The sequence below is a fragment of the Pseudophryne corroboree genome, chromosome 3, assembly GCF_028390025.1.
Source record: "Pseudophryne corroboree isolate aPseCor3 chromosome 3, aPseCor3.hap2, whole genome shotgun sequence".
NCBI classification, from domain to species: Eukaryota; Metazoa; Chordata; class Amphibia; order Anura; family Myobatrachidae; genus Pseudophryne; species Pseudophryne corroboree.
The window spans coordinates 413,305,683-413,449,861 of record NC_086446.1 but is presented as its reverse complement, the minus strand read 5'-3'; positions in this window follow the sequence as shown (position 1 = coordinate 413,449,861).

Sequence of the window (144,179 nt, the reverse complement as noted above, 5' to 3'; positions counted from 1 at the left end):
GCATATACAAGACTGTCAGCCATGTACTTCCCCTATGTGCCCTGTCAGGCTGACTGAGAAAGGCGTAGACTGATGGAGTAATAGTTGTGAATTGCATACCTTAACTACATAGGGGTGTATTAAATAGTAGTCGGAAACTGCCATCTTGTCGAAAGATGGCAGTTTCCGACTTTTTTAGGTATTCAATGGGGCTGCTTTTTTTCCTGATAAGTTGTCAATTCCGACTTGTTAGAAAACACGTGGATCGGCAGATTAGTTGCGGATCCACATGTTTTGTCGGATTCTGTGGCCAAATCCGACAGGTTTTAACCACGGTTCCAACAATGTCAATCTGAATTAAAAAAAGGTCGGATTGGCATTGTCGGGAACGGCCAAATTCTGTTGGATTTGGCTGTTAATTGAATACTGCATTAAATACCCCCCATAGAGTAGTACCAGCTACACAACTTATTATACCAATGCAGTACTTCACTGTTATAATTGAACACAGCTGAAGGACAAGGGCGGGATGTACTAAAGGAAAAATGCGGTAAAACCTCCGAAAATGGGGGTTTTACCGCATTTTCAAATTTATTGAGACCCTACCGCCGTGTTTTCGCCATCCAGGGTATCGCCTATAGAAGCCTATGGGCTTCTTATCGTCGACCACCGCAGCCCGCCACCTCCGCCGCCCCCGCCGCAGACACCTCCCCCCCAGCATACCTTCCTCCAGGCTGTCCTGGACCCGGAAGATAATCTCCTCCTCCCCCTAGCAACGCAGCCGGAGGTCCTTCCGGCTGCAGAGGGGAGGAGGAGGCACCAGGGGCTGCCTGCTGCTGCTTCCCGGCGTCTAGGCAGTGTGGGGAGCCAAGGGAGATGACGGAGACCCCTCCGCAGGCCACCTCACAGGTATCGCGGGGGGGCCTCCGTCACCGCAATGCGATATTGATTGCATATGTTAGTACATATGCGATCAACATCGCTGCGGTATGCGGCAAGGGGCGGCGATGTATCTTAATACATCCCGCCCCAAGTGTCTTGAGTTTGGGAAGGCTTGCATTATTTACTGGAAGTGGGTGTTATTAAAAGCCATATTAGCCAACAGGTAGCTCCTCACTAAGGCCCTCATTCCGAGTTGTTCGTTCGGTAATTTTCTTCGCATTGCAGTGATTTTCCGCTAATTGCGCATGCGCAATGTTCGCACTGGACTGCGCCAAGTAAATTTGCTAAGAAGTTTGGTATTTTACTCACGGCATTACGAGGTTTTTTTCTTCGTTCTGGTGATCGCCGTGTGATTAACAGGAAGTGGGTGTTTCTGGGCGGAAACTGGCCGTTTTATGGGTGTGTGTGAAAAAACGCTACCGTTTCAGGGAAAAACGCGGGAGTGGCTGGAGAAACGGGGGAGTGTCTGGGCAAACGCTGGGTGTGTTTGTGACGTCAAACCAGGAACGACAAGCACTGAACTGATCGCACTGGAAGAGTAAGTCTCGAGCTACTCAGAAACTGCACAGAAAAATCTTTTCGCAATATTGCGAATACTTCGTTCGCAATTCTGCTAAGCTAAGATACACTCCCAGAGGGCGGCGGCTTAGCGTGTGTAATGCTGCGAAAAGCGGCTAGCGAGCGAACAACTCGGAATGAGGGCCTAAATGCTATATAAGGTGAGCGAAACTCTGCCTCTTTATTAGTATTTATGAACACAGCCTTTAAATATAAGTGGACAGCCTAGTTATTGTTATTCCGCTGCCATATTATTCAAAGGAGACAATATAACTGGATGTTGGTCTAGTTACAGATTGACTTTTATGGAATAACAGCTCACAGACTGATTACATTTATCCAAGCTATTAAATCCATCTTGAGCATCTGTTTAAACTCGCCAACTGAGGCCAGTCTGGAGTAAAGTGTAACTCTTACTGCTGATGTGACCAATTGGATCTTTCCCTATGGGGATAATGTCTATATATTTACACAAACCGCTTAAGCATCCCAGCTTCAAGATTGTAAAAGAAAGGGCCCCAAAGAGAGCACTTAGGTACAACAGTGACTAGTCATGTAGAGGCCAGCTACTGTATTATACCGCAGTTTAATTTAGAGTATGATTTAGATTATTCATAAGCTTTGTGACTATATGCAATTTTGTGGTTAACCCTATAGTATATAGATCTATATTCCAGCGGAAGTGTATGTAAGCCTTGCTAATATCTCTCACATAGCACCTCATTCAGGGTTTTATTTGGTAACAGGTCATTGTAGAGCAGGCCTGGCCAACCTGTGGCTCTCCAACTGTTGTAAAACTACAAATCCCACCATGCTTTGCTGCAGTTTTGCTATTAGGGCATGCTAAAACTGTGGAAGGGCATGCTGGTATGTGAAACACAGAAGGCGCAGATAGGACCCAGCGCCTTCTGTGTTTCAATTCTCCAAGTGTAGATGTACCGGAACCAACAGGATTTTCAGCTTGTAATACAGTACATATCTCTCTGTGTATCAATCATCCGGTTCTCTCGGTTTTCCGGTTCCCCAGTGTTCGAGTACATCAACCAAAAAACAAATACAGTCGCAGGGTCCTATCACTTTTTCTATTTGAATCTGGACTTTGAAATGGAGTCCATCTTTAGAGGACTTTTTTAGCAGCCGTCCTACTGGAGAAGTGTTATAAATTGTAATCACTTGATATTCACTGCATATTTTTGAGTGATCACACTACGATATCCATGGCCTTATAGACTGTGGGCCAAATTCCAAGCATCTGATTTTAAGTCAAATCGAGGGTTCATTACAGGTCTGATCCTGCTATTAAAGACCCCGGGATACAGTGCATTTGGATTGGCTTAATGGGACAAGTTTTGCTACAACTACATATTTTGAACTGTATTTACAGCATCATATATACTAGTGCACTTGGATATTGTTTTTGTTTTGTGTGAATTGTAAGGTTCCCACTAATAGGGGATCCATCTGTAGTACTGCTCCGATACAGCACAAAGTAAGGGTATTTTTGTGTTTTTGATTTTTATATATATGCTAGCTGGAGTACCCGGCGTTGCCATGGATTTTAAGAATGTCTGTTTAGAAAAAAAAAATTAAATATCAAACACAGAGTAGAAATAACATTGTAGATAGCTGAATACCTGTGCTTTGGTATGGGCTAAGGATGGTAAATTAGAATGATAGTTGTTTGTTAATTTACGTTGGTTGCAGATCTAGTACATAGGCATTTCTTGCTTCCCTGACGCACTTTGTGTAGTGGCCAGACCCCTTTTTGGTCCCCTAAGCGACCCTGCTCTTTCCACTATACAACTCTCAGTCTGTGGCTTCCTGCTGCCTCCATTCCCCTCCTCACATCTTGTCAGTGCCCCTGTGATATTATAGATTTATTTTACAGTTTCTTATATAGCGCAGCATACTATGTATCTCCTGATATACTCTGTGCTGCTGGGGGGGCCGTGCTACTTCCACTATATAACTCTCAGTGTGTGGGTTTGTGATAACTGCATTCCCCTCCTCACATCATGTCACTGGCCCTGTCACATGCAGCCCTGTCATCACTGACATATCATGCATGTCCTGATATAGTCTGTGCTGCTGGCCCACCCCTAGGGGTGCTAGTGGTGTGTTACCCCCGCAGTGTTTGTTCCCAGAGTGTAAGTTATATGTGTAGCAAGTTTGGTGTAAATTGCTTCAGGCATTCGTAAGTTATGCTGTCTCCTGAAATACTCTGTGCTGTTGTCCAGCCCCTAGGAGTGCTAGGGGTGTCTAACCCCCACAGAGTTTGTTCCCAGATTGTAAGTCAGATGTGTACCAAGTTTGGGGTAAATTGCTCCAGGCCTTCCAGTTTTGCTGTCTGCTGACATACTCTGTGCTGCTGTCCCACCCCTAGGGGTGTCTGACCCCCACAGTGTTTGTTTCCAGAATGTAAGTCATATGTGTACCAAGTTTGTCCCACCACACATGACCAGGCTTGCCGCACTCAAAGCACACCAAGGGAGGCGGAGCCTTTGGTTTATCTACAGGGACCTGAGTTCTTGGTTTAGGTGGTGGCCCGTATCCTGACCTGTATTTATTCAGCTATCCCAGCGCCACGTGCCACTCAATCACCACTGCCAATTCCTCAAATGTCTGGGGGTCAGCCTGAAGGGCCCACTGCTGCACAGAGCGGTCTAACACCCGCATAGCCTGGTCGCGACTACTTCCACAATCTGCACTGCAGAGTTTTTATCCGGCTGCAACCAGGCCCTTGCCAGTTGGGCTAGTTTGACCAGCTGAATCCTGGGAGGCTCAGAACCCTCCAGCCACAAGTCATGGAATTTTTGGGCTTTGCTGGGCCCCGTCACTCCAATCCTATCCAGTATAGCCTTTTTCAGGCCAGGATAGGAGCGTGCCTCAGCCACAGTCATGTCCACATATGCCCGCTGTGCCTCCCCTGTTAAACAGGGAGCCAGCCTATCAGACCATTCCTCCACAGGCCATCCCAACTGCGTGGCCGTGTGCTCAAACATGCAAAGGAATGCCTCTATATCATCCGCTGGGGTGAGGCTTAGTAGCCTTTCCCACTCTGGCTCAGATTTTTTAAGCGCTTTTAACTCATCGCACAACATTTGAATTTGAGTTTGCTGTCTTTCAGCCTGGGTTCATTGCCCCTCATGTAACATCTGAATCTGGGTTTGTTGCCCCTCATGTAACATCTGAATCTGGCTTTGTTGCCCCTCATGTAACATCTGAATCTGGCTTTGTTGCTCCTCATGTAACATTTGAATCTGGGTTTGTTGCCCAGCTGCAAGTTCAGCAAATTGTTTTAGTAACTCCTCCATATTGCCCTGTGTGGCCACTTTAAAGACAAATCTAGGAGGTTTAATATAATGTGCCAGGCTTACCAAAATAGTCCAAGCCGACACCCGCCTGTTTTGCTGGCTATTTAACACATAACAGCAAGCAGTCTGCCTATAATGCTATTTAAGGCTGCCACTTGCACTGCATAACCAGAAAGGAAGAAAAGAAAAGGGAAAACTGTCAGTTTAAACACCAGTATGTTTACCAACAGTTTATGCTGTACACTGTGTCCTTGCTCGCATTCTCCACCACTTGCAGAGGCGGATTGGCCATAGGTTTTACAGGGAAGATTCCCGGTGGGCCGACGCACCCATGGGGCCTGTTTTGTTTGAGGACATGTGGTCCTTTTTATAGCCATAATGAATAAGATGCAAAATAATTTGCATATATGAAAATTACTTTGCCACTTAGCCTGTGATTGCAGATGATCTAGTGTTTGCTCTGTCTGCCTGTTTGGCTGACATATAAGATTAAGTGAATAGTGATTGAGATACGGTTGGTGTAATAAGCAAGAAAATATATCTTTCTAAAGAATGATATAGTTTCATAAATTCTGAAGGTGTATCATATAATGTGCTCATAATATTTAATTTTATTTCTTTTTAACTTCCCCCCTGATGCTGGACATGCCCACAATCTGGAAAGTCTTGGGGGGGGTTTCTGCCATGGCCCATGGCTAGACCTTACACCTCTGGTGCTGCCCATGTGGGGCCACTAGTACAAATTTCTCTGACGTCCTAGTGGATGCTGGGGACTCCGTAAGGACCATGGGGGATAGCGGCTCCGCAGGAGACTGGGCACAGCTAAGACAGATTTAGGACTACCTGGTGTGCACTGGCTCCTCCCACTATGACCCTCCTCCAGGCCTCAGTTAGAATCCAGTGCCCGGCTGAGCTGGATGCACACTAGGGGCTCTCCTGAGCTCCTAGAGAGAAAGTATATTTTAGGTTTTTTATTTTACAGTGAGATCTGCTGGCAACAGACTCACTGCAGCGAGGGACTAAGGGGAGAAGAAGCGAACCTACCTAACTGGTGGTAGCTTGGGCTTCTTAGGCTACTGGACACCATTAGCTCCAGAGGGATCGACCGCATGGAACCGGCCATTGATGTTCGGTCCCAGAGCCGCGCCGCCGGCCCCCTTACAGAGCCAGAAGCAAGAAGAGTCCGGAAAATCGGCGGCAGAAGACATCAGTCTTCACCAAGGTAGCGCACAGCACTGCAGCTGTGCGCCATTGCTCCCCATACACACTTCACACTCCGGTCACTGAGGGTGCAGGGCGCTGGGGGGGGCGCCCTGAGCAGCAATAAAAACACCTTGGCTGGCAAATATATCACAATATATAGCCCCAGAGGCTATATATGTGATAAATACCCCTGCCAGAATCCATAAAAAAGCGGGAGAAAAGTCCGCGAAAAATGGGGCGGAGCTATCTCCCTCAGCACACTGGCGCCATTTTCTCTTCACAGTGCAGCTGGAAGACAGCTCCCCAGGCTCTCCCCTGTAGTTTTCAGGCTCAAAGGGTTAAAAAGAGAGGGGGGGGGCACTAAATTTAGGCGCAATATTGTTTATACAAGCAGCTATTGGGGGAAAAATCACTCAGTTATAGTGTTAATCCCTGCATTATATAGCGCTCTGGTGTGTGCTGGCATACTCTCTCTCTGTCTCCCCAAAGGACTTTGTGGGGTCCTGTCCTCAGTCAGAGCATTCCCTGTGTGTGTGCTGTGTGTCGGTACGGCTGTGTCGACATGTGGGATGAGGAAGGTTACGTGGAGGTGGAGCAGAGGCCGATAAATGGGATGTCGTCCGCTGTGGGGCCGACACCAGAGTGGATGGATAGGTGGAAGGTATTAAACGACAATGTCAACTCCTTACAAGGCTGGATGACGTAAAACAGCTGTGGGACAGCCGGCTTCTCAGCCCGCGCCTGCCCAGGCGTCTCAAAGGCCATCAGGGGCTCAAAAAAGCGCCCGTTACCTCAGATGGCAGACACAGATGTCGACACGGAGTCTGACTCCAGTGTCGACGAGGTTGAGACATATACACAATCCACTAGGAACATCCGTTACATGATCTCGGCAATGAAAAATGTGTTACGCATTTCTGACATGAACCCAAGTACCACATAAAAGGGGTTTTATTTTTGGGGAGAAAAAGCAGCCAGTGTTTTGTTCCCCCATCAGATGAATAAATGAAGTGTGTAAAGTAGCGTGGGTTCCCCCAATAAGAAACTGGTAATTTCTAAAAAGTTACTGATGGCGTACCCTTTCCCGCCAGAGGATAGGTCACGTTGGGAGATATCCCTTAGGGTGGATAAGGCGCTCACACGTTTGTCAAAAAAGGTGGCACTGCCGTCTTAGGATACGGCCACCTTGAAGGAGCCTGCTGATAAAAAACAGGAGGCTATCCTGAAGTCTGTATATACACACTCAGGTTATATACTGAGACCTGCAATTGCCTCAGCATAAATAGTGCTGCTGCAGTGTGGTCTGATACCCTGTCAGATAATATTAATACTCTAAGACAGGGATAATAGTTATGGAAAAGTCAGGAGACTTCCCTACACATAAATATTCTGGAACTAAGGGCCATTTACAATGCCCTAAGTCAGGCTAGGCCCCTGCTTCAACACCGGCCGGTGCTGATCCAGTCAGACAACATCACGGCGGTCGCTCATGTAAACGACAGGGCGGCACAAGAAGCAGGATGGCGATGGCAGAAGCCACAAGGATTCTCCGATGGGCGGAAAATCATGTGTTAGCACTGTCAGCAGTGTTCATTCCTGGAGTGGACAACTGAGAAGCAGACTTTCTCAGAAGACACGACCTCCACCCGGGAGAGTGGGGACTTCATCCAGAAGTCTTCCAAATGATTGTACACCGTTGGGAAAGGCCACAGGTGGACATGATGGCGTCCCGCCTCAACTAAAAGTTACAAAGATATTGCGCCAGGTCAAGGACCCTCAGGCGATAGCTGTGGACGCTCTGGTAACACCGTGGGTGTACCAGTCGGTGTATGTGTTTCCGTCTCTGCCTCTCTTACCCAGGGTAATGAGAATAATAAGAAGGAGAGGAGTAAGAACTATACTCATTGTTCCGGGTGGGCCAAGAAGAGCTTGGTAACCAGAACTCCAAGAAATGATCTCAGAGGACCCATGGCCTCTGCCGCTCAGACAGGACCTGCTGCAGCAGGGGGCCTGTCTGTTCCAAGACGTACCACGGCTGCGTTGGACGGCATGGCGGTTGAACGCCGGATCCTGAAGGAAAAGGGAATTCCGGAGGAAGTTATCCCTACGCTATTTAAAGCTAGGAAAGAAGTGAACGCTAACCATTATCACCGCATATGGCGGAAATATGTTGCGTACTGTGAGGCCAGGAAGGCCCCAAAGGAGAAATTTCAGCTAGGTCGATTTCTGCACTTCCTACAGTCAGAGGTGACTATGGGCCTACAATTGGGTTCCATTAAGGTCCAGATTTCGGCTCTATCGATTTTCTTCCAAAATGGAACTGGCTTCCCTACCTGAAGTTCAGACTTTTGTTAAGGGAGTGCTGCATAGTCAGCCCCCGTTTGTGCCTCCAGTGGCACCGTGGGATCTCAACGTGGTGTTGGATTTCCTGAAGTCGCATTGGGTTGAGCCACTTAAATCCGTGGAGCTATAATACCTCACGTGGAAAGTGGTCATTCTGTGGGCCTTGGCGTCGGCCAGGCATGTATCAAAATTGACAAAAGCCCTTATCTGTATTTTATATGGGAAAGGCGAAATTGAGGACTCGTTCCCAATTCCTTCCTAAGGTGGTATCAGTTTTTCATGTGAACTAACCTATTGTGGTGCCTGCGGCTACTTGGGACTTGGAGGATTCCAAGTTACTGGACGTAGTCAGGGCCCGGAAAAGTATATGTTTCCAGGACGGCTGGAGTCAGGAAGACTGACTCGCTATTTATCCTGTATGCACCCACAAGCTGGGTGCTCCTGCTTCTATTGCTCGCTGGATCTGTAGCACGATTCAACTTGCACATTCTGCGGCTGGACTGCCGCACCCTAAATCTGTAAAAGCCCATTCCACGAGGAAAGTGGGCTCATCTTGGGCGGCTGCCCGAGGGGTCTCGGCTTTACAACTTTGCCGAGCTGCTACTTGGTCAGGGGCAAACACGTTTGCAAAATTCTACAAATTTGATACCCTGGCTAAGGAGGACCTTGAGTTCTCTCATTCGGTGCTGCAAAGTCATCCGCACTCTCCCGCCCGTTTGGGAGCTTTGGTATAATCCCCATGGTCCTTACGGAGTCCCCAGCATCCACTAGGACGTCAGAGAAAATAAGATTTTACTCACCAGTAAATCTATTTCTCGTAGTCCGTAGTGGATGCTGGGCGCCCGTCCCAAGTGCGGACTGTCTGCAATACTTGTATATAGTTATCATTAACTAAAAGGGTTATTGTTGAGCCATCTGTTGAGAGGCTCTGTTATGTTCATACTGTTTGAAAACAATAGACGGTTACAAACTAGCGCTAGGTTTAAAATAATAAAATTTTAAAACAACTTGAGACTTTTTAATCTTCGTCCAAAGTTTCTTTCAGATTCTTTCCATTCATCAGAAAGACACTCACTTTATCGTTCTGTCACGTGTTCACGTAAAAGTATCTTTCTATTGGAGTAACACTTACATTAGTGTCCTGTCTCGCGTGCACATCAAGGTATCTTTCTCATCCCTCACAAACAAATTGTCAGGTATAGTGGTATAGTGGTTAGCAACAACTTCAACACGTTTCGGGGATTCCCTCCCCTTCCTCAAGAGGTCTTCTTGAGGAAGGGGAGGGAATCCCCGAAACGCGTTGAAGTTGTTGCTAACCACTATACCTGACAATTTGTTTGCTGTATTGGACGAATAAAAAGCTGTGTGTTTCTTAAAAAAACACTGGTCTGCTCCATTCCTGCCTTCCACACTGTGAGGGATGAGAAAGATACCTTGATGTGCACGCGAGACAGGACACTAATGTAAGTGTTACTCCAATAGCTAAAGCCTATTGCAAATGAAATATATCGTGGAGGTTTGGTGATAGAAAGATACTTTTACGTGAACACGTGACAGAACGATAAAGTTAGTGTCTTTCTGATGAATGGAAAGAATCTGAAAGAAACTTTGGACGAAGATTAAAAAGTCTCAAGTTGTTTTAAAATTTTATTATTTTAAACCTAGCGCTAGTTTGTAACCATCTATTGTTTTCATATTTCTTGTGTTATATAGGGATAATTAAGGGAATATCCCATGTGTTACAAACCAGCAGCTTTTATTTGGTAGCGCAGGGCTTCATACATATACGATTGTCAGAATGTTCATACTGTTAACTGGGTATCATATCACGAGTTATACGGTGTGATTGGTGTGGCTGGTATGAGTCTTACCCGGGATTCAAAATCCTTCCTTATTGTGTCAGCTCTACCGGGCACAGTATCCTAACTGAGGTCTGGAGGAGGGTCATAGTGGGAGGAGCCAGTGCACACCAGGTAGTCCTAAATCTTTCTTAGCTGTGCCCAGTCTCCTGCGGAGCCGCTATCCCCCATGGTCCTTACGGAGTCCCCAGCATCCACTACGGACTACGAGAAATAGATTTACCGGTGAGTAAAATCTTATTTTTTCCAGGGCCGCTTTTTGTTCCCAATCCGCCCCTGACCACTTGTAACAAGGATCACAAACACGGGGACTCAGATGAACACTTTCTGTGTTTATTTTGAACAGCAGGTCACCACATAGCAAGTTAAATCCATATGCAGTCAGTATTACAGGCAGTAGCATACAGGCACTCTCAGCATAGCAGACTCTTGATAGGCTCCATCGGACCCTAGTCTTACCCACACAACCCAGCCTATCACTTAGGTAGCTATTCCATCATCAAGAGCAAGGTGACTCTGCCCTGGAAACCTTTATATCAGGAAATCCCAGGTGCTAATGATCACACACCTGGGATTCTGCTATTGCTTCCAAAACCTGGTCCTTTTGCCAATAGAACTCAATGGGGGGAATTCAAATGTTTGAAAAGTCAGTTGGGTGTCTGTTTTTTCCTGTCTATCAGATAGGAAGAAACAGACACCCCAACTGACTTTTCAAACATTTGAATTCCCCCCCAATATATATAATATTGCTGTGTAAGGTGAGCTAGTCCTTTTTAGTTTTACAAAATGGGGTTAAAAGCTTTGTAAAAAAAATAATTGTTTTCCACTTCAAGTGACTCACAAACATTTTCAGCAGAAAACGTGTTTTTGTAAAGAAATCCTCATGTTTCCACAGAGAACCTGCAGATGAAACCGTGTCAAGCTTCTGAAATCTTGCACTGCAGCCAAAACCCTGCGAGTTTCAGTTTGATTCCTCCTTCCCAGACACAGACTCGGAATAATCAAGAAAAATGTAGTGTACAATAGAGGGGTAGAATTAGCATATATAATACATAATCTTCATTAGCAGAGGGAGTTCCGTATTCAGGTTTCCAGAGACACACACAGAATATATTTCTGGTAAAGGTGAATAGAGCCACAATGAATAATTATACTAAATAATTATACAACCCCTGCAGCACTGCTGTATTTCTTCAGTTTCCACATGCCTATCTCCTATGCATATCCTCTCCTACCCACTTTATATTTAACCCTTACAGCATTTTATGTGGTGAACAATTTCTACTTAAATAAAACAAGTGAAATGAGCAAACTTGTACCAGAGGAAGCTGATTTGATGTTCATGTGTTGTGAACTATAGTTTCTAACATGCTCTAACAGATGATGACTATGTGGTTCAATGAGTGCAGAAAAGTTACCGATCCCAGTTTTCACTGTCACAGTTTTTGCCATTAGCAATTTTATTTAGCAAATAAATGCCCTAGCCACACTGTAGAAATGTCCCTATCAGTAACCAATTTTAGCTATGCCCCCTCCACCCCAGCCCCTGCCTTACCCCAGAGGTATAATTTACCACGCAGCTCAGTGTCAGTGAAGCCAGATGTAGGGGTCCATTCAGCAAACTTTATTTGCAGCTATGTCCCCAAAAACACCAGTTTTCAGGGCTAGCTGCAAATATTACGCATCCCTGCAATGTAACAAGGAGGGATCACAGCAGGATCACTACATTGCTGCACGCTGTCACATCCCACATAGATTTCTATGGGGGATGCAATACTGCCAGATGTATCAATATCGGGAATACTGCAATCTTCAGCCTATGGGGTGTAGTTTCGGCAGGGTGGAACCTTCTGCCGAAAATGGCCCTTGTGCATGCGCAGAGGCCAAGACACCACACTTTGCACATCGAAGGGACATGCTCTGTTCGGAGCCCCTGTCCCTACCTGCGCCGAGTGATAAATGCACTTGATGTGATTGCCAGTAGAGTAGCAATAACCCCCACAACCCATGCGGTGGCTTGGGAGCACCAGTGCCTATGTTATGCAGATTCTATGCGGTCTGGCCATCCGCACTGAAATCTGCTGAAAATGTCCCTTCAAAAATGGCCACCAACTAGGAGGAGACAGATGCTAGAGGTCCTACTGGCAATGAGCATGAAACCCTTAGCAACGAGCATGAAACCCCTGGCAACAAGCATGAAACCCTAAGAATGAAACCCCTGACAACAAGCATGAAACTCCTAGCAACAAGTATGAAATCCCTGGCAACGATCATGTAGGTAAAAATGATAATTAATGTATAATGGGGGGGTGCAAAATGTATAGTTACACAACTGGTGATCACATTATGCAATGCGATCTGGGCGCGATTTTAGCCTGTAGTCTGTAACTGCACTGGCTTCACTGTGACTGGCACTGAATTTATTTTGAAAGTCCTACCTGTCAGTCACAGACACACAAGGCAGTCCCATTGGAAGGTGTTTCCTGCCAGACTGAGCTGTGATAAGCAGAGAGCTACTCCCTGCCATTTGCACGACCCAATCTGGCTTTGATGGGCTGCAGTAGGTGCAGTACATAGAAGGTACAGATTTGCACATGTGCAGGTGCTAGGACCTGGGGACTGGCTGTCTCCTCTCCAGGCACGGGGCTAGCAGCAGCCCACCTACCAATCGTAAGTAGGTGACGCCAATGTCCCTGATCAATTTGTCAGCAAGACCTCATCAGGTTTCGGAAGCAGAAAGGCCAACAGATGGATAACATCCCCCAAATGCTGTACTACTGAGGCCCTGGTAGGGTCTGAACTGAGCCTCCCAGTCAAACCTTGTTATTTTCTGCAATAAAGAAAAAGAAACCCGCGTAGGAGTAGAATAATTATTTATATATCCTGGTTACTGCATCAAAATCCATAATAAACTTTCAATTTGAAATGTACAGGTTCGGATTTACTTGGTTCTTAACGCCAGAATTAAAGTTCAAATTTATCCAGATTTTTCGTATTGGCTATCCAAAACATGTGACATCCGAGAGCAAATAAGATGTTGTTTTGAGATCCTGGTAAATCATAAATAACCCACACATCTCTACTTTCAAATTAAAAATATAACAAATGGGCAGTGCTCCCTAGAAAATAGTTACATATACAACAACAAAAAAACAAAATTTCTATGTTGGGGCACTCGTGAAGCAGTAACTCATTTAAATATAACTATTATTAATTATTTTAAAAGTGAATTGTAAAACCTAATTAGTGAAGTGATTATTATGAAAATTAAATTTAAAAGTATCTGTTAAAAAGCAGGAACTCTGCTCAAGATACCTTATATTCCTCAGGTAAGTAGGCAGGTTAACACAACTACGCAATAATTACCACTATTCAGTAGACTAAGGACCTAATTCAGAGATGGACACAGATCGCTGCATACTCAACAAGATCTGCATCCATCTCCTCACATGCTATGGGCCGCCCAGCACAGGGCAAGGCAGTCCACCTCCCGATGTGTCCGCAAGGTGTCTGCCACCTCCCAATGTGCATGTGCACTGCGGCCAGTGCATGTGAGCAGACCGTCCGAATGCAGCATATGGATGCGCGGCTGCGTTCAGGTCTGAATGATCCCCTAAGGGTGGTAACCTATTAGCTGCAGTAAATGACTGTGGCTAAAGGTCTCACTGGGGGCCATCCTAATAACCTTGATAAGGCATCGCAAGCCGCAGCTTATCTGGGATTTTGTTTCATCTGCCTCAGGCAGGCAAAACCAAATCCCCGGAAACAGCCCCATTGTCAAACAAAAATGGGGCTATTTCTACCGAAAACACACAGGTGTCACTGAATGGGATACATATGATATCCCAGCAGACGGGATGCAGGCTGTCACTATACCAACAGTGGCATCCCATCTGCAGCGAGTCCCCTTATGCAGGTTCTATTCCCACTCGGTTAGTGGGTCCACACCATCAACCGAGTCGGGATTCCGGCTGTTGGCATATCACAGAGTGTCGGACTTCTGTCGTCAGTCTCCTGAACACTGGGATCCCAACAGCCGGTAGACTGACTGCATCCCCACTGAACCTGTGTGTTTTGGGGGCAATAGCATTTTTATTACTGGGAATCTAATTGGATAGACTGTAAAAAAAAAAAAAAAAATTTGATGAAACTTCTGGAAAAACTGTGTAAAACTGTGGCTAATAGGATACTGCTAGTAGTGTGTCAGGCACAAAAGGAAACAATTACCACGTTCATGGAAAACAAATCATTTACCTTATGCCAAATAAATAGTGTCCAAAAAGTCCTAAATCCCAGCAGGGTCATACAGATCCAATACACTTCTTCAGCTGCTTGTTTAGAGGACTACAGACACAGTGTTACAAATATGTTATTTTCATAGTGTTGATTCTTTTCTTGATATAAAGAGTAGTTGTAGCAATCCTACTGTAACAATGTTTCCAACTCTCTTGGGGGGTGATTCAGATCTGATGGCTAGGCTGCTAATTTTGCTGTCCTGCGCTCAGATAGTCGCCGGGGGAGTGTATATTCGCCCTGCAAGTGTGCAATTCTATGTGTACGCTGAGCTCCTAAAATACAGTGTGTGCAGTCTCTCAGATACCCTCCCTGAAAACGCTTGGGCATGCCTGTGTTTTTACACTCCCAGTAAACCATCAGTTACCACCCACAAACAGCATCCTCCTATCAATCACCTTGCGAACGCCCATGCAATCGGAATTTTCACACCATCCCGTCGCTGATTAGCGATGCCCTTTGTTGATGGCTAATGTGCGTGCGCATTGCGGTGCATACATGCACATTAAGTTCCTGATCGCCCGCTGTGCGAAAACACACAGCAGCGATCAGATCTGAATGACCCCCTTAGTTTCTGCTCATCCATGACCTTACACACATTGTAAGGTTTATTTTATTTTCAGTATAATCAGAGCCGGCCCTAACCAATATGATGCCCTAGGCAAGATTTTGGCTGGTGCCCCCTAGCACCACCGCTGGTTCCGCCCAGGGCCGGATTAACAATGGGGCGGGTGGAGCTGCAGCTCCAGGCCCCCCATCAAAATAGGCCCACAGGATCTGCTTTGCTGCTGCTGCAGCCAGGGAATTTTATTCCCTGCTACAGCAAGAGCAGCCCCCTCCTGCCAGCAGCGTAGATGCCACTTCATGCCAGCCATACCCACGCTTCCAGGAGCCGTTCTAGCAGCCGCTGGCAGCGCAGAAGATACAGAAACAACCGTCAGGATGATGGAACAGTCACAGCCGGACACATGGCTCGGGGGCGGAGCTACACGGGACTCAGGGGCGGAGCTACACGGGACTCAGGGCAGGCTGCTGCTCACATGCTGTGAGAGGGGAGAGGAGAAGCTGCTGCACATCATAGAGGGACGGCCCAGCCTGTGAGACTGCACTCTGCTGTAGTGTGTAAGGTAAGAGTGAATGGAGGACACGTGCTTGTGCTTGTGCTTGTGCTTGTGTGTGTGTGTGTGTGTGTGTGTGTGTGTGTGTGTGTGTGTGTGTGTGTGTGTGTGTGTGTGTGTGTGTGTGTGTGTGTGTGTGTGTGTGTGTGTGTGTGTGTGTGTGTGTGTGTGTGTGTGTGTGTGTGTGTGTGTGTGTGTGTGTGTCCCCTGATTGTGAACTTCTGCAGGGAGTAGGGTAAAATATATGTAATACCCTGAAGCTATTGCACCATGGAGATCCCCTTGTGATTTTTTTTTTTTGTTTACATTGTGGAACTACAAGTCCCAGAGTAGATCGTGGGCTGAACTTTATGTGACCCTGTCAGATTGGGACAGGGATTTTGCCGCCAATTCTCTGGTCCTGTCACTTCTTACCCAGCAACATAAAAAGTCTGGGAAACATGTCCCCAGCTGATTGGGTCCCCTGGGTTGTAGGGCAGAGTGACCAGGGGGTGGTCTGTTGCTGGGGCCCCGGGAGCCAGTCATCATAGAGGAGAGGGGAGGTGGAGGAGCACCAGGACCCTTAAAAGAAGCCTCACAGCACAGGAGAGAGAGACCTGGAGGAATGGGAATATGTACCTGGGGAAGTGGAGCCATGTAGTGTCCAGAGCCTGAAGACTGGAGTATGCAGCGCTGGGAGGATCGCTGCCAGAGGAGACCTGGAGGAATGGGAATATGTACCTGGGGAAGTGGAGCCATGTAGTGTCCAGAGCCTGAAGACTGGAGTATGCAGCGCTGGGAGGATCGCTGCCAGAGGAGACCTGGAGGAATGGGAATATGTACCTGGGGAAGTGGAGCCATGTAGTGTCCAGAGCCTGAAGACTGGAGTATGCAGCGCTGGGAGGATCGCTGCCAGAGGAGACCTGGAGGAATGGGAATATGTACCTGGGGAAGTGGAGCCATGTAGTGTCCAGAGCCTGAAGACTGGAGTATGCAGCGCTGGGAGGATCGCTGCCAGAAGAGACCCTGGAGGATGGGAAAGTGTACCTGGGGAAGTGGAGCCATGTAGTATCCGGGAGCCTGAAGTGAGGAGCCTCTGCTCAAGTGAGTCTGTTGCCCAGCTCAGCCGCCACCGGGATCTGACGTGATGACCTGCCTGGGGAAGAAGAGGAGCCGCCTGCCACGCCATGGAGATCGTCGGCGCTGAAGACGACTGGAGACCCTGCTGCAGAGGGGAAAAGCTGTCCGCGTCAGGGCCAGCGGGGATGGAGTGCGGAGAAGAGCCGCCGCTGCTGAGAGACTGGAGCGCTGGGCCGGAGGAACCGCAGCCCGTCCAGCAGAGCAGTGATGACATCCGTCCCCTGGATTCCAAGGAGCGGCAGATGAGAAGCGCGCAGGCACCGCGAAGGACGACCCCGGGAAGAAGACCCCAGCGAGGACCCCTGGCGGCTGGAGTACGGCGAGGACCCGAGAAGACCCCAGCGTAGAGATGACGGCGCGGACCGGAGTCTGCTGCACAAGAGGAGTGAAGACCCGGAGACGGCGCGGCGGCAGCTGAAGAGGAGAAGACCGTACCGGAGACTGAGGAGGGAGACTCCAGATAGCCACGCTGAAGATGCGGAGGATCGGAGGTGGCAGAAGCGCCGCAGCGATGGGTGAGAACTTGCAAACAACCCTTCCGCTGCCAGAAACTCTGCCCCTGTTGAGCCCTTCCGCTGCTTGAACTCTGCAAAGAGGGGACATAGTATTAGTAAAGGGTGTAGACACCCCTAAGATCCCCTGTGTCCGGTATTTAACCCCTTCCGCTGCATGAACTCTGCATTTGGGGAACATATTTACTAAGTGGGTAGGTTGCCCTTCATGAGTGCCCCGGTGAGACAATTAATAATAAAAGGGGTGGGCTCCCCTCATCACAGTACCCCCGCAAGTTTAGATAATTAGGAGTTGCGCTCCCCTCATTTGTATGTGCCCGGCTTAACCCCTTCTGCTGCAAAGACTCTGTAATCTGGGGGCAATATATTGTATTCCAGGGGAAGAGGCTCCCCACTAGTGCTGTGCCCCGCATATTTGTTTTGGAGTGTTGTAAAAGGGGGTAGACTGCCCTTATATGTTTGTGAATGTATTTATATAACCAGCCTGCTCCGCCCAGCAGTGTGAAAGCTAATGTTAATGCATTTATCTGCTATTAAGGATTGCTGATACTGATAGTTCTTTTTATGCAAGCTCCGCCCAGCAGTGTAAAAGCTAATGTTAATGCATTTATCTGCTATTAAGGAATGCTGGTACTGATAGTTCTTTTTATGCAAGCTCCGCCCAGCAGTGTGAAAGCTAATGTTAATGCATTTATCTGCTATTAAGGAATGCTGGTACTGATAGTTCTTTTTTATGCAAGCTCCGCCCAGCAGTGTGAAAGCTAATGTTAATGCATTTATCTGCTATTAAGGAATGCTGGTACTGATAGTTCTTTTTATGCAAGCTCCGCCCAGCAGTGTGAAAGCTAATGTTAATGCATTTATCTGCTATTAAGGATTGCTGATACTGATAGTTCTTTTTTATGCAAGCTCCGCCCAGCAGTGTGAAAGCTAATGTTAATGCATTTATCTGCTATTAAGGAATGCTGGTACTGATAGTTCTTTTTATGCAAGCTCCGCCCAGCAGTGTGAAAGCTAATGTTAATGCATTTATCTGCTATTAAGGATTGCTGATACTGATAGTTTTTTTTATGCAAGCTCCGCCCAGCAGTGTAAAAGCTAATGTTAATGCATTTATCTGCTATTAAGGAATGCTGGTACTGATAGTTCTTTTTATGCAAGCTCCGTCCAGCCGTGTGAAAGCTAATGTTAATGCATTTATCTGCTATTAAGGAATGCTGGTACTGATAGTTCTTTTTATGCAAGCTCCGCCCAGCAGTGTGAAAGCTAATGTTAATGCATTTATCCGCTATTAAGGAATGCTGGTACTGATAGTTCTTTTTATGCAAGCTCCGCCCAGCCGTGTGAAAGTTAATGTTAATGCATTTATCTGCTATTAAGGAATGCTGGTACTGATAGTTCTTTTTATGCAAGCTCCGCCCAGCAGTGTGAAAGCTAATGTTAATGCATTTATCTGCTATTAAGGAATGCTGGTACTGATAGCTTTTTTTTATGCAAGCTCCGCCCAGCAGTGTGAAAGCTAATGTTAATGCATTTATCTGCTATTAAGGAATGCTGGTCCTGATAGTTCTTTTTTATGCAAGCTCCGCCCAGCAGTGTGAAAGCTAATGTTAATGCATTTGTCCGCTATTAAGGAATGCTGGTACTGATAGTTCTTTTTATGCAAGCTCCGCCCAGCAGTGTGAAAGCTAATGTTAATGAATTGCTAACGCTGGTTACCTGAGACTGTTATTTAGAAGCCATAACCAGCCTGCTTAATTGTGCACAAGTTACCTGCTTACCTGCTACTTGTATTGATAACGCTGGTTACCTGAGACTGTCGTTTAATAGCCATAACCAGCCTGCTTTAATTGTGCACAAGTTCCTGCTTACCTGCTACCTGTATTGCTAACGCTGGTTACCTGAGACTGTCGTTTAATAGCCATAACCAGCCTGCTTTAATCGTGCACAAGTTCCTGCTTACCTGCTACCTGTATTGCTGACGCTGGTTACCTGAGACTGTTGTTTAGTAGCCATAACCAGCCTGCTTTAATTGTGCACAAGTTACCTGCTTACCTGCTACTTGTATTGCTAACGCTGGTTACCTGAGACTGTCGTTTAATAGCCATAACCAGCCTGCTTTAATCGTGCACAAGTTCCTGCTTACCTGCTACCTGTATTGCTGACGCTGGTTACCTGAGACTGTCGTTTAATAGCCATAACCAGCCTGCTTTAATCGTGCACAAGTTCCTGCTTACCTGCTACCTGTATTGCTGACGCTGGTTACCTGAGACTGTCGTTTAATAGCCATAACCAGCCTGCTTTAATCGTGCACAAGTTCCTGCTTACCTGCTACATGTATTGCTGACGCTGGTTACCTGAGACTGTTGTTTAGTAGCCATAACCAGCCTGCTTTAATTGTGCACAAGTTACCTGCTTACCTGCTACTTGTATTGATAACGCTGGTTACCTGAGACTGTCGTTTAATAGCCATAACCAGCCTGCTTTAATCGTGCACAAGTTCCTGCTTACCTGCTACCTGTGTTGCTGACGCTGGTTACCTGAGACTGTTGTTTAGTAGCCATAACCAGCCTGCTTTAATTGTGCACAAGTTCCTGCTTACCTGTTACCTGTATTGCTAACGCTGGTTACCTGAGACTGTCGTTTAATAGCCATAACCAGCCTGCTTTAATCGTGCACAAGTTCCTGCTTACCTGCTACCTGTATTGCTGACGCTGGTTACCTGAGACTGTTGTTTAGTAGCCATAACCAGCCTGCTTTAATTGTGCACAAGTTACCTGCTTACCTGCTACTTGTATTGCTAACGCTGGTTACCTGAGACTGTCGTTTAATAGCCATAACCAGCCTGCTTTAATCGTGCACAAGTTCCTGCTTACCTGCTACCTGTATTGCTGACGCTGGTTACCTGAGACTATTATTTAGAAGCCATAACCAGCCTGCTTCAATTGTGCACCAGTTACTTGCTTACCTGCTACCTGTATTGCTAACGCTGGTTACTTGAGACTGTTATTTAGAAGCCATAACCAGCCTGCTTCAATTGTGCGCCAGTTTCCTGTTTACCTGCCACTTGTAAATTTTGTTAGGATGATAAAATGGAGTTGGATACTATATTATGTTTGTGTTGTCATTGTGTCTGAGAGGTAAAGCAGGTCTGCCGCTCTGATCACCCGAACCTGATTCACACTAGCACCCCACAATTTAGTTCAAGTTTTCGGCACCGTAAATGTCATGTGTTTGTTTGTGGGTGGACATTACATATAGCACAAGGGTGAGGAAGTGTGTCAGTGAGATAGAGTGCAGGGTGAGGGAGAGCGTCAGTGAGATAGAGCGCAGGCTGCAGGGTGAGGGAGAGCGTCAGTGTGATAGAGCGCAGGGTGAGCGTCAGTGAGATAGAGCGCAGGCTGCAGGGTGAGGGAGAGCGTCAGTGTGATAGAGCGCAGGGTGAGGGAGAGCGTCAGTGTGATAGAGCGCAGGCTGCAGGGTGAGCGAGAGCGTCAGTGTGATAGAGCGCAGGCTGCAGGGTGAGGGAGAGCGTCCATGTGATAGAGCGCAGGTTGCAGGGTGAGGGAGAGCGTCAGTGTGATAGAGCGCAGGTTGCAGGGGGAGGGAGAGCGTCAGTAAGATAGAGCACAGGCTGCGGAAGAGCGTCAGTAAGATAGAGCGCAGGGTGAGGAAGTGTGTCAGTAAGATAGAGCGCAGGCTGCAGGGGGAGGGAGAGCGTCAGTGTGATAGAGCGCAGGCTGCAGGGTGAGGAAGTGTGTCAGTGTGATAGAGCGCAGGCTGCAGGGTGAGGGAGAGCATCAGTGTGATAGAGTGCAGGCTGCAGGGGGAGGGAGAGCGTCAGTAAGATAGAGCGCAGGCTGCGGAAGAGCGTCAGTAAGATAGAGTGCAGGGTGAGGAAGTGTGTCAGTAAGATAGAGCGCAGGCTGCAGGGGGGAGGGAGAGAGTCAGTGTGATAGAGCGCAGGCTGCAGGGGGGAGGAAGAGCGTCAGTGTGATAGAGCGCAGGCTGCAGGGGGAGGGAGAGCATCAGTGAGGTAGAGCGCAGGCTGCGGAAGAGCGTCAGTAAGATAGAGCGCAGTGTGAGGAAGTGTGTCAGTAAGATAGAGCGCAGGCTGTAGGGGGGAGGGAGAGAGTCAGTGTGATAGAGCGCAGGCTGCAGGGGGGAGGGAGAGCGTCAGTGTGATAGAGCGCAGGCTGCAGGGTGAGGGAGAGTGTCAGTAAGATAGAGCGCAGGCTGCAGGGTGAGGGAGAGTGTCAGTAAGATAGAGCGCAGGCCGCGGGGGATGGAGTGCGTAAGTGTGACAGAGCGCAGGCCACAGGCGGAGGGAGTGCATCAGTGTGATAGAGTGCAGGACACAGGGGATGGGAGTGCGTCAGTGTGATAGAGTGCAGGCCGCGGGGGGAGGGAGAGTGTCAGTGTGATAGAGCGCAGGCTGCAGGGTGAGGGAGAGCGTCAGTGACGTAGAGCACAGGCTGCAGGGTGAGGGAGAGCGTCAGTGAGGTAGAGCACAGGCTGCAGGGTGAGGGAGAGTGTCAGTAAGATAGAGCGCAGGCTGCAGGGTGAGGAAGTGTGTCAGTGTGATAGAGCGCAGGCTGCAGGGTGAGGAAGTGCATCAGTGTGATAGAGCACAGGACACAGGGGATGGGAGTGCGTCAGTGTGATAGAGTGCAGGCCGCGGGGGGAGGGAGAGCGTCAGTTTGATAGAGCACAGGCCGCGGGGGAGGGAGTGCGTAGGTGTGATAGAGCGCAGGCCACAGGCGGAGGGAGTGCATCAGTGTGATAGCGTGCAGGCCGCATGTTGAGGGACTGTGTAAGTGTGATAGCGTGCAGGCCGCATGTTGGAGCGTCAGTTTGATAGAGCACAGGCTGCAGGGGGGAGGGAGTGCGTAGGTGTGATAGAGCGCAGGCCACAGGCAGAGGGAGTACATCAGTGTGATAGAGCGCAGGCCACGGAGGATGGGAGAGCGTCAGTGTGATAGAGCGCAGGCCGCGGGGGGGGAGTGCGTAGGTGTGATAGAGCGCAGGCCACAGGCGGAGGGAGTGCATAAGTGTGATAGCGAGCAGGCCGCATGTTGGAGGGACTGTGTAAGTGTGATAGAGCGCAGGCCGCAGGGGGAGGGAGTGTGTGAGTGTGATACAGCGCAAGCCGCAGGGGGAAGGAGTGTGTCAGTGTGATAGTAAGCAGACCGTGGGGGGAGGGAATGTGTGGGAGTGATAGGGTGCTGGGAATGTGTGAGTGTGATAGGGTGCAGGGGGAGGGAATGTGTGAGTGTGACAGGGTGCAGGGGGAGGGAATGTGTGAGTGTGATAGGGTGCAGGGGGAAGGAATGTGTGAGTGTGATAGGGTGCCGGGGGAGGGAATATGAGTGTGTGATAGGGTGCCGGGGAGGGAGTGTAGGGCCAATATTTTTTTCCTATTGCAGCTATTAAGTTTTGTTTCCTGTAGTGGGGACAGTGTTATTTCCTGTAAGTTTTTTGGGGGATTGGGTAAAAACCGTAATGGTCCGGACCCTAGAACGCCGGACAGGACCTGCTCTCTGCAGCAAACTGTCATTCTGGAGCTTGTAGTACTTGTCCTCATCTGGGTGGTGTTATGTTCAGGAGGGTACTTGTGACAGCTGTCACCAGGGAGGCAGTGAGGGAGAGATTACAGCCTCCCTGTATGATTCCAACCGTTACGGCTATTACCCCATCTCTGGATTATACAGGGAGGTTGTAATCTTTCCCTCCCCAACTCCCTGGTGACAGCTCCCCACAGGTAGGACACCCCCTGGACAGAGACGAGCACTACAACCTCCAGGAAGCTGGTCCGGTCCGGCTTTCCAGGGTCCGAACTGTTGCGGTTTCTATCTAATCCCGTTTCTTTTTTCATGTACAGTAGGTGCTGTTTTATTACATTCCAGTGGGGAGAGAGTGTGTGTGACAATAGGTGTCTCAATCCTCGCACATTCGGACGCATGCATGTACAGATGTAGCTGGTCAGTATTCCCCCTGTTTGGCCCTGTTCAGGCGACACCCTCTCTCCAACCCCACACCATCTATCCATCAGTCCTGATACGTATCTCTTCTTAGCATAGCTATTATTTTTTACATATAGAAAGATTTCACATTTACAGTATGACATCACTAAGCAACCCGTAGCCTCTTTTGTTGAGAGGTTTCATATTTACGTCATCACTATATTTTTCATATTACTGTCATGTTAACAAGATGTTTTTCTTTGTCCATTTGTAGATTGTCATATTACACTATTGATATAACAGAAGAAGGAAGGGAGATTGAAGTTTTTCAAGGTAGGCGCTAGTCACACCCTATGGCACAGGCCACATCCCCTGTGCAGACAGACCCTCATAACATCAACCACACACCCCCCATTACTAGTCATACCCCCACAGCGTATTTCACTTCCTCTGTGGTGGCATATAATAGGCCCTTCATAAATTTCAGCTCCAGGCCCATGTGGACCTTAATCTGGCACTGGTTCCGCCTCTGACCTTGAACCTCTTTCCCAGCACCATCACCCTTCATCCATAGCAGTCCTTATTTTGGTGTTTGTACCCCCTATATTTTAAATAGGAACAGTTCGCACATTTGGCGCACAGCCCAAAAAGGGGTGTGTTTTTGCTGGCAAGGGGCATGGCCACACAATAGTAACCCCAATTCCAATTACGCCACACAGTACTGCAACTTTATTCACATTTGATCATGTGATAGTGTCCATAATTCATATTACATCCCACAGTAGTATCACTTTACCTTATAAACGTTACTCCTCACAGTAGAGCCCCTTATTCACATTACATCACACTGAATTGCTCCTTATTCACATTACACCACACCCTATTGCTCTTTATGTATTCACATTAGACAACACAGTAGTGCCCTTTCTATACGCAACGCCACATAGTAGAGCACCTTATACACATAATGCCACACAGTAATGCCCCTTACACATATGAGACACATTATTAATGTCCTTATAAACATAATGCACCTTACACATTATGACAACCTTTATTAATGCCCTTTTACACATAATGTCCCTTACACATATGCTGCACATTATTGATGCCCTTATACACATAATGACACACATAGTGACCCCTACACATTTGTGCACATTATTAGTTCCCCTATACACATAATGACACACATACAGTAGTACCCTGTTACACATATGCCACACATTATTAATGCCCTTATACAGTACACATAATGACACACATAGTGCCCCTTACACATATTCCGAACACCACTGCACAACCAACCCACTCACATGCACACAGCACTCACACTGCCACTAACACTGACCTCTGCCTCTGCTTGGATACAGATGTGTCCTCATAAATCTTGCCTCAATGCTAACGTCGGCACTTTTTTTTAATGAAAATGCATCTTATTTGCATTGCTATGTGGCTAGGATGCACAAGCAGCTTCTGCTGATTAAAATGATATGCAGCCTGCCTATATACTGTGTGAGACTGCGGCTGTATCTGCATATGAAATGCTACACACAGAATATAGGCATGCCGCATATAATTTTAATCAGTAGAAGCTGCTGATGCCCCTAGACATATCAAATGCCCTAGGCAATTGCCTAGTTTGCCTATGCCTATGCCTATGGCCGGCTCTGAGTATAATCACTCAGTGCACATTATGACCCGGGATGGCACTGTGTATATCAGATCACTGTAATGGAAGGGGTATTATTACTATTAATATTACCAGGCAGGTAATATTAATAGTAATACCAGGCAGGTTGCTGTGTGGCTTGTGGTGCTGCTACATGTGGGTATAACTTGGAGCATAGTGTGCACCAAGTTATACCCACATATACAGTGGCTGCACCAAAAGACATACAGCAATTTGCCTGGTAATAATAATAGTAATTCCCCTTCCATTACAGTGATCTGATATCCCGTGCCATCCTGCATAATTTGCACCAAGTTATACCCACATGTAGCAGCAACACACAAGTCACACAACAACCTGCCTGCCAAAAATGATGCCCCTTCTATTATAGTGTTATGTATACTGTACACAGAACCATGACCTGCCGTGTCATCCAGATCTGTATTAGTACCAGAGCCGGATTAAGGGGGGGACTCCGGGGGTAAGTACCCCATGGCCCCTCAGTCTGAGAGGGCCCCCCTGCCACCAGCCACAGATCGGATCTCTGTTATAGATCCGATCCGCAGCTATGAGTTTCCCTGCAGGCACTGATTGCCGTCACTGCCGCCGGCGCCGCAGACCTTTGCTGGGTTGCTAGGTGACGGCTCAGCTAACCAATGGGCTGTACAGCTGCAGCCTGCGTCTCCTTTACTGGCTGGAGAGCAGGCTGAAGTGGAAACGGAGCAGCCTGTGGACTCGTGGAGCAGGGTAGATGTGCTCCGAGGAGAGCAGAGGATCTCTCCCTCTGCTCCTGTACTGTGTCTCTCGCAGCCTGTCTTTATCAGCAGCAAGACAAGTAAGACAGGCTACATTGAATTTTTTCTTTGCTGTAAAGAATTTAATTTGAGTTAAGGCTCTGGGTCATATATATGCATGTATTATTATTATTTTTTTTATGCTTTTAATTTTAGACCTGAGAGGGCCCCCCTGTCTTAAGTACCCCGGGCCCTCCGAAGTCTTAATCCGCCTCTGATTAGTACTGCTTGTTGCCATCGAGGAGCCGCACTGTTGAAAGGAGTATGTACAGCTCTGGATAACACTGCATGGCATGGTGCTGTGCAGCGACAGCAGTAGACAGGGGATGATGGGCAGGGCCTGGGCCACAGTGCTGCATCATGACGCCTGACGTCAGCACCACAAGAGCCTGGACCAAGGGTTGATTCTATATCGGAGTGGGAGAAGGGACCTTCTGACGTACCTAGGGGAGGAGACACGTCACCAGGGGGAGGAGCTACGGACGAACAGGGTACCCGAAAAGTACCCTCGTGGGCTCGCTTCACTCGCCACGCTTCGGGTTCGGTGGCTCGCTTCGCTCGCCACCTGATTACTAAAGGTAATAGTTGGTGGCGTGGATAGTAGAGGAACTATCCCACTGGTCTAGCTCCTCCCTCTTGTGCCGTGGCTCCTCCCCCTGACGGAAAAGGCCCACTTGGATCTAGCATCAACCCTGGACCAAGTGACAGGGTGTCACAACTGAGGGCCTGAGCTGACGGGAGGCAGCCTCAGTTGTAGGGGCTGAGATGTACCGGAACCTGGGAGGTTGTATCAGACCCCTGGACATGTAAGTAGCATGAATAATAACTGCCCGAAGGCGTGACCACGACAACTTAGATAAAAGTCAATGATGTTTATTATGACAACTCCGCATCACAGCAGCAATAAAAGAAAACGTAAAAGTCAGCAAAGAATAAATACAGTTCCTGAGTACTACAGCATGGCAGGAGCCACAGGGCACTGGTAGTGTGAGATAGTTCTTATGATCTTCTAGATGGAAAGTCCTTACCAGGCCCGGCTGTAGCAATGGAGATAACCCAGGATTGTACCAGCTGGTGTTCCAGGAAGAGCTGGGTTGCTGAAGGTAAAACAGCTGCTGTGGATACTGGCTGGAACCAGACTGTTGTTAGCACGGAGTGGATACTGGCTGGAACCAGTTAAATAATAAATGAACTTTGGGAGCGATGAAATGTGAACTGAAATGTAGAACTTGAGAGCAGAGAAATAATAATTCCGGTGGAGAGTGGTAAAGTGTAGAAAGGACACCGGCCCTTTAAGGGAAGCTGTACTCTGCTGGAAGCTGAGGCTGGAAGCAGGTAGTGTTGTAGCTGGAAACAGATGAATCCACAATGGATTGGAGAGTCAGGCTACACCGCAGGTGGAATGCTGGTGCGGGTCTCTATGGTGGAAGTCTTGAGACAGGAGCTGGAACCTGGAAGACAATCATAGAAGAGAGACAAACAGGAACTAGGTTTGACAACCAAAGCACTGACGTCTTCCTTGCTCAGGTACAGCTTACTTATACCTGCAGCAAGGAAGGGGTTGGCTAGGCAATTATGCAAATCAACAACACAGACAGCAGATTGGTGGAAATGATCAGATGACAGAATCCAAGATGGCTGCGCCCATGCCGACACTTGGAGGGAAGTTTGGTTTGTAATCCATGTGGTCTGGGAAACAGTAATGGCGGCGCCGGCCACCGGAGACAGGAGACGCCAGGCTGATAGATGCACATTTAACCACGCGGGCACAGCGGAGGCCGCGGCTGATGAAAACACCACTCTGCATGTGGAAACTCAGGAACAGCGGAATCCGGTCCTGGAACGCTGAGCCCGCCTTAGGAGGCATCTGAAGGGTAAGTAATGGCGTCCAGATACCCGGATCGTGACAGCACCCCCCCTTTAGGAGTGGCCCCAGGACACTTCTTAGGCTTTAAAGGAAACTTTGCGTGGAAATTTCGGACCAAGGCAGGAGCATGGACGTCAGAGGCATTGGTCCAAGAGCGTTCTTCAGGACCATAGCCCTTCCAGTCAATGAGATACTGAAGTTGACCGTAACGGTGACGTGAGTCCAGGATCTTGGCCACTTCATACTCAACGCCTCGTTGAGTTTGGACTTTCGGAGTTGGTGGAAGTGAGGAATGAAACCGATTCAAGATTAGCGGTTTCAACAGGGAAACATGGAATGTCCTGGGTATTTTTAAGAAGGGAGGTAACTGGAGTCTGTAAGCAACAGGATTGATGACTTGATCAATTTTAAAAGGACCGATGTAGCGAGGTGCAAACTTCATACTGGGAACTCTTAACCTCAAATTCTTCGTGGATAACCATACCCGATCACCCACCTTGAGAGCAGGAACTGCTCGACGCTTCTTATCCGCAAACTTCTTGTACCTGAACGATGCCTTGAGCAGAGCTGATCGTACGCTCTTCCAGATATTGGCAAACTGATGCAAGGTGATATCCACTGCGGGAACAGAAGTTGCTGGAAGCGGTTGGAACTCAGGGACTTTAGGGTGGAATCCAAAGTTGGTGAAGAATGGTGTTGAGGAAGATGAAGAATGATACTGGTTGTTATGACAGAACTCGGCCCAGGGAAGTAATTGAACCCAGTCATCTTGAGAGGAGGACACATAGATGCGGAGGAAGGCCTCCAAGTCCTGATTCACCCTCTCAGTTTGACCATTGGTCTGAGGATGGTAAGCCGTGGAAAACTTTAACTTGACTTGGAGGACTTGACATAAACTTCGCCAGAATTTGGCTGTGAATTGAACTCCTCGATCTGAGATAATTTCTTCTGGAAGACCGTGGAGTCGGAAGATCTCTTGTATGAATACTTGAGCCAACTTGGAAGCTGACGGAAGACCGGTGAGAGGAATGAAGTGTGCCATCTTGGTGAACCGGTCAACTACCACCCAGATGGTATTGAACTTGTTGCACATGGGCAAATCTGTAATAAAATCCATCGACAAATGGGTCCATGGTCGACGGGGAACAGATAGTGGAACCAGTTGCCCCGCAGGCGACTGGCGGGATACTTTATGTTGAGCACACTTTGGGCAAGATGCAATAAACTCCAAAACGTCCTTTTTCAGAGTTGGCCACCAATAGGACCTAGAGATAAACTCCAGGGTTTTTTGGATACCTGTATGTCCGGCAAAACGGGAAGCATGGGCCCAATGCATGAGCTTCTTCCTTAGTGTCGGCTTCACAAAACTTTTCCCTGATGGGGGCGTAGAGTCCATCCCTACCGTGGAGAATGCCAACGGATTTATAATAGGATGCTTGTCTGAAGACTCTGACTCATTTTCTTGCTCCCATGAGCGGGAAAGGGCATCGGCCTTGCGATTCTGAGAGCCCGGACAGAACTGGAGTTTAAAGTCGAACCTGGAAAAGAAAAGTGCCCACCTGGCCTGACGAGGGTTGAGACATTGTGCGCCTTTTAGATATAGAAGGTTCTTGTGGTCTGTAAGGATGGTGATTGAATGAGAAGCTCCCTCCAACAGATATCTCCACTCCTCTAGAGCGAGCTTGATGGCTAGCAACTCCTGGTCGCCAATGGCATAGTTGCGCTCCGCTGGGGAGAACTTCCGTGAGAAGAAACTGCAAGGATGTAAATGACCATCTTTAGCCCTCTGAGATAACACCGCTCCTACTCCAACGGAGGAGGCATCCACCTCTAAGATGAAAGGAGAGTCGATGTCAGGCTGTTTCAGGACAGGTGCAGAGATGAACCTCTGTTTTAAAAGATGAAAAGCTTGCATGGCTTCTTCAGACCACTTGGACGGGTTAGCACCCTTCTTGGTGAAAGCAGTAATAGGCGCCACAATGGTGGAAAAGTCTCGTATAAACTTTCGGTAATAATTGGCGAACCCTAAGAACCTCTGGACCCCTTTGAGGGTTAAGGGTACCGGCCAATTCTGGATTGCTTGTAATTTCTCAGGATCCATCTCTAGTCCGGAACCGGACACAATGTACCCTAGAAACGGAATGGACTTGACTTCAAAGACGCATTTCTCTAATTTGCAGTAGAGATGATTGACACGGAGACGGGACAGAACCTCCTTTACCCAGAAACGATGTTCCTCTAAATCGTTGGCAAAAATGAGGATATCATCTAGATAGACCACGACATGACGGTATAGAATGTCTCTGAAGATCTCATTGACGAAATGCTGGAAGACTGCTGGAGCATTGCTCAATCCGAAGGGCATGACGAGGTACTCATAATGTCCGTCACGGGTGTTAAATGCGGTCTTCCACTCGTCACCCTCACGGATCCGGATGAGATTGTATGCACCTCTCAGGTCCAGCTTTGTAAAGATGGTAGCTCCGCTAACTCTGTCAAAGAGCTCAGTAATCAGGGGTAAAGGATAGCGGTTCTTGATGGTAATGTCGTTCAAACCTCTGTAGTCGATGCACGGCCGCAGACCACCATCTTTCTTCTTTACAAAAAAGAAGCCTGCGCCGGCTGGAGAAGAAGAAGGTCGAATGAACCCCTTTGCTAGGTTCTCTTTAATGTATTCCTCCATAGAATGTGTCTCGGGGAGAGACAACGGATAAGTTCGGCCTCGAGGTGGAACCTTCCCTGGAACGAGATCAATCGGGCAGTCCCATTCTCTATGAGGAGGAAGGATATCAGCAGAAGCTTTACAGAACACATCCGTGAAATCTTGATATGGAGGAGGTGGAACATCAGACGACCTGGGGGAGGAAGAACAGACAGGCAACACTTTAAACAAACATGTCTTAGTACAGGAGGAACCCCATGCCAGGATTTGCGTAGTCGTCCAATCAATTGTAGGATTGTGAAGACGGAGCCATGGAAGGCCCAGGACCACAGGATGTGTGGCTCTTGGAATCACTAAAAATGAAATAAGTTCGGAATGAAGAACTCCCACTCTCAGACGAACTGGTAGAGTCCTTAGAGAAATAACTGTATCAAAAATTTTACTGCCATCCACAGCAGTTAAGGAAAAGGACGAAGGAAGTCTCTCGGTGGATAGGGACCACCGTTTAACATAGGCTTCAGTAATAAAGTTCCCAGCTGCTCCGGAATCCAGGAGGGCAATGACGTTCTGATAACGTTGAGCAACTTGAAGCGAGACTGGGAGGTTACAATCTTGAGGAGATGGAGAGGAGATCATTACTCCTAGCCGGCCCTCTCCTTGGCGAGCTAGGATTTGGAGTTTCCCGGACGTTTGGGACAGGCATTAATGGTGTGAGACGGAGCTGCACAATACAGACAGAGAAACTCGGAGAGACGTCTTCGGCGCTCAGCAGGAGTTAAACGGGAACGGCCAATTTGCATGGGTTCATCTGTAGTTGGTGACAGTTGGCGAGGAGGAGGAGTAGAAGATTTTGGAGCAGATGATCTTCCACGCTCAGTTGCTCTCTCTCTGAAACGTAAGTCAACTTTCGTACAAAGTGAGATTAGCTCATCTAACTTGGAGGGTAAGTCTCTGGTAGCTAACTCATCTTTAATACGCTCGGATAAACCATGCCAGAATGCAGCATACAGGGCCTCGTCGTTCCATGCCAGTTCGGATGCCAGGATCTGGAACTGTATAAGATATTGTCCTACAGTACGTGATTCCTGGCGTAAACGGAGAATCTCAGACGAAGCTGAAGTTACCCGGCCTGGCTCGTCGAAGATGCGCCTGAATGTTGACACAAATGCAGTTTAAGAAGATAGCAGGGTGTCGGACCTCTCCCATAACGGTGATGCCCAATCAAGGGCTGAGCCACTGAGAAGAGAAATAATGTAGGCAATTTTTGTACGGTCACTGGGAAAATTGCCAGGTTGTAGCTCAAACTGAATCTCACACTGGTTGAGAAATCCCCTGCAGAATCTTGGAGATCCGTCAAATTTTGCTGGCGTTGGAAGATGAAGACGTGGAGCAGAAATGGGTAAGGTGGGTGGGGTTATAGCTGGAGTCACTGTGGTTGACGCACCAGACGCGCCTGATCCACGGAGAGTTGTCTGAATCCCATCCAGCCGAGTAGAGAGATCCTGGAGACAGCGGATGATGTGGCCCTGTGCAGCCTCCTGATGTTCTAGTCGGGCTGCAATTTCTTGCATCGGCCTGGCCGCTTGATCCTGGTCTCCGGCTGGATTCATTAGGTCAGTGCTTACTGTCACAACTGAGGGCCTGAGCTGACGGGAGGCAGCCTCAGTTGTAGGGGCTGAGATGTACCGGAACCTGGGAGGTTGTATCAGACCCCTGGACATGTAAGTAGCATGAATAATAACTGCCCGAAGGCGTGACCACGACAACTTAGATAAAAGTCAATGATGTTTATTATGACAACTCCGCATCACAGCAGCAATAAAAGAAAACGTAAAAGTCAGCAAAGAATAAATACAGTTCCTGAGTACTACAGCATGGCAGGAGCCACAGGGCACTGGTAGTGTGAGATAGTTCTTATGATCTTCTAGATGGAAAGTCCTTACCAGGCCCGGCTGTAGCAATGGAGATAACCCAGGATTGTACCAGCTGGTGTTCCAGGAAGAGCTGGGTTGCTGAAGGTAAAACAGCTGCTGTGGATACTGGCTGGAACCAGACTGTTGTTAGCACGGAGTGGATACTGGCTGGAACCAGTTAAATAATAAATGAACTTTGGGAGCGATGAAATGTGAACTGAAATGTAGAACTTGAGAGCAGAGAAATAATAATTCCGGTGGAGAGTGGTAAAGTGTAGAAAGGACACCGGCCCTTTAAGGGAAGCTGTACTCTGCTGGAAGCTGAGGCTGGAAGCAGGTAGTGTTGTAGCTGGAAACAGATGAATCCACAATGGATTGGAGAGTCAGGCTACACCGCAGGTGGAATGCTGGTGCGGGTCTCTATGGTGGAAGTCTTGAGACAGGAGCTGGAACCTGGAAGACAATCATAGAAGAGAGACAAACAGGAACTAGGTTTGACAACCAAAGCACTGACGTCTTCCTTGCTCAGGTACAGCTTACTTATACCTGCAGCAAGGAAGGGGTTGGCTAGGCAATTATGCAAATCAACAACACAGACAGCAGATTGGTGGAAATGATCAGATGACAGAATCCAAGATGGCTGCGCCCATGCCGACACTTGGAGGGAAGTTTGGTTTGTAATCCATGTGGTCTGGGAAACAGTAATGGCGGCGCCGGCCACCGGAGACAGGAGACGCCAGGCTGATAGATGCACATTTAACCACGCGGGCACAGCGGAGGCCGCGGCTGATGAAAACACCACTCTGCATGTGGAAACTCAGGAACAGCGGAATCCGGTCCTGGAACGCTGAGCCCGCCTTAGGAGGCATCTGAAGGGTAAGTAATGGCGTCCAGATACCCGGATCGTGACACAGGGTAAGGGGGGCCGGGGGTCGGTGGAGAATGTTTGGTGCGGCCGACAGCAGTAATTCATTTTTTTAGTTAATTAGCGGCCGAGAGGAGCAGACAGTTTAGGCAGCATTAACAGGGGCTGCAGCTCCATTTTTTTGGCGTCCCTGACCCTTGGGGCCTTGGACGAGTGTCCCCTTTGACCCCCTCCCCATGTCGCTGGGCCTGATTGTTATCACAGTTTTTTGTGTATCACGATACAGTATTACCATTATCACATAAATCGCTGCCTCACATAAATCGCTGCCCCAGCAGTCTAATCATTTAGCAATATTGGGATAACAAAATCAGATTCTCCCTCACATTGCATTATGTATTAATGATGCTGAAAGGTGTCACACATGTAAGACAGAGGGTATAAGTAGTAAGCCTTGGAGAGATATAAAGTGGAGTAAGATAAAGTACCAACCAACCAGCTCCTGTCATTTTTTTAAGACACAGCCTATAACTAGGGCTGGAAACAGAAATCTTTTACAGTGATATTTCTGGGGGCCCCTCAGATTATATATATATAGATAGATAGATAGATAGATAGATAGATAGATTTCAAAGCGCAATTTGCTGCGTTTTATAAGAAACATTTAATAAAGAGATCTATATATGCGTGTGTGTATATCTATATATATACTGTATGTATATATTTATATAAATATTTCTATCTCTCCTTCCTCCCCCCACACATGTCACAGTCTGTGTCTTCCCAATGACTTCATGCTCTGCACTCCCCAGTACTAGGGTTGCCACCTCATCCCTTTAATTCTGGACACATATTAATTACACAGGTTCTGTGGCAGATTAAAACTAGGTAAAATGGAGTCTTGATGTCAGCCAGCCACAGAACCTGTGTAATTAATTTGTGTCCAGATTTAAAGGGATGAGGTGGCATCCCTACCCAGTACCCAAACCCAAACACTGCACAGCAGACCCCACTGGCGCAGGGCATGGGAATCCTGGCCAGTGGAGCTGCTGCCATGTCCCATAACTGCCTGCAAAAGAGCTGGATCCAGTCTCTGCGTGAGAGGCTTCTATCACTCTGAGGCTCTGTTGGCTGCTAAGTAAAGGGACTTCATTCTGGAGCTACTCAACCAATAATGTGGGTAGGTGTTAAAGCTTCTGATTTAGATTCATTCATTTTAGAATGTATAGATTTCAAAACAATTCAATTTATTTTTGAGAATACCGAAGTATAATTCAAGATTGAGAAACAAATAGCAAGATTTCATCTGCATAGTCAACTATATATAAATATACACACTATATTAGGTTTATCATACAGGTGGTAGATGTATCAAAGCTTGAAGACAGATAAAGTACAAACTATTTTCCAAGAGACCCATTTATTCAAGTATACAAATATAATGTCCCTATCCATTTGTTTAATAAGCTTATCAAAATCAATTTAAAATAGTCTACAGTCTACAGTGCAGGTTTTTCATAAGAATTTAACTTATTTAACTTATTTTGGGCTACCTGGATGTATCCAGTAGGGAAGATTATGTAATAATTAGCCAGTTCATTGCAGAAGAACTTGCAAACTAGTATATCTGGATTCTAGACTTAAAATTAACTAGCATCTTCAGTACCTGTTCAATGTACTGTATGTGTGTATAAATGTCTATGTATACAGGCCCAGTGCTACTATTAGGCTGCTGCTGAGGGCGGCTGGACCTGTGGGTGACCCCAGGTACATCTTCCCCACCACTGTTCCAAGCAGGAAGATTGCTTGGTACCTCTTCGTTAAATAATCGTTCCAACTCCCAAACAGTGATTGGTACAGCCCGCAGAACTAATGGAGTTTGAGTTTGAGTTTGACAGTGGCAGCTACAGTGGATAGAGCAGTAGTAGTTGGTACTTCCTGTTACTTCCATCTGCTCTGTCATTTCTTCATCTCAACGTCATGTGTCTGCTATAGTAACATGATACACCCACAGCCATGGTGATGAAGAATCAGGTAAGTAGAATGGCCAATGTTGGTTACACTGGTGAACAGAGGGACATGGTAGAAAAAAGCTGGTAGGCTGGGAGCATATAAAAAAAATCTGGTTTGCAGAGGGGCATGTAGGGAAAGGTCTTATGAGCAGATGGGTGTCAAAAGGAAAAGCTAGGGATAGTGGAGTATATATGATAAAACTGGTGGATAATAGGAGTCATCTGGGAGAAAATCTAATGGGAATATAGTGACATTTGAGAAAAATGATAGTGGGCAGTGGGTGACATGTACTGGAAGATCTGGCAGGCAGAGGAGCATGTAAGGAAAGCTGGTGAGCAGAAGGACAAGTTAGAAACTGGTGGTTTCATATGTTAGAAAAACCTAGTGGGCAGAGGGGCATGTGAGCAAAAAATGGTGGGCAAAGAGTCATGTTTAGGAAAAGCTGGTGGGCAGAAAGGCATCTAAGGAAAAAGTTTGCAGTAGGGGGCATGTAAGGGAAAATATAGCATGACGAGGGGCATACCAGGAAAACTGGAGCATCTTGGGAAGAAGAGCCTCTCGATAGAGAGGCATATCAGAATCAGAATAAACCTGTAGAGTGGGGCCATGTCAAGGAAAAGCTGGTAGAGATTTAGAATGTATTTCTCTGATTTTAAATATACAAGCATTTATAAAGCATGGATATTTATGGATTTATAAAGCATGGATATTTCACAGGTTTATTCCATCACACATATTCTTTCCCATCTCACAACCCTTAGGGTTAGTGACTTTGGAGTGAGGCCTTTTATGATGAAGTAACTCATAAAAATGGCCTTCAAAACTATCATCCAGACTCATGTCATCTGGAAGTCTCCAAGTTCCTTATTTATTTATTTTGCTTGGACTTTGCAAACATTACATGTTGCTAAACTTTACTTTCAGAGTTTCTCAAACTTTCTTACAAGTCTTACAACATTAGGAACTGTCTCTACAATAATGGCCAGACTCTATATATTAAACCTGTGAAATGTGTTTTTTAATGATCTCCTGAAACTTTACAGCATGATTGTACCAGTGCTTCATACCTTATACTTAAAGCCTTTAGCATTTTAAACAGGGTTAGGCAAAAAAAAACTCCCATATTTTAAAGGTCAACTAAAAGCCATGGTAAATGCTATTCAACATTTTAGTACAAAATCTAAAAATGTACGGAATACAGTTTATTTTTAATTTTCAGTTGCTTTTGAAAAGGATAACGTCCAGATGGTGGCCTTCAATCGTGATTTCTGAAGTTTTGCGTCACTCTGTGGGTCATTTCAGACATTATTGCAGCAATTTCTTGACGAAACTTTCTTTCCTTTGTCTGGCTACATTAACAAGCAGCATTTTCATTACTGGGCATAAAACAATACTCATCAGCTTCATGAGAGGCCTCTACACAGCCAATGGGGCCATCTAACAGCTGAGGTCTACAAACATCGACCAAGATTAATGAACTGAAGGCTGGTGTACACCAAGAAATGACAATATCATATTCAAAACCAACTAAAATTACACTGTATTCTATGCACTTTTATATTATGTACTAATATTCTGAATAGCATTTACCATGTCTTTTTGGTTAACCTTTAAGATTCGGGAGGTTTTTGCCTCACCCTGTATAAGGCTACACACTACAGGTGCCAGCGAGACCCTTAATGTCTGGACGTGTTGGCTCTTGTTATTTCACAAGTGCCGGCATGCCAGGGCAAGTTTGCTGGTACCTGTTGTCTGCCTGTAAAGAACAATATTATTTTCTACTCTTTATCCATTAACCCTGTACCCATCACCATTAGGGCTGCAGGGAATAGCCGCGGGCTTTTAGGCCAGGCATGGGGGTTCCTCTTTCATTGTTTTTAACCAAACAAAGCCTGCACAGATCATAGTGATATGTGCAGTGCTTCTCCCAAACTTGCTAGGCAGTTCGACTGTTTGGGCGGGTGTCCCATAGTTTCACCGTCGGCTTTGAAATCAACCATTAGTAAAACCGTCTATTAGTAAATCTGCGGATCCTATTCTTCTCTATGTAAATAAAATCAATAGTTGGTCTGATGTTCTAAAGTGTTTTAAAGTAATGTTTTTGCTAGGTTCTGACATCAGTAAATGGTCGGTTTTTAAAATCGATGTAAAATCAACCAAAACCCCTAAAGCTGACTTTAAGCAAAGTTACCCCCTGTCTTTTACCCACTCACTTTTTCACCAAAGTGTTTATGGAGTTTCTCAAGTAAATCTGAAACTTTGGGGTATATTTACTAAGGTCCCGATTTTGACCGAGATGCCGTTTTTTCTTCAAAGTGTCATTTAGGTAATTTACTAAGGAAAAATCTCGGCAGTGATGAGGGCATTCGTAATATTTTGGAAGTCCTAGGAAAAAATCACGAATCAATACACCATCGGTCAAATACGCCTGCAATTTGGTAGAAATCGGTAATTTACTAAAAAGTGCAAATCACAAACACTGCCGAAAATAGCTAAACACTGCCGTGCTGAAATACAATTCGTGAAAAAGTGCTAAAAAAAAAACAGACCTGCTTTTTTATCCCGTGTTTGGATAGGCATGCAGGGATCCATGAGATCCGTGCATGTTTATCAGTGGGAAGGGGATGGGAAAGTGTTTATTTTTTGAAAAAAAATTGCGTGGGGTCCCCCTCCTAAGCAAAACCAGCCTCGGGCTCTTTGAGCCGGTCCTGGTTGCAAAAATATGGGGGAAGAAAATGATAGAGGTTCCCCCATATTTAAACAACCAGCACCGGGCTCTGCACCTGGTCCTGGTTCCAAAAATACGGGGGACAAAAAGCGTAGGGGTCCCCCGTATTTCTGAAACCAGCACCGGGCTCCACTAGCCAGATAGATAATGCCACAGCCGGGGGACACTTTTATATAGGTCCCGGCGGCCCTGGCATTACATAACCAACTAGTCACCCCTGGCCGGGGTACCCTGGAGGAGTGGGGACCCCTTCAATCAAGGGGTCCCCCCCCTCCAGCCACCCAAGGACCAGGGGTGAAGCCCGAGGCTGTCCCCCCCATCCAAGGGCTGCGGATGGGAGGCTGATAGCCGTGGTGTAAAAAAATGAATATTGTTTTTAGTAGCAGTACTACAAGTCCCAGCAAGCCTCCCCGCAAGCTGGTACTTGGAGAACCACAAGTACCAGCATGCGGAGGAAAACCAGGCCCGCTGGTACCTGTAGTACTACTACTAAAAAAATACCCCAATAAAAACATAAGACACACACCTTGAAAGTATAACTTTAATGCATACATACACACCTCCATATACACATACTTACCTTATGTTCACACGAGGGTCGGTCCTCTTCTCCATGTAGAATCCATGGTGTACCTGTGGAAAAAATTATACTCACATAATCCAGGGTAGAAGGCTCTTCTTCTTGTAATCCATTTGTAATCCAGGTACTTGTAAAAATAAAAAAACGGACACCCGACCTCGCACTGAAAGGGGCCCCATGTTTTCACATGGGACCCCTTTCCCCGAATGCCAGAAACCCCCTCTGACTTATGTCTAAGAGGGTTCCATCAGCCAATCAGGGAACGCCACGTTGTGGCATCCTCCTGATCGGCTGTGTGCTCCTGTACTGTATGACAGGCGGCACACGGCAGTGTTACAATGTAGCGCCTATGCGCTCTATTATAACCAATGGTGGGAACTTTGTGGTCAGCGGTGAGGTTACTTTCGGTCAACCGCTGACCACAAAGTTCCCACCATTCGTTACAATGGAGCGCAGAGGCGCTACATTGTAACACTGCCGTGTGCCGCCTGTCATACAGTACAGGAGCACACAGCCGATCAGGAGGATGCCACAACGTGGCGTTCCCTGATTGGCTGATGGAACCCTCTTAGACATTAGTCAGAGGGGGTTTCTGGCATTCGGGGAAAGGGGTCCCATGTGAAAACATGGGGCCCCTTTCAGTGCGAGGTCGGGTGTCCGTTTTTTTATTTTGACAAGTACCTGGATTACAAATGGATTACAAGAAGAAGAGCCTTCTACCCTGGATTATGTGAGTATAATGTTTTCCACAGGTACACCATGGATTCTACATGGAGAAGAGGACCGACCCTCGTGTGAACATAAGGTAAGTATGTGTATATGGAGGTGTGTATGTATGCATTAAAGTTATACTTTCAAGGTGTGTGTCTTATGTTTTTATTGGGGTATTTTTTTAGTAGTAGTACTACAGGTACCAGCGGGCCTGGTTTTCCTCCGCATGCTGGTACTTGTGGTTCTCCAAGTACCAGCTTGCGGGGGAGGCTTTCTGGGACATGTAGTACTGCTACTAAAAACAATATTCATTTTTTTACACCACGGCTATCAGCCTCCCATCCGCAGCCCTTGGATGGGGGGACAGCCTCGGGCTTCACCCCTGGTCCTTGGGTGGCTGGAGGGGGGGGACCCCTTGATTGAAGGGGTCCCCACTCCTCCAGGGTACCCCGGCCAGGGGTGACTAGTTGGTTATGTAATGCCAGGGCCGCCGGGACCTATATAAAAGTGTCCCCCGGCTGTGGCATTATGTATCTGGCTAGTGGAGCCCGGTGCTGGTTTCAGAAATACGGGGGACCCCTACGCTTTTTGTCCCCTGTATTTTTGGAACCAGGACCAGGCGCAGAGCCCGGTGCTGGTTGTTTAAATATGGGGGAACCTCTATCATTTTTCCCCCCATATTTTTGCAACCAGGATCGGCTCAAAGAGCCAGAGGCTGGTTTGGCTTAGGAGGGGGGAACCACGCAATTTTTTTTTTAATTTTAACACTGCTTTTTTTTTTAAACAAGGTGCACAATGAAGCCCAGCACGGATCTCTCAGATTCGGCCAAGATTCATTGTATTAAAGTCGGCTGTGTTTTACAAGTCACTCACGTAAAACACTGCCAAAAAAAACGAATGACATCGACATCTGTAAAACCGAAAATGCAGAATACGGCAGCTAAGTAAATTAGTCGTACTAATTTCAAAAAGTTTCATATTTACACTTTCGATGTCATTCGTGATTGAACTTTGACCTCAAACAGGAAAATACGATTTTTAGTAAATATACCCCTTTGTGTTCATATTCTCTGTGCTTCACAATCAAACTCCCTGTAATTCAAACTCTGCAGGTTTCGCTTGTGAGAATTCAATTAAATAGTCTCTATCTTTTAACAACAAAGTTTTATAGGCCATGCATGTTTTAGTCTAATGTCTCTTTATTATACATTCTTTTACTATTTCAATTTCTGGCTGCACTATCACACAATTTTTGTTCAAATGAATGACTTCTTGCTGCTTCTCTGTAAGGACCACACCATTTCATGCTCTCTTTTCAGAATACTCTCATTTAATATTTAATTCTCCTCATGGAGTTTAGCCACAGCTGCCACTTTTGTCTGCCTCCTGTTGAAGTCAAAAATATTAGATAAAAAGAACATACAAACTCTACACATTATAAGTCGCTATACTTGCAAATACGCGCGAGCACAGCAATATATGGTAACACAGGCATTTACATGGACATGCCACAGAGATGGATTCGACACTTATTTCATACAGTACATAATTATAATAATATTAAGCGCCAGACATCATGATGATTTAAAATTATATAATGAAGTAATGTCATGTATGTGTATTATTTGAACGAAGCAAGATAGACCTGTCATATTTACTATTAAAGCAACCAGATTAATGTGTAGATTCATTTGATACTTGTTATAAAGTTGTAGGACATTGCAACAAATAATTATGATTAAATGTATGTAAGCTAAAATCACTTTAATTAGAACATTAGATATTCCAAACAGGTAGTGGACAGGAAGCTCAGGCCAGCCCCCTCAGACGTCCCCAAGGCTGATCCTGATCAGCACTCGAACAAACCAGTGACTCATCATGAATGAGAGTCCCCTCCCCCAAAAACTAGATAACACATTGCTGATCACACAGGAGGTCAGTTGCTGTTTGGTACCAGAGGATGAAGGAGTTGCTGGCAGACCAGTTCCTGCATGATTTTACAGAGAGAGAGAGAGTGATATGGAAAGACGAATTTATATAACTTAAGGATAATGGTATTGTATGCTGGCCTGTAACTGTATGTAACTGTAACTGTATGTAACTGTATGTATTAACTGCTTACTGTATGAGTTGTAATGACGTGTATACTGTACATTGTAATATATTGAATCCATATCCTTTTTAATAACAAATATATACATCAATGAGCTTTGGAACTCAGATAATGTGTGGGTGTATTGTTTTCTCTTATGGGATGCAGTGTTTTGCGATGTACAGCACGCTTTTATCGTATATGGTAATAAGATGCGCCTGGCATCTGCAGTATATATTAGAGTGGGCATTTTAAATATTTGTGAAAAAGCAATTTGGCATTCTCAGATGGGGGCTACTCTGGGATATCATGTTCTTAATGATGCACTGTACATTATAAACGCGATGCTGTGGTCGATCAGCTTGTGATGGACACATCCTGACGCTGAGAAAATCATATCCGTGTGTTCTGTTGTGTTATCAGTAAGCCAATGATATGAAAATTATAGGGACAATGTGTTTCTCATAATATTTAAGATGCTAAAATGTATTTTTATTGTTGCAAAACAAAGTTCAAATAAGTCATATTGTGTTTGATTCAGATTGGATTGTTTATCTGTTAAGTAGGTTTAAAAGTATATTTAAAAGTTGCTGCATAGCCTTGATATAGTTTTTTTTTTAACTCAGGCCTAAAATAACTTCTGGTGCTTGTATAATGTGTGATTTCTTTGTGACAAAGGAAGCCGCATGGTCTATCCTCCATTTTGGACTAACCACATGGCCTGTCCACCATTTTGTGTAAACCTCATGGATGTGGAGGGGGGGGGAGCAGTGGCCATTTTAGGAAGGTCATTTTCTAAATAGCTGATTTTCACTCTGCTCAGAACAATCAGTTTCCTTCGTCACATCAAGCACAATTTATGAGTTACCAATGCGTTTATATAACCCATGCCATAGTCAATTACAAATAGTTTCAATTGGGCCTAGTGAGAGTAAATGGTAAGATAAATGCTTGGCTTAGGGTAAAAAATTGCACACAGATAGAAAAAGGAAAGAAAGGGTTTTGTTTTGTTTTTCTCTTTTTCCTTCCAAGACTTGTAGAATCTGCTTGCTATAGGATATTCATTGAAATGCAAATTAACCTGTGTAACTGCTTTTTTTTTAGCAGTGGAAAAGCAAATAGCTTTGATATGCAAATAAGAGGTAAGGTGTCTCATAGGAGACCAGTGAATGGTACATATATATATATATAATATTATTATAATTATGTGTAAATTTATATAAGTGTATGTTCTGCAAGATAGCTATCCAATCTGAATCATATCACTTAAATTATTGATTATTGCAAGAGTCATTATAGATCTGTGTGAAATAGGATACATTTGTTGCTATATAGGTAAATTTGAAATAACAGTATTTTAAGGAAGTAAGTGTAAACACACAAACGCAGGTCTGCATAAAAGTTTATACAGAACAAGTTGTGTCTAGTGGGCAATAGTAATTAGTATTGTTCACATTTATAGAGCTGTGTGATTTGTTTTATTGCGGATGCAGGGTTTTGTACACGTGTCTCGGAAAAAGTACAGGACTGCGCACGCAGCGTAAGAGACACGCACGGTCGTGTGTTTACGCAAAGTGCGTAAGAATGCAGGCGCTAAGTACAAATTACACAATAGTGTCGTTTAGTTCAAAGGTGGGATAGTAGACATTTAATACAATAGAACAAAACTACGCGGTTTCTAAAGCAGATTAGTCTAAAACTTTTGTTTAAACTGTATTGCCTCTGGGGTAAAGCTGCCTATCTGAATGAATTTAAATTTTCTGTACAGAAAAACCAAAGTGTATTTGAGTGAGTGAACGTAGGAGTGAATGGATATTGAACCCAGGGAATTTGGGATCCCGTAGTGTGGTACATCAAGTAAGTGGAGGCTTGGTGGCGTGAGGCGACTGACTCACGTTAGTATAAGGTTTAATACGCAAATCGTGAGGAGATTTGCAGAGGAGCGTAATAGGGAATTGTGCATTGTGTAGTATTGAAGTATAAAGGTTTTTTGTTACGCTCCGAGCTGAGTGTCGCAGTTTGTACATTGACCCGTGGTTGTACGGTAGATAGGTAACAAGTACCTATATGCTGTGCGATTGGACCACACGTTTGTGGGTGCGATACATAGCGCAACTTGATACCCCTTTTACGAGCTTTTGCGTAAAATCGCTGTATCATTAGCGCTGTATAGAGCATTCGCAACCGTGATTTGTGTATAAAAAGTGTATAGGGAGTTTTCGCTGGTCTCTCTCAGGAAAATCTCCAGCGGCGGATATTTACTGGAAAAGGTAAGTCACTCCAAACACTTCCAGTAAATAGAAACCAATAGGGCCTCACTGAGTACGCGGTGTTCACTATTGGAGTGAGTCATGGTACTCAGCGGAGAAGTGAGCGAGTGAAAGCGCTAGGTGTCTTTCACCGTCTATCTGCGGTGTGCATTGGGGATTGCGTTTATTGGCAAAAAGTCCGCGATGGGATCCAATTGCACAAGCAGTGGGCGTTTAGTAGCTAGGGTTCAGGCTGAAGAAGTGGGACCGAAAAGGTCAGAATTGTGACCGAGAGGGTCAGCAAGGTTTATTATGTGTGAAAAGTATGGTTCACACACGGAGGCTTTTTACAATGAATGGTTATGTATGACTGACAAAGATAGGGGACCCTACCCAAAGGTGGGCAGCTTTGAACCAGAGGTATTGCAGAACTTAAGGATAAGGATATGTCTGATAAAATCCAGAAAACAAAGGGTCACACATACAAAGTGTTTAAACCTGTGGCAGCAAGAGGGGTTGGTGAGTTTGATCCTAAGGTATTGCAGGTGGTATGTCTAACCAAAGTCATATAAGACAAGAATGGAAATATAAGAACTGTTTGAACTTGTAGCAACAATAAACAAGTAGAAAAAAAAAAGAGAATGCAAGTATACCGCCTTATGTAGATGTGGAAGCATTTACGGCCAGCATACAAACTATAGAAAATAATAAAAATATGAAAAATATGACTGTAACCTATATATGTACTAATGAATGTTGAAGTTTTATTTAGGAGGAGAAGCTGACCTGATTGTTTTCAGCCATTTCTCATGCACCCAGAGGAGTATCCAACTGGTAAAAGAAGAGCAGTAGCCTGTGGGGGAAGTGGCTGAGACCAGTGGAACAGGTAAGTATGGTATTCTTTGTGTACATATATAGTATAGTAAAACCCAAAAATAAAAAATAAAAAATCAAGAAAGTAACGTCAGAAATGGAGAAAAAAAAAACCTGTCCGCACATTAGTATTTGCCAGTAGGAAAGTGGCCAGAGACAAGGTAACACCCGGGTATTTCTTCCAGTTACCATATAAGAAGTATTCATTCCTAGTAATGCCCCTAGTCAAGATGAGCTCGGAAATGTTTGTTGGACCATGTACAGACCCTTAATACAGGATGAGAAGGATTGAATGAATACTTCGCATGACCTAGAAGTTTGTTAAACTTTTTTTTTTTTTTTTGTCTTTTGCAGTAATAGAAAACTCTCCATCTGGATAAGACCACTGGTAAACACTAATTTGGCAAATGGGAGGTGGCTGTCTCTGTGCAAATGGACGGGCTCAATAAGGCATTGAGTGTCAGGGTGCAGACTTCTTTGCAAAATTGGAAAGGGGTCACAGTACCTAATCTTAGATAAGTGTGCTATTGAACATCACAAGAATAGTGCTAGGCACAGAGAACAACAGGTGGAGAGGTTGAGGACGGTAAGTATACTGGCACATACAGGAAAGACCCATCTGTCCAAATCCCAGATCCCTAATGGTCAATAATATGTTACACTTGTAGGAAGGAAGGGCATTTTGCCAGAGATTGTAGGAGTAGTAGGACACATAGTCAATATAGATCCCCTAGACAGAAAACACAAGCCACATTATTAAACACATAGACGGGACCAAGGGACATATAGTAAGGAATCATAAGCCATATAGAAAACACAGATTCGGCTAATGGGAAGAACAAAATAAATGCAACATTACCCTTTGACAAAACTTGCTGGGGTTAATATGGGGCCTCTAAACTTTTGCTTCTTTTTCCTAGCAGAAATGGCCCCTGATTAACTTAATTTTGTTAGATATGATATACATATACTGTGCTCCCGCTCAGGAAGTACAAAGTATGTTAGACACCCACGAAGACTAATGTCGCATTCTACTGTTCTAGATGCATGTCCATCACAGGTAGAGGAAATTATCTCACAGATACCGGGTTCCCTATGAATTTAGGATGGACAGGACACTGGATTGATGGCTGGGATAGTCCCAATAGCGATACGACAAACACAGAATTTTTTTTTAAGAGGAGTAGAGAATCACTTACCCGTAGTGCCCAATCCAGTTGTCAAATTTTTATAAAATCTTCACCTCTACAAACTCATCTGTCACCAACCTCTATTCTGTTTCTCTACAGTTTTCCTCTTCATCTTTTGTGTTCACACATCGTGGTACAATACATGGACCAAATTACAGTTCAAACTCCACATGCCTAGGTCCTTCAGAGTTCTGCCCGAACCCAGTATATCTCAACAACATGATAACACCAGTATTACTGCAGTGTGCCTTGTCATGCACAAAGGGTGGAGAATGGGAATACTGGTGAAGGGAAATTTTGTATAGACACTGATATGCCTGTTGGTGAATGGCAAACCTGACATTTTCTTTTTCATTTTCTTCTTCTTTCTCTCCTCTAGAGATGTTTCTTTTTTTTTTTGAGTTATGCTCATGGTGCAAACACACGATAGTAAATTAAGATACAAAAATTTGTGTTCCCTACAGGAAAAGGCAGTCTGGAGGACAAAGGGGTATGGCCAGGAGTCCTCAGGACTGAGGACAGGTGGACACGGTAAGCCAGTAGCCCCCAGAGCATACCTTCCAAGTCTAGCTGAGGTGGCACACGGTCTGACTCATCTAGGCAAAGAGGGTATGTGCAGGCTGATGAGAGCCTACTGGTGTGCGCCAGGATTCTATTCTCATGCAGGTAAGAGAGCAATGACCTGTCTTGCTTGCTTGAGGAAGAACATTGGTAAAGCAATACCAACAGAGCCATCCCATATCCCTCCTGCAGATGGATCTTTTCAGGAAATACAAATCGACTTCGTACAGTTAACACCCTTTAGGAATTATTGTTATGTATTGGTGTGCACTGATGTTTTCTCAAACTGGGTAGAGGCATTTCCTGCCGCCACGGATGCTGCTGTGTTTACCGCAAAGAAAAATTGCGCAGAAATTTGTGTGTAGATAATGGTACCCCTAGAAGTAGGAGCAAAGCTTGAAATTGTACCATTGTGATCATAGATACTGCCACTAGTATTATGTAGCTTCGGAACCACTCCCAGATCTTCACTCAACGAATCACCCTCTTCAAAATTTGTTTTGTTTTGTTTTTGGTATTTGTGTCTTTTTTGGTAGTTTTTGGAAGACAACCTCATGTCTTGATTGATCCGCACAATGATCAGAAATACACCAATGAGGTGACAGTACAGTACCTTATTGAGAAGAGCCATCATTTGAGAACTTGACAAAAGAACTTGAAACTGTTGATTGCTGGTATGCCAAATACTAACTGTCTTGATTGTGAACCAAGAGACTGTGTGATTGTTCTTACGCTCAGGTTGCCTAATAGAAAGGTGGGAAGGACCATACCAAGTTTTGTTGACAGCACTATCCCAGTGAAAGTAGCTAAGAGAGAGACTTGGGTCCGCGATTCCCATTGCAGGAAAGTTGGTAGTCCGGAAGGAGTGTGATCGCAAAAGTATCACCAGAGACTCTGTTCCGTGAAGACTGTAAGGCGGCACTGTTGAACACTACCTGAGCGTACTAAAGGATTGCAGAAAGACCAGTCATTGTAATTGATTTGTTACGAACAAGAGTTGTTTTGTTCTATTTCTCTTTTCTCTCTTTCCCGCTGACAAACATTTTTTTTCAGGACATTCTATTTTTGCAAGGTTTTTTTTTATGAGGAGTCAAGTGTGGGACTGGAACTGGTTCTGGAGGAAGGAGTGATTTCCTTATAGGATCCCAGGATTAGATGATCAGTTTGTTAAAGTCAAAGAAACATCAAAGTTCTAGTAGTTATGGAGTTCAGAGGTAATCAGGAACAATCAGACAATGGCTATTCACACATTGCAGATAAAGAGCTCATTAATATATGTGGAAGAAAGGTTTATGAGTGGCTCTCCCCGAACTCTGAAGGTTTATGTTATTTAGGAAGGACACTACTTATAACCCTTGTTTAATTATTAAACAGACCTAGCATACGTTCCAGAAATGGAAACAATGTTCAGAAAATGATAGGAATATGTAGATCATGAAAATTTTATATGTCACTTTCACGATTTGTTTGTGTCTTCTTCATCTACCCAGCAGAACCTCAATGAGAATCCAAACATCAGTGTACAAAGACGTAGGTACATGTATGTGTGAAATGTTCGTGCAAATCAGACAAGATAGGCCAAAGCACTGTCCCAGCATACTCTATAGGTTGAATGTTGTCCCACACCCAACCAGTGGTCCTGTGACCACCAAGTGCATATAGAGGATGTCTCGTCCTCCTCCCTGTCTTTCCCAAATATAGTCAAGTGTCTGATTTGCGAAATGAATATATACTTGTGTCTAGGTCACCGATTATTGTCTGAAATATTTTTTCTTATGTTAATAATTGATGGCAGTTATTGTTTACTGCCAAAGGATGGACTGTCAAAGTCAAAAATATTACATAAAAAGAACATACAAACTCTACACATTATAAATCGCTATACTTGCAAATACGCGCAGCGAGCACAGCAATATATGGTAACACACGCATTCACACGGACATGCCACAGAGATGGATTCGACACTTATTTCATACAGTACATAATTATAATAATATCAAGCGCCAGACATCATGATGATTTAAAATTATATAATGAAGTAATGTCATGTATGTGTATTATTTGAACGAAGCAAGATAGACCTGTCATATTTACTATTAAAGCAACCAGATTAATGTGTAGATTCATTTGATACTTGTTATAAAGTTGTAGGACATTGCAACAAATAATTATGATTAAATGTATGTAAGCTAAAATCACTTTTATTAGAACAATAGATATTCCAAACAGGTAGTGGACAGGAAGCTCAGGCCAGCCCCCTCAGACATCCCCAAGGCTGAACCTGATCAGCACACAAACAAACCAGTGACTCATCATGAATGAGAGTCCCCTCCCCCAAAAACTAGATAACACATTGCTGATCACACAGGAGGTCAGTTGCTGTTTGGTACCAGAGGATGAAGGAGTTGCTGGCAGACCAGTTCCTGCATGATTTTACACAGAGAGAGAGAGAGAGAGAGAGAGTGATATGGAAAGATGAATTTATAAAACTTAAGGATAATGGTATTGTATGCTGGCCTGTAACTCTATGTAACTGTAACTGTATGTAACTGTATGTATTAACTGCTCACTGTATGAGTTGTAATTATGTGTATACTGTACATTGTAATATATTGAATCCTTTTTAATAAAAAATATATACATCAATGAGCTTTGGAACTCAGATAATGTGTGGGTGTATTGTTTTCTCTTATGGGATGCAGTGTTTTGCGATGTACAGCACACTTTTATCGTATATGGTAATAAGATGCGCCTGGCGTCTGCAGTATATATTAGAGTGGGCATTTTAAATATTTGTGAGAAAGCAATTTGGCATTCTCACTCCTTACAGGCAGTGACAGATTCCCCTTTGCTCATTTTGGCTCTACAAAATTACTTCTTTAAGAGTCTTAGGGGGACATGTACTAAGCAGTGATAAAACTGGAGAAGTTGCTCATGGCACCCAATCAGCATTGATGTAACATTTATCATTTGCATAATATAAATATATACAGAGCAGCTGATTGGTTGCCATGGATAACTTCTCCACTAGCTCGCTTCTCCACTTTTATCACTGCTTAGTACATGTCCCTATAAATTTCATACTCTTTATTTACATGGTCAGATTCTTCCATACTGACATAATCCTCTCCAGTCAGATCCATCTTCACTATACCCTGACCACAAATGTTACTAGCTTTACTTTATTTTTGAACAATAAATGTCTGTTTCTCTGAAACAACACATAGCAACTTAGAATCTTGAAAACAGTTATACTTTATTATATCAAAGGGGAGCTTAATAACTTTACATTGCCTCCTATAACATCTATGTTTCATGTCCAGAAAGTAGACTTCTTGGCTTTGGAACTCTCCACACTGAGACTAAGCTTCTGAAATATTTGTATGCAACCTCTCTTTTCTGGAAAAATGCTTCTATTTATTCTCCATGTTTTAGACAGACACTGAATACAGGTAACAACCTTAACTTGGAGTACTGTAGCAAACACAGAAGCTGGAGTCCTTGGATTAGGGTTGCCAGATCATCACTTAAATAAGAGACGCATATGAATTGCACAGGTTCTGTGGCTGATTAAAACCAGGTGAAATGGAGACTTGAAGCCAGGCAGCCACAGAACCTGTGTAATTCATGTGTCCCTTAGTAAAGGAATTATCTGGCAAACATACCTGGGACCTATCATCCCTCTAAACAGCCACATTGCTACCTACGTGAGTTAATAAGGCATGTTGGTGGAGTGGCTGTGAGGACCTAAACATACCATATAACCATCTTGGTGGATTTCTGGTTCCAGCTATGTCTGAGATTTACCTAGATGTGCCTAATTACAACTAGGATTGATTCTCATTATTTATATTGTTTTATTGCAGGGATTTATGGATTAGTGTTAAGAGTTGTTGGCCATATTTATCTAATACATTTTGGTGGAAGTTGGTGGTCTTCTGCTAGAATCCATCTTTTTGTACTGTATGCATTCTCTCCTGGGAAACTGAAGCATTTTCACCATTCCATGCTTGTTTGTTTGTTTGTTTGTTTGTTTGTTTGTTTGTTTGTTTGTTTCCCACTGTTTCCTGTAATCATGAGGATTATCCATCAATATTGAATTGCAATTTATGGGCCTTATTCAGGTCGCATTGCAAATGCGATGCAATCACAATTTCTGAGATAAGGTTGCAGCGCGCACGTGCAGGTCCTGTCCTGCACGTGCGCCTGCAGTTAATACAGTCGGCTCGCATTAACTGCAAACGCTTCTGCCTGATTATTATTATTATTATTATTATGGTTTTTAAAGGTTGTCTCATGTATTTTATTTTTATAATGTACAATGATTGTTTGTTCATTACATATATTGCATTTGATTTACCCAAGATGTTAATATTTTGCCATCATTACCAATATTATTGTTATAATTCGAGAAATGTGCTGCAGCACCATGGTACGCTACCTCCAGCAGCCAAGATGCATGAGGACACATTTCTATTTCTGTTTAAAAATGTTTTGCAAATTAGTAATGTATTAGCAATAAGTAACCAATCGAACTAACTGCAAGTACTTTCAATAGAAGACAATACAACACAGAAATTGACTAAGAATTGTGTATGGAATATCATTACTGAAAAGTAGTAGTAGTAGTCAACAAACAGCAAAGAAAAAACCTAAACCATGTGTAAAATAACAGTAGTAGATGTAGCCCCCTACACCAGTGCACATGCGCCCAGCACATGCCTATTCTCAGTGCCCAATCTGTACCTCCCTCCTGGGGGCTCCAGGCCACTGATGACTGGTACTCTGTGGTTATTTAAAGCCCTTATCAATCAGCCTTTTTGTTGAGCAGCTCCCCAAAATTTTCCCAACCATAAAAACAGTGTTCCGTACCTACAGTGTGGGGTACAGTGCGGTATACTTTGGGACACACCGTTAAATATTGACCAGGTTACACAGGGCCGGACTGGCATATGCCAGAAGGACCGATGGACATGGAGTGGTGGGCTGTACAGCTTCCATCTTTCCATTTTCTCCACCCCCCTTCCCTGTGCCTGAAGTGCATGGTGTACAGATATATGGGGGCATGCTGCGAGTCCATGCCCCCCTAACTTACAGCACGCCCCTGTGAACAGTGTCCGCGCACCCCTTTTCATGCATGCGCACACAAATGCCAGTGCCAAAAAGCGGCACAGTCCGTCCCTGATGTCACAGTGTGGGACACATAGTGCTGGCTCAGATACAGTGTTTGCAGGTTAAAGAAAAGGATACACACTGCAGGTCGGTTACAGTGCAGGTCGTATACAGTGTGGGTCAGATACAGTGTGTGTTACAGTGTGGTTTGGATACAGTGTAGGTTGGATAAAGTGTGGGTCAGGTACAGTGCAGGTTGAATACAGTGTTGGTTGGATACAGTGTAGGTTGCAGTGCAGGTCAGAAACAGTGTGGGTCGGAAACAGTGCAGGTTGGATACAGTGTGGGTTGAATATAGTGTGGGTCAGAGAGAAAGGGCATTACAAGCCACAACTGCAGTACACATAGTTAGTTCGGACCCCTGGCTATATAGTATTCTCACTAATACATACATTATCTTATACTGCACAGGAATATGGTGTATTTTCTACAGTGCATTGCTGTTATTAATCTGCTACATTATCATGCATGCACTAGCTGTATTTACGATATATTGTTCAAGGGGACCAGACCACAAAGGTTAGCTAAACCTCTGTCGGGGGCTGACCACACCACCTCTGGAGGCTGGCCAAATCCCTACTCATGGGCCCCTACCACTGCATTCCCCCAGTGGGCCCTTTATGTCCCAGTCCGACACTGCCCCTAACTGACAATAGATACGCCCATAAGTGGAACTAAACTAGCTCATTGGGCAGAGCATGACACACCCATCAATGGCGTGCTGCTCTGTGCACTTTGCATTCTACTATCAACTACAATCTTCTAAAACTACTCCTTAAAAGTAGGCAAGAATGTAATCCAATCAGGTCATGAAACCATCCCGAATAAGGGTCAATGAGGACTATAATTTTCAGAAGACTTTTTTCAAGAACATATGGTAGGCAAGCACTTTTATGTGCACTTGTGTAACCCTAAGTATTTTACTAATCCATGCATATTGTATACAGCCCAAGGTGAAAAGTAGTTGTGATTAACACCATCTACAGCTGTTTCACATGTATACACATGCTGTGCTTACCATGATGAGGTGTGTAGACATGTGAAACAGCTGCTTACCTACATCCCACTTTGTACTATGTGCTACTTTGTCAGAAGTAGTAATATGGGAAAAAAAAAACCCTTTTTCTACCCACAGACCAGTCTGTGCCCCCTTATATATCATCCTTTGTGGATGAATAATAATTCTTAATGCCGGTATTGCTGTTAGGGTTAAACAGTGCTGATACTTTGGGCACTTTAGATTTTCTGGTTTCTCACCAGAAAATAGCCAATTCAAATTATCCCAAATTATGGAACTCACTGCGGTAATGACTTCATTGAATATGTTTAAATGGTGCACTATTAATGTGGAGATTCAGCCCTGAGCGACAAGTGACCTCTTTACATGAGGCTCTGCATTTACGTGGATGCAGCAAGGAATTCTAATCACTAGATCACAGTTGATTCGGAGACAAATAATATTGAACTTATAAGAAGACCTAGATTTACAGCACTCCTCCGGGAACAAACCTGTATACTTTATTTTTTTGTGGCGGGGGGAGGGGATGTTGGTGGTTAGCGTAGTTTAGTTTTCCCTAATCCTGGAATGGCTACGATGTATGTAAATTGTATAAAACTAAGCAAATGTACATCTCTGACTCACCAACACTTTTTGATTGCAAATTGAATAAATGTAAAAATACCAAAACAATAAAGATGTTTTTTGTTTGCTTTGGAAGCAGAACAATGCCATTCAGACTTTAAGACAGTAATTAAACCTCTGCCAACCTGTCTTTTTATGATTCTCCTCTAAAACAGAAAATATACTGAATGTATTATTGAATGCTCCAACGGTAAAACAAAATTTTATCTGCTGCTGTTGATGAAATATTCTGTATGCTTAAACATGACCTCCAGTCGCCATTACTTAGTCTAATTTTATGCACATAAAGTATGTGCTGGTTCTGGTCACACGGGGTCTGATTCAGAGGTGGATGCAGTGAAAATATGTCGCTGGAATATGTAGCAAAATGTCCACCATAGCTTGCGTACATCAACACACCTTCAGCAACAGCCGATTCACCTTCAAACTTCTGAGATACCAATTGGTTGCTCTAAATGTACATTAGAACTAAGTCGCCATGTCCAGTTCAACTGTGTACACAGTTGCAGTCGGTGGGTGTGGCACACCCAGGAAACCACTGTGACATACCTGTATTTGACTAGCCAAACCCTTGTTACCTCTCCAAAACTGCACAATGACTGTCAAGTACTCTGCGTCCAAATTCACACTGCGATCGCCGTTGGTAACCAATCACGACACATACGCAGTGCAACTCAATTGCATACCTAGTACAAAAAATTTAGCTTTATACCGGCATAGCATCTGCCTCTGAATCATGCTCACAATTCAGTTGTTTTGATGGCTTTGTACATGGTGGAAAAAGTGTGTTTGTATACTACCATGTTATTAGCCAGATCCTTAGGCAATCTATGAAATATGACCTTCAGTATGAAGAATCTATGAAGTTGGAAGCTACTCCTTAATACTCTATATATAAAAGATGGCACTTTTTTTTTTTAGAGAAGTAGAACTGTACCAGTTTAAAGGTAACATATTTACATATAGATGATTCTCAACCAGGAGCATGTTGTGCCACCGGGAAAGTGGGGAAGATCCCACTGGGCCGTTCCCATCCTCCCTTCTGCTGGCCAGCTTGCATTACCTGCTGCCCAGCAAATGCTACATGTCGGCCCGGGTCGGTGGCAGTGCTTCCAGGATTTGCATTCCACGGTGGAACGCAAACTGGAAGTTGACATCTGTTCAAGCTAGCAGACACCTCGGCTTCAGTGAGGTGCAAGTGGCCTGGTAACTGCAGCCATTATCCTGGTGATGGCTCCTGCAAACGGTGAGAGCTCACGCCCGTTATCAACCTACAGTGTTCTCAGGCAACTCTTCCTGTAGCCTCGGTTCTGCTCCTCTGGCAGTCGAGCTGAAGCACTTGCAATCTGTGGAATTCAGCCCTCTTTACTGCTGTCATCATAATATAATGCACCACTGTCGTTATCGGTGCTGCTAGCTACAGGACAGCAGCACCGATGTGAGGGACAATGTATGAATGGTCAATGGCACTAACCATTCAGACACCTGCAACTATCGATTCTGACAACTGCAGGTGGTTGCCTCATTCACAGCTACTGTAGTGGCTGCTGCGGTTGCTAACCCCAGGCTGCATGTGAGATCTCACTATGGGGCAGAAGTATTAACCTGGAGAAGGCATAAGGAAGTGATAAACTGATGATAAGTGCAAGGTGATAAAAGCACCAGCCAATCAGCTTCTAACTGTTAATTTACATATTGGAGCTGATTGGCTGGTGCATTATAACCTTGCACTTATCACTGCTTTATCACTTCTTTATGCCTTCTCCAGGTTAATACATCTACCCCATTGTTAGTGAGATCTCGCACATGCCCAGTGGAGCCAGTCAGGGGGAGTGACAGATCAGCAGCAGTAGGCTGAAGTGCTGTGTGCTCTGGCAGGGATCGCCAGAGGGGGCACCTTTCACTCCCCCACTCCGGCAAATGAGATGTTAATACATCTTGCCTGTGTACCTTCCTGTTTTGCCTTGGTAAAGAGGTGCAGCAAAATTGCTACAGCGCCACAATATGTGCCACTATAATACAACTCCCCCAAAGTACCAGCTTCTGTCATTTTTAAAACACAGCCTGTAACATGTCAGTTAGAAGCTGATTGACTGGTATTTAATACACCATCCCCTGAATCACCAAAGTTTTACTTTATCATAGAAAACCAATTTAGCATATTCTATAAACCTGTAAATGTTCAAGGCCACCATGTGGCATAGACTGAATGCATAATGAGAATACTGCCAGGGGGGGATCAGAGTAGAGACAGCTTTGGCAGCACAGAATATGAAGTCACAGAAGCCGGCTGTACCAAACTGAATAACAGTAATGCAGACAGAAATGTTCCCAAACTTGGCCCTCTGGAACCTAAACGGCTCACGTTTTCCAGGTCACCCAGGTGTAGTCATTACTCACTGACACATTTTAACAGATCCACAGGTGGTGCTAATTACCTCACTTGTGATTCGGTGTGGAAAACATGAACTGTTTGGGGTCCTGAGGACCAATGTTTGTGAACCTCTGTTCTACATAGGCTTACTATACTATCCCTTTAAACCAGGACACTCATAAAGTACACAGTTCTGTAGCTGTCTGACTTCAAGCCTATATTTCAGATGGTTTTAATGAGCCACAGAATCTGTGTAATCCATGAGCATCCCAGTTTAAAGGGACAGTATAGTAAATTTAGTTGTACAACAACTGAATGATCTGTTTCTGTACCATTACTGTATATTTAATTAAACAAAATTACAGGAAATTTACCTAAACCAAATACGATTTGATATCCTAGAGTATATTAATTACTTGCAAAGTAATGTAAGTCTTTATGCTAAATATTTAGACTTTACAGATAAAAAGACTTGTAATACATTTAAAAATATGATTCCAAAATGAAAATATTTATACATTATAGTGTAAGTCATTCTTTACTAATACATAGAAACATATTGTGTCGTTATCCAGCAGGAGGTGAAACCCTGATTCTGTTTATTAACCAATAAAAGGAATGGGATGGAATCCTCCTATATCTCTTCCTACCTTCATCTTGTTGAGCTGTGTTTATTCATCTGTACGTGTTAATGGGCTAAACACAAAGTACTGTGTGAAAACAATCTGATAATGGTGGTGATTAGGGAGAATGGGATTAGAGATTAATGTATCTATTTACTGTAGTGTTCAATTTCTATCTGTGGACTGCAGGCTATAATGTACAGGTGGAAAGCAGTGGGCAGGTACAGATGGCTGCACACTAATTAACAAATGGCAGGCTAATGAGGCTGATTGTTGGCATTTGTCTGCAATTACAGGTACTGCATTTAATTATATGCAAAATCTGTTTTTTCTTATTATTTTAAGATTTTCTATTAGTAAAACTAATCCAATCAGACAGACAATGTTACTTGTGACAGCTTGAAATCACTGTTGCATGTTCTATAATAAGGTTTATGAAATTTGTTTTCCTATAAATGTTTAGTAAAACATTAAGATTCATTGGAGATTATTTACAAAGGGCAAATCGCCCGCTGTGCAGTGCAAAAGCCGCTTTGGACACAATGTACTTCTTGATTTGCACAAACATTCATAGATTTCCACTGAGGTGCATGGGTATACGGGGCAATTTGGCAGTATTGGCAGAGGAGTAGAAGGCAGAGTCTTGTTTTTGTTTTAGTCCCCAAGAAGAGATCTTCTCATAAATATATATATATATATACTAGTGATGAGCGGGTTCGGTTCCTCGAGATCCGAACCCCCCCCCCGAACTTCACCCATTTTACATTGTTCCGAGGCAGACTCGAATCTTCCCGCCTTGCTCGGTTAACCCGAGCGCACCCGAACGTCATCATCCCGCTGTCGGATTCTCACGAGATTCGTATTCTATATAAGGAGCCGCGGGTCGCCGCCATTTTCACTCGTGCATTGGAGAGGATAGCGAGAGGACGTGGCTGCGTTCTCTCAGTTTCTGTGTTCAGTGTGCTGCAAATATCTGTGCTCAGTGTGCTGAAAATATCTACGTTCTCTGCCTGAAAAACGCTTCATATCTGTGCTGCATTGTAGTATATAGTAGGAGGGGACAGTGCAGAATGTTGCTGAGACCACCAGTATATATATATATATATATATATATATATATATATATATATATAGCAGTACGGTACAGTAGTCCACTGCTCTACCTCTGTGTCGTCAAGTATACTATGCATCCATACCTGTGCTGCATTTTAGTTGTGCGCAGTATATAGTAGGAAGGGACAGTGCAGAATATTGCTGTGACCACCAGTATATATATAGCAGTATGGTACAGTAGTCCACTGCTCTACCTCTGTGTCGTCAAGTATACTATGCATCCATACCTGTGCTGCATTTTAGTTGTGTGCAGTATATAGTAGGAGGGGACAGTGCAGAATGTTGCTGTGACCACCAGTATATATATAGCAGTACAGTACAGTAGTCTACTGCTCTACCTCTGTGTTGTCAAGTATACTATGCATCCATACCTGTGCTGCATTTTAGTTGTGCGCAGTATATAGTAGGAGGGGACAGTGCAGAATGTTGCTGTGACCACCAGTATATATATAGCAGTACGGTACAGTAGTCCATTGCTCTACCTCTGTGTCGTCAAGTATACTACAAAAGTTCAGTAAAATGACCCAAAAATCAAAATTAAAAGCGCCTGATGAGAAGCGTAAACTTGCCAATATGCCATTTACGACACGGAGTGGCAAGGAACGGCTGAGGCCCTGGCCTATGTTCATGGCTAGTGGTTCAGATTCACATGAGGATGGAAGCACTCATCCTCTTGCTAGAAAACTGCAGTGCCACTCCTAGATGGGCCAGGTGTTTGTGTCGGCCACTTGGGTCGCTTAGCTTAGTCACACAGCTACCTCATTGCACCTCTTTTTTTCTTTGCATCATGTGCTGTTTGGGGACTATTTTTTAAATCTGCCATCCTGTCTGACACTGCAGTGCCACTCCTAGATGGGCCAGGTGTTTGTGTCAGCCACTTGGGTCGCTTAGCTTAGTCACACAGCTACCTCATTGCACCTCTTTTTTTCTTTGCATCATGTGCTGTTTGGGGACTATTTTTTAAATCTGCCATCCTGTCTGACACTGCAGTGCCACTCCTAGATGGGCCAGGTGTTTGTGTCGGCCACTTGGGTCACTTAGCTTAGCCATCCAGCGACCTTGGTGCAAATTTTAGGACTAAAAATAATATTGTGAGGTGTGAGGTGTTCAGAATAGACTGGAAATGAGTGGAAATTATGGTTATTGAGGTTAATAATACTATGGGATCAAAATGACCCCCACATTCTATGATTTAAGCTGTTTTTGAGGGGGTTTTGTAAAAAACACCCGAATCCAAAACACACCCTAATCCGACAAAAAATTTTCAGGGAGGTTTTGCCAAAACGCGTCCGAATCCAAAACACGGCCGTGGAACCGAATCCAAAACCAAAACACAAAACCTGAAGAATTTCCGGTGCACATCACTAATATATACAGTATATATATATATATATATATATATATATATATACATTGTGGAACATCTATGAATATTAGTTGACAGATTTTACTTTCTAAACTATACTTTGGAAGTGACAGCTATAGCTTATTAGTTGCTTGTGTTGTGAGGAAAAGGCCGATCAGCCATAACATTAGTACCACTGATAGATGCAAGGGGTGGTATATATTAGGCAGAAAATGAACAGTCAGTACTTGAAGTTGATGTGTTGGATCAGAAAACATGGGCATGCTTAAGAATCTGAGCGACACTGACAAGTACCTAATTATGATGTCTAGATGACTGGGTCATAGTTCATTGATTTGGATGGGGAGCGGAGGCTAGGTCACCTTTTTCTATATCACAGAAGAGCTGCTTTGATAGAATGGTGTCAGAATACACAGTTCATAACAGTTTGCTGCGTATGGGGCCACGTAGCCGCAGACCAGTCAGAGTGCCCATGCTGACCTGTGTCCACCACTGAAAGCGCTTACAATGGGCATGTGAGCATCAGCACTGGAATTTGGATCAATGGAAGATGGTGGCCTGGTCTGATGAATCGCATGTTCTTTTACATCATGTGGACGGCTGGGTGCATATGCATTGTTTACCCGGGGAAGAGATGGTACCAGGATGCACTATGAAAAGAAGACAGTCAACAAAGGCATTATGATGCACCAGTTAATGTTCTGCACGAAAACCTTGGGTATTGCCCCTCATGTCTATGTTGCTTTGACACTTACCACATACCTAAATATTGTTGCAAACCAAGTACATGCCCTCTTGGTAGCGGTAGTCCCTTACGGCAGGGGTGTTTTTAGCAGGATAATATGTCTTGCCACACTGCCTAAGAGTTCAAGGTGTTGATTTGGTCTCAAAATTCCCCAGATCTCAATCCAATTGAGCATCTCTGAGATGTGCTGGAAAACTAGTCCGAGCCATGAAGTTCCCACCTGGCAAATTACAGGACTTAAAGTATAGCACAGGCAGTGGTGCAAGTAGAAATATTTTCTGAGTGGTACTGAGTGACAAAAAATGGGTGTGGTTATGTGTTGTGAGGGGGCGTGGCCACATGCTGCTAGTGGGAGTGGCTACATTACTCTCTCGGCATGGCCACACGACAGCCCCTTTTTTTGGGGTGGAATCTGGAGGCAAGGCTTAAAATATATAGTAATGCCTCCAGTATAATAGAAATATATAATGCTACCTCCAGTATAACAGAAATATATAGTAATGCCCCCAATTTAATAACAATATATAGTAAAGCTATAAAGCCTCCAAAGGGTGATAAAATTGACACATAACAGCAGCGTTCCATCAGCGTTCAATTGAAGTGAGAAAGAAAGAAAACAGAAGCACACCAAACAAACAAAACAAAGAAAACTGAAGAACTAATAACAAATGTGAGTCACTTACTCTTCAGATCACTCACTACCTGATTGTTGCATCTGATTAAATAGCACGGAACTACCTTACTTGGACGTTTCAAAAACCATCCATTTCACCAACAAATGCTTGTATCTGTATTTATTGTAATTTTTTTTTATGCACAGCTGCACAAATGCAATTTTACTTACAAACACTTAAAAAATCTTACAGAATTACCATTGCTTCTTAACCCTCTCACAATCCTTTAATTTGTTACAGTCCAAATACATTTCTGCACCCACCATATCTACGCTTTTGATTAATTTCATACTAAATCTACACCAATTGAGCCTACACTGCTTTTCGGGTGGTATTCATGTGACTGGCGGTCGGGAGACCGACAGTCCCATGACCTCCTCCACCATCCCGACCCCTCACTATCCCGATGGTCGGCATGCCGACCAACAGGGACTATTTCCACTCGTGGGTGTCCACGACAGCCATAGAGTGGGAATAGAACCCGTGGCGACTGCAGGTCGCCACCGAGCCCGCAGCGTGGCGAGCGCAACGAGCCCGCAAGGGGCTTGCTGCACTTGCCCCTCCCCGTCGGGATCCCGGCATCGGTAAGCTGACCGGCGGTCTCCTGCTTTTCTCACCTGCATTTCTGCAATTCTTCTGCTCTGATTCCCTAATAGCCTCCACTCCTACTTCCACTTTCCCTCAACCTATTTACCTACTTAACAGTGCACTATGTCAAGGCTTTCTTATACTCTCCACATCACTCAGTGTCTACCTTATCATGTATCTTTATCCTTCCCCCTAATCTCCTACACCTCCTCCTCTCTCCTCTCCTCTGTCTCTCCTCCATCTCTCTGTATTCTTTCTAGAGATGAGCGGGTTCGGTTTCTCTGAATCCGAACCCGCCCGAACTTCATGTTTTTTTACACGGGTCCGAGCGACTCGGATCTTCCCGCCTTGCTCGGTTAACCCGAGCGCGCCCGAACGTCATCATCACGCTGTCGGATTCTCGCGAGGCTTGGATTCTATCGCGAGACTCGGATTCTATATAAGGAGCCGCGCGTCGCGGCCATTTTCACACGTGCATTGAGATTGATAGGGAGAGGACGTGGCTGGCGTCCTCTCCGTTTAGAAATTAAAATAGATAGGAGAGTGAGAGTGAGACACTTCATTTACTTACTGGAGCTTAGGAGGAGTTATACTAGTGACTGATGACCAGTGACCTGACCACCAGTGCAGTTTTATAATTTATTATTATTTAATAATCCGTTCTGTTCTTGTTCTCTGCCTGAAAAAAACGATACACAGTGACTCAGTCACACTCACATACCATATCTGTGCTCAGCCCAGTGTGCTGCATCATCTATGTATAATATCTGACTGTGCTCACACAGCTTAATTGTGGGGGAGACTGGGGAGCAGTTATAGGTTATAGCAGGAGCCAGGAGTACATATTAAACAGTGCACACTTTTGCTGCCAGAGTGCCACTGCCAGTGTGACTGACCACTGACCACTGTGACCAGTGACCTGACCACACTGACCACCAGTATAGTATATTGTGATTGAATGTCTGCCTGAAAAAGTACACTCGTCGTGTGACTTGTGTGGTGTTTTTTTATTCTATAAAAATTAAAAAACTCATTCTGCTGACAGACAGTGTCCACTCCAGCAGGTCCGTCATTATATAATATATACCTGTCCGGCTGCAGTAGTGATATATATATATTTTTTATATCATTATTTATCATCCAGTCTACTAGCAGCAGACACAGTACGGTAGTTCACGGCTGTAGCTACCTCTGTGTCGGCACTCGGCAGTCCATCCATAATTTTATACCACCTACCCGTGTTTTTTTTTTCTTTCTTCTTTATACATACTACATCGCATTATCATCCAGTCTATATTAGCAGCAGACACAGTACAGTACGGTAGTCCACGGCTGTAGCTACCTCTGTGTCGGCACTCGGCAGTCCATCCATAATTGTATACCACCTACCCGTGGTTTTTTTTTTCTTTCTTCTTTATACATACTACATCTCATTATCAACCAGTCTATATTAGAAGCAGACACAGTATGGTAGTTCACGGCTGTAGCTACCTCTGTGTCGGCACTCGGCAGTCCATCCATAATTGTATACCACCTACCCGTGGTTTTTTTTTCTTTCTTCTTTATACATACATACTACATCTCATTATCATCCAGTCTATATTAGCAGCAGACACAGTACAGTACGGTAGTCCACGGCTGTAGCTACCTCTGTGTCGGCACTCGGCAGTCCATCCATAATTGTATACCACCTACTCGTGGTTTTTTTTTCTTTCTTCTTTATACATACTACATCTCATTATCATCCAGTCTATATTAGCAGCAGACACAGTACAGTATGGTAGTCCACGGCTGTAGCTACCTCTGTGTCGGCACTCGGCACTCGGCAGTCCATCCATAATTGTATACCACCTACCCGTGGTTTTTTTTTCTTTCTTCTTTATACATACTACATCTCATTATCAACCAGTCTATATTAGCAGCAGACACAGTACAGTACGGTAGTCCACGGCTGTAGCTACCTCTGTGTCGGCACTCGGCAGTCCATCCATAATTGTATACCACCTACCCGTGGTTTTTTTTTTCTTTCTTCTTTATACATACTACATCTCATTATCATCCAGTCTATATTAGCAGCAGACACAGTACAGTACGGTAGTCCACGGCTGTAGCTACCTCTGTGTCGGCACTCGGCAGTCCATCCATAATTGTATACCACCTACCCGTGGTTTTTTTTTCTTTCTTCTTTATACATACTACATCTCATTATCAACCAGTCTATATTAGCAGCAGACATAGTACAGTACGGTAGTCCACGGCTGTAGCTACCTCTGTGTCGGCACTCGGCAGTCCATCCATAATTGTATACCACCTACCCGTGGTTTTTTTTTTCTTTCTTCTTTATACATACTACATCTCATTATCATCCAGTCTATATTAGCAGCAGACACAGTACAGTACGGTAGTCCACGGCTGTAGCTACCTCTGTGTCGGCACTCGGCAGTCCATCCATAATTGTATACCACCTACCCGTGGTTTTTTTTTCTTTCTTCTTTATACATACTACATCTCATTATCATCCAGTCTATATTAGCAGCAGACACAGTACAGTACGGTAGTCCACGGCTGTAGCTACCTCTGTGTCGGCACTCGGCAGTCCATCCATAATTGTATACCACCTACCCGTGGGTTTTTTTTTCTTTCTTCTTTATACATACTACATCTCATTATCAACCAGTCTATATTAGCAGCAGACACAGTACAGTACGGTAGTCCACGGCTGTAGCTACCTCTGTGTCGGCACTCAGCAGTCCATCCATAATTGTATACCACCTACCCGTGGTTTTTTTTTTCTTTCTTCTTTATACATACTACATCTCATTATCATCCAGTCTATATTAGCAGCAGACACAGTACAGTACGGTAGTCCACGGCTGTAGCTACCTCTGTGTCGGCACTCGGCAGTCCATCCATAATTGTATACCACCTACCCGTGGTTTTTTTTTTCTTTCTTCTTTATACATACTACATCTCATTATCAACCAGTCTATATTAGCAGCAGACACAGTACAGTACGGTAGTCCACGGCTGTAGCTACCTCTGTGTCGGCACTCGGCAGTCCATCCATAATTGTATACCACCTACCCGTGGTTTTTTTTTCTTTCTTCTTTATACATACTACATCTCATTATCAACCAGTCTATATTAGCAGCAGACACAGTACAGTACGGTAGTCCACAGCTGTAGCTACCTCTGTGTCGGCACTCGACAGTCCATCCATAATTGTATACCACCTACCCGTGGTTTTTTTTTTCTTTCTTCTTTATACATACTACATCTCATTATCAACCAGTCTATATTAGCAGCAGACATAGTACAGTACGGTAGTCCACGGCTGTAGCTACCTCTGTGTCGGCACTCGGCAGTCCATCCATAATTGTATACCACCTACCCGTGGTTTTTTTTTCTTTCTTCTTTATACATACTACATCTCATTATCATCCAGTCTATATTAGCAGCAGATACAGTACAGTAAGGTAGTCCACGGCTGTAGCTACCTCTGTGTCGGCACTCGGCAGTCCATCCATAATTGTATACCACCTACCCGTGGTTTTTTTTTCTTTCTTCTTTATACATACTACATCTCATTATCATCCAGTCTATATTAGCAGCAGACACAGTACAGTACGGTAGTCCACGGCTGTAGCTACCTCTGTGTCGGCACTCGGCAGTCCATCCATAATTGTATACCACCTACCCGTGGTTTTACATACTACATCTCATTATCAACCAGTCTATATTAGCAGCAGACACAGTACAGTACGGTAGTCCACGGCTGTAGCTACCTCTGTGTCGGCACTCGGCAGTCCATCCATAATTGTATACCACCTACCCGTGGTTTTTTTTTTCTTTCTTCTTTATACATACTACATCTCATTATCAACCAGTCTATATTAGCAGCAGACACAGTACAGTACGGTAGTCCACGGCTGTAGCTACCTCTGTGTCGGCACTCGGCAGTCCATCCATAATTGTATACCACCTACCCGTGGTTTTTTTTTCTTTCTTCTTTATACATACTACATCTCATTATCAACCAGTCTATATTAGCAGCAGACACAGTACAGTACGGTAGTCCACGGCTGTAGCTACCTCTGTGTCGGCACTCGGCAGTCCATCCATAATTGTATACCACCTACCCGTGGTTTTTTTTTTCTTTCTTCTTTATACATACTACATCTCATTATCAACCAGTCTATATTAGCAGCAGACATAGTACAGTACGGTAGTCCACGGCTGTAGCTACCTCTGTGTCGGCACTCGGCAGTCCATCCATAATTGTATACCACCTACCCGTGGTTTTTTTTTTCTTTCTTCTTTATACATACTACATCTCATTATCATCCAGTCTATATTAGCAGCAGATACAGTACAGTACGGTAGTCCACGGCTGTAGCTACCTCTGTGTCGGCACTCGGCAGTCCATCCATAATTGTATACCACCTACCCGTGGTTTTTTTTTCTTTCTTCTTTATACATACATACTACATCTCATTATCATCCAGTCTATATTAGCAGCAGACACAGTACAGTACGGTAGTCCACGGCTGTAGCTACCTCTGTGTCGGCACTCGGCAGTCCATCCATAATTGTATACCACCTACCCGTGGTTTTACATACTACATCTCATTATCAACCAGTCTATATTAGCAGCAGACACAGTACAGTACGGTAGTCCACGGCTGTAGCTACCTCTGTGTTGGCACTCGGCAGTCCATCCATAATTGTATACCACCTACCCGTGGTTTTTTTTTTCTTTCTTCTTTATACATACTACATCTCATTATCATCCAGTCTATATTAGCAGCAGACACAGTACAGTACGGTAGTCCACGGCTGTAGCTACCTCTGTGTCGGCACTCGGCAGTCCATCCATAATTGTATACCACCTACCCGTGGTTTTTTTCTTCTTTCTTCTTTATACATACTACATCTCATTATCAACCAGTCTATATTAGCAGCAGACACAGTACAGTACGGTAGTCCACGGCTGTAGCTACCTCTGTGTCGGCACTCGGCAGTCCATCCATAATTGTATACCACCTACCCGTGGTTTTTTTTTTCTTTCTTCTTTATACATACTACATCTCATTATCAACCAGTCTATATTAGCAGCAGACACAGTACAGTATGGTAGTCCACGGCTGTAGCTACCTCTGTGTCGGCACTCGGCAGTCCATCCATAATTGTATACCACCTACCCGTGGTTTTTTTTTTCTTTCTTCTTTATACATACTACATCTCATTATCAACCAGTCTATATTAGCAGCAGACACAGTACAGTACGGTAGTCCACGGCTGTAGCTACCTCTGTGTCGGCACTCGGCAGTCCATCCATAAGTATACTAGTATCCATCCATCTCCATTGTTTACCTGAGGTGCCTTTTAGTTGTGCCTATTAAAATATGGAGAACAAAAATGTTGAGGTTCCAAAATTAGGGAAAGATCAAGATCCACTTCCACCTCGTGCTGAAGCTGCTGCCACTAGTCATGGCCGAGACGATGAAATGCCAGCAACGTCGTCTGCCAAGGCCGATACCCAATGTCATAGTACAGAGCATGTAAAATCCAAAACACCAAATATCAGTAAAAAAAGGACTCCAAAATCTAAAATAAAATTGTCGGAGGAGAAGCGTAAACTTGCCAATATGCCATTTACCACACGGAGTGGCAAGGAACGGCTGAGGCCCTGGCCTATGTTCATGGCTAGTGGTTCAGCTTCACATGAGGATGGAAGCACTCAGCCTCTCGCTAGAAAAATGAAAAGACTCAAGCTGGCAAAAGCACCGCAAAGAACTGTGCGTTCTTCGAAATCCCAAATCCACAAGGAGAGTCCAATTGTGTCGGTTGCGATGCCTGACCTTCCCAACACTGGACGTGAAGAGCATGCGCCTTCCACCATTTGCACGCCCCCTGCAAGTGCTGGAAGGAGCACCCGCAGTCCAGTTCCTGATAGTCAGATTGAAGATGTCAGTGTTGAAGTACACCAGGATGAGGAGGATATGGGTGTTGCTGGCGCTGGGGAGGAAATTGACCAGGAGGATTCTGATGGTGAGGTGGTTTGTTTAAGTCAGGCACCCGGGGAGACACCTGTTGTCCGTGGGAGGAATATGGCCGTTGACATGCCTGGTGAAAATACCAAAAAAATCAGCTCTTCAGTGTGGAGGTATTTCAACAGAAAAGCGGACAACAGGTGTCAAGCCGTGTGTTGCCTTTGTCAAGCTGTAATAAGTAGGGGTAAGGACGTTAACCACCTCGGAACATCCTCCCTTATACGTCACCTGCAGCGCATTCATAATAAGTCAGTGACAAGTTCAAAAACTTTGGGCGACAGCGGAAGCAGTCCACTGACCAGTAAATCCCTTCCTCTTGTAACCAAGCTCACGCAAACCACCCCACCAACTCCCTCAGTGTCAATTTCCTCCTTCCCCAGGAATGCCAATAGTCCTGCAGGCCATGTCACTGGCAATTCTGACGAGTCCTCTCCTGCCTGGGATTCCTCCGATGCATCCTTGCGTGTAACGCCTACTGCTGCTGGCGCTTCTGTTGTTGCTGCTGGGAGTCGATGGTCATCCCAGAGGGGAAGTCGTAAGCCCACTTGTACTACTTCCAGTAAGCAATTGACTGTCCAACAGTCCTTTGCGAGGAAGATGAAATATCACAGCAGTCATCCTGCTGCAAAGCGGATAACTGAGGCCTTGACAACTATGTTGGTGTTAGACGTGCGTCCGGTATCCGCCGTTAGTTCACAGGGAACTAGACAATTTATTGAAGCAGTGTGCCCCCGTTACCAAATACCATCTAGGTTCCACTTCTCTAGGCAGGCGATACCGAGAATGTACACGGACGTCAGAAAAAGACTCACCAGTGTCCTAAAAAATGCAGTTGTACCCAATGTCCACTTAACCACGGACATGTGGACAAGTGGAGCAGGGCAGGGTCAGGACTATATGACTGTGACAGCCCACTGGGTAGATGTATGGACTCCCGCCGCAAGAACAGCAGCGGCGGCACCAGTAGCAGCATCTCGCAAACGCCAACTCTTTACTAGGCAGGCTACGCTTTGTATCACCGCTTTCCAGAATACGCACACAGCTGAAAACCTCTTACGGCAACTGAGGAAGATCATCGCGGAATGGCTTACCCCAATTGGACTCTCCTGTGGATTTGTGGCATCGGACAACGCCAGCAATATTGTGTGTGCATTAAATATGGGCAAATTCCAGCACGTCCCATGTTTTGCACATACCTTGAATTTGGTGGTGCAGAATTTTTTAAAAAACGACAGGGGCGTGCAAGAGATGCTGTCGGTGGACAGAAGAATTGCGGGACACTTTCGGCGTACAGGCACCACGTACAGAAGACTGGAGCACCACCAAAAACTACTGAACCTGCCCTGCCATCATCTGAAGCAAGAAGTGGTAACGAGGTGGAATTCAACCCTCTATTTGCTTCAGAGGTTGGAGGAGCAGCAAAAGGCCATTCAAGCCTATACAATTGAGCACGATATAGGAGGTGGAATGCACCTGTCTCAAGTGCAGTGGAGAATGATTTCAACGTTGTGCAAGGTTCTGATGCCCTTTGAACTTGCCACACGTGAAGTCAGTTCAGACACTGCCAGCCTGAGTCAGGTCATTCCCCTCATCAGGCTTTTGCAGAAGAAGCTGGAGACATTGAAGGAGGAGCTAACACGGAGCGATTCCGCTAGGCATGTGGGACTTGTGGATGGAGCCCTTAATTCGCTTAACAAGGATTCACGGGTGGTCAATCTGTTGAAATCAGAGCACTACATTTTGGCCACCGTGCTCGATCCTAGATTTAAAGCCTACCTTGGATCTCTCTTTCCGGCAGACACAAGTCTGCTGGGGTTGAAAGACCTGCTGGTGAGAAAATTGTCAAGTCAAGCGGAACGCGACCTGTCAACATCTCCTCCTTCACATTCTCCCGCAACTGGGGGTGCGAGGAAAAGGCTCAGAATTCCGAGCCCACCCGCTGGCGGTGATGCAGGGCAGTTTGGAGCGACTGCTGATGCTGACATCTGGTCCGGACTGAAGGACCTGACAACGATTACGGACATGTCGTCTACTGTCACTGCATATGATTCTCTCACCATTGAAAGAATGGTGGAGGATTATATGAGTGACCGCATCCAAGTAGGCACGTCACACAGTCCGTACTTATACTGGCAGGAAAAAGAGGCAATTTGGAGGCCCTTGCACAAACTGGCTTTATTCTACCTAAGTTGCCCTCCCACAAGTGTGTACTCCGAAAGAGTGTTTAGTGCCGCCGCTCACCTTGTCAGCAATCGGCGTACGAGGTTACATCCAGAAAATGTGGAGAAGATGATGTTCATTAAAATGAATTATAATCAATTCCTCCGTGGAGACATTGACCAGCAGCAATTGCCTCCACAAAGTACACAGGGAGCTGAGATGGTGGATTCCAGTGGGGACGAATTGATAATCTGTGAGGAGGGGGATGTACACGGTGATATATCGGAGGATGATGATGAGGTGGACATCTTGCCTCTGTAGAGCCAGTTTGTGCAAGGAGAGATTAATTGCTTCTTTTTTGGTGGGGGTCCAAACCAACCCGTCATTTCAGTCACAGTCGTGTGGCAGACCCTGTCACTGAAATGATGGGTTGGTTAAAGTGTGCATGTCCTGTTTATACAACATAAGGGTGGGTGGGAGGGCCCAAGGACAATTCCATCTTGCACCTCTTTTTTCTTTAATTTTTCTTTGCGTCATGTGCTGTTTGGGGAGGGTTTTTTGGAAGGGACATCCTGCGTGACACTGCAGTGCCACTCCTAGATGGGCCCGGTGTTTGTGTCGGCCACTAGGGTCGCTTATCTTACTCACACAGCTACCTCATTGCGCCTCTTTTTTTCTTTGCGTCATGTGCTGTTTGGGGAGGGTTTTTTGGAAGGGACATCCTGCGTGACACTGCAGTGACACTCCTAGATGGGCCCGGTGTTTGTGTCGGCCACTAGGGTCGCTTATCTTACTCACACAGCTACCTCATTGCGCCTCTTTTTTTCTTCGCGTCTTGTGCTGTTTGGGGAGGGTTTTTTGGAAGGGACATCCTGCGTGACACTGCAGTGCCACTCCTAGATGGGCCCGGTGTTTGTGTCGGCCACTAGGGTCGCTTATCTTACTCACACAGCTACCTCATTGCGCCTCTTTTTTTCTTTGCGTCATGTGCTGTTTGGGGAGGGTTTTTTGGAAGGGACATCCTGCGTGACACTGCAGTGACACTCCTAGATGGGCCCGGTGTTTGTGTCGGCCACTAGGGTCGCTTATCTTACTCACACAGCTACCTCATTGCGCCTCTTTTTTTCTTTGCGTCATGTGCTGTTTGGGGAGGGTTTTTTGGAAGGGACATCCTGCGTGACACTGCAGTGACACTCCTAGATGGGCCCGGTGTTTGTGTCGGCCACTAGGGTCGCTTATCTTACTCACACAGCTACCTCATTGCGCCTCTTTTTTTCTTTGCGTCATGTGCTGTTTGGGGAGGGTTTTTTGGAAGGGACATCCTGCGTGACACTGCAGTGACACTCCTAGATGGGCCCGGTGTTTGTGTCGGCCACTAGGGTCGCTTATCTTACTCACACAGCTACCTCATTGCGCCTCTTTTTTTCTTTGCGTCATGTGCTGTTTGGGGAGGGTTTTTTGGAAGGGACATCCTGCGTGACACTGCAGTGACACTCCTAGATGGGCCCGGTGTTTGTGTCGGCCACTAGGGTCGCTTATCTTACTCACACAGCTACCTCATTGCGCCTCTTTTTTTCTTTGCGTCATGTGCTGTTTGGGGGGGTTTTTTGGAAGGGACATCCTGCGTGACACTGCAGTGACACTCCTAGATGGGCCCGGTGTTTGTGTCGGCCACTAGGGTCGCTTAGCTTAGTCATCCAGCGACCTAGGTGCAAATTTTAGGACTAAAAATAATATTGTGAGGTGTGAGGTATTCAGAATAGACTGAAAATGAGTGTAAATTATGGTTTTTGAGGTTAATAATACTTTGGGATCAAAATGACCCCCAAATTCTATGATTTAAGCTGTTTTTTAGTGTTTTTTGAAAAAAACACCCGAATCCAAAACACACCCGAATCCGACAAAAAAAATTCGGTGAGGTTTTGCCAAAACGCGGTCGCACCCAAAACACGGCCGCGGAACCGAACCCAAAACCAAAACACAAAACCCGAAAAATTTCCGGCGCTCATCTCTAATTTCTTTCCCCTCCTTTCCTGTTACCCCATTTTCACTCACCTCTGCCCCATGGTCCTGCTACCCCACAACTCAGCCCTGCTCCCTCCTACCCTTCCCTGTCAGCTCCCCACACCCCCATCCACATCACACTGACCTCCCTCCCTGCCCACCTCCTGCAGTTTCCCCTCCTAGCTCAGGCACCCGCACCATTACTACTCTCTCATGATCCCTGCCCTCAAAGGTAATCTCACCTCATCGCTGCAGCAACCCTGATAATCTCATTCACATCTCTCCCACAAACTCATACTCCCTGTCCTGTGCCCTCTGGAATGCCAGATCTGTTTGTAACAAACTGGTCCCCACTCGTGACCTTTTCATTTCCAACTACCTACACCTACTAGCAGGGCCGGATTAACAATGGGGCGGATGGAGCTGCAGCTCCAAGCCCCCCATTGAAAATAGGCCCATGGGATTCCCTGCACCGTAGTCAGTGCTGACAGAAAAAAAAACTTTTTTCCTGTTACCACTGTGACTGACCAACAGCACAGGTCAGCATATGATTCTCCTGGCAGCCTGGCTGCTCGAAGCACTGCTGATGATCACCTCAACACAGGCGCCCGAAGCTCCGCCCCCTGGATGCACTAAGCTCCGCCCCCGGCCATGAAGCTGTGTCATGTGGGTGGGAGCCCCCTGGTTGTGTTTAGCTCTGCCCCCAATCACCCTAAACTCCATCCCCGTTCACCTGTGTCAGTCACCAGTGTTGGAGCCCCCTGATTGATCTATATAGCTTAGCTCTGCCCTGCCCTGCCTCCCTCCCCCCCTCCCCTCCCCTCCCCTCCAGCCATCCAAAGAATCTATGGTTTGGCTTTGGTATGACCCATTAGGAATACACCAGGACATCCCAGTTCCTGGATACCCTGGAGCCTGGACCAACTACAGCCTTGTGTTTCTGCAGCCCAGGATTAGTGAGTGCTACTATACAGCTGATTTTTCCCTACTTGGTTGTATCCCTGAAGTTGTCTGCAGAGCAGCATATGGTAATTTAAGAACGTCAGGGCCTGATTCAGAGATGTATGTGACCTTGATGATTTATGTACATCTCTAGTGTTTGTGGGGTCTGCGCAGTGTGTGCTGTCACTGTACAGATTTACCGTGTGTGTGCTGTCATTGTATACTGTAACCTGTATGTGCTGGAGCAGTGCGGTGTAACCCTGTGTGTGCTGGAGCAGTGCGGTGTAACCCTGTGTGTGCTGGAGCAGTGCGGTGTAACCCTGTGTGCTTCCACTATATGATGTAACCCTGTCTATATTATTACAGTATATTGGGTTTATGTGTATATACAGGAGGGTGTATGGGTGGGATGTACTAAGATGTTACGCTGCGCTAAGCTGCATTGCGTGGTGCTAATAGCTATCTTACCGCTCCGAAGCCCCCACCCTCCGCCTCCTCCTCACCCCTCTCTCCTCCCCGGGAAGAGAGGACACCTGGGAGCAAACATCTCCTCCCTCCACAGCCTCCACCTTTCCCACTAGAGCCGCACACTCTCTCCGTCCGGCGCTGGCTGCAGGCGGCAGTGAGTTGAGCGGATAACACCGCCGCCTGTGTGCTGTACCCTCTTACCGCTCTGAAGCATATTAGAAATCCTCCTCAGCCTCCCGGCGCTGTCATTCTTTCCAAGCAGTTTCCACATCACGTGATCCCTTTGTCTCCTGACTCCATTGGCCAGTGCATACAGTTCACGTGATGAGGGAACTGCTTTGAAAGAATGACAGCGCCTAGAGGCTGAGGAGGAATGTAACATGCTTTGGAGCGGTAAGATAGCTATTAGCGCAGCGCAATGCAGCTCAGCGTAGCATCTTAGTACATGCCGCCCTATATATGTTTATTGGCGGGTAGTGAAGGTAATGGTTCCTGCTTGGTTAGGGTGCAGAGATCCAGGGACAGCAGCCGGGGATCACCTGTATGCTGCGGATACGGTTTTTTTGTGTGTGCTTCTGAAGTGCAGATTGCTGTGTTTTTTTAGTTATAGCACACAATGGGGGGAATTCAGTGAATATCGTGGGGATGTAACTCCTCGGTTAAGTGCCCTGAGTTACCCAATCGCTCACGTGGTAAACCTACTACTAGCGGATTTCTACTCACAGCATCCAGAGGAAGCGAGCAAAAATCTGCATTAAGTACTGCCTTAAGGCTAGTTGCGGTGTTACTGTGTGATACTAGCATTGCCCAGGAGGTGCAGTTTACCGCAACTCTGCCCTCGGCACTAGTCGCTGTAAGGTGCATCTTCTGGGTTACATGCCGGATGTGATGCATTCAACCGAATAGCTCCGGCACTTAACCTAGGAGCTACATCCCCACAATGCTAATTGAATTTCCTTCAATGTGTATTTAGTAGTGATATATTATATACTATAACAAAGCAGGTGCCCTCCAACCTAGTAAATATAGCAATGGTCCAGTAATACATGCAATACTCCAGCGGCAGCACTCTATGGAGACTAATTACCACAACAATTGTAGACAGTGACCAGCGTTTCAGTGTTATTGTAGCATTTTGGTCAGGCTACACTGTGTATACGCATAGGGTATGTTTGTCTGGCGGCCGGGATCCCGGCCGTCAGAATGCCGGCAGGGAGGCGAGCGCAATGAAGCCCCTTGCGGTCTCGGTGGTTCGCTGCGCTCGCCACAGGTTTTATTCCACTCTGTGGGTGTCGTGGACACCCACGAGTGGGAATAGCCCTTGGCCCCCTGCCGGCATTCTGGCGCTCAGGATCACAGCGTCGGTATGCTAATCACCGGGATGATAACTACATCAGATACACAGAGCTGCAGCTGTGATTGAGATGCACTGTATCAGAAATGTCTGGTAAATATGCTAGGCGTTCCTGGGCAGTGACTGGGAGGGGGCTATTAATGTCTGTCTCATGGGTGTGTTGCATACAGGATGCTAAAGTGTTTGTGCACACAGATGCTTCATAGCTCACACTGGAGCCCACACTCAGGGCCTAATTCAGACCTGATCGCTGTTGTACGAATTCACAAGGAGGACGATTATCGATCGACTGCACATGCATACAGATTGTAGTACACACATGCGAGGCCAAACTGCGAAAGAATCCTGCGTCTTTTTTTATCGCTGGGCGTACGCAAGTTGATTGTCAGGAAGTGGACATTTGTGGGCGGTAACTGGCCATTTTCTGGGAGTGTCAGTAAAAACGCAGGCGTTCTCAAGCGTTTTCAGGGCGGGTGTGTGACGTCAGCTCCGGCCCCGATCAGCCTGATTCTATCGCACTGTAGGAGTAAGTCCTGGTTTACGCACAGACTGCACAGTATGGAAAAATTATTTGATGGTGAGTGAGTAGCGAACGGATTTGCAGTTGACCGGCGTTTACAAAGCTTTTAGCATGGCGTACACAGACTTGCTCAGGGCGGGTATTCACTCTGTCTGGGTGGCGGCTATCTGATAGCAAACCTCTGCAAATTCGCATTGGAGTGATCAGGTCTGAATTATGCCCTGAGATGGAAAATCTGCCCTCACCCAAGGAATGGTGCAAGTTTCCATGGTGCGACCAATAATGGTGTCTTAGCACCAGACAGGAAAGAGGAAGTGCACCGAGCTGTATTGCAGCATTTACAGACACTGACAGTGGGCGTCTCAGTCCTTGCACATTCATACACATACTTATACACAAGGGAAGGGCTTTGTAGCGGCATATACATAAAGTGCAGGTCACATATTCGCTTTATTTAATATTATTATTTCATGTTTTCATGTTCTGTTCCTTGTACTAAAGCTAGATATTGGGAAATTAGCAATTTTCAGGTATATATCTCTGTCAAAGCACTCTAAATAAAAATATTATTAATAACCCATGGGGGGGGGGGGTTGTTATTCAGTGATTAATAATATAACAGGTGGTGTGGGAAGGGAGATTCAGATGGTTGAAGGCAGACGGTAGCTATGTATGGCACTAGCCACACCCCATGTCACAGACCACACCCCCACAACACTGGTCACACCCCATCAGTACTAACACCCCTGCCATGCTGATCACACCTCCTGCGGCACACACACAATAGGCCCTTCATAAATTTCAGCTCCAGGCCCATGTGGACCTTAATCTGGCACTGCCTACTAGCCATTACTGAAACTTGGATTACTCCCTCTGACACTACTTCTCCTGCTGCTCTCTCTGCTGGGGGTCTCGCATTCACACACACACCCCGACCTGGTGCTCGCCATGGGGGTCGTGTTGGGGTCCTTTTACCTTCTAGTTACTCCTACCAACTCATACCACCAGAACCATCCCTTACATTCTCTATGTTTGAGGACCATACTATACGCCTCCTCCAACCAGTCCATCTTAGAGTAGCTGTCATTTACCGCCCCCCCTGGCATTGCTTCCAAATTCGACAACTTTGCTTCCTGGCTTCCTCACTTCCTCTCTTCTGACATTCCCTCCATTATCCTAGGCGATTTCAACATCCCTATTGACATACCCACACAATCCCCTGCCTCTAAACTCCTTAACCTCACCTCTTCACTTGGTCTCTCCAGTGGACCTCCTCACCCTCCCATGTGAATGGGAGCTCACTGGATCTAGTCTTCACTCACCTCTTCACTTTTCTCTCTCTATACGTCCTCACTAGGTAAGCTCATTAGTTCTTTTGGTTTCCAATATCATCTCTATGCTGATGACACTCAAATCTATCTTTCCTCTCCAGACCTCTTCCCTGCTCTCCTCACTCGTATCTCCAACTGTCTCTCTGCTATCTCTTCCTGGAAGTCCCAGCACTTTCTTAAACTTAACATGTCTAAGACAGAGCTGATTAACTTCCCTCCCTCCCGCATAACCTCACCTCCCACAATCTCATTATCTATTGATGGCACTACTATCTCCTCTAGCCCCCAAGTGCACTGTCTTGGAGTAATCCTTGACTCCTCCCACTCCTTCAAACCAAACATTCAGCACCTCTCATTATTTATATTATTTAAATATGTTTGATACAGCCTATACTATAGACCATCTATAGCATTAACTATTAATACTGTATTCCATACCGTATCCAATGTTTAAAAAGACCAATGTTTACATTACATACCATTGCTACTGTTGTTATAATTTGAGCCACTTTCCAAGATGGTTTCTGAGCAACCATAAACCCTCCCTGCGTTTGACTATGGAATGATGTATAATATTACAATATACACAACTGAAAATAACAGGGAGACTGAGAATGGCACTGGGCAGAGGGAAGTCAGCGGTTCTAGGCACTGATAGCACTGGCTAGGACAGAAGAGAGGCTATATCTAGCAGTCAGCCAGTGAGAGCCATTAAGTTAAAGAGGGGGTGGGGCCTCCTTGCAGCTCTCTAATGCGCAGTTGCTATTACACATGCCTTGCATTATATAATAGAGATAGATAGATAGATAGATAGATAGATAGATAGATAGATAGATAGATAGATAGATAGATAGATAGATAGATAGATAGATAGATAGATAGATAGTGTGTTAGTTACTTACTTGAAGTTTACTAAAGACTTAAAACTAACCCCACACTTACTTTCAGACACTAGGGGTAAAGTTACTAAGATGGGAGTTCTATTTAAGATGGGATGTTGCCCATAGCAACCAATCAGAATCTACCTCTCATTTATCCAGCACCTTCTAGAAGATAATACCTGGAATCTGACTGGTTGCTATGGGCAACATCCCATCTTAAATAGAACTCATATCTTAGTAAATTTACCCCTAGGTAAGGTCAAAGGAAATTATTTCCATTTATTCTTCATTTGGGTGCATTTGGTGTTTAAGTTAACAGATTGGAACTCTGGGAATGACATTAATCAAATTGTCACATAATCTACATGCCCTGAACAATCAGGTGCTTTATTTATCATTAATTTGTGTGCTTATTTTACATGCTATGTGACCTATTCATGATCACTTAAACTCTTATTTTTATAATATTTTCATGTCCAAATGTAATTTTGCTTATTCATGTGCTCTCACCCACCTCATCTGTTGTAAATTCATGTGCTCTCCCTCCATTATATGTATGTCAATTTATGTGCGCCCCTCTTCCCTTATTAGTATGTGCTCTTCCCTGTATGAGCTCTTTCGTACTCCCCTCAATAGCTTATCTGTGTGTCCATTCTTTTGTTCCGGCCTCCACACCAGTAGTCAATTACCATCTACATGTTCGCTCCTCTCTTGTCTATGTCAAAGTTTATCAGACTCAAATCACCACCCAGTGACTGATGACACATGCTTCTTCCAGGTCAAGTACTACCTAGGCATGCTGGTCATACCACTGGTTCAGAACCCTGACGTAGATTGCAGTATTACTGTAGTTACCCATTCAACTTATACTATGCTGTGAACACAAAGATTTCAGTACCTTAGACAGTGAGAAAATAATTATGCCCAGTAATACTAAATAACTACCAGTAATATTCTGTGAAAAACTACAGCTGTATATTTGTACATTAATGTTTTAATGAATAAACATTTCAAATAGTAAACTATAAAAGAAAGTAAATATACATGTTTAAATATATTAATGTATTGTTGGTTTTATGTACAATTTTTTCTACTGAAATTAAGTCAGTGGTTCTCAAACTGTGTGCCGTGGCACCCTGTGGTGCTGCGGGACACTTGTAGGGGTGCCCTGGGATGGTGGTCAAGGACCAATTCAAACTATTTATTGTCAATGTAATAGGCAAACCAGTTCTGGTGGCTGCCAATCATATAAAGTGTAAACATGTGCTGCGGGAACTTTTCGTGTTTTGGTTTTGGATCTGGATTCCCGCTTGTGCTTTGGATCTGGATTGGTTTTGCCAAAACCACCCTTTCGGGTTTTGGATGTGGATGATTTTTAAAAAAAAACATAAAAACACCTAAAATCACAGAATTTGGGGGTAATTTTGATCCTACAGTATTATTAACCTCAAACACATTAATGTATTCTGAACACCTCACAATATTATTTTTAGGCCAAAAGATTGCACCGAGGTCACTGGATGACTAAGCTAAGCGACCCAAGTGGGCGGCACAAACACCTGGCCCATCTAGGAATGGCACTGCAGTAGCAGACAGTATGGCACTTTTAACAGGTGCAAGATGGAAATGTCCTTGGGCCCTCCCACCCACCCTTATGTTGTATAAACAGGACATGCACACTTTAACAAACCAATCATTTCACTGACAGGGTCTGCCACACGACTGTGGCTGAAATGATTGGTTTGATTAACGCCCCCACAAAAAAAGAGGCAATTAATCCCCCCCCCCCACACCAAAAAAGAAGCAATTCATCTCTCCTTGCACAAACTGGCTTTACAGGGGCAAGATGTCGTCCTCATCCTCCGATTCCTCATCCCTTTCAGTGTGTACATCCTCCTCCTCACAGAGTATTAATTCGTCCCCACTGGAATCCACCATCACAGGTCCCTGTGTACTTTCTGGAGGCAATTGCTGGTAAATGTCTTCCTGGAGGAATTTATAATTCATTTTGATGAACATCATCTTCTCCACATTTTGTGGAAGTAACCTCCTACGCCGATCGCTGACAAGGTTACTGGCTGCACTAAACACTCTTGCGGAGTATACACTAGAGGGTTGGGAACTTAGGTAAAATAAAGCCAGTTTGTGCAAGGGCCTCCAAATTGCTTCTTTATCCTGTCAGTATACATAAGGACTGTCTGACATGCCTACTTGGATGCTGTCACCGATATAATCCTCCACCATTCATTCAATGGTGACAGCATCATATGCAGTGACAGTAGACATGTCAGTAATCATTGGCAGGTCCTTCAGTCCAGACCAGATGTCAGCACTTGCTCCTGACTGCCCTGCATCACCGTCAGCGGGTGGGCTAGGAAATGTTATCCTTTTCCTTGCAGCCTGGTTGTGGGAGAAAATGAAGGAAGAGCTGTTGACGGGTCACATTCCGCTTCAGTTGACAATTTTATCACCAGCAGGTCTTTGCACCTCTACAGACTTGTGTCTGCCGGAAAGAGAGATACAACGTAGGCTTTAAACCTAGGATCAAGCACGGTGGCCAAAATGTAGTGCTCTGATTTCAACAGATTGACCACCCTTGAATCCTGGCAAAGCGAATGAAGGGCTTTATCCACAAGTCCCAAAAACTTAGCGGAATTGCTCAATCTTAGCTCCTCCTTCAATTTCTCCAGCTGCTTCTGCAAAAGCTTGATGAGGGGAATGACCTGACTCAAGCTGGCAGTGTCTGAACTGACATCACGTGTGGCAAGTTCGAAGGGATGGAGAACCTTGCACAACATGGAAATCATTCTCCACTGTGCTTGAGTCAGGTGCATTCCCCCTCCTTTGCCTATATTGTAGGTGGATGTATAAGCTTGAATGGTCTTTTGCTGCTCCTCCATCCTCTGAAGCATATATAGGCCCTCATTCCGAGTCGTTCGCTCGGTATATTTTATCGCATCGCAGTGAAATTCCGCTTAGTACGCATGCGCAATATTCGCACTGCGACTGCGCCAAGTAATTTAACAATGAAGATAGTATTTTTACTCACGGCTTTTTCTTCGCTCCGGCGATCGTAATGTGATTGACAGGAAATGGGTGTTACTGGGCGGAAACACGGCGTTTCAGGGGCGTGTGGTTAAAAACGCTACCGTTTCCGGAAAAAACGCAGGAGTGGCCGGAGAAACGGAGGAGTGTCTGGGCGAACGCTGGGTGTGTTTATGACGTCAAACCAGGAACGACAAGCACTGAACTGATCGCAGATGCCGAGTAAGTCTGAAGCTACTCTGAAACTGCTAAGTAGTTTGTAATCGCAATATTGCGAATACATCGGTCGCAATTTTAAGAAGCTAAGATTCACTCCCAGTAGGCGGCGGCTTAGCGTGTGTAACTCTGCTAAAATCGCCTTGCGAGCGATCAACTCGGAATGAGGGCCATAGTTTTGAATTCCATCTCGTTACCACCTCTTGTTTCAGGTGATGGCAGGTTCAGGAGTGTTTGCTGGTGCTCCAGTCTTCTGCACACAGTGGCTGAATGTCAAAAGTGGCCCACAATTTTTTGGGCCACCGACAGCATCTCCTGCACAACCCTCTCATTTTTCAAAAAATTCTGCACCACCAAATTAATTGTATGTGCAAAACATGGGACATGCTGGAATTTGTCCAAAAGTAATGCACGCACAATATTAGTGGCGTTGTCTGATATAACAAATCCCCAGGAGAGTCTAAGTGGGGTAAGCCATTGTGCGATGATGTCCCTCAGTTTTTGTAAGAGGTTGTCAGTGGTGTACCTCTTACAGAAACCGCTGATACACAGCATAGCCTGCCTAGGAACGAGCTGGCGTTTGTGAGATGCTGCTACTGGTGCCGCTGCTGTTGTTGCTGCAGGAGGCAAAACATCTACCCAGTGGGCTGTCACAGTCTTGTAGTCCTTAGTTTGCACTGCTCCACATGTTCACATGTCCGTGGTTAAGTGGACACTGGGTACAACCGCATTTTTCAGGACACTGAGGATACTTTTCTTAATGTCTCTGTACAGACCGGGAATCGCTTTCCTAGTGAAGTGTAATCTAGATGGGATTTGGAACCGGGGACACACTTCCTCCATCAATCGTCTAAATCCCACTGCACTAATAGCAGATACCGGACGCACGTCTAGCACCAACATAGCTGTCAAGGTCTCCGTTATCCACTTTGCAACAGGATGACTGCTGTCATATTTCATCTTCCTCACAAAGATCTGTTGGACAGTCAATTGCTTAGTTGAAGTAGTACAAGTGGTCTTTCAACTTCCCCTCTGGGATGACGATTGACTCCCAGCAGCAACAACAGCAGCAGCAGCAGTAGGCATACCACTCAAGGATCATCCGGAGGAATCCCGGTTAGGGTAGGACTCGTCAATCACGCCAGTGACATGGCCTGCAGGACTACTGATATTCTTGACTGAGAAGGAAATTGACGTTAAGGGAGTTGGTGGTGTGGCTTGCAGGAGCTTGGGTACAAGAGGAAGAAGGGATTTAGGTGTCAGTGGACTGCTTACGCTCTTACCATCAGAATCCTCCTAGTTAACTTCCTCGTCACCACCAGCAACACCCATATCCTCATCCTGGTGTACTTCAGCAGTGACATCTTCAATTTGAATATCAGGAACTGGACTGTGGGTGCTCCTTCCAGCACTTGCAGAGGGCGTGCAAATGGTGGAAGGAGCCACCTCTTCCCGTCTGGTGTTGGGAAGGTCAGGCATCGCAACCACCGGCGCTGACACACTTGGACTCTCCTTGGGGATTTGTGATACCATCTTAGAACGCACAGTTCTTTGCTTTGCTTTTGCCAGCTTAATTCTTTTCATATTTCTAGCGGGAGGATGAGGGCTTCCATCGTCATGTGAAGCTGAACCACTACTCATGAACACAGGCAAGGGCTTTAGCCATTCCTTGCCACTCCGTGTCGTAAATGGTATATTGGCAAGTTTACGTTTCTCCTAAGATGATTTAAATCTATTTTTTTTTTTGAGTCATTTTACTGAACTTTGGCTTTGTGGATTTTACATGCCCTCTACTATGACATTGGGCATTGGCCTTGGCAGATGACGTTGATGGCATTTCATCGTCTATGTCATGACTAGTGGCAGTAGCTTCAGCACTAGGAGGAAGTGGTACTTGATCTTTCCCTATTTTATCCTCCAAATTTTTGCTATCCATTATTTTTCTGGAGTTATATAACATTATGCAGCACAGGAGAGCGTACCCCTACACCACAGCAGTACCGCTGGACTTATATGGCAGCACCACTGGACTGGACTTATACGGCAGTACCCCTGGACTGATACGGCAGTACCACTGGACTTATACGGCAGTACCACTGGACTTATACGCAGGACCCCTGGACTTATACAGCATTACCCCCAGAGTTATACGGCAGCACCACTGGACTTATATGGCAGCACCACTGGACTGGACTTATATGGCAGTACCCCTGGAATTATATGGCAGTATTGCTGGACTTATTTGGCAGTACCCCTGTACTTATACGGCAGTAACCCTGGACTTATACGGCAGTACCCCTGGACTTATACGGCAGTACCACTGGACTTATACAGCAGTACCCCTGGACTTATACAGCAGTACCTCTGGACTTATAAGGCAGTAACCCTGGACTTGTATGGCAACACCACTGGACTGGACTTATACAGCAGCACCACTGGACTGGACTTATACGGCAGTACCCCTGGACTTATACGGCAGTACCACTGGACTTATACGCAGGACTCCTGGACTTATACGGCATTACCCCCAGAGTTATACAGCAGCACCACTGGACTTATACGGCAGCACCACTGGACTGGACTTATACGGCAGTACCCCTGGAATTATAAGGCAGTATCGCTGGACTTATATGGCAGTACCCCTGGACTTATACGGCAGTAACCCTGGACTTATAAGGCAGTACCCCTGGACTTATACGGCAGTACCGCTGGACTTATACGGCAGTACCGCTGGACTTATACGGCAGTACCTCTGGACTTGTACAGTAGTACCTCTGGACTTATAAGGCAGTAACCCTGGACTTATATGGCAACACCACTGGACTGGACTTATACAGCAGCATCACTGGACTGGACTTATATGGCAGTACCCCATGACTTATATGGCAGTACCCTTGGACTTACAGTATATGGCAGTACTGCTGGACTTTTATGGCAGCAAACTAGACTGTACTTATACAGCAGTACCCCTGGACTTATATGGCAGTACCCCTGGACTTATATGGCAGTACTACTGGACTTTTACGGCAGCACCACTGGACTGGACTTATACAGCAGTACCCCTGGACTTATATAGCAGTACCGCTGGACTTATATGCAGTACGCCTGGACTTATACGAGCAGTACCCCTGGACTTATATGGCAGTACTGCTGCACTTATACGGCAGCACCACTGGACTTATACAGCAGCACCACTGGACTGGACTTATACGGCAGTACCCCTGGAATTATACGGCAGTATCGCTGGACTTATACGGCAGTACCCCTGGACTTATACGGCAGTACCCCTGGACTTATATGGCAGTACTGCTGCACTTATATGGCAGCACCACTGGACTTATACAGCAGCACCACTGGACTGGACTTATACGGCAGTACCCCTGGAATTATACGGCATTATCAATGGACTTATACGGCAGTACCCCTGGAATTATATGGCAGTATCCCTGGATTTATACAGCAGTACCTCTGGACTTATATGGCAGTAACCCTGGACTTATATGGCAGCACCACTGGACTGAACTTATACGGCAGTACCGCTGGACTTTTACAGCAGTACCCCTGGACTTATGTGGCAGCCCCACTAGAGTGGACTTATGCAGCAGTACCCCTGGACTTATACGGCAGTACCCAACTGCTAACAAATTTGCTGCTGCGGTCAACTCTTAATTAGGCCCATAGTTCAAAATATGTACTCTGAATGTTAGTCTGCGACCACTCTTATCACTGCTTCATACATCTAGTTCGGAAATAGTTTACATTTTTCCTAAATAGAAGGCATTCTAGGCTAGACATGATGTGAAGTCAAAAGTGCAGGTTTACATAAGTGGAGATGTTGTCCATGGCAACCAATCAGATTCTACTTATTTATCAAGCACCTTTTGGAAGATAATAAACTAGATTCTAGATAAACTAGAATCTGATTGGTTGTTATGGGTAACATCTCCACTTCTATAAACCCCCACTTTAGTAAATATACCCCTATGTATCAGTACATTATATAGTGTGCTGTATTTGAGCAGAGTTATTAGGTTATTAAGATCATAGGGCAGGGACGTGCAGTCAGGGGAGGCAGGGGAGGCAGTGCCTCCCCTGTCATAATGATTAAAATAATAAAAAGAAGATATTTATAACACAGTCTGTTATAAATATCTTTTTTCATTATTTTACTAATTCTCCCCCCCTGTGGCTGCGTGTGAGGGACAGCTGGGAGGCAGCGGGAGAGGTGCCTCCCGCTGCTAACACTAAAAGTCCTGGCAGCGGGGGGCGGGCAGGGGGTGGGGCGCAGCAATGGGCTGTGAAAGCCCATTGAAAATGAATGGGGAAGCGGCACCTATACTGGTGCCGCAATGACAGGGGCGTGCATTCAGCCCCGATGAATGCACGCCCCTGTCAGTGCCCCAGATGTGATTGGCCCAGCGGATCCAGTGCTGGATCTGCTGTCCAATCACTAGCGAGCCCCCTTACCGACTGCAGCAGACGCCGTGGGCTGTGTGGGCGCCCGCTGCAGCCAGCGCCGCTGACTGACACCAGAGGTCATAATTGACCCGTAGTATCTGAGCAGCGCTACTATGGGAGAGACGTCATGAGTCATGACGTCTCTCCCATAGTACAGCAGAGACGAGCCGGCGGACGGAGGCGGAGGACAGCGCTGCAGGAGCAGTAAGTATGTGTGTGTGTTTTTTTATGTATTTGTGTTGGGGGCAGAGCAACAGGGGCACAGCAACTGGGGGCACAACAACAAGGGGCACAGCAACAGGGGCACAACTATAAAGGGCACAACTATAGGGGGCACAGCAAAAGGGGCACAACTACAAGGGGCACAGCAACAGGGGCACAACTATAAGGGGCACAGCAACTGGGGGGCACAACAACAAGGGGCACAACAACAAGGGGCACAACTATAAGGGGCACAGCAACTGGGGGGCACAACAACAAGGGGCACAGCAACAGGGGCACAACTATAAGGGGCACAGCAAAAGGGGCAAAACTACAAGGGGCACAGCAACTGGGGGCACAACTACAAGGGGCACAGCAACTGGGGGGCACAACTACAAGGGGCACAACTACAAGGGGCACAGCAACTGGGGGGCACAACTACAAGGGGAACAGCAACTGGGGGGCACAACTACAAGGGGCACAGCAACTGGGGGCACAATTACAGGGGTCACAGCTACTGGGGTCACAGCTACAGGGTGCACAGCGACTGGGGTCACAGCTACTGGGGGCAAAGCTACAGGGGGCACAGCGACTGGGGGCACAGCGACTGGGGGCACAGCGACAGGGGGCACAACTACTCAGGGCACAGCTAGGGGGCACAGCTATTAGGGGCAAAGCTACAAGGGGCACAGCGACTGGGGTCACAGCTACTGGGGGCAAAGCTACAGGGTGCACAGCGACTGGGGTCACAGCTACTGGGGGCAAAGCTACTGGGGGCACAGCGAAAGGGGGCACAACTACTCGGGGCACAGCTAGGGGGCACAGCTATTGGGGGCAAAGCTACAAGGGGCACAGCAACTGGGGTCACAACTACTGGGGGCACAGCTACTGGGGGCAAAGCTACAGGGGCCACAGCGACTGGGGGCACAACTACTCAGGGCACAGCTACAATGGGCACAGCTACAGGGGTCACAACTACTGGGGGCACAGCCACAAGGGGCAAAGCTACAGGGGGCACAGCGACTGGGGGCACAACTACAGGGGTCACAACTACTCGGGCCACTGCTACAGGGGCAAAGCTACTAGGGGTATAGCTACTAGGCTCACAACTATCGGGGGCGCCTGCTCCATCATCCCAGCTAGCAGCAGCACTCTCCCCTGTCTGTGCTAACGTCCTCCCGCGTCAGCGAGTGTATATTATTCATTAATTTCTCTCTCTCCTCCTGTGGATTACTTTGTTTGTAAGTATAATTTTCATTTTTACAGGCACCGGCCCTATTGGATTCTACTGGACAAGTGGACGTGACCGGCGTGGGATGTAGGTAAGTAATCTCTCTCTCATTTTTACAGGAACCACCTATTGGATTCTACATGGACAAGTGGACGTGACCGGCGTGGGATGTAGGTAAGTAATCTCTCTCTCATTTTTACAGGAACCACCTATTGGATTCTACATGGACAAGTGGACGTGACCGGCGTGGGATTTAGGTAAGTATGTGTGAGTGTGTAAGTGTGTTTTAATAAATTTTTACTTTCACGGTGTGTGTGTTGTGTTTTTATTTGGGTATTTTTTGTTGTTGTAGAACTACAGGTACCAGCGGGCCCGTTATTTCCCCGCATGCTGGTACTTGAGGTTCTCCAAGTACCAGCAAGCGGGGGAGGCTTGCTGGGCCTTGTAGTTCCACAACAAAAAACAATATTCTTTTTTATACACACTTATGGCTATCAGCCCGGCACCCACTGCCCAGGGGTGCTGGGGACAGCCTCGGGCTTCACACCTGGCCCTTGGGTGCCTGGAGGGGGGGACCTCTTGATTTAAGGGGTCCCCACTCCTCCAGGGAACCCCGGCCAGGGGTGACTAGTTGGGGGGGTAATGCCATGGCCGCAGGGACCTACATAAATGTGTCCCCCGGCTGTGGCATTATGTCCCTGGCTAGTGGAGCCCGGTGCTGGTTTTAAAAATACGGGTGACCCCTACATCTTTTGTCCCCCGTATTTTTGGAACCAGGACCGGTCTAAGAGCCCGGTGCTGGTTGTCTAAATACGGGGAACCCCTGTGCAATTTTTTCCCAGTATTTAAACAACCAGGACCGGCTCAGAGAACCCGAGGCTGGTTATACTTAGGAAGGGGGACCTCACACATTTTTTTTTTACATTTTTTAACCCATTCAGACCCTTCTCCATTAAGTTAATGAAAGCCCTGGACAACAAAATTGCATTCATGTCCTCCTCCCACACCCTTCCCAAACACTAATTTTTATTTTTTTTTCTATAAAAATGTACAATATATCACAAGGATGATGAGCAGGCAGGCAGCGGGCTTTGGCGGCATCGGATTGAGATGCAAATTAGTGGGTCAGTTGATGGTGGGCAAGTTTGTAAGCCATTGGCGGTGGCAGCAGGCATCGGCTCAGAGGCAGTAGCGGGCATTGGCTCGGCGGTGGTAGGGGTCATCGGCAGGATTCGGCGGACATTATGGCTGTAGTGCCTCACCAGCCTCTGACCTCACCACACGCCACTGTCATAGGGGGTAATTAAGAGTTGATTGCACTAGCAAATTTGTTAGCAGTTGGGCAAAACCATGGGGGTCATTCCGAGTTGTTCGCTCGCAAGCTGCTTTTAGCAGCTTTGCACACGCTAAGCCGCCGCCTACTGGGAGTGAATCTTAGCTTATCAAAATTGCGAACGAAAGATTCGCAATATTGCGAAAAGACATCTCTGTGCAGTTTCTGAGTAGCTCGAGACTTACTCTGCCAGTGCGATCAGTTCAGTGCTTGTCGTTCCTGGTTTGACGTCACAAACACACGCAGCGTTCGCCCAGACACTCCTCCGTTTCTCCAGCCACTCCCGCGTTTTTCCCAGAAACGGTAGCGTTTTTTCGCACACACCCATAAAACGGCCAGTTTCCGCCCAGAAACACCCACTTCCTGTCAATCACATTACGATCACCAGAACGAAGAAAAAACCTTGTAATGCCGTGAGTAAAATTCCTAACTGCATAGCAAATTTACTTGGCGCAGTCGCACTGCGGACATTGCGCATGCGCATTAGCGACTATTCGCTCCGTTGCGACAAAAAAATAACGAGCGAACAACTCGGAATGACCCCCCATGTGCACTGCAGGTGTGACAGATATAACATTTGCAGAAAGAGTTAGATTGGGTGGGTTATTTTGTTTCTGTGCAGGGTAAATACTGGCTGCTTTATTTTTACACTGCAATTTAGATTTCAGTTTGAACACACCACACCCAAATCTAACTCTCTTTGCAGATGTTGGTTTTGACCAACTACAAACAAATTTGCTGCTGCGATCAACTCTGAATTAGCCAAATGTACACTGCAGGGGTGGGGGGCAGATATAACATGTGCAGAAAATTTCAATTTGGAGCTTTGTGGTCCTAAACGTTAGGTTTCTTAGACCAAAAATCAAGAAGAAAGACTCATTAAAGACATTATTTTAGTTTAACACTTTTCTTTCCTCCTATTGTCTTTTATGTTCTTCTTCACTACTGTGTCTCCTGTTGCTCCATAGGACTATATAACTTCTTTATCATTCCAAATTTTTATAGCAGCTGTGTAAAATACATTACAAGCTCTCAGCTTGCGTAAGACATAATTTAGATTTTAATATACATCCCTCGTTCTTTTCTGTCTGCAGAGAAACATATTAAAGTGCCTTTTGAAGAGGGAGGAAGTGTTCTATCAGCTCCAGCAGATTTACACTCTCTTGTTCTTTCTCCAAAGCTTCCTTGAGGACAGCAGAGAGGACAATTGTCAAATTGAGTTCTTAGAGCAAATTATAGCCTTAATTGGCTTGTTTTTCTTTTAATTGCAGAGTTCTTGGGTTAAGGAAAGCTCAAGCTAAATCTACAACTGCGTTTTATTATCAGTTGCCAGGAGAACACTTCAGAAAATGAAATAGCTTATCTGACCCATATCTAAAAATGTAGCTGAGATATAATTTAAATAGAATGGAAAGGAAGCCATTCACAATGGCAATGGAAGCCAGATACTGTGCCACTATTCATAAAAATGTATGTTACTAAATCATAGATACTGTTGTTGTTGTTTTTTTTGTTGTTGTTGTTGTTGTTGTTGTCATCTTCTTCTTCTTCCTCCCACAGTTTTCCGAAGCATTGGAAAGTAGGGAAGCTCATGGTATACAGGGACAATACAGTACATGAAGGTAGACAGTTCATGGAAACAAAGGGCCTGATTCAGATGTGATTGTTCTTGCTGCTGCTATCCTTTGCCATATTCAATTGCAATTATATGCTAATATGGGCAGAAGCTAACCTGAGCATAGGGACATCCACTGCAGTTGCATCATTTTAGTCCAACAACATATAATTTCTGATACATCGGTACCATTGTCGCAAATTGGGCCATGTTGCAGTCTGAGAGCCTCTGAAGACGTGCAGTTTGAACTGCTCTCCAGGGATGCAGAGGGCTCTCCAGCATCAAGTAAGATTGCAACTACTAATTTATGCACGCCCATAAAACGCCATCTGAACAGCCATGATATGCCTGCAATTGGCTAAGCACATCCCGTTACCACCCCCAAATGAAGCCTACCTGTCACTCTTCAACTAATTGTTTGTTGCGATCGCTATAGCAATTCAGTCTCTGCGCTTCTTCACTGTGGCTAATACGCATGCGCAGTAAGAAAACCTCGACCTATTTGTGTCCAATAGCCGCCTTGTGAACGCATCTAAATCAGACACAACGGGCAGTGAGGACAAGGCTTATATTCTAATAGGAAGACGACACAACTAAAACAAAAGGGGCAGGTGGGGCTCAAAGTAGAGATTATGGAAATCATGATGGTGTGCGAGAGTGGGTCATACTTACCTATTCTACATGTCCAACAAACTAGAACATTTTCGGGGGACTATCCCAAACTCATAAAAGCGTAGGCCCATCTTCCACATGCCGTATACATCTCAAGTGAAACAGACAGTCTGGAAGCTTGATGATGCTATTCACGTTGAATTGCGTCATTGTATATCTACCCCTGCTTTACAATGCCATGAACCGCAACTTGTATAGTGGGGTGCGACCTAAATGACACAATGGTGATACTAGGCACCCATATACCCCTCCTGACTAGGGATGGCCATCGGTGGTACCACTGATGGGTAACCTCAATGGTATAAAAGCATTTGCAAGGAAACTATAAATGGTTTTACTCGCCAATGGTGATCCCTGCTGTTCTATTCAAGGCCTGTGGGTGTCAGGGGCAGAGCTATGCTCCATAAGAAAAAATTTGATGGTTCTGTACAACCATTTTGTTCTCCACCATCTATGGCAAATGTATTTAACACTGGCCATAGACCAATGATTATTTTGAATCATCGATGGTTGATGGCCATCCCTACTCCTGGCTGCAACTTCTGGAGGAAATAAGCCATTCTGTTGGTAAGTATGATGTGGGTAGTATAGGTTTAAGTAAGCTCTAACAGTAAAGACAGAATAATAATAATAATAATAATAATAATAATAATACATAAATATAACAGCTATTTCTTTAAACTAATAAATTTATTTAAACAGATCACAAACACTAATGCTACAAAAAATAAGGTTTGTTTCTCCATATCTGCTAATATGGGGAGGGGGGAAAAAATCAATAATAGTAAGGTTTATAACTACTAGGGATGAGCAGGTTTGGTTCCCTGAGAACCAAACCCCCCTGAACTTCACGCTCCGAGCCCGGATCTGAGCCCGGCTCGGCACTTCCCGCAAGACTCGGAAACCAGAATGACGCAAAACGCCATCATCCCACTGTCGGATTCTCGCGGGATCGGTTTCCATATAAACAGCCATGTGTCCCCGCCATTTTCACTCCATACTTGGAGAGTGAGACAGACAGACCTCTGTCTTTCTCTGTGGGTGGTGGCATCTGGTGGGGTTAGTGTGTGCTCTGTAGGGGTGCTGCTGCAGTCACTGTGTTGTACCTGTGCTGTTTTAGGGGTGCTGTCCTGGCTGTAACTGGAGTTTCATGTGCTGTTACAGCCGGGTGCTGCAGCTGTACATGGGTGTTGCTGTCCTGGCTGTCACTGTGTTGTACAGGTTGTAGGGGCACTGTCCTCCTGTATGCTGTAAAATATTGGGGTGCTGCTGGCCCTGTATGCTATAAAAATTCAGGGGTGCAGTTGTTAAAAATTAAAAACACACTGCTCCTGTACGTTGTAAAATATTGGGGTGCTGCTGTTCAAATAACATTACACTGGCCCTGTATGCTATAAAAATTCAGGGGTGCAGTTGTTAAAAATTAAAAGCACACTGCTCCTGTATGCTGTAAAATATTGGATTGCTGCTGGCCCTATATGTTGTAAAAATTCAGGGGTGCAGTTGTAAAAAATTAAAAGCACACTGCTCCTCTATGCTGTAAATATAGGGGTGCTGCTATTCAAATAACATTACACTGGTCCTGTATGCTGTAAAAATTCAGCGGTGCAGTTATTAAAAATTACAAGCACACTGCTCCTGTATGCTGTAAAATATAGGGGTGCTGCTGGCCCTGTATGTTGTAAAAATTCAGAGGTGTAGTTGTTAAAAATTAAAAGCACACTGCTCCTGTATGCTGCAAAATATAGGGGTGCTGCTGTTCAAATAACATTACACTGCCCCTGTATGTTGTAAAAATTCAGGGGTGCAGTTGTTAAAAATTACAAGCACACTGTTCATGTATGCTGTAAAATATAGGGGTGCTGCTGTTCAAATAACCTTACACTGGCCCTGTATGTTGTAAAAATTCAGGGGTGCAGTTGTTAAAAATTACAAGCACACTGCTCCTGTATGCTGTAAAATATAGGGGTGCAGATGTTCAAATAACATTACACTGGTCTTGTATGCTCTAAGAATACAGGAGTGCTGTGAATATAAAGGGGCACTGTTCTGTGTGCCCTAATAATAAAGGGGTGCTGTTCTGTGAAATAGAGAACAACAATTCACTTCCAGTTCCTAGTACTAGTGCTGAAGTTGCTGCTGCCACCATTCATGCCAATGACAATGCAGTTCCATCAATGTCGTCTGCTAAGGCCGATGCCCAATATCATAGGGAGCATGTAAAATCAAAGAAGCAAAAATTAATAATCAGGAAAAAAAAGAAATTATCTGACGAGAAACATAAAATTGGCAATATGTATGCCATTCACGACACAAAGTGGCAAGGAAAGGCTAAGGCCTAGGCCTATCTTCATGACTGGTGGCTCAGCTTCTCATGAGGGTGGAAGCCCTCCTCCCTCTCAAAAAATGTAAAAAATTAAGCTTGTTAAAGAACAGGTATAAACAACTGTGCGTTCAGAGAGATTACAAATCCTAAGAGGAGGGTCCAAGTGTGTCCGCGGTTGCGATATCTAGGCCTGACCTTCCCAAGACTGAATGGAAAGAGGAGGCTCCTACCACCATTTGCATGCTCCCTGCAAGTGCTGGGAAGAGCACTGCCAGTCCGGTTGCTGATATTGAGATTGAGGATGTCACTGTAGACGGTACACCAGGATGAGGAGGATATAGGTGTAGCTGGCGCTGAGGAGGAAGTTGGCAATGAGGATTCTGATGGTGATGTGGTTTGTTTAAATTAGGTACCAGTGGAGACAGTTGTTGTCCATGGAATGAGAAAGCCCATTGTCATGCCTGGGCAAAATACCAAAAAAGCCACCTCTTCGGTGTGGAATTATTTCTCCACAAATCCGGACAACAGATGTCAAGCCGTGTGTTGCCTTTGTCAGTCCGTAAGAAGTAGGGGTAAGGACGTTAACTACCTAGGAACATCCTCACTTGTACGTCACCTGCAGCGCATTCATCAGAAGTTATTGTCAAGTTCAGAATCTTTGGGTAAGAGCGTAAGCAGTCCACTGACACCTAAATCCCTTCTTCTTCTTGTACCCAAGCTCCTGCAAGTCACACCAACTCCCTCAACGTCAATTTCCTCCTCAGTCAGGAACGTCAGTAGTCCTGCCGGCCATGTCACTGGCATGACTGACGAGTCCTCTCCTAACCAGGATTCTGGAGTATCCTTGAGTGGTACGCCTACTACTGCTGCTGCCGCTGCTGCTGCTGTTGTTGTTGCTGCTGGGAGTCAGTTGTCATCCCAGAGAGGAAGTCGGAGGACCACTTGTACTACTTCAACTAAGCAATTGACTGTCCAACAGTCCTTTGCGAGGAAGATGAAATATGACAGCAGTCACCCTGTTACAAAGTCGATTTACTTAGCCCATAATAACTATTCTGGTGTTACATGTGCATCCGGTATCTGCAGTTAGTGCAGTGAGATTTAGACAGTTGATGGATGTACTGTGTCCCAGGTAACAAATCTCATCTTGATTCCACTTCACTAGGAAAGCGATTCCCGGATTGTACAGGGACATTAAGAAAAGTGTCCTCAGTGTTCTGGAAAATGCGGTTGTACCCACTGTCCACTTAACCATGGTCATGTGGACAAGTGGAGCAGGGCAAACTAAGGACTACATGACTGTGACAGCCCACTGGGTAGATGTATTACCTCCTGCAGCAACAACAGCAGCGGCACCAGTAGCAGCATCTCACAAACGCCAAAATCGTTCCTAGGCAGGCTACGCTGTGTATCACCGGTTTCTGTAAGAGGTACACCACTGACAACCTCTTACGGAAACTGAGGGACATCATCGCACAATGGCTTACCATACTTAGACTCTCCTGGGGATTTGTGATAACGGACAACGCAACCAATATAGGGGGTCATTCCGAGATGATCGTTGCTCTGCAAAATTTTGCAGGGCTACGATCATGTCCATAGACATGGGGGGACGCCCAGCACAGGGCTATCCCGCCCCACTTGTCAGTGCCGGCCTCCCCAGCAGAAGTGCAAAAGCATCACACAGCGGCAATGCTTTTGGACTTTAGGAGCAGCTTCTGGCCAGCGCAGCTTTAGCGTGCTGGCCAGGAGCTACTCGTCGCTCCCCAGGCTGCAGCGGCTGTGTGTGACGTCACGCAGCTGCTGCGGCCTGCTGCCCGCACGGTCCGGCCACGCCTGTGTTGGCCGGACCGCACTCACGAAACGGCGGCCAAACTCTGCTGTATCGTCCCCCCCGCCTAGCCACCGCCTCAGCCTGTCAATCAGGCAGAGGCGATCGTACTGCAGCGACGGCCTTCGGCCATCTGGCACGTGCTGGCGTACTGTGGCGCCAGCGCATGCGCAGTTCTGACCCGATCGCACCGCTGTGATAAACTGCAGCATGCGATCGGGTCAGAATGACCCCCATTGTGCGTACATTACATCTGGGCACATTCCAGCACATCCCATGTTTTGCACATACAATTAATTTGGTGGTGCAGAATTTTTTTTAAAATGACAGGGGCGTGCAGGAGATGCTGTCGGTGGACTGAAAAATTGCGGACCACTTTCGACATTCAGCCAGTGCGTGCTGAAGACTGGAGCGCCAGTAAACACTCCTGAACCTGCCCTGCAATCGCCTGAAGCAAGAGGTGGTAACGAGGTGAAATTCAACACTCTATATGCTTCAGAGGATGGAGGAGCAGCAAAAGGCCATTCAAGCCTATACATCTACCTATGATATAGGCAATGGAGGGGGAATGCACCTGACTCAAGCACAGTGGAGAATGATTTCCGTCTCCAACCCTTCGAACTTACAACACGTGAAGTCAGTTCAGACACTGCCAGCTTGAGTCAGGTCATTCCCCTCATCAGGCTTTTGAATAAGCAGCTGGAGAAATTGAAGGAGGAGCTAAGATGGAGCAATTCCGCTAAGTGTGGTCAATCTGTTGAAATCAGAGCACTACATTTTGGCCACCAAGGACAATTCCATATTGCACCTCTTTTTTTTCTATGCATTATGTGCTCTTTGGGGCCTAGTTTTTAAAACTGCCATCCTGTCTGCCACTGCAGAGCTACTCCTAGATGGGTCAGGTGTTTGTGCCACCCACTTGTGTCGCTTAGCATAGTCATCCAGAGACCTCGGTGCACCTCTTTTTTTCTTTGCATTATGTGCTCTTTGGGGGCATAGTTTTTAAAACTGCCATCCGGTCTGCCACTGCAGTGCCACTCCTAGATGAGCCAGCTGTTTGTGCTGCCCACTTGTGTCGCTTAGCTTAGTCATCCAGCGACCTCGGTGCACCTCTTTTTTTCTTTGCATTATGTGCTCTTTGGGGCCTAGTTTTTAAAACTGCCATCCTGTCTGCAACTGCAGTGCCACTACTAGATGGGCCAGGTGTTTGTGCCGCCCACTTGTGTCACTTAGCTTAGTCATCCAGTGACTTTGGTGCAACCTTTTGACCTAAAAACAATATTGTGAGGTGTGAGGTGTTCAGAATAGACTGGAAATGAATGTTATTGAGGTTAATAATACCGTAGGATCAAAATTACCCCCAAATTCTGTGATTTTAGCTGTTTTTATGGTTTTTTCAAAAATCATCCAGATCCAAAACCAAAGCCCGCCGCACATCTCTAATAACTACCAATCAGTTGGAGAGATTGTTTGTCTACAAATCATATAAATGAAAGTGATATAAACAAAAATGCATTAACTTAGGTAATTTAAAAAAAAACTTGAAAAAGTATTACAGATTTCAAGATTTCATAATGTGGCATGCCAAAAGCAACTGTTTAACTGCTTTTATACGTCACTAACATTGGCATTTCTATAATGGGTGCAATATGTGCGGTTTACCCCCAGTGTATGGAAAACAACAAAAGAGCCTGATAGTGTAATATATTTTTTGACCTTAATATATCAGATAAGAACCAATCGAGTGTTTCATTTGGAGAAATAGGAGGAAAGAAAGGAACGAAATATCAAAGATACCTTTACACGAGAGGCACATCACGTTTTAACGTGAGTACGGTACGCATCAAGCCATCCCTACCCTGATTTTCAGAGAGGAGTAGAATTTCGGATTAGGACCACTCCAAAAATACCTTTTATGTACAGGTCTTCGCACTATCAAGTGTGAGTTGGTACGCCCACTGTTCTCATCACTGGTTTACTTCTAGTATCATCTCTTGAATCACCTATAGAAGCAAAGATACCTTTATGTGTCTCTACTTTTTTGTGTATTAACGTATAGTACGCACCCCCTCACCAAAAGAATAAGGACATAGGAGTTACGCACCCTAGAAGCAGCTTTTTATTATTACGAACTTACTACACTATCAGCTGTTTTCCTGTTTCTCCTTCTCATCCTCGAGGATAAGAACTTATTGAGTGCCTCATTTGGCGAAGTAGGAGAAAAGATGGGAACGAAGTCCTAAAGATACCTTTATACGAGGGACATACCACGTTTTAACGTGAGTACGGTACGCATCAAGTCATCTTGCACACTTCTATGAAAAAGAACTGAGAAAAAAAACAGAGATTCTACTTAAGACTGTTTATTACAAACTTACTCCTGTTATACCTTTATATTGTTTTGTCATTGGATGAGCGCAGATGTGATTTCTCATTTTTTGTGTATTTCATGCCCTAGGGTGGTTGAGTGACCACCTGTAGATATCTCCACTGCAGCTCTCTGAGGCGCAGCAGTCCTCTATCACTGAAATTTCACAATAAGTGCGGTGCACACTGGCCCCTGGGCCCAGGGGGGCCTACACTGCACACATTGCACCCATGTTTTAATACTTACATTTCCAGACCCCAAGTGTGCTGTCTTGGAGTTATCATTGGTTCCTCCCTCTCCTTCAAATCATACATTTGGTACCTTTGGCACTGCTGCCATTTAAATTGCAAAAATATTTCCAGGATCAGACACTTTCTAACTCTGGATGCTACTAAGACCCTTTTCAATGCACTCCAATCTATCCTCATTGCTGATGCCCGGCTCATCTTCTTTTCCAAATGTACTACATCTGCCTCCCATCTCCTACAACCCCTACACTGGCTCCTCTTCCCCATCAGAACCCAATTTAAGGTTCTCACACTCAGAAAGAACTCACACAATCCTCTCCCATTTAGATCTCTGACCTTGTATAATATTTAATTAAACATAATTATCTCCTAAAAGCTGGAAAATGTGATATTTCTGTTCTCTGGAGATTTAGATAAATATCTCCTCTCCAGTGGCAGTTGCAGAGCAGTCCCCAATTCACATAGGGGAGCCACACCAACTGCCACTCCAAACACTACCAGACATTGCTGTTCGGGACTCACTTGGTGTGCCTCCCCTGTTTGAATTTTGGACTGTTCTGCAACTGTCACTGAAGATTAGATATTTATCTCCATCTCCAGAAAACATAAAATTCACATTTTCCAGCTTTGATGAGATAATTATGTTATATTAAATATCCCCCTTTATCTCCCTTCACACTCTCGTCTGCCCTCTTCGCTCCACAAATGAATCCTGCATCTCTTGCCAACTGATTACTTTGTCCCTCTCCCACCTCCAAGATTTTGCCCATGCTACTCTCTAGCTTTGGAATTCTCTCTCTCTCCCTATCAGACCCTCCACCTCTACAAAACCCCAATAGGGCTCTCCAGAACCACTTCTTTTTCAAAAACCATCCAGCTCTTATCCTAACCCATTTCACCATGCTCACTGTCTGTCTACCCCATCTGTGTCACCTCTGTCTGTCTGAGTCTGACCCTCCCCTTTAGAATGTAAGCTTTCACAAGCAGAGCCCTCTTCCCTCATGTACTTTTCCTTCCCATACTTAAGCTATAATCTACTTCATTCTATCTACAATGGAACATTGGTTTCTGCCATACTGCTTCTTATTTGAGTGTTATGACTGCTGATGCAGAAATGTTTAAAAGCCATGTACTTGTCCTGCTTTGTCTTGTACTGTAAGTTACTGCTTTTTTGTTTTGCTTATCTGCTTATGTACTCTGTTAGGCACTGCAAAACCCTTGTGGTACCATAAAAGTAAAGGATGATAATAATAATAATGATGATAATAATAATAATAATAATTATAATAATAATAATAAATAATGTGCTTTTCCTTCCCTCACATATACTATCATGCCCTCCCCACTGCCAACAATAGCACCAAACTAGTGGGATTGGCTTCTCCGCTGCTTATTTGGGTCTTATGACTGCCGCTGCAGCAATGTTTATTAACCTTGTCCATGTTCTACAAAAGTCACTCTTTTATTTTTTAGTTCATATTGTTTCTGTTTATGTATTTTGTAAGGTGTTGCCGACCCCTTGTGACACCGCATATTATTTACAGTAATCCTGTAGTGAGCATCTGCTACACATTTACTGGGTACCATTGAGCAATATAATTATTAATTATACAATTTCAATTTGTTCAGGTCCTGTAAAACACTTAACTATTTGCTTTATTGAGCAACACAAAGACAAAAAATACAGAAACTCTCAAAACTGGATTTACACATTCTGTTACAACTTCCTGCAAAAAATCAGTGTGCGTCTGCCCTAATCTCGGAGTGTCTGATGCCCTCTCAATCTACGGCTACTTGCTGTGTTGAGACAACTCATCAATCCTTTTACAAACAGGGAATTAAACAAGAAGGGTGAGGGAGTGACCTGCATGTGTCTCATTACAGTTTCCACATCCCTGCAGGTTTTCGCGATCAATAACCTCTTTCTTTACAAGAGGATAACAACTTCCAATGAACACAGAGCGACACACTGCCAATTATCTTGGGGCATGCCTTATGAAGCCAGATGATTAACCATATAACCCGAGAAGCACTGCTGTGTAAATTGGACGTTAGTAGACACAGCATTAGAGATTTATACTATAAATCTGCATCATAAGATACATTTTACTAATATCATCATATTGCAGTTCTAAGGCTACGCCCGCTGTTGTAGGCTCCTTTTGTTAAGGTTTGCAAAACAGATCCTAAAATCCATTTATTTTTTTAAGCTGTAACCCTTAGCCTATTGGGGAGGCAGTTAATTTGCCAGCTGTTGGGATCCCGGCGGTCAGGATACCGACACCGGAATCCCGACAGCCGGCAATGCTGCCAGCCAGAATACCGGCTCACAGGGGCTATTCCCAATCGTGGGTGTCCATGACACCCATAGAGTGGGACTAGATCCTGTGGTGAGCGCAGCGAGCCACCGTGCCCGCAGCGTGGCGAGTGCAGCGAGCCCGCAAGGGGACTCATAATACTCATTCCGCTGCCAGTATTCTGGCGGGTGGGATGCCACTGTCGGGATACTGACACCCGGCATCCTGTCTGCTGGGAATAAGTATGTATTCCACCTATTCTAAGCCTTTGCGCTGTATATAGATTCAAATAGAAAATCAGGCTACACAGTTCATAGGTGAGATGTAATAGCGTCAGAGATTGCCGGAGGTGTGGGATGCCAGCCGATCTCGGATGTTTTCTTAAAGCGGCAATCATTAGCAATCATTAACAAGGCAAAACCATGCCTTGAAAATGACTGCTGCTTTAAAAAAATGTCCGAGATCATCCGGTATCCGACACCTCCGACAATCTATTACATCTTTTCTCATACAGTATCTGATTGTGATTAAGTGCAGATAACCAACCTTTATCTAGAACACTTATGTCCATCCCATCCTTCCCCCTCTCCCAGTCAGGGCTGCCATCAGAAATTATGGGGTTGGAGACTGACATGTGGCTGGAGCTTCAGCAAGGGTACAAAGTTTAGGCTGCACCAGTGGGTGTTATCATAACATGTCAATCTAATATAAATACCCTCAAAGGCGGCACTGTAATGTGGTACAGTACAAAGTGAAGCCACTATAGTGTGGCAAAATATAAACTGGGTCAGTGTAATGTGTCATAATAAGAAGTAGAGGCACTATGGTTTGGCATAATATAAACTGAGACACTGTAATGTGGCATAATATGAACTGGGGACGCTATATGTAATAATGTGAATTGGGGTACTGTGTTACATTATGTGTTCTGGCAGCCCTATAATGTGACATAATGTGAATTAGGGCACTGCTATCATTCATAAAATAAATTAGGGTACTATGGGGCATAACAGTAACTAGGGCACTACTATGGTTCAGATAATAAACTAGGACACTGTGGGGTATAACATTAACTAGGGTACTACTATGGTTCATAAAATAGACTAGGGCACAACTTTGTGGCTTAACAGTAACTAGGGCACTACTATGGTTCATAAAATAAATTAGGGCACTACTATGGGGCACAATAGTAACTGGGGCACTACTATGGTTCATAAAGTAAACTAAGGCACTACTATAAGGCATAACAGTAACTAAGGCACAGTTCAGAAAATGAACTAGGAAATTATTATGGAGCATACAATTAACAACTGCTGTGTAGAGGTGTCTCTCCAGAAGCATTGAAACAGGGGCCCCTTCAAAATGTTGCTGAGGGGCCCACAAAGTTCTGGCTATGCCCCTGAATACCCCATATATTATATAGATCCCATCCACCTTCCTCTCACACACATATACCCAGCTCAGCCCCAGACACTTACCTCTTACACACATATACCCCAGCCACCTATCTTTCACACATATACTCAAGCCCTGTTCCATCCTCCTCGCTCTCTCACATATATAGACCCTGCTCCAGCCTTCTCCCACTCACACATATACCCCAGGCCCACCCCATCTACCTCCCTATCACACGCATATACCTCTGCACCTCCCTCTCGCAGATATATATACCCTAACCCTGCCTACCACCGCTGTCAGCTGGAGTTTACCAGTGTCAGTTTGCTGTGATCCTGCAGACATGTTGCCTTCTCTTTGGCGACTATTAAATTTGATGCTTCCTTGTGCTCCCATGTATCTGTTACACTATATTGTCAGATGTTTTGTCTCATCCATGGTGGCGTCCACTTGGTTGGGGACATTTCCATACAGTTATAGACTCCTCCGTGGCTGCAGAGGTGGGCAGCCCCCCTCACTGTTTTGGCCCAGTTTAAAAGTCCCAGCACCTCCCCCTTCCCCCAATGGTGACCCTGCTCTCATGGATAGCAGAAACTGCAAACAGTGTAAAATGTATATAGCAAATGCTTACAAACAGGTTATGGTAGGTATATATTTGCTATATATACCTGTAAATATATACCTATAGCAAATATAGGTTTATATTTGCTATGGACCAAATATATACCTACTGTAGATCAACCGGTCCATAGTCACCCGCATTTACAGAATTTTTTTTAGAGGGGCTATATAAAGGCAAGTGGATTGTACTGGTTGACTGTGTGAAGTGTTGAGATATGTATTAAGCATTTATATGGAAAGGTAGGTTTAACTACATTAAAGAAATGTCCATTATTTGTTTCTCACTTGTATAAACTAACTCATAACAGTGATTTCTACTCTATATTCTATTTTATTGAATTTGGAAAGAATGAGGAAGTGAGAGCTTAGGTCAGAGGTAGTCTTCATGAAGCTGGCAAGCTGTAATGGAGATACCAGTTGAAGCCTTTAGCTCAGCGGTGGCCAACCAGTGGCACTTGAGCCGCATGCGGTTCTTTATTTATTCAGATGTGGCTCTCAACACTCTAAATCATGTGACCACAACAGATACAAAAACCGCTACACTCCAGCCAGACACACAGCAGCACTACAGGGACTGAAAACTGAAGAAGCCAGACACTCCTGGCAGCAGTGACGTGGGAGGGTGCTGGAAGTAGTGACACATGGGAGAGCTGGCTGGAGTGACATAGGAGGGTGGTAGCAAGTGTGACACATGGGAGAGCTGGCTGGAGTGACACAGCAGGGTCCTGGCAGTAGTGACACATGGGAGAGCTGGCTGGAGTGACATAGGAAGGTGGTAGCAGGAGTGACACACGGGAGAGCTGGCTGGAGTGACACAGCAGGGTCCTGGCAGTAATGACACATGGGAGAGCTGGCTGGAGTGATACAGTGGGGTGCTGGCAGGATTGACTCATGGGGAGCTTGCTGGAGTGATGGCCCTATTTGTGTTCCTACGGCAGTGGTTTCCAAACTTTTTTGAATCACTGCGCTCTAAAATATCAGAATTTTTTTCATGGCACCCCTAGGCCAAAAATTTCTTATTGAGAAATTTAGAAAGAAATATTACATTAAGTAGATCGCGTTTATATGTCATCCTTAGGGTCAATTGTGTGGTGAGGGACAAGATTTGCGTTTATATGTCATCCTTAGGGTCAGTTGTGTGGTGAGGGCCACATATTTTATGACTGACAGCCACCAGCACTGGTTTTGCCTATTATATTGACCATGAATAATTTGAATTGGTCCTGGACCACCAACCCAGGGCACCCCTGCAAGTGTCCCGAGGCACCCCAGGGAGCCACGGCACACAGTTTGGGAACCTCTGTTCTATGGTATTATTAACCTCCATAACATTAATTTCCAGTCATTTCCAGTCATTGACCACCTCACAGCTCACAATATTTTTTTCATCCAGTTTAGTCCAAAAGGTTACACGAAGCTAGCTGGCTGACTAAGCTAAATGAACACAAACACAAACACGTGGCAGTTCAACTTCAAACATAGCATAGTTAGGAAACAGAGTAACACTGCAGTGGCTGACAGGATGGCAGTTTAATAAACTATATAACCTCATAGAAAGTAAACAAGAATGATTTCATTAATCCACAACTAGCTCAGAGACCCGACGGAAGTACAGTGAAATGGAGGAAGAGTATATAGTGGAAGACAGGTAAATGAATGATTGAATATGAAAAAATAAAGTGACATGGACTATATCAACCTTCTGTTTTGCAGCAAGACAGGAGAGAAAAGTCCATTAAAGAATACAAAAATGATTGATTGATTGATTGATTGATTGATTAAAATTAATATTTTTGCGCACCACATAATTTCTTGCTAAAGATGTGTTGCAAATTAGTAATACAAACACCTTCCTTAATGCCCCCCCCCCCTCCACCCACACACACACAATAAAAAAATACAGGCTGTTTTGAAAAGTAGTACAAGATGGAATTGTCCTTGCGCAGTCCCAACCACTTTTATGAAGGACATGCACAGTTTAACAAGACAAGCACTTCAGTGACAAGGACTGCCACTTTTGTGGCTCTAGTGCTTGGTTTATTTGGGCCCCCACCAACCATTATTTTTTTTTGGAAGGACTACCTCTTATCACTAATGAGGAGGATGATGATGAGGGTGTTAATTACAACAAATGATTATAATTGCGTCAAATAAATTTCATGAACTCACCAAAAATGGCATAACTTGGAGGTGGTGCCTACAAGGTAAATGTTCCTACTAACTTTGGACTCACAACTGTCAGGATTTGGGTAAAAATAATTCCTAAACCAAAAGGTGTCTTTTTTGGACTTATGCCGAGGTGTCACAATGGCTTTCACTTTATCATGGGCAAGAACTTCTGCCACTGGTGACTGATTTACTCAAACAACATCATCCACATCCTAGTCCTCAGTGGCATCAGACAGTAAATGTTAGGAAACTTCAACACAATATGTGTGAGACCCCTTGAACTGGTGAGAGGGACTTCTGCCAATAACAGCCCCTCGCTGTTCCCTTAGTGCACAGGATGCACACCAGTACTTAGGGGCTACCTGGGCTTAAACTTCTAGCAGTAAGGGCTCACACAATAGGCTGGAGACCACAAAGTAATAAACCTGGAGTGTAGCAGCTGGCAAGGCAAGGGATAATCATTGGGCGACTGGTTACAGGAATGATAACTGCAGACAAGATATGGTAACTGGAGATTAAAGGACTGGATATGCACAGGTTACAGGAAATGATTACTGAAGAGACTAGATGTTCGTGAACACAGCCAAGCAATGGTAAACTGCTGGAAAACACACAGGTGCTGGGTGTTTACAGATTGAAAGCAGAGTACTGGCAGCATGAACAAAGTTGCAGAGAGACTAGCTGAATGGATAGTGTGAATAGGCTGCAGTCTTCAATAACAGGATGCAAACTCAGTTCCTAGACAGTGCTGGAATACAGGTTCAGATGTTTTGAAGATACTGTAGTTTGCTGCAAACTTGTGACTACAGGCACAGCTGGAGTGGATGTACTCAGAACCAGAGCTGGCAGGATATAATCACAGAGACTTGGCAGGAGCCTGAACTTGGATCAGGACCAGGGACAAGGGTAACTGGAGAGCCACAACAAGACAATGACACGGAACAGGTATGGACACAGGATGGCAGGTACAGGGCAGGATCCAACAGGGCATGGGTTCAGGACTGGCAGGGGCAACATACAAAGGTCTGAGGTAGGATACAGGTATGCAGGTACACAGAGGCAGGGAACCAGGAACTAGGGAATATCACCAGCAGCAGAAACTGGCTAGAATCCTCAATGAAAGCAAAAGAGACCTAGTGTTCATTCTAGCACCCTGCACCTCTCACAACCTGTGCAGTTCCTCCTTTCTGCCTGGGGTGTCACTCTCTGCTCTGGTGCTTCTAGCAGACTACAGTCTGTATCTCAGCACTGAGCTATAGATCAGCATGTGCTAGAAGTATCCGGAGCAGAGAGTGACACCCCAGGCTGGAAAGAGGAACTGCACAAGTTATGAGAGGTGCAGGGTACTAGAATGAACACTAGAGACCAATCACACCAGTAATCAGGATGAAGTCAGGTAACAAGGCATTCCAAACAGGTGTTCTGCTGCACATAGCAGCCAGCATGCTATTTGACAGTCAGAATACATACAGGAATAAGCCACAGTGGTGACTCATAACAGTATACAAATAGCTTCCTCATACTGTTCCACTTCCACAGTAGCATCCTCAATTTCTATTATGTCATCATCATCATCATCATCATCATCATCATCACCATCTTTACTTGTACTGTTTGTCCCCATTATTACAGATGGTACAGAAATGGTGTAAAGAGGCTTCTCTATGAGTACAGTCTGAGAAATGTCAGACTCACACATAGCTAACATGGACACCCCTGGACTCTCCTCAGGGATTTGTGAACACAGTTTTTTCTTCAACCTTAGTGTTCTTTTTTGGGGCCTTTTTTCTAACAGAGTGAAAGATATTGATTTCAGGTGTGCTGTCCTAAACATTCTGCCATCCTGGATGTTGTAGTACTATTATTACTGGCAGCAGTTACTCTATTTAAAGTATTTATTTTATTATTTTAACTTTTTTTGCAAATAGCAACTCACACTGTAGACTGACAGTATTTATTTTATGTGAATGCAGCCAGGGCTGGTTTTACTGTTACAACGACTAAGCAGGCATAGAGCACCAGCCAAAAGAAGGTGCCATGAGTAAATGTGCTAACTGGGTTGCACATTCTGCATACCGCAGCTCCTACCTTACCTGCAGCAAAGGGATTTTCCCCTTCAGCAGGCTGTAATGTGACTGCTACTATTGAAGCGGTGCACGGGGCTGTCATCAGCGGGGCCAGGCTGGTCTAATCAGTGCTGGAGTGGAGACAGGACCACAGGGCTGCCCCTCCACTATGCCTGACATTCCACAGTCTGCTGGTCACATGCAGACACACAACCTCCCCTCCACTTGACTGCAGGAGCCCATAAAAGAGTAAATGAGGTAGATGGGTGGAAGAGAAGGGGAGGAGGGAGAGTGATTACGCTGTTTTACTGCTTAATATCTGTAATAGGGTCAGTCTGCCCTTGAACACAGCAGGGTACGGCCTGCAGAGTCACAGTGCTTATGTTATGTGAACACAGTGGGACACGGCCTGCGGAGTCACAGTGGGGTACAGCACAAACAAGTTGTATTAAAAAAAAACATTGTTTTTATTTTTTTGCAAATGACAACTCTCACGGTGGGGCATCACAGCACTTATAATTATGTGAGCAAACGCAGTGAGGTACAACACACACAAGTTGTGAAAGCAAAATAACTATTTTTTTTTTGTAAAGGACAGTTCACTCTGCGGGGAGTCACACCTCTTATATTTATGTGAACAAAGTTGCAGCTGGGTACAGCACAGGCAGGTTTTGCAAATGACAACTCACACTGTGGGGAGTCACACCACGTATATTTATGATATTTATGTGAAGAACGTTGCAGTTGGTTACAGACCACACAGGTTGTACAAACAAAAGATAATAGAAGAGCTCATGACACCATAAACATTGCAATGTCATTACAATGTTTATGGTGTCATGAGCGCTTCTATTATCCTTTCTTGAGTTCATTTATATACATAGGAGCATCACACAACTCCTTATAGAAGCATACATGCACCTAACATTGGCCCTCATTCCGAGTTGATTGCTCGCTGCCGTTTATCGCAGCGCATTGATCTGGTGAAAAAACAGCATTTATCCGCATGCGCATGGTATGCATCGCGCATGTGCTAAGTACTTTCACACAAAACTTTGTAGTTTTACAGAAGCTCGAGTGTTCGTTGTTTGATTGACAGGAAGTGGATGTTTCTGGGCGGCAACTCAGCGTTTTCAGGGAGTGTGCTAAAAAACGCAGGCGTGCCAGGCAAAAACGCAGGAGTAGCTGGAGAAACGGGGGAGTGGCTGGCCGAATGCAGGGCGTGTTTGTGACGTCAAACCAGGAACTAAACAGACTCCAGTTATCGCAAGGTAGGAATAAGTCTTGAGCCACTCTGAAACTGCATGAAATTTTTTAGTAGCAGAACTGCTAACCTTTCATTCGCACTTCTGCTAAGCTAAGATACACTCCCAGAGAGCGGCGGCTTAGCGTTTGCACTGCTGCTAAAAGTAGCTAGGGAGCGATCAACTCGGAATGAGGGCCATTGTCCATTTCCCCGGTTTTAGGATATTAAATCTTGCTTATTGAATATCGGGTAAACATAGGCGCTGCAATTTTCTTTGTCTATCATTTGTACAAACAAAGCCACATTTATTTATTTTTACTTTTTTCACAAATGAAAACTCACACTGCGGAGAGTCACACCGTTTATATATTTATGTGAACAATATCACAGTAGGGTACAGGCACACAAGCTGTACAAATAAAACGAAAAACTTTTAGTTTTCTTTTTTCACGAATGAAAACACATACTAGAGTCACAGCGCTTAAAGCCACTGGAGCAGAGTCAGCACAGACCATCAGGGCACACAGCTCTCCGGTGGTCCTGTGTGAAATGGCACCCGGATCACCGCGGGAGGGACTTATATCAAATTCAAAACCTGCAAGAATCCGATGCCGGGATGATGACGTTTTACCTCAATTTGGTCTCCGAGCAAGGCGGGAAAATCCGAGCCTGCACTTGTATTCCCTAAGATTCCTGAAGTTCGGGGAAAACCAAGCCTGCTCATCTCTACCTAGGACAAATGTCAAGGACACAGGTTGCTCAAGCCCATCTTAGACTGAGATACATTCAAACTCATTTCATACAGTACATGTCAGCTGGAATCTGCAGCACACATAGCGTAGAAACAGTGCTAAAAATTAACAACAATAATTCACATATCTTCAACTGGGGTTATAGGAAATGTAAGGGATCTGGCTCAATAGGAACAATTTATAGTTGAATAAAAAAAGGAATTATGTGGTTGTACATGGTACAATGGATAAGTTAAATAAAAGAATAACTTTTTCTCTAACAGATGCACCTGTCTTGCTATAGAATGAGCTCTAGTTCTGCAAATGGATATAAATTGGATTTCTCCTGCAGTTCCACCTGGTTGTTTACAGCTGCGAGGCAGGCAGGATTTCAATAAATGCATATTCTGTGATGCTCCATTGGGCACTGTTCTTCTTCAAAGTAAACATTAACTCATTCAGCAGAAAAAAAGGTGAAGTAACATATTCAGTTGCCAGGTGCTACCAAACTGTCCTCTGGCAGTGAATGGGTAAAATGCTCAGCAGTAGTACACTTTTACCTGTCATGTGCACCTTGTTTCCTGATGTCTCCTTTCCTTCATGCATCCCCTATATCATCATATTCTACTGCTGTCATTCTTTGTCTTCAGAACTCTGCAATTATATCCATAGCACTTCCCCAGGGTCTGAGTCTCAGTCAGGCCCAGTGATTTTCCTAAACCATCTGTACCTTTGTCAATGTGTCCAGGTACGTGTCAGGACCAGCAGTCTTGATGTGAAACACACAAAGATTATTAGAACAGCCTACAACATGTCTGCAACAGACTGTCCTGGATTACTACCAATACCTACAGTTAGACAATACTTATTTAAACTCAATAGCGTAAATATGACCTTAAAATGTGGTATCATGAGCCTACTGTAGGTCGCAGATGTATTTATAACCAAATGAACTTGAGGACAATTACTTGTTTTTTTTTTGTAGATGTAAAGTACTTTGATTTGAGGCTATATAAAGTAATATATTTCACTAAATATGAGAGCCTTGTTGAGTGTTCTAATGAAGACTCACACATGTGTGTATATATAAACTAAGTATTATGACTGTTTAAATAATAAATTGTACATGAAAAACATTTGAGGTGAACAAGATAGTTTTAATTAGCATTTAAAAACAAACCTACAACATTTTGTACCAGGGACTGATTGGGAACTGAAAATGGCCATGGAAAAGTGGCTTTCCCTAGGTAGTAGTAAACTACCTGTAGGTAGGGCCAACACATAAGCAGGAGCAGTAAGAACATGGTTATCCAGGGGCGTAGCTACCATAGATGCAGGCAGTGCACCTGCTATGGGGCCCAGAGCTGATAGGGGCCCACCTTCTCTGTCAAAGATACATGTGTTATATAAAAAAAATTCCTTTGGGTGAGACATAGAGGCACTCACACACTTTGGCCTTGTGGCCTACAAGATATCTAGTTATGCCCCTGGTCCTGCTCATTGTAATGTGGTATAAAATGGACAGGAGGGCACTATACTGTTATATAATATGAAGTGGGTCATTGTAATGTGGCACAATATAAGTGAAAGCACTACAGTTTGGCATTATATGAACTAGGGTTACTGTAATGTGGCATAATATGTACTGGAGACACTGTAATGTCATAATGTGTATTGGGGGTACTGCGTTGCATAATGTGTACTAGTAGCTTTACAATGTGACATATGGTGAACAAGGGAACTACTATGGTTCATAAAATAAACTTGGGCACTACTAAGGGGCATAATATTTACAACTGCTGTGGACAGGTGTCTCTCTAGAAGCATTGGGACAGGGGCCCCATCAAAATGTTGCTATGGGCCCATAAAGTACTGGCTACGCCTCTGTGGTTATCCTTACCCACATTAGATGCTTGGCAAATGCGACACAAAATGGTAGAACACTCTGGCTGTGTCTTTAAGACGAGACTAAATAATACTGCGGCTGTGTCTTTAAGATGAGACTGAAGAATACTGCGGCTGTGTCTTTAAGAAGAGTCTGAAGAATATTGCGACTGTGTCTTTAAGATGAGACTGAAGAATACTGCGGCTATGTCTTTAAGAAGAGTCTGAAGAATACTGCGGCTGTGTCATTAAGATGAGACTGAAGAATACTGCGACTGTGTCTTTAGGACGAGACTAAAGAATACTGCGGCTGTGTCTTTAAGATGAGACTGAAGAATACTGCGACTGTGTCTTTAGGACGAGACTAAAGAATACTGTGGCTGTGTCTTTAAGATGAGACTGAAGAATACTGCGACTGTGTCTTTAGGACGAGACTAAAGAATAATGTGGCTGTGTCTTTAAGATGAGACTGAAGAATACTGCGGCTGTGTCATTAAGATGAGACTGAAGAATACTGTGGCTGTGTCTTTAAGATGAGACTGAAGAATACTGCGACTGTGTATTTAGGACGAGACTAAAGAATAATGTGGCTCTGTCTTTAAGATGAGACTGAAGAATACTGCGGCTGTGTCATTAAGACGTAACTGATACTGGATATAACTGGTAACACAACTGTAATCCGGACTGGGTTGCAAAAGAGCAGACTTTCACAGGAACTAAGGTAATAGTGTTACCTCTTAGGGAGCTCAGTTACTAAGCTCACACTGAGCTGTGTGACTCGAGGAACTGGCAAGCTGTTTATCCCAGTGAGCAGAAAAGATGCAGGATCCAGGACAGATGGCAGAGGTAAGTCACCAAATATTAGAAATACAGTCAGGATCATGACAGTACCCCCCTCTTCAAGGGTGGACTCCGAACACCCATCTTGAAATTTAGAGGAACTTGAAAATTTCATACAGAAGAACTGAAGACCTTCGTCGATACCTTCTTCTTACGGGAACATCTGGTTTTGACCAGGGAGAGCGGAATCTCCTGTAAAGAAAATAACTTCCTCAGAAAACACAGGACCACCCAGGAAAGGAGTAGAATCATAAACTGTATCAAATTCAGAGTCTGAGTCCAAGTCTAATGGAAGATACCAGTCTTCTTTAGGAGTAACTACATCCGTTTTGTACACTGTATTAACAAGTTTAGACCAACACGAGGAACTTGGAGTGGAATAAAAGGAAATATAACCAGCTTTTAAATCAACAGGCTGTTGTCTTTGAACTGTCTTATATGTTTTCCAATTTTTGGCATTTTTGAAGTTCCTAATGTATTAGATCATCAAGGCATGATCTTGCTCAGAAAGTGATGGGTCAAACAACGGAACATTGGATGAGTGTTCTGAAGACTGATTGGAGGAAGCAATTGGACTCAAGATAACAGATGCCATTAAAACAACCTTAGACTGAGGTGCACATTCTGACTTTAAGTTAATAGCCTTGGTATTTTTCTTGACTTTAGATGCTACAGCAGAATTATCCTGACATTGATGAAGAGAGGTATTACAGATTCTCGCAGAAGCTGTAAACTCAGCTTAAAGATGAGGAACCAGAATCAGAGACAAACCACAGTCTAATTTTAGAACTAAGTGGTGGAAGTCCTTAACTGGGACAAACTGACAAAAGTTCTTTACTTGGACCAATGCATGGAACTGGTTTGAGTCCAGATGAGCTTGAACAGACTGAAACTGGAGAAGTATTTGGATGGATGAGTAGGGCTGGTTTGGATCAGAGGATACTTGAATTGGCTGGAACCAAAAGAGACTGACCGGGCTGGTACTGGAGAATAGCTGGACCGGCTGGAACTGGGGGGACTGAACCGGCATATGGACGAGACCAGACTGAGTCCGGACGAACTTGAATTGGCTGGGACAACCAGAGTCTTCGGATTGATGGATAGGACTGGATTAGATCCGAATATGCTTGAATCATCTGGAACCGAAGGTGGCTGATCCAGACAGACGGATGGGACCAGATTGAGTCCGGACGAACTTGAACCAGCTGGGACTGGCGGAGTCTTTGGACCTACGGATGGAACTGGATTGGGTCCACAGATATTTGAATCAGCTGGAACTGAAGGAGGCTGATCCTGACAGAAGAATGGAACCGGATTGGGTCTGGAAAAGCTTGAACCGGCTGGAACCAGAGGAGACTGAACCAGACATATGGACGAGACCAAATTGAGTCCGGACAAACTTGAACCGGCTAAGACTGGAGGAATTCCTGGATCCACGGATGAAACTGCATTGAGTCCTCAGAAATTAGAATTGGTTGGGAACAAGGGAGGCAGATTATGGCTGGAACTGGAGTGAGTAGAATCTAAGTGTTTAGATGGCCCATCCTGGACTTGAACCTTGCTGGATGCCAACATGGTGGCACTCTCTGAAGATGGCAAACAGGAGTTCATAAGTGCATCTGAAGCACAAAGATTTCCATCTGGGAACTTAGCTCTGGATACTTCCCTCGAGGCTGAATCTCTGGTGACCTCTACTGGGGTTGACAAATCAGACACCTCTCTCAGTGTTTTTATTTCCAGCACCCCTCCTGGGGTTGATAGATCAGACACTCCTTTTTGAGAAGAAGACTCATATGCCCCTACTAGAGCTTAAAAATTGGATATCTGTCCTGGATTCAGCAAAGCAAATGCCTCCTCAGAGGCTGCAGAGTCTAACGCCCTTTCTGGTGCTGAAAGTTTGGATGCCCCTCCTTGGGCTGCGGAAACAGATGCCCCTCTTTGGGCTGCAGAAGCAGACGCCCCTCCGTTGGCTGCAGAAGCAGATGCCCCTTCTTGGGCTACAGAAGCAGACAGTCCATCTTGGGCTGCAGAAACAGACACCCCTCCTTGGGCTGCAGAAACAGACCGCTCTGTGACTTTAAGTGACTTGAACATTCTTTTCTGGACACTCAACTTGGGATAAGGTCTTTTAATCACAGGACCCCAGTCATAAATTTGAGTCTCTTTTTGAGAAGCCTTCTTGTCACCTCCGTCAGCAGTAACAGGATCGGCTACTGTAGATGACTTGTAGAAATGAGTGCTATGGTACTGAGATTTGCCACTATTTCTTGGCTTGCGAAGAATGCAAACCTTAACTAAATGTCCGGAATTTCCACAGTAAAGACAGAGATGAAGCTCCCTACTCCGCTGGTGTTCAACTTCAGAGAGCTTGGGCCATAGATAGGTCTGATGTACATCTTTTCTTTGCACAGAGGAAGAGACTTCAGTAACTGGATGGGATAAAACAGGCTAAACTAAGTCAGTGGTGTTCCTGAGGAGTTCTGGCATCACAGAAAGAATACTAGTCAACAGTTCTTGTAACTGAATTAACATCTGGTAGAGAATCCGCAGGTGGCCAGGAGTCTGAGTACAGAAAGTCTGAGAATATCTGGAGAAAGAGTTCCACTGCAGACACTGTGCCAATTGATGCTGTGATGACTACAAACCCTCCAGACGTCCTGCAATATTGCTTAGGAGGTCCCGCGTCAGTCAAACACTTTTGGCCAGGTCCATGGGGCCAGTTCCTGCTGTCATGACTGTAGTTTTGTGAACCCAGCGTATATGTGAAGTCCTTGCGGGTAACTGGAGGACTGTGTGTATATTGGCTGGTCTGTGGGAATCATTAAGATGAAGAGCTCAAGGAAGACTATGGACGATGAAGTAGTACAAAAAGTAGGATTTAATGGAGTACTGATAATTCACAGAGGCTGAGGTTACCCCAATGGCTGAACTGAAGAATGGAATTAATAATTGTAAAATTATGCTGCATCACTTTGTATGTATAACAATGACTGTGGCTGTGTCTTTAAGATGAGACTGAAGAATACTGCGATTGTGTCTTTAAGATGAGACTGAAGAATACTGTGGCTGTGTCTTTAAGATGAGACTGAAGAATACTGCGACTGTGTCTTTAAGATGAGACTGAAGAATACTGCGGCTGTGTCTTTAAGACGAGACTGATACTGGATATAACTGGTAACACAACTGTAATCCGGGCTGGGTAGCAAAAGAGCAGCGTTTCACAGGAACTAAGGTAATAGTGTTACCTCTTAGGGAGCTCAGCTACTAAGCTCACACTGAGCTGTGTGACTCAAGGAACTGGCAAGCTGTTTATCCCAGTGAGCAGAAGAGCCGCAGGATCAAGGACAGATGGCAGAGGTAAGTCACCAAATATTAGAAATACAGTCAGGATCATGACAGTTTCATGCATGCATAGTTGGGGAGTCAGGGATAGGATGCACATGAGCAGTTAAAAAATGGTTATGTAGTGGGGTAAGTGGGGGGTAGTATGGCTGACCGGCGGTCAGGAGACCGCCGGTCAGCATACCGACGCCGGGATCCCGGCAGCATACCGACACCGGGATTCCGGCGGGGAGGGGCGAGTGCAGCAAGCCCCTTGCGGGCTTGCTGCGCTTGCCACGCTGCGGGCTCGGTGGCGACCTGCGGTCGCCACGGGTTCCATTCCCACTCTATGGGTGTCGTGGACACACACGAGTGGAAATAGTCCCTGTTGGTCAGCATGCCGACCATCAGGAAAGTGAAGGCTCGGGATGCTGGAGGAGGTCATGTGACTGTCGGTCTCCCAATCGCCGGTCACATGAATACCACCCGGGTAAGAGATGTTGGAGAACAGGTAACAAGATTGATCGTGGGCTTTTTTTTCCAATCGATCCTATTGATAATCATGCTTCAGGTATGAAGACCGATCTTAAAAAAAGATTAATCTTCTATGACTATCCTGAGCCTATATACAAGACAGGAGGTTCATGAACATATATACAAGGTAGGCATTATAGGCAGGGCCAAAATTAATGGCAGGCTAAGAAGGTTGCAGCTACCCTGAAGTGGTGAGGTATCACTTTTCAATGTTCCTGTTGTAGCTAGAGATGAGCGGGTTCGGTTCTCAGAGAACCGGACCCTACCGGACTTTGCCTTCTGAGTTCGGTTACGAGCCTGGCTCGGGTTTTCCTGCCTGACTCGGAAACCCGAACGCAGCAAAACGTCATCATCCCGCTGTCGGGTTCTCACGGGATTTGGATTCCATATAAGGAACGGAACTCCAGTCACGGAGAGTGTATTGAGAGGACGTGTCCTCAGTGTTCAGTGTCTGTCTGGGGGCGGGAAAGTGGGGTGATGAGTCTTGTGCTGTGTTGTGCTGCTCAGTCCAGTCCAGTGTAGTCACAGTGTTGGTGTCCACTGCTGCCATATATCCAGTGTAGCTGTATAAAGTGGTGCTGTGTTGTGCTGTCCCGTCCAGTGTAGTCAGTGTATTGTGCTGCATCAGTCCAGCCAGTCACAGTGTTGGTGTCCTCTGCTGCCATATATCCAGTATAGCTGTATAAAGTGGTGCTGTGTTGTGCTGTCCAGTCCAGTGTAGTCAGTGTATTGTGCTGCATCAGTCCAGCCAGTCACAGTGTTGGTGTCCTCTGTTGCCATATATCCAGTGTTGTATAAAGTGGTGTTGTGTTGTGCTGCATCAGACCAGTGGTAGTGTCCTGTCTCATCAGTCATTCCAGTGACGAGGCAGTCACAGTGGTATACGCTGCTGCTACATGTCCACTGCTGCCGTATAATAATAATAACAACAACAACAACAAGTCCCTTACAGTGTTGCTGTGTTTATGCTGCCTCAGACCAGTGGTAGTGCCCTGTCTCATCAGTCATTCCAGTGACCAGGCAGTCACAGTGGTATATGCTGCTGCTATATGTCCACTGCTGCCGTATAATAATTATAACAGCAACCACAAGTCCCTTACAGTGTTGTTGTGTTGTGCTGCATCAGACCAGTGGTAGTGTCATGGCCATCAGTCATTCCAGTGATGATATACGCTGCTGCTATATGTCCACTGCTGCCGTATAATAATTATAACAACCACAAGTCCCTTACAGTGTTGTTGTGTTGTGCAGCATCAGACCAGTGGTAGTGTCCTGTCTCATCAGTCATTCCAGTGACGATATACGCTGCTGCTATATGTCCACTGCTGCCGTATAATAATAATTATAAAAACAACCACAAGTCCCTTACAGTGTTGTTGTGTTGTGCTGCATCAGACCAGTGGTGGTGTCCTGTCTCATCAGTCATTCCAGTGATGCTATATGCTGCTGCTATATGTTCACTGCTGCCGTATAATAATTATAACAACAACCACAAGTCCCTTACAGTGTTGTTGTGTTGTGCTGCACATGACCAGTGGTAGTGTCCTGTCCATCAGTCATTCCAGTGCCGCATATTGTCCAAAAAATAATGGAGAACAAAAATTTTGAGGATAAAATAGGGAAAGATCAAGAAGAACCACTTCCTCCTAGTGCTGAAGCTGCTGCCACTAGCCATGACATAGACCAGTGTTTTCAACCGCTGTGCCAAGGCACACTGGTGTGCCGCCAGCGCTTGTCAAGTGTGCCGCCGCCAGAGATCCCTGCTGCCAGTACTCATCTGCTGCCATCTTCACTATACAATGACCGCGTAAGAGCTGCCTGCGCTGACCGATAGTGATACTGATTTACAGTATCACTATCGAGCAGCGCAGGCAGCTCTTCCGCGGTCATTGTATAGTGAAAACGGCAGCTCTCCTGCGGGCCCGCCAGTGACCCCTACGATGTAGTGTGTCTCATAGGTCACGTACACATCACCATCCCGCCCGGGTAGCATCTAGTTTCCCTTCTAGGCCCGTGCTGCTCTGCTCCTCACTGCTCCTGCCGCTAAGGGGGAAAAGAAAAAAAGGTTTGGACCAGTGCTTTAGGACTATGACAGACAGTGTGTGCAGTGGCATTACTATGGGGGTCAGTGTGTTTGGTGGCATTACTATTGGGGTCAGTTTCTCTGGTGGCATTACTATGGGGGTCAGTGTGTTTGGTGGCATTACTATGGGGGTCAGTGTCTCTGTTGGCATTACTATGGGGTCAGTGTCTCTGGTGGCATTACTGTGGGTGTCAGTGTGTCTGGTGGCGTTACTGTGGGGGTCAGTGTGTCTGGTGGCATTACTATGGGGGTCAGTGTGTCTGGTGGCATTACTATGGGGGTCAGTGTGTCTGATGGCATTACTATGGGGGTCACTGTGTTTGGTGGCATTACTGTGGGGGGCAATGTGTGCAATTACTATGGGGGACAGTGTGCTGGCATTACTATGGGGGTCAGTGTGTATGGTGGCATTACTATGGGGGTCAGTTTCTCTGGTGGCATTACTGTGGGGGTCAGTGTGTCTGGTGGCATTACTATGGGGGTCAGTTGCTCTGGTGGCAATACAATGGGGGTCAGTGTGTTTGGTGGCATTTAATGTGGTGTCGGTGTGTGTGATGGCATTACTATGGGGGGCAATGTATGGAATTACTGTGGCAGACAGTGTGTTCAATTATTGGTTCATTATTTTAATAACTGTTTGGGACAATGATAGTGTGTTTTTCCCCTTGGGGACAAATATGTTTGTTTTATTTCTCTGTGTGGGTTTTTTTTTTCTGTGGCATACCGATGGTGTGACTTGGCAATTTTTAAATCTTGTTTGGTGTACCGCGAACTGAAAAAGGTTGAAAATCACTGACATAGACGATGTAATTCCATCAACGTCGTCTGCCAAGGCCGATGCCCAATGTGATAGTAGAGGGCATGTAAAATTCAAAAACCTGAGGGAGTTGTAATGGCCGACTCAGTCAACACCTTTAAGAATGGGTTAGATAAATTAATAATGAATAATGATATCCAGGGTTACGGGGCATAGTCACGCACTATGGTTATTATAAAAAAGAGGGGTAAAATGTAACGGCAGTCATCAACTTCAGTCAAAATTTTATACAAAATAATCGTGCATAGGAGACCACAAATAGGTTGAACTCGATGGACAATTGTCTTTTTTCAACCTTAGATACTATGTTACTATGTTATATGTTACTGTCGAAGTACACCAGGATGAGGATATGGGTGTTGCTGGCGCTGAGGAGGAAGTTGACTATGAGGATTCTGATGGTGATGTGGTTTGCTTAAGTTAGGCACCGTGGGAGACACCTGTTGTCCTTGGGACGAAGAAGCCCATTGTGATGCCTGGGCAAACTACCAAAAAAGCCACCTCTTAGGTGTGGAATTATATATCCACAAATCTGGACAACAGGTGTCAAGCCATCTGTTGCCTCTGTCAATCTGTAATAAGTAGGGGTAAGGATGTTAACCACCTAGGAACATCCTCCCTTATACGTCACCTGCTGCGCATTCATCAAAAGTTAGTGTCAAGTTGTGAAACTTTGGGTAAGAGCGTAAGTAGTCCACTGACACCTAAATCCCTTCTTCCTCCTATACCCAAGCTCCTGCAAGCCATACCATCAACTCCCTCAACGTCATCTTCCTCCTCAGTCAGGAACGTCAGTAGTCCTGCAGGCCATGTCACTGTCAAGACTGAGGAGTCCTCTCCTAACCGGGATTCCTCCGTAGGATCCTTGAGTGGTACGCCTGCTGTTTCTGCCGCTGCTGTTGTTGCTGCTGGGAGTCGATCATCATCCCAGAGGGGAAGTCGGAAGACCACTTTTACTACTTCCAGTAAGCAATTGACTGTCCAACAGTCCTTTGTGAGGAAGATGAAATATGACAGCAATCATCCTTTTGCAAAGCGGAGAACTGAGGCCTTGACAGCTATGTTGGTGTTACACGTGCATCCGGTATCCACCATTAGTTCAGTAGTATTAAGAGAATTGTATAAGGTACTGTGTCCCTGGTATCAAATCCCAACTAGGTTCCACTTCTCTAGGCAGGTGATACCGAGAATGTACACAAACGTCAGAAAAAGAGTCACCAGTGTCCTACAAAATGCGGTTGTATTCAGTGTCCACTTAACCACAGACATGTGGACAAGTGCAACAGGACAGACTATGACTGTAACAGCCCACTGGGTAGATGTATGGCCTCCCGCAGCAACAACAGCAGCGGCACCAGTAGCAGCAGCTTGCAAACGCCAACTTGTTCCTAGGCAGGCTACGCTGTGCATCACCGCTTTCCTTAAGAGGCACACCGCTGACAACCTCTTACGGAAACTGAGGAACATCATCGCAGAATGGCTTACCCCAATTGGACTCTCCTGGGGATTTGTGATATCGGACAATGCCACCAATATTGTGCGTGCATTACATCTGGGCAAATTCCAGCATGTCCCATGTTTTGCACATACAATTATTCTGGTGGTGCAGAATTTTTTGAAAAATGACAGGGGTGTGCAGGAGATGCTGTTGGTGGCCCGAAAAATTGTGGCCCACTTTCGGCATTCTGCCACTGCGTGCCGAAAACTGGAGCGCCAGCAAACACTCCTAAACCTGCCCCGCCATCACCTGAAGTAAGAGGTGGTAACGAGGTGGAATTCAACACTCTATATGCTTCAGAGGATGGAGGAGCAGCAAAAGGCCATTCAAGCCTATACATCCACCTATGATATAGGCAAAGGAGGGGTAATGCACCTCACTCAAGGGCAGTGGAGAATGTTTTCCGTCTTGTGCAAGGTTCTCCAACCCTTCGCACTTGCCACACGTGAAGTCAGTTCAGACACTGCCAGCTTGAGTAAGGTCATTCCCCTCATCAGGCTTTTGCAGAAGCAGCTGGAGAAATTGAAGGAGGAACTGAGACAGAGCGATTCCGCAAAGTATGTGGGACTTGTGGATGGAGCCCTTCATTCGCTTTGCCAGGATTCAAGGGTGATCAATCTGTTGAAATCAGAGCACTAAATTTTTGCCACCGTGCTCGATCCTAGGTTTAAAGCCTACATTGTATCTCTCTTTCCAGCAGACACAAGTGTGCAGAGGTGCAAAGACCTGATGGTTAGTAAATTGTCAACTCAAGCGGAACTTGACCAATCAACAGCTCATCCTTCAATTTCTCCCGCCACTGGGGCTGCAAGGAAAAGAATAAGATTCCTAGTCCACCCGCTGGAGGTGATGCAGGGCAGTCAGGAGCGAAAGCTGACCTCTGGTCCAGACTGAAGGACCTGCCAACAATTACTGACATGTCTACTGTCACTGCATATGATTCTGTCACTATTGAAAGAATGGTGTAGGATTATATGAGTGACAGCATCCAAGTAGGCATGTCAGACAGTCCATATGTATACTGGCAGGAAAGAGAGGCAATTTGTATGCCCTTTCAAAAACTGGCTTTATTTTACCTAAGTTGCCCCCCCTCCAGTGTGTACTCCGAAAGAGTGTTTAGTGCAGCCGGTAACCTTGTCAGCGATCGGCGTATGAGGTTACTTCCACTAAATGTGGAGATGATGATGTTCATCAAAATGAATTATAAATTCCTCCTGGAAGACCTTTACCAGCATTTGCCTCCAGAAAGTACAGAGGAACCTGTGATGGTGGATTCCAGTGGGGACGAATTAATACTCTGTGAGGAGGATGTACACAGTGAAAGGGGTGAGGAATCGGAGGATGAGGATGAGGTGGACATCTCTGTAGAGCCAGTTTGTGCAAGGAGAGATTAATTGGGGGGTTTTTGGTGGGGGCCAAAACAAACCAGTCATTTCAGCCACAGTCATGTGGCAGACCCTGTCGCTGAAATGATTGGTTTGTTAAAGTGTGCATGTCCTGTTTATACAACATAAGGGTGGGTGGGAGAGCCCAAGGACAATTCCATCTTGCACCTCTTTTTCTTCTTTGCATCATGTGCTGTTTGGGGAGTAGTTTTTTTTATGCCTTCCTGTCTGCCACTGCAGTGCCACTGCTGGATGTGCCAGGTGTTTGTGCCGCACACTTGTGTCGCTTAGCTTGGCCATCCAGCTACCTCATTGCACCTCTTTTACTTCTTTGCATCATGTGCTGTTTGGGGCCTATTTTTTAAATATGCCATCCTGTCTGCCACTGCAGTGCCACTCCTAGATGGGCAAGGTGTTTGTGCCGCACACTTGTGTCGCTTAGCTTAGTCATACAGCTACCTCATTGCACCTCTTTTTCTTCTTTGCATCATGTGCTGTTTGGGGCCTATTTTTAAATCTGCCATCCTGTCTGCCACTGCAGTGCCACTCCTAGATGGGCCAGGTGTTTGTGCCGCACACTTGTGTCGCTTAGCTTGGCCCTCCAGCTACCTAATTGCTCCTCTTTTTCTTCTTTGCATCATGTGCTGTTTGGGGACTAGTTTTTGAATAGTGCCATCTTGTCTGCAACTGCAGTGCCACTCCTAGATGGGCCAGGTGTTTGTGCCGCACACTTGTGTCGCTTAGCTTAGTCATACAGCCACCTCTGTGCAATGTTTAGGCCTAAAAACAATAATGTGAGGTATGAGGTGTTCAGAATAGACTGGAAATAAGTGAAAATGAATGTTATTGAGGTTAATAATACCGTAGGAGCAAAATGACCCCCAAATTCTGTGATTTTAGCTGTTTTTATGTTTTTTTTTAAATCATCCAGAGCCAAAACCAAAACACGAAAAGGGTGGTTTTGGCAAAACCAAGCCAAAACCAAAACACGAAAGTGGAATTAGAACCAAAATCACAACACAAAACATGAAAAGTGCCAGCCGCACATCTCTAGACTTGTAACCTCAGCTAGTTAAGACAGATTCATACGAACAGCGTGCTGCTGTGAAGTTTTGTTTCCTTTTGGGAAAAAATTCTTCAAGCCATTCTGGAAGATCGCTGTCAGACCATTGATGAACTCGTGGAGTTGACTGGGATTTCATGGAGTTCCTGTTAGCAAATTTTAACCGAGGACTTAGGCATGAAACAGTTTGCAGCCGTGCTTTGAAGGAACACTTGGAAGCAGACCCTGATTTTTTCTTTTCCAAAATCAGAAAAGGAGATGACTGTTATTGTTATGTTATGATTACGATCCAGAAACAAAACAGCAATCCAAACAAAACGTCACAGCAGCATGTTTTTCATGTGAATTAGCCATCACAAAATTACTCACACTTGAGGGTCAGGTGACCTGGTAAAATGCAAAACTGAATACAACCCAGCAAAACCAATAGTGAAGAATAGGGCATCAAGTGCCCCTCATGGCATCAGAGAAACAGATTTAGCAGGTAAGAACCAAAATCTTGTTTTCTCTCTCAGCCTTGGAGAGACCATGGTGATGTCCCAAAGCTGTCTACTAAGGGAAGGAATACTCCTGAGCTTCCTGGAGGACCCTTTGTCCAAAACTAACATCTCTGGAGGTGAAGGAGTCAACCCGGTAGAAACAAATAAAAGTGTGTGCAAAGTTGCTCAACAGAGGCCCCACGCCAAACTGCCCAGGTAGAGTGGGTGGCAACCAAATGAAATTCCAAAAGGCACGACAAAACATAAGCCTGACATATGACTTCCCGAATCAAATCGAACAATGATTTGCTTGGAAGCGGGCCAACAGTTTCAACTGTATCTATCCATGTACCTGCGGAGAGCTTTCACAATGCCTGAGTACTCGAGAGACATATGGGATTCATGTCCATCATGTGGGTTGTTTTTCAGCTGGCTTGGGGCAGGCTTGTTACCTGTCCAAGGTTGTTTTCCTTTGGGTTCTCCTCCTTGGGAGGAGGAATTGTGACCATGGAAGGAGAGCTGGAACCTTGGAGTGATAGGATTGGAAAGGAGGCAGCTTTGGTTTAGCCGCAGTGGACAGTATTCTGATTAGGCGTGAATAACTCATTGGGAAAAAATATGATTGCAGTGAAACGCTGTCTTCCCCTGCAATGTCAGCGGGTATACTGGCTCAGAAGGGTTCTGCAAATATTAGCCTAGCGGCAGAAGCCTGTACTACAGGCACCCCGCCCTCTAGAAAATGATTCATGTTTCTTTTGGGTACCCCCTCGTATGTACCAATATACAATAGCCATCTCTATCTGTAACAGGGATCATTCCAGATGCCTTTATATACAACACAGAGGACATCCTAGTGACATCCATAAGATACAGAAAGCATCCTAGTGAATGATGGCCCTCATTCCGAGTTGATCGCTAGCTGCCGTTGTTCACTGCGTAGCAATCAGTTAAAAAAATGGCTAATATGCGCATGGGTATGCACCGCAATGCGCACGCGCGTCGTACGGCTACAAAGTCCTTTGTGGTTTTGCACTGGTTCTAGCGACGATTCCAATCGCACAGCCGAACACAAGGAGATTTACAGGAAGTGGGAGTTTCTGGGTGGCAACTGACCGTTTTCTGGGAGTGTTTGGAAAAACGCGGGCGTGGCCGGGTGTTTGCTGTGCGGGTATCGGACGTCATTACCGTGTGACTCGTCGCAGCAATCATCGCACAGAATAAGTAACTACAGGGCTGGTCTTGTTCTGCACAAAATGTGTTTGCTGCCGCGCGGATGCACATGCGTTCGCACTTCTGCAAAGTGAAAATACACTCCCCCGTGGGTGGTGACTATGTGTTTGCACGGCTGCTAAAAGTAGCTAGCGAGCGATCAACTCGGAATGAGGGCCGATATACTAAGCAGTTACAGACCAAAACTATAGGTAATTATGTTATCCATTGAAGCATGAACAAAATGGTGTGGCACAATATGTCAACATTCAGCAAATCAACATGTTCTAAATGTAGACATGGACATGAGGTCCACATGTCAAATGTCAGCATTCACAATATCGACAATGACTTAATGCTGGCATTGCCAAAATGTTAACATTGTGAATGTTGACTGTCAGCATGTCGACCATTCAATTTTCCATTGCTGACGTAAGTAACCCTAATCACAGCCTAACCCGAATTACAGCCTAACCCTAATCCTAATCACAACCTAACTCTAACCTTAATCACAGCCTAAACCTAATCCTAACCACAATTTAACCCTAACCACAGCCTAACCCTAATCCTAATTACTGCCAAACCCTAATCCTAATCACAGACTGACCCTAACCCTAATCACAACATAACCCTAAATCTAAACCCAGCCTAATCCTAACCCTAATCACAGCCTAACTCTAATAACAGCCTAATCCTAATCAAAGCTAAATTCACAACCTAATTACAGCCTAACCCAGAGGTTCTCAAACAGGTCCTCAATGCATCCCATGTGATTTAACCATCTGTGCTGAGCCATGGATATACCTAAAATCTGGATCGTTGGGGTGCCATGAGGACTGCATTGAGAACCTCCGGCTCAACCCTAACATCACAGCCTAACCCTGATCACAGCCTAATCCTAATCACAGCCTAACTCTATCCCTAAACTAGTTTAAAAGAAAATTGGCTGTAAACATTCAGATCATGTGGCCTTTCCGAGAGTATACTGAACAAAGAGGCCCACTTATTTCAACATGAGAAGGGCAGATTTGTACCGTTATTTCAGTTGCATAGAACCATTATCACGTCCACTAATTTGCTCATTTAGGGGCCTATTTATCATATAAGATTTGTAGAATATCCTGCAAATATTAAAGATCCCCAAATGTATGATGGAGGGACTGCAACGGATATCTCAATATCTGCAGTGATCCCTCCATTTCCCACAGCAACTGCAACACCCATAAGTTTTTATGGGAGGCAATCAAGTTGCCAGCTGCCGGGATCTCGGCAGTCAGTATACCGACGCTGGAATCCAGACACCCGGTGAAAAACCGGTGGTTGGAATCCCGACTGCGCCCGGAATCCCCACTCGGGTGGTGGTCCACACTACCACCAGAGGGGGGCTATAACCCCTTGGCGACCAAGGTTTGCCACCAGGCCTGAAGCGTGGCGAGCCCGTGAGGGACACACTGCGCTCGCTGCCGGTATTCTGGCTGTCGGGATCCCAGCTTCGGTCTCATGACCGCTGGGATCCCGACGGCCGGGATATCATACTGAATTCGTTTTTATAGTGGCTGTGAAGCTGTCACATTTACCAAACTCTGCATTGTGAAGCCATCTGTGACGCTTGATACCAATCCAGAAAAACAAATGTGCATCAATCCTCTCAGCATCAGTGGCCAAAATGTCACTTTTTCAAGGTGAATCTGAAATAAAGCAAAATACAAAGGCACCTATTAGTTCAATAACATCATAGAAAAAACACCAATGTGATATCCACAAATACATATAAATATTGTAAATGTGTTCGGTATTGACCCATGCCAAAAATCAATATAATAAATGCTTATCTGAACCAGTGTTGGCAAAACTCCATTTGTGATTTCCTGTAACTCCATAACGAAGGAATGTGTCAAATCACTATGCAAAATGGAATTATAAAGAAGATTATAGTATAGCATACAATGCAAAGGAATTTATTGATACTATCAACAAATGCACATACAATGCAGAGCATAAAAGAAGCTTATCTGACATTGTTGAAACAAATCAGCTTACTGGATCTTCCTATACCTAATGTGTTTCATCTCCAGGCACTGGCACTACGCCTACATGTCTTCATCAGGAGTGTATGTTTTAGCTATATCTTCAGGCAGGGCCGGACTGGCCATCTGGCACTTCTGGCAAATGCCAGAAGGGCCGATGGCCACGTGGGCCGGTCCAGCGCTGACTGAGACACGCTGCCGCTCAGTCCGGCGGCAGCATGTCTCAGCTGTCAGGAGAGGAGAGCGCCCGCCAGCGCGGCTGTGTCTGGCGCGGCGGCGTATAGCGGACTTCAAACCAGCCGCCGGTTCGCGAGCCAATCAGAGCTCGCGGACCGGCAGCCAATCAGAAGCCGCCGGTCCGCGAGCTCTGATTGGCTCACGAACCGGCGGCTGGTTTGAACGTAGTCCGCTATACGCCGCCGCGCCAGACACAGCCGCGCTGGCGGGCGCTACCTCTCCTGACTCACCCGTCCCTCACAGCCGGAGCCCGGAGGAGGAGCAGCAGCAGTGCAGCAGCGGTAAGCAGCTGCAGCACTGGCTGCTGTGGGGGCAATTGTATACCTGGCTGGCACTGTGGGGGCAATTGGCTGGCACTGTGGGGCATTTGTATACCAGGCACTGTGGGGGCAATTGGAAGGAGTAGTGGTGGTGTGGACTAGATGGCGCTATCGCTCAAGCAGTGATGGTAAATGTGAGAGTGCTAAAACAAATACTTAGCTGTACTGTCTCCCGGCGAAGAGTCAGGTATAATCTATGTCCAATTTATGATGGAGAGCTCAGCCATATTGAAAAAACAAAACAAAAATAAAATGTGTAGTAGCGCCATCTAGTCCACACCACCACTACTCCTTCTGTTTCATTTTTTGGACTATCTGGGATAAGTCCACCGTTGGATCTAGAAGGCAGCAATCGCTTCACTAGAAGCGCCATTAAGGATTTCACCCCTCTTTTTCCAAAACTGTGGGGGCAATTGTTTACCTGGCACTGTGGGGGCATTTGTATACCTGGCACTGTGGGGGCATTTGTGGATCTGGCACTGTGGGGGCATTTGTGGATCTGGCACTGTGGGGGCATTTGTGGATCTTGCACTGTGGGGGCATTTGTATACCTGGCACTGTGGGGGCATTTGTGGATCTGGCACTGTGGGGGCATTTGTGGATCTGGCACTGTGGGGGCATTTGTATACCTGGCACTGTGGGGCATTTGTATACCTGGCACTGTGGGGCATTTGTATACCTGGCACTGTGGGGGCAATTGTGGATCTGGCACTGCACTATTGGGGGCATATAATGTAAATTTCGGCTCATACCGGGTGCTATAATGTGAATTTCGGCTCATACCGGGTGCTATAATGTAAATTTCGGCTCATACCGGGTGCTATAATGTAAATTTCGGCTCATACCGGGTGCTATAATGTGAATTTTGGCTCATACTGTGTGGTATAATGTGAAAGAGGCACCAGTACTAGATAGGTTAAGCGGTCCTACTATTGTGGTGCATAATGCGTATAAGGGGTGTATGGTGTGGTAAACTACACTGAAGGTCACGCCCCTTTTGAGTGACCACGCCCCCTTTTTTGGAGCACGCGCATAATTACAAACTTCACATTTCCATACCCCCACTTAAAAATTTCCTCTTCAACCACTGGTTGTGTGTATTTTAATAGAGAATGATGTACGCTTGTATGTTGTTAGAATATTAATTATATTTGTAAGAGCATAGACTAATAAGTGGGAGGAGTCAGGAATAGTAAGGGGAGGAGTCACAGAGGTGGGCCTGTGTGCTTCGAAAATGCCAGGGCCTATTTTTAGTCCCAGTCCGGCCCTGTCTTCAGGTATCCTACCGCTCATCTTGCTAATATATCTTTCCCTCTTAAAGGAGAGATGTAGCATGTTGCTGATGGGAACAGGGCTAGGTGTCATTAATATCTCAAATTACAAAATACTATAGCAATGCAATGCAAAGCTGATGGGCCACTCACATGTCCTGTCTCCTAAAAACATGGAATGCACCATATTCTTTGTGCAGGTATTCTGAAGCCCCAGAATATTATACATAATAATTTACAATATGTGAATTATTCCTTATAATGCGCAAGTGATGACATCAGGTTTCACCAATAAGTGATGACATCAGAATTCTCTATTTAAACAGATATTATTTACAGTGGTTTATCTACACATATATTGTTATTATTTTACTGGTGATTTCTTTGCTAATATATATCAATGGGTATCTGAAGAATTATGCCTTTGTGAAGTACATTTACAATTGGTGGAGGCAGCCAATTTGACAATTCAGCTTGTACTTTTGCCAGTACAGGAATCAGAACCCTATGACAATACCTGTAATACATATTGGGTCATACCCACCAACAGTCCTGTTTTTAGTAGTACAGTCCCACTTTTCAGGCAATGACTCCAGCTCCACCTGGTACCTCAGGGTCTAGCAGGGGCTAAAGGTTGTGGAGGCACTCTCTCACCACTGAGTCGGGCAAATAGATGCCGTGTGAGTTCACACATGATCTAAACACTGCAGAGAGAGTCCGGGGGTAGGCCACTGTTGTATACACCCCCAGAGTGTTGAGCAATAATGGCATGATAGAGGGGTGTAGCCAGAATTTTGTGGGTCCCATAGCAACATTTTAAAGGGGCCCGTGTCCCAATGCTTCTAGAGAGACACCTCTTTGCAGCAGTTGTTAATTTATGCCCCATAATAGTCACCTGCTTTATTTTATGAACCATAGCAGCAGGGCTGTTTCTAGCCAATTTGGCTCCCAGAGATTTCAAAATGCTCCCCCCCCCTCATTAAAATGGGCGTGGGCTCATTAACGTGGGCGTGGCCTCATCTGATATCATCACGGCCACCACAAGGAAAAATAAAAAAATCTAAAGTCCCCATTTTACACAGTACGGCAGGCAGGTGTCCCCATTTTACACATCACGGCAGGCAAGTGTCCCCATTTTACACAGTATGGCAGGCAGGTGTCCCCATTTTACACATTACGCAGGCAGGTGTCCCCATTTTATACATTACGGCAGGCAGGTGTCCCCTTTTTACACAGTACGCAGGCAGGTGTCCCCATTTTACACATTACGCAGGCAGGTGTCCCCATTTTACACAGTACGCAGACAGGTGTCCCCATTTTACACATTACGCAGGCAGGTGTCCCCATTTTACACAGTGCGGCAAGCACGTCCCCATTTTACACAGTACGGCAGGCAGGTGTCCCCTTTTTACACAGTACACAAGCAGATGTCCCTATTAAATACAGTGCGGCAGGTAGGTGTCCCCATTAAATACAGTGCGGCAGGCAGGTGTCCCCATTAAATACAGTGCGGCAGGCACATGTCCCCATTTTACACAGTACGGCAGGCAGGTGTCCCCTTTTTACACAGTACACAAGCAGATGTCCCCATTAAATACAGTGCGGCAGGCAGGTGTCCCCATTAAATACAGTGCGGCAGGCAAGTGTCCCCATTAAATACAGTGCGGCAGGCACATGTCCCCATTTTACACAGTACGGCAGGCAGGTGTCCCCTTTTTACACAGTACACAAGCAGATGTCCCCATTAAATACAGTGCGGCAGGCAGGTGTCCCCATTAAATACAGTGCGGCAGGCAAGTGTCCCCATTAAATACAGTGCGGCAGGCACATGTCCCCATTTTACACAGTACGGCAGGCAGGTGTCCCCTTTTTACACAGTACACAAGCAGATGTCCCTATTAAATACAGTGCGGCAGGCAGGTGTTCCCATTAAATACAGTGCGGCAGGCTGGTGTCAAGTGGGGGGGGGGGTAAGGGGGGGGAGAGAGAGACTACTTACATATACAGAACCTTCCCGCTCTTCGAAGTCGGGCTGCCTCACCTCCCTCGCTCCGGCCGCCTCCTCCTTCCAGGTAGTCTGCTCCTCCTCCATCATCCGAGTACGCCTGCTCGGGGGGGGTTTTTCGCGGAATTACGCGATTGCGTCGTGACATCATGACGCAATCGCGTCATTCCGCGAAACTCTGCCCCCCGAGCAGGAGTGCTCGGGAAGAGGAAGGAGGAGCAGACAAGGACACGCAAAGTGCCGCGGCGGGCGCCCCGTGCGGTTGCACGGCTCGCCCGCCGCAAGAAACGGCACTGCATAGCAGTGCCCTAGTTCACATTATGTCACATTGTAGGGCTGCCAGTACACTTTATGCAACACAGTACCCCAATTCACAGTATTCATTACAGTGCCCCCAGTTCATATAATGCTAAACTATAATGCCACAGGTTGTGAATCACTTAATATTGTGCCACATTACATTGCCCCACTTCATATTATATAACATTACCATGCCCCCAGTTCAAATAATGCCAAACTATAGGACCTTCACTTCATATTGTGCCACATTACAGTGGTCCATTTCATATGATGTAACAATGTAATGTCCTCCTGTCCATTTTATACCAAATTACAATGATCAGGTCCAGGGGCATAACTATCTATATTGTAGGGCAGTGGCGCACGCAGGGGGGGTTTCCAAGTACCTGGAAACCCCCCCTGAGCCAAACATTTCAGTTTAGAGACGGAGACAGCTGTGTCTCCGTCTCAATAAAAGCTGCGACCGCGATCGCGGAGCTGCTGTATCAGAGAGCTCCGTAGCTCTCTGCAAAGAGAAAGTCTGCGGGGAGCTGCTGGCTGCACATACTCCACCACAGCAGCTCCCTCCATACTCATAGTGCTGACCGCCTGCTCTCTAAGCCCCTGCCTGGTACAGTATGTACTGTACAAATATGTAAGGTTGAAGTTTGTGTGTGAATGTGTATGTATGTATGTATGTTTGTTTGTGTGCGTGATTGTGTTTGCTTGTGAGTGTGTGTGTGGTGTGTGTGTGTGTATGTATGAAGGTGTGTGTGTGTTGTGTGTAAAAATCAAAACAAAAAAAGGAAAACAGATATATATGTGTGTGTGTGTGTGTGTGTGTGTGTGTGTGTGTGTGTGTGTGTGTGTGTATGTATATATATATATATATATATATATATATATATATATATAGCAACTGGTGTCGGATCGGCACTCTCCTAAATGGCAGTGAGCTGCTCAGGTGCCTTCTGGAAAAATTCATTCAAACGGACACTGTAGTACATTCAGCGGCACTCAGAGACTGACACAGCTGGAAACAAGTAAAGTGCTGGTGCTTTTTAATACATAGTAAAGGCTGGGTGATCCAACGTTTCGGGGCACAAAAGCCCCTTTGTCAAGGTGAGCCAAATGCAGAGTGAATAAGAACAAAAACAAAAAGTTACCTTTATGGTGATTAGGACCCGCAGGCGGGAAGAACAGCGGTGTCCGGGGGAGCGTGATGCTTCCGTCCCGGATTGTGTGACGTGTGTGCGCCTCGGTCACATGATCGTCCTGCGCGTCGTTGGATGCCTACGTTGCCATGGCATCATAACAAACTGGTGTTGTCATGGCTGCCTGGGACTTCCGTTGTCTCCCGATCGCGGTGGTTAAGGAACCGGGCTGCAAAATACAAGTGACAGGTGTAAAAACAAAGAGTGCAGTAGTAAATTTTTAGAAGGATCTATGAGACTAAGACTAAATGGTGTGTTAAAAGCTGCATGCATCCACCGGTCTTAGAATGGCCATAAACATTGTATGAAAACATTTATAAAACATGCTGATAATGTCAATATGACACGATGTGATACATTAGGCAAGTGCTTATCCAAACAAGTGCACATCATGAAAAGATGGCAATGGTAATGTAACTGAAACAGCCAATTTAGAAAAAAAGATGCTTGTGTAAGGAAACTGTCAACACGTCCTGCTTCGACTGTGTGGCACTAACTCTAGACCACATTCACTTTGGCCCCGTTCCATCAATGGAATACGAACTAGAATACACTCCATTGTATTCTGTCATTAAGACCCTTCGGTCTCACGGTGTCCAACTTGAACATCCAGCTGGCCTCACGTTTCAGCAGAGTACCTGCCCTATCGCCACCTCTCAGATTGTTGGGTATGTGGTCAATGATTTGAAAATGTAGATCCTTCAAGGAATGTTGTTTTTCTACATAGTGTCTGGCAACAGGTTGTTCAGATCTCTTCAGTATTAGTGCCGCCTTTAGCGCAGATCTGTGTAACGCAAAGCGTTCCCTGGCATTGCGTATGGTCTTGCCCACGTATTGGTACTTGCATGGAAAGGTGATTAAATAAACAATATGTGTCGTTGTGCATGTGAGCACATGCTTGATGTTATATGTTCTACCTGTCGTACTGGAGGTAACGTCGGGCTGGTGATCATATATTTACATGTCTCGCAGCCTAGGCATTTGTAGCAGCCTGCTGGTTTTGTTAAGAAGTTGGATCACCCAGCCTTTACTATGGATTAAAAAGCACCAGCACTTTACTTGTTTCCAGCTGTGTCAGTCTCTGAGTGCCGCTGAATATATATATATATATATATATATATATGTGCGTATATGTATGTATTGTGACAAGAACACTGGGATAGTATTTGAGGGCAGGTATGTTTGTCCCAGGTTCTTGTTTTACATGTTTTAGAAAATGAAAACTTCTAGGAAAAATGCTTTTGTTTTGTCAGAACCTTTTCAGTTTGCTGTAAAAGCTGGGTAAAGGCTCTGAGAGAGAGATAAGGCGAGTTCTAGACATTGGGCCCAGTTCGGGTCTTTGGCCTCACAGAAGGCTAATCAGGCTTTCAGCTGTGTAAGAGTGTTATAGAGCTGCTGGCCTGATTAGGGTGTGAAGACTGCCTGGGAAAACTGCAGGATCTCTGTGTGAGAGACACGCTTCCTGATACAAGTGAGCTATACAGGGTACTGGAGAACTCTGTGTTTTTGTTTAGTGATAGTTAGGAACATCTTGTGTTTAGTTAGTGCCGGGCAGGCAAGGTATTTTCTTTTGGTGTTTGTTTTATTTTCTGTTTCAATAAAACTGGCCGGGGCCAGTTGTACCAGACACTGGACTTGTGTTGTTCCTCAGCTGCTGCGTGCTGCCATATTCCCCAGGAAGAGGCGCCTTGCACCCCTACAGTGTTACAACTTGGTGGAGAATGCGAGCATGCCGTTCTGCGCATAAGTGAAAGCAGCAGCTTTGTGAGGCCTGCAGAAAACGGTGGTTTATGCAGATACAGCCCAGTGGGAAGTTACTGAGACTCACCCCTGAGGGTTTGATATATGTCCTGGGTGAAAGCAGCTACAAAGCCGCCTGGAAAATCTGTCGACATGGAGGATCTGCTTAAAGCCTTGCTGCAAGCTACAGCGGCTCAGCAGGAGGCCAACAGACAGCAACAGGTGGCAATGGAGGAAAATTGGAGACTACAGCAGGAGGCCAACAGACAGCAGCAGGTGGCAATGGAGGAAAATAGGAGACAACAGCAGACAGCTGTTGACGAACTTTACAGGCAACAGCGTCAGGATAGAGAGGCCTTAGCAGAAGTGGTGCAGAGACTTGCAGCTCGGGTTGGAGATGTGGCCGTCAGTGCTCCGACCAGCTCTAGTTCTATACGGGCCAGTCACTTCCTGCAGAAAATTACAGAGGCTGATGATGTGGAGGCCTATCTGACCACGTTTGAAAGGACTGCCGAGCGTGAGAATTGGCCGAAAGCACAGTGGGCCAGTCTGCTGGCACCTTTCTTGTCAGGTGAGCCCCAAAAAGCTTACTTTGATTTAAGCCCTGCTGAGGCTCGGGACTATGATAAACTAAAGACTGAGATCCTAACCCACCTGGGAGTCACGCTGTCATTACGAGCACAACGGGTGCACCATTGGGTGTACGCCATGGAGAAGCCTCCGCGCTCCCAGATGCAGGACCTTATTCAGCTAACAAAAAAATGGCTACAGCCAGAGACATTAACTGGTCCTCAGATGGTTGAAAGAGTCGTCATGGACCGCTACTTGAGATCTTTGCCCATGGTCCTGCGCAAGTGGGTGAGCCATGGAAACCCGGGTACTGCTGACCAATTAGTGGACATGGTAGAGCGGTATTTGGCAGCAGAGGAACTACTGATGACCACCCAGCAACCCATAGATCCTCGACAGCGCCCTTCAGTAAAGACTGGTAAGACTGTTCCGTGGGAAAACGTTGCTGGGCGGTTAAGAGAACGCAAAGCTGGAGAGACTGTAAACACTGGCCCTGGAGACAGGCCAATGGGGCTAGAACGGTCTATGTTGCCCAAACGGGTTGATAATCGTGTGGTTAAATGTTTTAGATGTGGTATGCCAGGTCATGTTATTGCCAATTGCCCAGTCATGCAAGAACCCATGCAATGTGATGCTGCCTTTGAATGTCGCAGAATGTCTTTCTTTGCTAGGTTAGCCTGTACTGTGGTACCTTCACCTGAGCTGCAAAAACAAATGTGTGATGTGTTCTTAGAGGGTAACCGGGTAGAGGCCTTGCTGGATTCAGGAAGTTTAGTTACCCTCGTGAAAGCTGGGTTAGTGAACCCCTTAAAGGTCCAGCAAATACCTATTGGGGTAACTTGCATACATGGGGATACCCAACATTATGTCACTGCTGAAGTAAATATAGAAACTTGTTGTGGGTCAGCAATGGTTAAAGTGGGACTGGTCCCCACCTTGGTGCATGAGGCCATAATAGGGAGGGATTTTCCTCATTTTTGGAAACTGTGGGAAGCACGGTTATCAACAGATGTGAGAAGTAAAGAGCCAGTTGATAATACCGGTGATTGTAGGGATGTACGTGTGTCTTCGGAACTTTCTGACCCTTTGCCTTTTGCTAGTTTGGCTGGGGAAGTGACAGATGGGGAGTCCAGTGAGGACCCTCTTGCTGGGAACAGAGACATAGTAGTTAGAACTGAAAGCGTGCCTGACCTGGAGGTAAAGAAGGATCTGTTTGCGTCTGAACAGTTAAAGGATCCTACCTTAATAAAGGCTAGAGAGAATGTTAAGATTGTTAATGGGGAACCTGTGGTACCAGGTGACAGGGTTACATATCCCCACATGGCCATCTGTAATGAACTCTTGTACCACATTGTCAAAAGGGGTGAGGATGTGGTGGAACAGCTGGTAGTTCCCCAGCCTTATCGGAGAACGGTACTAGATTTAGCTCATAGTCACGTTACCGCAGGACATTTAGGGGCAGAAAAAACCACTGAAAGAGTTTTACAAAGGTTCTTTTGGCCAGGGGTTTATAAAGAAGTGTCTGAATATTGTTCTTCCTGTCCTGAATGCCAGTATCATGCCCCTAGACCCCATTTTAGGAGCCCACTAGTTCCCATGCCTATTATAGAGGTCCCGTTTGACAGAATAGCCATGGATCTCGTGGGGCCCTTGTTAAAGTCTGCTCGGGGCCATCAGTATATCCTGGTAATTATGGACTATGCCACTCGATATCCTGAGGCTGTCCCTTTACGCACTATCACAACCAAGGCGATAGCTAGGGAGCTGGTGCAGGTATTTAGTAGAGTGGGAATACCAAAGGAAATTTTGACTGACCAAGGTACTCCATTTATGTCAAGGATCATGAAAGAGTTGTGCAAATTATTTAAGGTCACTCACCTCAGGACGTCCATCTACCATCCCCAAACTGACGGGTTGGTGGAAAGGTTTAATAAAACATTAAAAAGTATGTTAAAAAAGGTTGTTGAGAGAGATGGGAAAAACTGTGATTGTTTGTTGCCCTACTTGTTAATGGCCATCAGAGAAGTTCCTCAGTCCTCTACGGGGTTTTCTCCATTTGATTTGTTGTATGGTAGACACCCCAGAGGGCTGTTGGACATTGCCAAAGAGACGTGGGAAGGACAGCCCACTCCTTATAGGAGCGTTATTGAACATATAACACAAATGCAGGATAGGATTGCAGCCGTGGTACCTGTTGTCAGAGAGCACATGGAACAGGCCCAAAGTGCTCAACAGAGGGTCTATAACCGGAGTGCCAAGATACGGGAATTTGTTCCTGGAGATAGAGTTCTTGTTTTGGTACCCACTGTGGAAAGCAAATTCCTAGCTAAATGGCAGGGTCCATTTGAGATTAGGGAAAAAGTGAATGAGGTTAATTACAAAGTATACCAGCCGGGAAAGAGAAAACCAGAGCAGATCTACCATGTGAACTTAATCAAACCCTGGAAAGATAGGTTGTCTCTGTCAGCGGAGCCTTGCCCTTCGGTGTCTTCACCCCGGTTGCTTCCCGCAGTGAAGGTGTCAGAGACATTATCAGCTGATCAGAACAATCAGGTTAAAGAATTTCTCATCCAAAATAGGGAGATATTTTCAGAGCTGCCTGGCCGAACGACCATAATAAAACATGACATTGTCACAGAACCAGGGGTCAGGGTTCATTTAAAGCCATATAGGATTCCTGAAGCTCAGCGAGAAGCTATTTCTAAAGAAGTTAAAACCATGTTAGAACTTGGAGTCATAGAGGAGTCTAACAGTGAGTGGTCCAGTCCCATAGTGCTCATCCCGAAGCCCGACGGTAGCATACGCTTCTGTAATGACTTTCGTAAGTTAAATGAGGTGTCCAAGTTTGACGCATACCCCATGCCCCGTGTGGATGAGCTTGTAGAAAGGCTGGGAACAGCCAGGTTTCTCACCACGTTGGACCTGACCAAAGGTTACTGGCAAATACCTTTATCTGATAGCGCCAAAGAAAAAACAGCCTTTTCGGTTCCGGAGGGGCTGTACCAGTATAAGATGTTACCCTTTGGGTTGCATGGGGCTCCAGCAACCTTCCAACGGGCGATGGATAAAATTTTGAGGCCCCATAGAAAATATGCAGCTGCCTATTTGGATGATGTGGTAATTCACAGTACAGACTGGGGGTCCCATTTGGTTAAAGTACAAGCAGTACTGGACTCAATCAGAGAGGCAGGGTTAACTGCTAACCCAAATAAGTGCTGCCTCGCAATGGAGGAGGTCAAATACTTGGGCTTCACCATAGGCAGAGGTCTGATTAGGCCCCAGTTGAATAAAATTGATGCTATTCAAAACTGGCCTCGTCCAGTGAATAAAAAACAGGTAAGGGCTTTTTTGGGAATTACTGGGTACTATAGACAGTTTATTCCCAATTTTGCGACCACAGCGGTGCCGTTGTCAGACCTTACCAAAGGGAAGCAGTCAAATATGGTGAAATGGAACCCTGATGCAGAAAAAGCATTCCAAGCGTTAAAAGTGGCTTTGTGTTCACAACCGGTGTTGATAACACCAGATTTTTCAAAAGAATTTGTGGTACAGACAGATGCCTCAGAGGTAGGGATAGGTGCTGTGCTGTCCCAAACCAGAGATGGGGACGAACACCCTATCATTTATTTGAGTAGAAAACTCAATGAGCATGAAAAAAGGTATGCCATTGTGGAAAAGGAGGCTTTGGCCATTAAGTGGGCACTATATACCTTGAGATATTACCTCTTGGGTAGACAATTCAGACTAGTGACGGATCATGCCCCTTTAAAATGGATGTATGTAAATAGAGGCAAGAATGCTCGGGTAACTAGATGGTTTCTAGCGTTGCAGGATTTTAAGTTTACTGTCGAACATAGACCGGGAACACAATTGGCCAACGCAGATGCATTGTCTCGCATCTTCTGTTTGGGGGCTACAAGTGTTCCGGCCCCTAGGTCGAAACAGGGGAGGGGGATATGTGACAAGAACACTGGGATAGTATTTGAGGGCAGGTATGTTTGTCCCAGGTTCTTGTCTTACATGTTTTAGAAAATGGAAACTTCTAGGAAAAATGCTTTTGTTTTGTTTTGTCAGAACCTTTTCAGTTTGCTGTAAAAGCTGGGTAAAGGCTCTGAGAGAGAGATAAGGCGAGTTCTAGACATTGGGCCCAGTTCGGGTCTTTGGCCTCACAGAAGGCTAATCAGGCTTTCAGCTGTGTAAGAGTGTTATAGAGCTGCTGGCCTGATTAGGGTGTGCAGACTGCCTGGGAAAACTGCAGGATCTCTGTGTGAGAGACACGCTTCCTGATACAAGTGAGCTATACAGGGTACTGGAGAACTCTGTGTTTTTGTTTAGTGATAGTTAGGAACATCTTGTGTAGTTAGTGCCGGACAGGCAAGGTATTTTCTTTTGGTGTTTGTTTTATTTTCTGTTTCAATAAAACTGGCCGGGGCCAGTTGTACCAGAAACTGGACTTGTGTTGCTCCTCAGCTGCTGCGTGCTGCCATATTCCCCAGGAAGAGGCGCCTTGCACCCCTACAGTGTTTCAGTATGTATATATATATATATATATATATATACTATATATATATATATATATATATATATATACACACACACAAAACATACATACATGCATGTGTCCTGCACAGCCACATATATAAGTAAAATGCTGGGTGCCCTCAATGTTTCAATGCCATTTATTAAAGTGGCATTGATTAAATTATTAAATTGCCACTTTAATAAACCGCACGGAAACGTTGATATTATAGCTGGCCCCGCAGTGCGAATTCTTTCTTTGGGGTGACGCACCATTTCTTATATATAGATACACTGCTCAAAAAAATAAAGGGAACACTAAAATAATACATACTAGATCTGAATGAATGAAATATTCTTATTAAATACTTTGTTCTTTACATAGTTGAATGTGCTGACAACAAAATCACACAAAAATTATCAATGGAAATCAAATTTATTAACCCATGGAGGTCTGGATTTGGAGTCGCACTCAAAATTAAAGTGGAAAAACACACTACAGGCTGATCCAACTTTGTTGTAATGTCCTTAATACAAGTCAAAATGAGGCTCAGTAGTGTGTGGCGCCTCCGCGTGCCTGTATGACTTCCCTACAATGCCTGGGCATGCTCCTGATGAGGTGGCGGATGGTCTCCTGAGGGATCTCCTCCCAGACCTGGACTAAAGCATCTGCCAACTCCTGGACAGTCTGTAGTGCAACGTGGCGTTGGTGGATGGAGCCAGACATGATGTCCCAGATGTGCTCAATTGGATTCAGGTCTGGGGAATGGGCGGGCCAGTCCATAGCATCAATGCCTTTGTCTTGCAGGAACTGCTGACACACTCCAGCCACATGAGGTCTAGCATTGTCTTGCATTAGGAGGAACCCAGGGCCAACCGAACCAGCATATGGTCTCACAAGGGGTCTGAGGATCTCATCTCGGTACCTAATGGCAGTTGGGCTACTTCTGGCGAGCACATGGAGGGCTGTGCAGCCCCCCAAAGAAATTCCACTCCACACCATTACTGACCCACTGCCAAACCGGTAATGCTGGAGGATGTTGCAGGCAGCAGAACATTCTCCTTGGCGTCTCCAGACTCTGTCACGTCTGTCACGTGTGCTCAGTGAGAACCTGCTTTCATCTGTGAAGAGCACAGGGCGCCAGTGGCGAATTTGCCCATCTTGGTGTTCTCTGGCAAATGCCAAACGTCCTGCACGGTATTGGGCTGTAAGCACAACCCCCACCTGTGGACGTCGGGCCCTCATACCACCCTTATGGAGTATGTTTCTGATCGTTTGAGTAGACACATGCACATTTGTGGCTTGCTGGAGGTCATGTTGCAGGGCTCTGGCAGTGCTCCTCCTGTTCCTCCTTGCACAAAGGCGGAGGTAGCTGTCCTGCTGCTGGGTTGTTGCCCTCTTACAGCCTCCTCCACATCTCCTGATGTGCTGGCCTGTCTCCTGGTAGCGCCTCCATGCTCTGGACACTACGCTGACAGACACAGCAAACCTTCTTGCCACAGCTCGCATTGATGTGCCATCCTGGATGAGCTGCACTACCTGAGCCACTTGTGTGGGTTGTAGAGTGAAAGCACCGCCAGCTTTCAAAAGTGACCAAAACATCAACCAGAAAGCATAGGAGCTGAGAAGTGGTCTGTGGTCACCACCTGCAGAACAACTCCTTTATTGGGGGTGTCTTGCTAATTGCCTATAATTTCCACCTGTTGTCTATTCCATTTGCACAACAGCATGTGAAATTGATTGTCAATCAGTGCTGCTTCCTAAGTGGACAGTTTGATTTCACAGAAGTGTGATTGACTTGGAGTTACATTGTGTTGTTTAAGTGTTCCCTTTATTTTTTTGAGCAGTGCATATATATATGTATATATATATATATATATATATATATATACTGTATATATTATATATATATACACACACACACACACACACGGAAACCCCCCGAGTAAATCCTGTGTTTGCCCCTGTAGGGCCCCAAAGCAAAAGTTTGTAAGTGCCTCTATATATTACTCAATGGGTAAAAATGTATATAACACATGTATCTTGACAGGGCAGGAAGGCCCCCTAGCAGTTGCACTTCTGCTCCCATGGCAGCTATGTCCTTGGTGTGATATGAGATTTAAAGGGACAATAAGATAAAATTTAAGAGAAAGCAAACATGTTTTTGTCTTAAAACTAGTTGTTGCTTTAGATCTAGTGCAGGGGTGGGGAACCTCAGGCCCGAGGGCCGTATAAGGCCCTCAAAGCCACTTGACCCGGCCCGGTTAGGCTCACCTAAACGAGAGGAGATGCCGAGCGCCCACTGAGATTTTACCACCAGCGGGCGCCCGGCTCCTCAGCAGCAGCCGGACGCAGGAGCTCACTCCTGAGCTCCAGTTTCTGGCTCAGGCAGTGTACATGTGTGGCTGTGTGTGTGTGTGTGTGTGTGTGTGTGTGTGTGTGTGTGTGTGTGTGTGTGTGTGTGTGTGTGTGTGTGTGTGTGTGTGTGTAAGTGGCGCTACTAGGGGGCATATTTAACGGGGCATAACTACAGGGAGCATATTTAATGTGGCATAACAGCGGACAGGGCATATCTAATGAGCCAAAACAACTGACAGTGGGCATATCTAATGGGGCATAACAACTGACTGGGGGCAAATCTAATCAGGCATAACAAGTGACTGGGGGCATAACTACTGGAGGCAGGCTAATTTTTACGTTGATAATTTTTGTATGGCCCCCAAAGGATTTTATAAGTATCCAAATGGCCCTTGGTAGAAAAAAGGTTCCCCACCCCTGATCTAGTGTTTAGATCACAGAAATCACACCAATGCCTGCAAATCACAGGATAGTACATATGGACCTTTGTAACAATCCTAATTTCTGATAGGCAAAAGTGGAATGAAAAGAAAATCAGTTTTGTTTGTTATTTGTCTGATGAAACATGTCTTTGGTAATATATGTGGTAAAGTACTTCAATGCCTACGCTCCCTGTATTTATCAATGGTTTGTTTCATGGGCAAACTAATATTTGCTCAGGAATGTCATACCTTTGCTTCTAATTCTATTTTTAATGTAAAGATACAAACCTGTAACTTGTGGATGACCACACCACTTTTGGTCAACAGGGTATAGTCTAAAAAGAAAGAAAAAAATAACTTAGTCATTACTGATTGACATGTTTTGCCAGTGATGATCTGAAAGACAAATGGCTGAATCTAAGCATGTGTGGGTGGGCTGGAGTAATGGGTATAAGACAGTAACGAGCGGTTAGGATAGGCAGGGAGGCAGAGCCTAACTTGTCATATTCCAGTATACTCCAGAGTTTTGAGTATAAAAATGACTAGAATAATAATAATAATAATACAAAGATGATACTTAAAATTGCTAAATATCATATTTATATTATTCCTATCATCTTTGTATTATTGTAATCATTTTTATAGTTAAAACTCACCACCAAATCAGATTTGTATGTGTAAATCTGGCTATGATACTAGCTTATGCCTCCCCAGCTATTCACCTCATCGCACCTCACTGGTATAGGACATTGATATAAAATATATTTTCCTTTTAAGTTTTTTATTTTATGACCGCCCCAAGTATACTGAAGGGCTTCATCTCTCTGTAGTGGATGGGGGCAGGGCCATATTTTCGTATGGGTTCAATGAGCAGTTGCCCAAGGGCCCCAGGAGTGTAAGGGCCCTAGGCTGATAGCTGAGGGTCCCCTTTTTCCAGATTTTTTAAAATTGCCCATAGGGAACCGGAGATATCCGACTTCAAAGCAGTGGTCCCCATCCGAGCCTGTTAATTGCTCTTCCCAGCCAGATAACTCAGGTTCTGTCTGACTTAGAGTTTTTCTGATGATATGTTCGAAAAGCTTCAACCCTCCCCATTTGGAAAACACTGGCAGCTTGTCTCTACTATGCTCAGAACCAGAGATATCAGCCTCCCAGCAGCTTGTCCCTTCTGCAGCTCCACACACCTGGTATGCAGTTTTATATTTTCATCGGTGGAGTGTTCTGGCTCCTGAACTCTGATCCCTAAGTCCCCAGTACCTCCTGAAAGGTGGGACTCTCTAGTTTTTTAGCCCATTCACAGCTAAGAAATCTATTTTATAGGAACTGGAGATATCTGCAGTCAAGCAAGCTGCCCTCCCACTGGAAAATTATGAATATTAGGCCCACTCCACTATACACCCCTCCCATGCATATTGAACACCCTCTACCACCCTGGAGGTCATGTACCCAGGCCCCTTCATTTACCCAAATGCCCTCTTCTACAGTTTAGTGTTCTCCCTCCCAGCCCATCTCCCATCATCTGTGCAGTAAAGGGGTAATTAGCAGAAATGACTGCTCCAGGTCCTACATGCTGAGCGGAAGATAGAACACCCCCTACCACCCACGGCACATCAAAGCTGACGCTGATAGCACTTCCAACCCCTACCACTGGAGGATATGTAGGGTCCTCAGTGCATTGCTTTGCCCAGGGGCCTGCACTGATATTAAGACAGCCCTGGATGGGGGAGGGTATATTTTAATTTGTGTGTTTGTCATATTAACTTTGAACATTGTATTTTTCTTCATGGTTCAAATGTGAAAATATATAGTAGTTCATGGTACCAACATGACTAAAGGGGGACCATGAACACAATACCATACATACTGTATTATCACAGTTCTTTCTTTTTCATTTTTACTGTTGATCCAATACAATAATCACAATTAGGCATTTAATCTTCATAGTGAGTTATATTTTAGGTTTTGGATTGAACTTTACTAAGATTATCTGTAATCCTTCTAATCACAGATCAGAAATACTACAACATTGTGGGCACATACGGTATTTTTTGTTTTTTCAAATTATAATGGTAAATGAAGAAAAATAAACATCTTTGAAAAACTGCCGATGCCAAGGAACACGTCCAAATCGTCTGAGGCAAAATCAAATTACTGCATTGCCTGAATGTTACTTGAGCAGCAGCCAAACTTAGTTTGTTTGAATTCTGGGCCTGGAGATAATAAATCCAAAAATATATAACGCTGTGAATAGGTACAATTTATATATGTCCTGAAGCTATAGAGGGAGGAAAAAGATAATTAATTGGAATCTCATAGCTTTGATCCTAGTGCACAGACATAATTGGCACGCTTGTTAGGTAAGTCGCAATTGGTCTATCTGTCAGAGTTGTCAGTGTAACCCTTTTACTACCACGCAAAGTGAAAGCGTAAATGTAACATATAGGCAATGCTTCAGGGCCTACACCGGGACATTTAAGACATGTAAATTAAAGCAATTAAAGCCTAGAGCTATATCCAATACCCATTATGTTTTCTCTGTAAGCAATATGTCACTATCAAATGATTGTGATGTGATGTGAAAATGAGAATATTTAATAAGAAAAAAATTGGGTTTATTTTGGTCAAAGTTAGAGTGCACTATATATACTGTACGTATATATTGTATTTTTATTTATTTTTAAGCAGGGTTACATTACACATTTTTCTTAGTAGGCCTGTAGCTAAGTGCAGCTTAAGACTGATGAAGCAGAGGTGAGGGCCCGTGTGTAGCCTCCATGTGGCCCCCTGCTTTCTGACAGAACAGTAGATTCTCCAGAGAAGTCAGTTTACAGTAATTATATGAGCACATGGGATCCCCAGCCCCACCCCCTGGACCCAGGGACCTGTGTGAACCACACACTGGGGGTAATTCTGAGTTGATTGCAGCAGGATTTTTGTTAGCAGTTGGGCAAAACCATGTGCACTGCAGGGGAGGCAGATATAAAGGGCCCTACTCACTGGCCGACCCGCCGCCGAGCTGCCCGACGGCGGATACGGCCGACGAGCGACCCGGCGGCGGGGGGGCAGTGACGGGGGGAGTGAAGTTTCTTCACTCCCCCCGTCACGCGGCTCCATAGAACTGCAGGCAAATATGGACGAGATCGTCCATATTGGCCTGCATGCACAGCCGACGGGGGACCAGCGATGAACGAGCGCGGGACCGCGCATCGTTCATCGCTGGAGCCTCCACACTGAAAGATATGAATGAGTTCTCGTTCATTTGTGAACGAGATCGTTCATATCTTTCAAAAAATCGGCCAGTGTGTAGGGCCTATTACATGTGCAGAGAGAGTCAGATTTGGGTGTGGTGTGTTCAATCTGCAATCTAAATTGCAGTGTAAAAATAAACAACAAAGTTTGGGGAATACCACACAGGATATAGTAGAGAATGAGATACAATTTAATCAATACCAAAATAAAAAATAACAAGAAAACTAAGTTTTCTAATTTTTAAACAGTTTGGTGGTGCACCCTGAGTCAGTGTTAAGACATAGAACAACAAGGAAAAAAGAAGACTCTTTTTTTGGGTGCACTCTTAATTTGAACAATGTATAGACTGAACGAGATGAGATATAATATTTAAAATCAATTTTTAATCACAAAATTAAGATACTTAGTGGTTGATGAGAAAAAAGACAATAAAAAAAAAAGGAAAACAATTAAACAATTAGCAGAATTGCTGATATGATAATGATGTTAATGCAGTCCTGGCTGACGGAGTTAGATCTAGGTGCGGTAAATAAATTGGATATTGAATGGTACGTTCTACTAACAAAAGTTAACGAAATAGAAACCCTGTCCTATATTGGTGCCAACACAATGCTTTGATGAAAGAAGTAATTAGGAATAGAAAAAGAAGCAGAAAGAAATAAGAAGGCAGAGTGAATCTGCTGTCAGTGTTAGATAAAGCAGCCAGTATTTACCCTGCACAGAAACAAAATAACCCACCCAAATCTAACTCTCTCTGCACATGTTACATCTGCCTCCCCTGCAGTGCACATGGTTTTGCCCAACTGCTAACAAAAATCCTGCTGCGATCAACTCAGAATTACCCCCACCCTGCACACATTATAGATATGCATTGCCAATGTGATGGAGATAGTCTCAGTACCTTTGGATTGGCCCTAACGGGCAGATTTATTACAGCTTGGAGTGGAGAGAGATAAAGTACCAGCTAATCAGCTCCTATTTCATTTTTCAAACACAGCCTGTAACATGGCAGTTAGTATCTGATTGGCTGGTACTTTATCTCTCTCTACTTTATCTCTCTCCAAGCTTTGATAAATCTGCCTCTAACAGACTGAATGTAAAAATAAGAGACATACCAATAAACATATTTAAAAATAAAATAAGAGACAGACGGGGGAGATGAGGGGCAGGAGAGAGAAATAGACTGAGGGGCAGGTGGGTGACATGGGGGGATAGCATGACAGAGAAGATGAAGAGAGAGATGGGGTATAATGAGACAGCATAGTGGGAGAGAAGGAAAGCAGTGGGGAAAAAAAGACAAAAATGGGAGTAGGGGAAGAGTGTTAGATAGGGAAAGAGAAACAATGAAAAGCTGGGAAAGCTATATCATACTTACCTACTGTGCTGCCCCCTCCTCTGGGAGGAGGCAGCGTTGTAGGTGCATGGGGGCGTGGCCGGCAGCAGGATGGGCATTCCGGGGGCGTGACCAACAGGGTAGTGGATCATCTGGGGGCGTGGCATCAGGATTGTGTTATCATGGCTCCGCCCCCCGCTTTGCAGTGCCGAGAAAGAGGTGCTGTATAGCGGGGGCGGAGCTACGATGACGCGATTCAGTGCGAATCGCGTCATCAGACCCCCTCGGACCGCCCACTTGTTCTCTGCTGCGGGCTGCCATGTAGGGTCGTGGAGGGGCAGCACGGAAAGCGGGAGGCTTGCCCACATTTCCAGGGGGCTGGGAGGGCCACCCGATTTTCGGTAGCCTCCCGGCCATTCCGGGAGAGTAGGCAAGTATGAGCTATATCATAGAAAAGGACAAAAAACACCAGGCAATGCCAGGGACAACTGCTAGCATCTCAATGATGGATGTTTGGGTGCGTCCACAAAAGCTATAGCTGATGTACATAAATAAATTATGCAGTTTGCTGTCTGTAAGATAGAATTCCTTCTCCTGCTGTTTGTAAGCAAAGCTATAGTGTGTCCCAATTTCAACTATAGTGATCCTAACCCTGGTTAGTGCAAAACTTTATAAACTCTGTCTGTGGTTATCAGAGGAATATTGTAATTGGCCATCTAGTTCCAAAGAATTGTGGTTGTGTCATATCACCCTTCCAACAGCCTTATATGAACAAATATAACAATTGCCAGTATGTTTAGCAATTAATTAACTGTCCATGTATACATTAGGCCCAGATTTATCAAACCTTGGAGAGTGATAAATTGCACGGTGATAAAGAAACAGCCAATCAGCTCCCACCTGTCATGTTACAGGCTGTATTTCAAAAATTGCAGTTAAGAGCTGATTTGTTTGTACTTTATCACTGTGCAATTTATTACTCTCCAAGGACTGAGTAATAAGGCTCCAATTTGGGCCTCAGTCTGGTGTGAGTAGTTTCAAGTGTAATTTATACCCCTTTCACACCGCCACTTCGACCCAAGTTATTGCCGGGTTAACCTGGGTCATGGCTTGGTGTGAAAGGGTCACTGTTAAAAAAAAAAAAAAACGGGTCCAGTGACCCAGCATTTCAACCCAGGAAGCAAACTGGGTTGAACATGGAAAGGACCTGGGTTATGATGCAGTGTGAATAGATAACCTGGGTCATCCAACCCAGGTCTCATTCAAATCTCATGGAGAGTCGGCTCATCAGCGCTTGGTGAAAAGGAGTTAATATTGCACCTGTGTAGAGTGTGAACGACGCCGACCCATTCTGTACACGTGAGGTCAGACCTTTAATTAACATATCAGCAACAATATCTTCACTGGTCGCATGAAATCCCCTTACTAATACTAAGGCACTATCTACCAGCTCTCTAATGAATGGTGTC